The 139,475-nt window shown below is 37.2% G+C and overlaps 4 protein-coding genes across 8 annotated transcripts; 3 read left to right on the top strand and 1 right to left on the bottom strand.

Annotated features, from left to right (window-relative positions):
- Positions 1-492: 492 nt before the first annotated feature.
- On the top strand, positions 493-3,020 carry LOC108149240 (cell division cycle 7-related protein kinase). Its single transcript, XM_017276675.2, has one exon. It carries the CDS (start codon positions 742-744, stop codon positions 2,803-2,805), a length of 2,064 nt encoding a protein of 687 aa, XP_017132164.1. The 5' UTR covers positions 493-741; the 3' UTR covers positions 2,806-3,020.
- A 23,738-nt stretch (positions 3,021-26,758) lies between these two features.
- On the top strand, positions 26,759-102,967 carry LOC108149295 (fasciclin-3). Of its 5 annotated transcripts, none has more exons than XM_017276739.2 (7): positions 26,759-27,437; positions 92,663-92,980; positions 93,225-93,566; positions 94,151-94,585; positions 96,959-96,989; positions 101,093-101,414; positions 102,359-102,967. In XM_017276739.2, the coding sequence occupies exons 1-7, from the start codon at positions 27,395-27,397 to the stop codon at positions 102,551-102,553; spliced, it is 1,686 nt and encodes a 561-aa protein (XP_017132228.1). In that variant the 5' UTR covers positions 26,759-27,394; the 3' UTR covers positions 102,554-102,967. The 5 variants fall into 5 exon arrangements, with proteins under 5 accessions (XP_017132228.1, XP_017132229.1, XP_017132227.1 ...); XM_017276740.2 differs by lacking the exon at positions 102,359-102,967 and adding an exon at positions 102,175-102,234; XM_017276738.2 differs by lacking the exons at positions 101,093-101,414; positions 102,359-102,967 and adding an exon at positions 98,219-99,832.
- On the bottom strand, positions 64,348-73,173 carry LOC108149294 (alpha-protein kinase 1). The gene has a single exon (XM_017276737.2). It carries the CDS (start codon positions 66,705-66,707, stop codon positions 64,473-64,475), a length of 2,235 nt encoding a protein of 744 aa, XP_017132226.1. The 5' UTR covers positions 66,708-73,173; the 3' UTR covers positions 64,348-64,472.
- On the top strand, positions 85,052-92,639 carry LOC108149297 (kallikrein-1). Its single transcript, XM_017276744.2, has 3 exons — positions 85,052-88,133; positions 88,189-88,462; positions 88,518-92,639. The coding sequence occupies exons 1-3, from the start codon at positions 87,910-87,912 to the stop codon at positions 88,911-88,913; spliced, it is 894 nt and encodes a 297-aa protein (XP_017132233.1). The 5' UTR covers positions 85,052-87,909; the 3' UTR covers positions 88,914-92,639.
- Positions 102,968-139,475: the final 36,508 nt, after the last annotated feature.

Genomic DNA, 139,475 nt, shown 5'->3' with positions numbered 1-139,475 from the left:
TTTTCGGGTTGGCACAATTTCGACCAAAGTGGGTGGACATTTTAGAAGTCGAGTCCTGTAACGATAAATTGCATACAACAAAACAACAACGACAACAACGACAACAAAGACAACAACGTCGCGGAATAGTCGCCGCTAGGTGGCGACACTGTGCAGGCAATCAAACTCAACAATGGCAACACCTGGTATAGGTTTCCCAGGAACTTTTTCCGCACAAACCAAGGCAAATGGAGTAGCGAATTATGAATAGCTGGTGAGTGAGTCTGTTGCCATGAATATATGAGGCTAGGGGTATGATAAAAAAATGTACTCTAGTTAAAGATACAAAAGAGTTTGTTATAAAATTTAAATTTACAAAAATGCCTAAAATGTATTAAATACTTTATCTCCATTTGATTTATGTTTTTGTTATTAATTACCCTTCTGCAGATAATCTTGACTTACTAAAACAATAAAGTAAAAGCTTTCCTTAAGCTGTCAAAATATGATTAGAAAAAAACACAAGTACACAGTTTTTTCCATTTAGTAACTCGTCACTTTTCTAGCACAAAATTCGAACACTAAACCCCCCAAATACATTCGAAATTATTGTATTTACATCGCGGTTTAGCGCGCCAGATTGAACAGCGCTCTACCCCGAAAACAGGCCTAAATCAAAAAGCATACAATTGAAAGAGTTAAACAAAGTAAGGCATTTATGACCCTTTTTTTAAATCCCTCGGCTGTTCATGGGTGGCGCAAATGTTTACTAAAATTCTAACTGATAAAATGGACAAGAAGAAGTCGCATCACCATCATAATCAGCAGACGCCAACCAAATCCCTTAATGCTATTAGGATGGGTGGCCAGGAGAAATCGCTTTTAAATGTGGGCGGTGCTAACCCCATAACCGAATCTACAAGGAAGAGTTCCTTAACCAATTACCAAGGAAATTTCCACTCGAACAAGCCACCAATTGTGGGGGATTATGAACATGCGCGTGTGAATCGGTATCATAATGTCAAGCAAACAGTTATGCCTACTGTAACTCAGCCCTCAGTCTCTGGGCTTCATTATCAGCAACAGCAACAGGCACAGCAGGTCCTCACTCAAAAGGCGACCAAAAGCACTGTAGAACTCACGGAAAAGCTGGCCAAAATCAATCGTCGCAATGCCATTAAGGAACTATCTGCCTTGCAGGCAAAGAATCTCCAAGCCATCGACAAGAACGAGGAGGCCCTGAAGGAATTGCAGGAGAGCATTCCGGAAATAAGCCAAATCTTCGATGTGCATTGCCGCATCGGCAGTGGAACGTTCAGTTCGGTTCTATTGGGAACCCTGCAGCGAGAACGCTGTCTTGTCGAAACCCAGAGGCGAAGATTTGCCATCAAACATCACAATCCCACAAATCATCCGGAGCGAATTCTCAGGGAACTGGAGTGCATGTTTCGCATTGGCGGGGTGGACAATGTCATCGGCATTAATTGTTGCATCAGATCCAACGAAAATGTGGCCTTTGTGATGCCCTATATGACACACGATCGGTTTCATGACATCTTCAGGAGTCTGAGTCTCCAGGAGGTTCGGGATTATCTGAGGAACTTGCTTGTCGCCCTGCGACATGTGCATAAGTTCAATGTGATTCACCGCGATGTGAAGCCGAGTAACATTCTATACAATCGCCGAACAGGAAAGTTTCTGCTCTGCGATTTCGGTTTGGCTCAAAGGATCGCCGACGATGGTAGTGTTATGCAGTCAAATGAACTCAGTTCCCCGGAGGCATTCAGTTTTCTGAGGGACATGGAGAGTGGCAGGAAGCTAATGCTGCCAGATGGTAACTCTGCCCAGGCCGAGGCCGAGGATTATATGGCCAGTCGCAAGATGCGAGCCTTGGGTGGCGGTGGGGGTGTGGATCATGCCCTACCATCAGGAACCCCGAATATCCACAGACTGCGAGAGCAAGCCTGTGGGCACTTGACCAAAAAGGATGTGGCCAACCAAAAGGCCGACACGATGAGGTTGCTCAATCGCCTGCGACTTGTAGGATCCAATATGGATCCCAACAACTATGTGGTTTCCACGAACACGACGAAGAAGGAAATGCATGCCTCTCGGGCCGGCACTCCAGGATATAGACCGCCAGAAGTCCTGCTCCGATATCCTCATCAATCCACGGCAGTGGATGTCTGGGCCGCGGGCGTTATAATGCTCTCGTTGCTCTCGGCGGTGCATCCCTTTTTCAAGGCCCCCAATGATTGTGCAGCCCTGGCGGAAATAATCAATTTGTTCGGTGATATACCAGTCCGAAAGACAGCCTTCATGCTGGATCGACTGATTATGCTGGCGCAGAAGGTGAACACCTTGGATCTGCGGCGGGTGTGCATGAGGTTTCGGTATGCGGAATTTTTCCTGGCCCCCGAAACATTTCGGAAATATCGGAGACCCGATGGCAGCACCGAGATGTGCCGCAGTTGCGAGCAGCCCACGTTTAATTGCCTGTGCCACAACAGTGGACACCACTTGGAAATGTACGATGGCCTGGATGAGTTTCCCGCCAACGCCTACGATCTGCTGTCCCGTCTGCTGGAAGTGAATCCCCAGAAACGCATCACCGCCGAGGAAGCCTTAAAGCATCCGTTTTTTAACGATCAATATCGCATTACGCCAGGAGTGCCTTTGCATCAGCAGCAGCACATGTTGCAGCATCAGCACAAGTTAAGGGCCAGGGAAACACTTCCATCGGCTGCAGCCAGAACCCTGAAGGCATTCGTGTCCTATTCCACGGAACTGCCTACCACAGCCTCTCAGGTAGCGGGTAATATCTGATTTCAGGCCCCCGATATTTGTTGTATTTAGACATTTTCCCTGGCTTCCTTGCGTTTCAACTTAAGTCCTGGCCGCCAGAAGAGAAGACCTTTACCTCAGCCAGTTGTGGACAACGAAAATTGAATTGTGCAGAAACCAAAAAAAAAAAATTAATAATATGGACGTTGCAAAATGTTCACGAAATTTACATTGAGAATATAAAGTATATTCATGTTTTTGTTGATTTTAAATTAATCAAGGTATCTACATATTTTGAGGTATCTTTCTTTTTCAATTATTTTTCTGGGTTTTCATTGTTCGATTGTTTCCTTTCCTACATTTTATTTTTCTTCCTCGATAACATGTGAAATCAAAATTTGAATGCGCTCTCTGAAGGTATTTTTGGAATATACATAAAATTAAGTTCATTAAAATAAAAGATATTAAAAACTATTTTTCTTTGTTGGTTGGATTTTTTAAACTTATAAAATAAAATCAGAGCGTTGCAAATAACATTATAATTTTGATCTTTGGAATTCTATATCTTATTTGGGAATGTCAATTTTTATAAAATGTATAATAAGTAGATAAATAGGGTATTTCAAAATGCCATCTAATATTCTTCCCTTTTGTTTTTCAATTATTCCCATTCACTTCATTGTTTTTATTGCATGTCGAACCCTTCTCTACCTTTGCTTTCTGCTTCGTAATTATCTTGTGACAACCATGTTTGCCTTTTTTTAATGTTCTACCCGACAGCCATTTTGCCAATTGGTTCTTGTGAACCTTGCTAAAGGAAAATATTTTACCCCCTGTCTTATCAATTTGCATTATTGACGCTTACAACAAATTTTATTTTGTTGTCCCACACCGAAAGGTTATGGGAATTTCTCCTTTCAGTTCAATAATTTTTCGTTTTGGCATTTGTTTTTGTGTGTCGGCAGCAAAAGAATTCATGGCTCACTGCGAATCATGTTGACAACTTCATTCTGTACCCCAGAAAAGAAATCAGATATTTATCTGCATATATGTGGAAAAGAGAAATTCTCGGGTGCTGGCAAGTCACCAAGAAAGAAAGTTCCAGCTGTCGACGCTGCAAAATAGTTTATTAAAAAGTTTTTCCTCCCCATCTTTTCCATTTTATCCGAGTGAATCAGTGTTGCGCCCAAAATTATGCAGTGGTTTTTCATGCCAATGCTTAATTCAGCATATTTCATTGCATGCCTTTCAGCCGCAAGCTAAATGGTCATAACCGTTTGTGCCACAGAGGTTACGGAAATATTAAAACATACGTTTTTAAACATACAAATAATTATATCAAATTGTATTTAGTCAGGCTAAGCTTAGACTAAAATGTGTATGAATTATATGCTTAAAAGTGTTTAAACTCGACAAACCAAGTAAAAAGGACTGAAGGGAAGACAGTCCAGCAAAGTTGTTTAACATCTTTCGGCCTTTAGTGTTCACTGTTCATCATTGCACGGACAGAAGGCACAAAAGGCTTTTAGACGCTTCGGTGGGGATCAGCATGGCCAACTCGTTTGGCCAATAACAACTGCGCCACGGCAATCACACCCACATACTGACACGCACACCGCCACACCTATTCTTACAGTTCGAAACACAAGTACACAGACAGAAAAATGGGTAAAATTGATTTTTTTGGGAAAACCAACTCAAAGTTTTAAGATTTTAATGAATTACAAATTTGGAAAATATACTATTTATAATTTATAATTTAATCAGTCTTATATATCTTTGATTAAACACTGAACAATTATCTTACTATAATCTTCAATTTTTACTTACAAAATATTATTATATTATTATTTACATTTATTTAAAATTAAATTTTTAGTTTTGTTGTCGTGTGGTGTAAGGATTGACTGCTTTATATGCAAAAATCGAATTAAACTATATTGCTTAATAAATATTTGTAATATATTTTCCCGTGCATTATAAAACTCAAAGATACCCCTTACACGCGGAAACACTGAGCCCGAGCTCCCCGCGGAGCCATAAACATTTCTAGCGCTGCACCGTCCACTCGACCGCAAAAGCCGCGTGCGCAACTCACCGGACACAATGCGGCTTATCAACACGGCAAAAAGGAGGAAAAGCGGGAAAAACGGGATGAAAATGGCCGAGAATGGCGGACAACTAAAGAGACAGCTCCTACGGCTCTCCAGTTGCAGCGGCTCCCGTTTAGCGCTTTATGGCACATGATAGATTAGTCTGGCCACAGGTGTAACCAGTGCGGCTTTTTCGGTGGCTCTTGCTGGCTTCTCTGCCGTCCAGCCTGCAATCCCCCATCCGGATCTCCCGACCTGCCCTTTACAACAACGGGCTTCCCAGCGATGGTGGAGCACGTAATTAAGTAATTAGAGGAGGCAGGCCAGCAAAAGCTGCCCGGAATGATGTGTTGGATTTAAAGTATTGCAGTCACTCAAAGTGAATTCTTTACGGCCAGAAGCTGTATTTTTGTGAACAAAGAGAGGGGTTGCAAATGTTATTAAAGAGCAGTCGTTATTGGATTTTTAAATTGATATTTGGCCGCTTGTTTTAAAAGGTTAAAAACTATACTTTTTAAGGATTACCTTTGATTGGTATTCCCTGCAGCCAAACTTAAATAAAAACTAAGTTCATTATATATCTTATTGCGTTTTTTTTTTCCATCTTACATTTTTGGCTGCTTAGAGGTGGAATATATTCATTTTACTATTCAAAAGTGTGAAGTTTTATATGTATTTACCTTTGGACACCTTTGTTTACCTCTAACTATATATCTTTCAGCTGCAATGTAGGCAACACTTTTAAGGCAAAAACTGCAGAGCAAATACCGCAGGGTGCAATGTCCTGAAACCGCAAGCTCCGTTTGACTGTTGACTTCGTGCAACGGGCTAGAGCTGCTTTGCACCACCTCCTTTCTGCACCACCCCCCTGCTGCACCACCCCCTCCATGACCTCCTGCACCACCATTCATCTGTCTCCGTGGCGCATTTCTGCTGTCAGTTGAATGTTTGTTTGCCCGCCTGTCGCGTATTGTTTGCTTTCCGCATGCGTTGCACACATCCACCTATCTCCGTCTCTTTTCCAATGACATCATAGCCTCCACCTACCACCCACTCCCCACATCCCCTTGAGAGCGTGTGGGAAGGTGCTGGAAATGGAGCCACATCGATGCTGATGCTGATGCTGATGATGATGCTAGGGCCAGAGCCAACAGCTGCTGACATCCTACGCTCGTGTCGGGTCACTAAATGAAGAATGATGGACACAATGCGAGACAAAGATGGCCCCACAAGGAGCAAGCGAGATGGCTAGCGGTAAGAGGGAGATGGAGGGGGAAAGGGAGGGAAAGCGCAGCGGAATGCCCAAAATATTTTGTCATCTTCAAATGGGATTTATGCTGCAGGACACACAACGATGTCATTGTCATTCACCACGGAAAGTATTTCTTTGCCACTCCTTGAACTTTAAAGTTAATTGGAAATTTTTAGCAATTTCCCTCGCTTCTCCACCTATGATTTGCTTTTGTAGTTGTCGTTGTTGCTGCCGGCCAATCATAAAATTTGCTGAACAAAATATGGATTTATGTCAGCAGCAATAACAACAAGAGCAAAAAAAGGCGGGAGTCATAACAATGGCACCCCAGTCACATTGCTGTCATTTTTCGCGCCCTTTTACACAAATAAAAAAACAAATAGATTGAAAATCGACCTCGTGATTCGGATGTGTGAATGGAAACCAATGTTTTAAATAAAGATGAATGGACAAAAACAAATGGTAAGCAAATTAAAACAAAAGATACTTTCTAAATAGACAAGCAGTTTTAAAGTTTTTTATGCCTATTTTAGATAATTGAAATGTATTGATTGTTAGGCGAATTTTATATAATATATTCAGCTGAAAAACAAATATCAGAGCTAAATTTAAATAAAAAGAAAACTTCAATATCATTGATACATACAAGCTTAAAATTTAAATTTCAGCAGTTTAAAAGTAAATTTAAAACAATCACTTTTGAATCAATGTAAGTGGGGGAGCCTAGTTTATTTTGTTTAAATAATTTGATCGAGCGACCTAACCTTAAGTTAGTTTATGAGGACAACTAAAGATATATATTTTCTAGTTCCTTTGTTTTTGTTGAGTGTACACCTAGATTCCATCTGCTGGTGCTACTGCTCTTCACGGTTGTCAGCTGCTGGCTGTTGGCAATGCATCACTGATTATGAAAAGCTTGCTAAAAGCTGGACTCATGATATATTGCTTTTGTTGTTGCCCCTCGCCGTGTTGCACGCTGCTGTTGCTTTTGCTGCCGCTACTGCTACTGCTGCTGATATTTTGCGGTATCATTGCCACTGATGCGACTGCCAGATGTTAACGGCATTCTATTGCCATCATCGCACGTAAGCGACACGACACAATAATGAAGTTTTATGCTTTGCCACCTGCAGAACATATACCACATAAAGGGGCGGTGGGTGGCACAAAAAAGGGGGTGCGGCATAAAGAGAGATACCAGCAACAAGACCTGCAATCAACTGAAAACGCTGGCGATTTCTTTTGACTTTTATGTGTCCACGTTAAGTACGAGCATGCGGAGGAGCTGAGCTGTCTGGGAGTTCGTTAAGGGAAACCTCATCAATAATACCTGCAACCAGTCGAAGAGATAGTGTATCCAGTGAGGAAGCAGAGCCAAAAGCAGAGAGATATATCCAGATAATGAGAAATAATAACCTGTGGGTGCAGCTGGTTCTTTTAATCTCTCAGATGTACTTATGACAGTTTCGCAAGCATTTTCCTTTAATTGCTGACGTAACGGTGAATGCCATACTGACTGGTGAAATATATTGTGAGTTTAATAAAGAAAATACACGTTTCAGCGGGCTTACGATGATGTCCATTTTATATTTACATTGTAAAGTCAGTAGATGAAGATTGCAATTAAAACCATTCAATAAATTAAATAAATAATAATAATTACTTTTTGGAGATTGATAAGTACTCACTTCATTTTTGTTGATATAAGATGCTATAGAAAAATATTTAAATATTTTTATAAATGAGTAGGATAGAGTAATGCATTAAAAACTGTCATTAACTATTAAAAAATCACTGTGAATCATCCGATTAGAATTAAAACAATTCAATACAAAATTACTTTTTGGAGATAGAACTGTACTCAAATGTACTTTTCGTTGATAAAGGCCCCTGTTAAATAATGTTGAAATATTTATATAAATAGTGGGATTAAGTAATGCATTAACAACTGTCATTAACTAATTAAAAAATCACTTTGCATAAATATCCCAAAAATCATCCCACCATTCAGTGCCCTATTAAGGTCACTTTCGAGTTTATTTCCATGCCATAATTAACTATTAACCCACATAACCTCCTCGGAGTTCGTCCTTAATTAAACAATTGTGCCCGGCCAAACCCAGTTCAATCCTCTGAACGCCCCACTTGAAAGGTGTGAGCTGACATGACGTCAGGTGGCATTAATGACAACAGAACAACACCAAGCTGCGCTAAGCCAGAAACTTCAGGTGACAAGTGACAAGATTAATTAACTGCCTCCAACAGACAAACACAAAACAAAAAAAAAAAATAAAGAACATAACGAAACGAAACAAGGACACAGGACAATGAAACATAACTGAACGTGGCCATGAAACAGTTGTGAAATCACAAAACCTGTCCAAGGATTCACGGACACACACCCGCGTTTCGGAGTTGCCTCGTCACATGTCCGGGATTGTGGCGCGAGTACGGCGCAACGTACAACACACAACCGGATCCGGATCCGGAGTCAGACAATCCCTGCGCCTAAATGACAATGGCAAAAGTTGCTCCTGCCAGGTCTCGCTTTCCTAATTTTAATTAGCCGCAACAGGAGACCACAACAAGTTGGGGACAAGTCTTTCGTATATGGAGTCCCATTTGTGATACTCATTGATTAGCTTGTGGGAGAATTTGTACAGGTTAGTAATGGTTTTAATTTTTAGAATTTTAAGTCAGGGCAACTTGAATTAGATTTTTATTACATTACAAACAATCTTTACTTAAAATGAAACAATAATATTCTTTTCTAAGCCGAAATATTGATACCTAAAATATTTAAATGGCTAATAATGAATATATTTACTATTTAAAAATAAAAAATAAATGTCAAATAATATTTTTTGATCTTTTAAAGATTTTAAAGGCAGTTTTCAACACAAAAATAATAAATACTCATCCTAAATCAACTCACAAACAACCGCATAAATAAAATATTTCCTGGTACCGTCATTGTCAAAGATGTATGGGAACATATTTTATTTAAATCAACAGAAAAAACGAAATTCCGCCAAAAATATATGCACATTCAAGGGTATTTGGGGCGAAATTGTCCCCGCATTTGTTGTCACATGAGTTTGCCGTGCCGGTGCAGGTGCGTGCAGTATTTATGAACTCGTTACACGTAATTAGGGTCAGTGTGTCTCTCCCGTTACGCACTACCTCTGTCTCTGTCTCTGTCTCTGTCTCCTATCTCCTATCCCTATTGCCATCTCTCTCTCACCTTATGCGTATCTCCCTCTAAGGATCTCCTTGTGGTCGTGTGCGTGCGGGGAGTGACAATTAATTACCGCACTGCAGTTGGGATGAACTGCCCGTTGGGCCTATTGAAATATAAAACCGCGCTTATTTTGGGCGCCGCCAAAGTCATAAAGTTTCTTTTGGCTCGACTTTAATTATGGGAGTCTACACATTGAGAATAATAATAATAATACAAAAAATGTGACCTTTGATTAAGCCTTAGCATAAATATTATACTATTAGCTGTCTTTAACTAAAGCTAAAGCACTTAAAACCAAAATAAAAGCAAAACATATGTATTAAAAGATACTTAGCTCAGAAATGCAAACACATTTTAATAGCTCTTCTTTTGGGCATCTATGACTTAAATTTCATATAATTAAAAAACAATTACAATAAATTAAAAGAAAATTTTTTTTGTTTGGAAAAATGTTACTTAAAATATGTTTATCAGAATTAAAAATTACCTACTTTGACAGGCTACATTTTGTCTGCAAGTTATTTGGATTTGGTTTTTAGTGCGTGAATATTTTTTAAATTATAACAAATTTTTGCTCTATTTTTTTGTTATTTTTTCCTGTGCAAGGGAGCTCATGTAAATTAGGGGGAGTTCAGGTGCCACGCCCCGCCAACGAGCGAACTATTTATTATGAGAATTTCATGCAAGTTGAGTGGGTGTGTCCTGGTCCTCTTGGCCACCTTAATTGGCAGTGGCCGGTCGGTTTTAATTAGTTTTCGCAACGCTTGAAGCCTGCTCCTGTTCGCCGTTACTGTTCGCTGTACCCTGTTCCATGCGTGAATTATTATGCCCAGCGTAATATATTTTATAAACCGTCGACTCCTGGCACCGGATAAAATTATGCAACAGCGAATATTTAAGCCACACGGCTACAGTGTCGATGCCGCCGAACTTAATTGAGTTGCATGTGGCACCGGCAACTCCCCGTTTTTATCCGCCCCTCCAGGAGTTTTCCCTCATGGGTTTCGGGCTATGGATTTCGGCCCCGTTTGATTCAGTTGACCAACAGCAAGTTAAGCTGTTAATAAAGCGAACCAACGCACCAACGTCCTCGAACCGGGCTCATTTGTCAATTGTGGCGGCCTGGTTTTTGGCTCTAATTACATGGCCACCAATGGTTTATTGTTTGGGAAAAATTTGCATTGCCTGGGAACCAAAGTGGACTGCAAATGAATGGGGGAAAAATGTTGGTAAATAGGTTCTAAAACGTAGAACAGGGAATGTATTGCTGATGTTTAGAGGCTTGTCCATTAAGCATAAAAATGTAAGTACACAACATTTCTGAACAGTCAAAATTTGAATATTTCATTGGAAATATATCCCAATTCAAGGAGTGACTTAAGGTGTGACTTAATCAGAACTAGAGCCAACTTGTAAAGTCGAAGGTGAGAAAAACACTTGATTTCAGAAGTCTCTATTTCAAGTCAAACTCATGCCAACAACAACTAATTAATTGGAAGCCAAATTTCTAAGCAAACTACAGAAAACAAACTTAAGGCAAAACAACCGAAACACTGAGAGAACGCAACTCATGAAATTTAATGAAATTATTTCAAACTGCAGCCAGACGGAAGCTAAAATTACAAGGAATTTTCTTTGGAAGAACCTGGTACACTTGTCTGTGCATTCAATTAGAAATATTTCCGATGTCAAAATGATGTGGGAAAGTACATATATACTTTACAAACAAATCAAAGACGATAGAGTCTTGGGCTATTTTAATATGGAAATTGATATGAGGTGAACACTTTGCGTTCTGCTTTTCATTTTCTTTGCTTTGCTTTGCTGCCGAGCTTATTTATGCATGAAGATGACTTTACATTCCATGGCAACGGCAACACTTTTACGGTTGTCCGTTTGCTCATCTGTTTGGTTACGGACTGTTGGACAGTGAAATTCAGATAGATAGGCGAATTCAGGGGAAGGCGAAGGCAAAGGCCCGAACGAGTTGTGTCTGTGAAAAAATATTTATTTGACTACCTTGAAGGAAGACAGCCCATCTCAGAGCAGGCCCTGAAATCCCTCTGCAGTTTAAAATGCTGCAACTGCACTTAGAAAAAAAATCTGATAGAGGCGAGAAATAAAAATTTTCTACAGACATCATACAATATTGGGGCTAAATCAATTTTGAAAGTAATAAAAGTTAAACTTTAATGTTTAATACAAATTAATTGAGTTACTGTGATAATAATATTAATAAATCTAGGCACTGAAGTATTTTAGCAATTGATAGATAAACTGTTAACAATTTTATTATTTATAGATAATAAATAAATCCAAATTCCAATACTTGTTTGTCACACATTTAAACTTTAAATTACTGCTATACAAATTATATATATATATATATTATTTTAATAGGAGGACGTTCTTAGAATTGTTTGTTAAACGCGTGCTTAGCTTGTAAGGCAGATTTTTTAAGTGTTCCCCCAAGTCTTTTCCCAAGCGTCTTTCCTCTCGAGTATCTGTATCTTTGGGAGCGTCGTCTTGACCTTTTTGTGGTCAAAGTGCACACAAGCATGAATCGAGAGGGGTCTACCTGGAAATGTTTTTCTTCTTGGCCCAGCCCTCGTTGTCTCGCTGTCTGTTTGCCCAGCTCTCGCATAACAGGTTTCCCGGTTTTCATTTGGGCTTGCTTGCCGACCCCTCAATTTTCCGGCTGCTCACTTGATAGATGGTCGGCTGGTCTTAAGCCCCCGCTCGCCGCCATAAATATTGATTAATAATATAGTTTTACATTCGCTGGAATGCACTTTGGGGGCAGCTGTCTGTGGCTTTTCCCGGGATCATCATCAAAACAACTTCATTGTGCAATTGACTAGCTCGGCTGACAATGGAATATCCTGCCTTAAGTAGCTCTTAGATATCAGAGTTTTTCGGGGGTTGTTCCATTCGGTTACAGGTGTTGTTCCCTTCACACGGTTTCTTGAGGGTTTTCCTTTCTGGCCTACATCTTAATCGAGGGTGATGTGTATTTATTACTCGATTCGGTTGCTGCCCAAATAATTGGCTCTGTCTTGAAGTCTCATATTGTGGTTTGGCTTCTTAGGGAGTTTTCCGGCTTCGGTTCCAATGCACTTTGAAATGGATCTGGGTTTTCTTCATGGTGGATTACTTAAGTGACCTTTTCGGTGGAGTTTCTATGTCGAATATAGGAAAGGTATATGGAAGTTTCTCCGGAATATTTAAGTTTATAGCGGAATTCGGCCAAGTATTACAGTTGATTGTCACCTATTTTTTGGTGGAAAGAAACTTTTATTATGCTGCAAAATTTATAAGAAGTGTTAGAAGGAAATCATTAAAAGTATATTAAATATTAAATTATTATTATTATTAAATAATTATTTAAGCACTTTTAAACCTAGAGATTAAATTTAATTGACTTTAAAGTTTTACAGCTGCGAGTAACTAACTTACAATTTCCTCTGACCGTTTAAAAGTCTGACTCATTGCTGGCCATTACCCAGTCCTCAGTTGGACCTTAACCCCCTCAACACCCCAATTGAGCTGTCCTTGTGCCCTTCGGAATGGGTGGCAGCACTAAACAATTAGAGAACTTTTGCAGCCATGCATTAACAAAAGAACAACAATTTAAATGAGCTGACTTTCGGGTGGGGAAAAGTGTCTGGGGGAAATCACAAGCTGCTGCTACTGCCAGGCTGAAGTAACAATAAATTAATTAAAACTTTTTAGCCAATTCAATTTGTGTTGTGTTGTCGCCTGTCTGTCGCCTCCTCGCTTTTCCTCCAGCCTCTGTTGCGTTTTTATCTATTTTCCCTTTTTTCCTGTTGCTCTGTCCCTTTGAATTATAAATGCACATAAATTGTTGCGTACTGGCCAGGATTTTAGCTCCTTCTATTCCCGTTTTATTTTGCCCCATTCTATAAGTGCTTTGCCTCCCCACTCGCCAACACATGAATTTCAAAGTGATCTCGCCATTTAACAGATTTGAATTGCAATCAAAGTTTGTTTATCCACAAGTTAGTTTCAAATGGAATTAAATTAAATAAAGTATTTCATAATGAAGCTGTCAATTGTAAAGAATTTGGTTAAGTTTTGTATTAGGCTATTATATCTGTTGTTTAAAATATAATTTTATTCTTGACTGCGATATTAACTTTACAATAACCATTTCAAACCAAACATGTAAATATCCCTTTTTTAAAAACTTTTCAAAAATATTATTACTAGCCACCTGAGGAGTCCGGACTGCCTACAATCGAAATCAAAGTACAATTGTCTGGACGCACTAAAAACCATAAAAAAGGGTCTGCGGCAAGATATGTTTGGTTTGCTTTGACATTTTTATTGCATTTTAATTTATACCTCTTCGAGTGTCCGCCGCTCAACCAAAACACACAAAACACATCAAGTATTTCTTGTCGCAGTGAGAGGGACACATCAAGGGAAAAGTCAATAACCTGGACAAGATTTTCTTTCGGATGCTGCGGCATCGAAAACCAATTCCAGCTCTTGAAGCGTGACATCAAATGACAACGAAAAATAATTTCCATTGGACACGGGACATCCAGACTCGCAGAGAAAAGCGATTCAACCTCTACCTGAGTGAATCCGGATAGATTATTGACATTCTGTCTCCCGTGGTGCAATAGTTGCCGCAGAGTTCATTCCCCCAAAAAAAAATCAGAGATTGGAATAGATAGGGAAATTTATTGATACTCTGGGTCGGCACTTTGGACGACGGCTAGGATAAGAAATTATATTTCTTTTCATTTGTCGGGTAATTATGTAAATTTACAAATCAGAAATGCTGTATGCAGGGCAGGAGAAAATTCAATTTTCACACTCTGCTGCCCGGCTGAGCAAACATGTGGCATTGGCTAATAACCTAAGCAGCAAGTAAACAAGTGGCAAAAGTCGTTTGTCCTTTCCCTTATTGCTAAATCTCCTCCCTCCGCTCGTATCTCTCAACCAACTAACCAAAACCCAAAGTATGTCCAATGCACTTTATCCTGATCCTGTTGCTAACAAGAGAAGAAGCGACTTGCACTGGGGAAAATTTTTGTTCTAATTTATATGTATGATTTTAATATTAAAACGATATTTCTTTAATAAAGTCATATTGCCCTTTATATGTTTACGAATTTTGAATGTTTGATTGCAGCTATAAAAATTTTACTAAGAGAATAGACAACAAGAACAGATAAGTTATGGAGCTAAAAATGTACACAAATTTCTAGATATTTAATTATGGAATGAATACTAAATTGCCAAATGAAAGCTTAATTTGTTGCAGTGCATTATCAGACAGGAGCAAAACTCATACGAAAAACTAATAAAGACAAGTGGCAAGTCAGCACCAGCAACAGGACACATTGCTCCCCAGACATCAGCCTCCCTTTCCCAGCTATTTCCCTCTGTCTCCACCAGTTTTTCCTCCAACCACTCGTGTGGCCAAAGCCTTTGAGCAAACAGATGACTCTCGCCCATGGCTCTGGGTTTCCCCCATTAGTGCCAGGCGCTAATCGCCATTGTCCACCCTTGTCAAAAAGAACCCGGAGCTCCAGCTTTTCCTCCTTTTGCACTCCCTCAACTAACCACACTGGCTGTCACAAAAATCGCAGCTAGCCGGCAAAAAAAAAAAAATGGAAACAGCGGGTGTGGAAAATTTATATCAGTGTGTGGCGAGCTAAAAGCGCAAATAAATAATCAGCAACAGTTGCCGGATAGATCGGAACTTTTTCCCCCAATGATGTGCCATTTTTTTGGGGGGCGTTACTTACTGGCGCGACTTGTCCGGGCGGTTTGTCACCATATAATCCGTGTTGCCCCAAGACATTAGCCCCCATCCCGATATCCCGACATCACGCCAACCAAGCACAATAAATCGCCAAAGATTATTGTCAGCAAGATTGCAGAAGCAACCCTCGCATTTGTCACACTTCTTATGTGGGTGTAATCTCTGCGTTGCATGCACACGCCGAACTTAAACTACCATATACATATATTGAAACAGATGTAAATCGTCGATAGGCGGGCAATGAAACCACTTAAGTAAAGCCAATGGTCCATGAGTGCCCGGATCGACTGGATACGCTTTTTCTATGGCTTTGCTAATTGTTTCCAGGGCGAAGGAAACCCCATAATTGAATAAACCCCAAACGCAAAACAAACAAAATTCTTATTGATTTTTCGTGAGAAATCAAAGCAAGAAGGAATTTCGATATGAAGTAATAGTGGTTGTCGTTTTTGGTGTAATGCACCAGAGACCTTATTTCATGACAGCAATGTTCCTATCGCAAATGTTATAAATATGATTTATGACCAATGTGATAATCGAAAATTGTACTCAATAACTTTAAAAGAAATGGGATTTATAGAATTTTTTGAATAATCCATTACATTTTTAAGAATTTGTATTTCTCATCATTTTTTTTTAATCAAATTATATACATTTCAATAACTTAAGAAACAATCAAAGCAGACCATAGTAACCATCAAATCCAACAAAATCTTTCCCTCCCTATCCACTTTAGCAGTCTTTTCAAATATTCCAACTGGAAAAATTATGTTCAGCTTATGCAGACGAAAAGTTTACGCCCTTAATACATATCATATTGTCCAGGAAAACTTTTTTTGCTCCCTCCCTCTGAAAACTTTAGCTACTCTGGCAACTTTCGTTTAACATAAAACTGCAAGCCAAAAGCAAACACAGTTGGCTAATGTATTGCCTCCGGATCACAGGGCCCCGGAGCTGACCATTGGATATTGGCCAAACCCCAAATTTTACCACACTCTCTGCCCCAAGTAGTTGCAACTTTTAATTGCGCTCACGGATTGATGGCGAAACTCTGGACAAGACAATGGATAAAGCAGAGGCCTTCGGCTCAACTTCATCCCGAACTTCCACTGCGCGTAGACAAAACTACTAAATGTCAAAAGTGTCAAAATTTCTTAGAATTATGTCTAGCGAACATCAAAAGTTGCCCGGGAAAAGTGTTGCCATGTTGCTGCTTCTAGCCGGCAAAAGTTGCGGTTCCTGATGCACTGCGGGAAAAGTAACAAACAATGCGAAAATTTTTTCGCATGATAATTATATATAACGTTTTATGAACCAATAAATTTGATGAGATGGATGTTTTGAGAATATATATATTCTTAATAATAATATGTTGTTGACAATAATTCATAGAAACCTTTATATTTATATTTATATTAAACGATGATAATTTGGTTAAAATAAAATGAATATTTATAAGTTTAATATATTAAAAATAATATAATATTAATTCTTATAAAATCAAGGTTAAGATGAACGTAATTTATTCTGTGTTCGCAAACCTAAAATTTTACTAAACCTAGTATACACATTATAGTTGTTAATTTACATACCTATTTGGCACAACTAATTTTTTGTAGTGCTGTTTCTGTTGCTATTTTTGAGTTGCTGCCGTTGAGTTGTGGAGCTTACAAGCCACATGTTTCTGCTAGTAACATTTTCGACACATTAACAGAGACTGGCAGGAGTGGAGCAGCGTATTTGGTTTGGGAAATCGAGTGAGAGCCAAAAGCGACTCCATGGAATATAGCACATATTGCACATAGCGTATATGGCAGGTAGCGTAGCGTCTTCTTGGATTTTTCAGCCACACGAAAACTGGGAAACCTCTTTTCAAGCGGGAACTTCGTAGGGTTTTGTGTGGCACAGCTTGTGCTAGTTGGCCATACGATATGTGAAACTGAGAACAGTAATGACGTTGTCAACGGGCAACATTGCTGGCAGCAGCAGCAACACCAACAGCTCAACAGCAACAGCAACAGCAGCACATCACATCGCATCACGTACGCCGAGCAGAACCAAAAACAAAAGTCGGTGCCCAAAGCGAATGGAGAATGGTAAATGGCAACGGCAACATGACAACTTGCCTGCTTTCGGCTGACTCTTTGCAACTGCCGGCTCTTTCAATTACTCCACAGCGAATCGAACAAGAAGCCAACTTTAAAGTCGCGCCCATGACGCTATGGGATGTGGCCAGCAACAGGCGCAACAGCAACATTGTGGCTAGAACAGGCTAAATCGAAGTGTGTCAATGGCAAAATTCGGACTTCATTATTTGCAACATAAACACCGCATGCAACAGGATTTCTCTCAAAAAAGTTAAAGTGAAATTTTAAGTTTCCTAGAAACTAAACATTACAAATGTACTTGTTAGCACATGGGAACCTTTTAATTTGAATGACGTGCTTTTTCGTGAGCAATTAAATTATTAAAAAATAAAATAAAATGTTAGCGAGCGACATCATTATCTTATTAAACTCTAATTAATATATGTATTGCTTAAAATAAAATTGATAAGCAAAAAAAATTCTTTAACAGGCTTAAGCGTCTGCTGCTATATATTATATTATAAATTTCTCTTTATTTCTTTAATCAGCAGCACCGTTAACCTATGCTACTAAATAATCTTGCCGAAAAAAAGTTCGTTATCTCCAAAACATATTTTATTTTAGCACCATTAACGCCAGCAACACGCACAGCAGCAACATCGACCCTCCACCAGCAACATGTGCGTACCCACCGGCAACATTGAGCGAGAGTGGGTGGCGGTGGCTTTTTCTTTTCTTAATTTTTGTAACATTTTGTAAATGCGGCAATAAAAGCCACAGGCAAGACTGAAAACGAGACACCTACGGTGCGGCAGCAAAGCAATTACGATGGGAAAAGAAAAGAAAAGAAAAGGGGGAGCACGCTGTAGACCAGGTTTGTTTAGTTTAGGCCAGGCCAAAAATACAAAATATAAAAAAAAACGAAAAAGAAAAAGAAGTCGAGCTGAAACGCATTGAAAGCGAAGCTTTAAGAACCAGCGGGAGATGCGAGAGAAAGATGACTCGAAGATGGAGTTCGAAGTAGAGAACTGGGTGCGACTTGCAACAGTAGATGTCTGTGGTATACTACATGGTACATGGTAGTGGGGGAAACCTGTTCCACACCGACGAGGGTCCCTCGGGGGGAGCACAAGACTTTTTAGTGACGACACAAACGGGTTTACGGAGGTGTAGATATGGGGGTCTAAAGTAAACTTCACACTGCCTTCGCCTTCTTATTGTTATGTTTTATAATATTTTAGAGACAAAAGATAGAAACGCAGACTTTTGGAGTTTTGGTTAAGGAGTTTCAGTTGCTGCACTGAGAAAAATCAACAAAACAGTAAAAAAAACTATATGTTAACTTTGTGGGGTTAAATAATTAAGCAATACTTTAAGATTGTTTACTTTTATTTTTAAGTATTCACATTTCTAATAAAATAATGCCATTTTCCTATTTAATTTAAGTCAACCTTTATTCAAACAATTTAAATAAGTAAGTGGGAAATTTGTATTTAAGCTATGAACTTATTAGAGATTATTTTAACCATGAAATAGAAGTAAGATTCTGAGAAACAACTTACCTTTCGTAATTATTTAAAAACGATTGAAAATGTCGATAAAATTTTTAGAAATCATTCTAGACTCTGAAAATCAGGGTCACTTTTAAACTCTTGAAGAACACTGTTCCCGAGTTCTGGAAAATATCCTTGACTTAAATGCGATTTTATCGCAGTGCAAAGTCGTTGAAGTCCGAGTCTCTGAGGCGACACTTTAGTTATTTTCCACTTCTTGCTGCACTCCACTTCACTTTTCAAAGGCCGCATTAAAATGCATGATAAAAACGAGCCCATGAGCCACATGAGTTGGATGAAAATGATGACGCCCAAGGAGACGATGACGATGATGATGATGATGATGATGGACATGGGCACGCTGAAGAAGGTGGGCAGATGGAGGAGTACGATGATAATTCTCGCACTGATGAGGCTGAAGTTTCCCCGAGGCTGCTGCAACTGGTTGGATGCATCCATGTCAGGATTGTTGTGGGTGCAGCGTATATAAAACATTTTACATGTGATGGGCCCAGCTCCTTAACCAACCCCTTCCCCTCTTATTGTTTCCCCCTCTCCGGCCGCCCCCATTTTCGTTTGGTCTGCGTGGGCGTGTTCCCTGGGCAATTGTTGAGCTTGAGCCCGAATCCGAGGCTGAGTCGGAGTCTGGCGTTGGCGGGTTAATGTCAGTGTCGGGTTTCGAAACCAGGTTCCTGACTCCTATCTGCCAGCCATCGCCTGCAGTTTGGCTCGCTCGAAAGGTTAAGTAGTTGGAACAGACGACGCCGTCAACTCTATGCCCAACCCTTGTTTAACTCTTTACTTTTTCACAGTTAAAAAAATGCCTTCTACTTATAATTTTGTTTTTGTTTAGTTCAGAAGCATACAGCAACATACAGCATACAATATATCCATTATTTGTATTTTTTAAGCTATAAATTAGTTCAATTTCGCAAGATATTTTTAATTTTAATTGACTACATTTTATTAAATTATTAAATCAAAATATTATATATTTTTTTTTTTTAATCAGTCAATCATATATGACATGGTGAATTGGTTTTTGATAATACAATGTACATGACATACATTTTTTTAAACATTTTTTCAAGCTTTATATAATTTTATTAAATATTTATTTTCAAAACCTCAACTCCTGTCGAATTTTCGTAAGTTGCTGGCATATTTTATTTGAGTGTATTTACCCTTAGCCTTGAATCAACATTGCAGTCGCTTTTAGCCAGAAGTTAGCTCAAGATCTGGCTGTTGCTTTTATGTCTTACGTATAATTATTAAATTGCATTTTAATGCTGAATGCTTGGGCGCGTAGTAGCCGAAGGGTTTGACCTTTTTTAGAGCAAACAACATGTTAGCAGACTCCATTTTGATCATTTCTCCCCCTTTCGAAAAGTAGTTTGTCGAATCTGTATCTTTGTATCCGTACCTTTTGTATGTGCATCTGTATCTAATCTAGCGTGTCGACCAGAAAAGAGAGACAAAGCTCGAAAAACGTTGCACGTAGCTGCTGAAAAGGAGAGTTAACTTGCCAGCAAACAGTGAATAAATAAAAGACCAAGTCACAATTTGGTTTCAGCTGTCTTCCCGTCTCTTTCTAGCCCTCTGTGCATCTCTTTCTTCTTTAAAAGTTTTGACCGTTTGCTGGTTTTTGGTTAAAAAGAAAATGTGGTCTGAATAAAAAAAAAGTAAAACAAATGGTAGCAGCCAAGGCAAACAAACAAACAAAAGATATGGATACAAAGATACAGCTAACACAGATACACCAAAACACACTCACACATACACTTACAGATGACGGGGCAAAAGCGCGCGCAAAGAGCATTCGAAAAAAAAGCCAGGGAAATAACAATAACAACAAATCCAAACCAACAACAGGTACAAAAGGTACAGTCACAAATGACGTCGACATTTGACGCCGGCAGCGCTGTCGACGCCGGCAGAGAATCTTAACATTCTGTTAACAAACAGCTAAAAGTAACATAAGTGTGGAATGATGGGTACAGCAGTTACATAAGAATTAAGTCTTTGATAGTTAAATCCCTTTTATATTTATTAATTATTTACTCACAGTTCAAAAACAGAACTGTTAAAAGATTAGGGTTCTAAAACGCTTTAGTAAATATTAAGAATCCATATTTATAGAACAAGTAGAGAGTGAGATTGAATAATTAAAATACAAATCTGAACTAGCAACCAAAAATTAAAAGAATATCTCTTTTAATAAAGTTCTTCAAATTGTAATGTTTTTGGAGATTCTACATTGGCTAATCATTATTATTTCTTTATTCATCAATTTAGTGTAAACATGTCTTTAATTAATTGTTTATTAATTTCAAACAGAATATGTACGAAAGCTTATTATTTGAGAAAGTTTGTTTTTTTCGTTTAAAATTCCTTCTTGTGATGTATTTTAATGCTTTTAAAATGTTTAAAGTTTTTCTCACTTTAAAAAGATATTTGTAATGAAATTATTTTGTCATGGTCTTTAAATATGCATTTATATCGTTGAGTGCGTAGACGAAGAGACTGCCAGCCAAATAGTTATGCACTGCCAAAGCTCCCTTAACCTTTGGCCAAGAACTTTGCCATCGTGATCATAGCACTCCTGGCTCCGTTTCCCCACCTCCTTTGGGCTAATGTGGCAGTGCCAAAAGGCGACAAGTTGGCAAAGTTTTTTAACCACAGCTGGAAACTGTTAACCCATTGCCAGTTGCCATTTCCCATTTTCCCAGACGGTCACCAGGCCACACTCACTGAAAGAAAAGGAGCGGGTTAAAGGGATAGAGAGGGCTGGGGAATTGGAGACACTCACAGAAACACAATTGGCTGAGGTTGTGCAACTTTCGCACACATAAATCTCAATTTGTAGCAACACTGCGAGTGCGAATAGTTTGCAGTTTCCTAGTTGCCGCGGGACAAGGGGTTTTTGGGGGTTAAGGATGGGGGCATGGGGGCATGGGGATGTGGATGTGGTACGGAGAAGTGGGTGGTGTTAAGGGTGCACTGGCAAGGACAACTCATAAGCTCTCTTCGGCGGAGGACGGCGTCTCTTTTTAATTTATGCTCACTCGAATCCCAATTGCACGCAGCCGACCGCAACATGTTGCACTGCATCAGCAAACTTTTGTCTCAAATGTGAGGCACTGGGAGACATATTGTGACTTTTATTCGAGGCAAGTATTTTTTTTTTAAGCCACTAACTTCAACCCGATATACAGAAATGTGGTAATTTATTTATTATTTATTCATAAAGCTATTGACCCAATAATAAACAATAAAATTAATCTTTTCGGCTGGCCGAGAATAGAAAAGATTTCAGAGAATTTTAATTAAAATTGGTATGATTCAATAAATGTAATAATTTGTTCAGTGTTGAAATAGAATTTGCTTTTAAGTGGTTGTTACTTTTCTTTGAGTTAAGTGCACCATTTTTTTTCAGTGCATCTGTAGCCCTGAGAAGGGCATAAAAACCATTATATATTACACTTTTTCTTCTGTTGAGAGTGACATAAAATCCAAGCTTTGACCCGATACCTTTGCACACACTCATTTCGCACAACAAAAGACGTGGAGGTAGAAAAGGGGGACCGGAAAAAAGCTGACTTTAATGCAAATTGCCAGAGGCTCAATGCTTTCAACCAGCCACCCATCGAACCACCCACACATGCTGCACCACCCAAAAGGCAGCCTCCTCATCAGCATCATCATCATCAGCGAGGTGGAGAACAGAAATTCTCATTACAAGCTCAGTTTAATCTGTAGCCTAGGGGCTAGTGGGTAAGGGGGTGGGGGTGTGGGTGGTGTTGAGTGGGTGGTTCGGTGGATTGGTGGAGTACTAAAGTTGTTGCATGGAACGAGTCCAAACGAGTCAAATGTGTTAAGCTGGCTGTGAGTGACCCAGCTCCAGTATTTCATTCTTTGGTTGCCCCAACTGCAGTTACTAGCCTATTTCCCTAGCTTTCCAACCACTTTTCCTATATTGCCATACCGTTTTTCACCCTCTCCAACGCCCATCCCCCTTTATTTTTTGCTTGGTGTTTATGTAAAAGCAGAAACATAACTCAACTTAAAAAAGAAACGAGCAAAACGAGTAGTACGAATATAAATTCATTGTTTCGCACAATATGAACATGGGTCTCCTACAAACAACTCCAAACTCTTCCTCCGCATGAAAACCCCACTGTTTTGCACTAGCTCCTGCAATAAGGGCAACAGAACTGAAACTGTAACTCAATTGTAATGCAAGGTCTTACTCGCTCATCCGCATTCACCAACATTTTTCCACCTCCACTTCCCGGATGCTTAATTTACATGTTTTCGGGTAACTTCATATAGCAAAGCTCCCTTGGCTCTTTGGCTTTGCATGTTTTCCACGCCCACACACCTTTTTGACCCCCTCATTTTCCATGTTTGGACTTCTAGGTGCTTCCCATTTCATTAAATTCTCCGGTTATTGTTTTTGGCTGGGCTTTTGTTGGTTTTTTTTTTGTATTTTTGGATAGCAAGTGTCATGGAAATGACTTGCAATCATAACAAAATGAGTTTCACTTGCAGTTTGACAGCGTGAGAGATTTTAAAATGTAATGGGTTTGAAATTCACACATATTCATATGGAAAACAAATTACATTGAATTGTAGCTCTTCAGTAAAGTGGAGTTTAACTATTTTATATTTCGTAATAAATCAATTTAATATTTTTATTTGTCTGCAAAAAGTGAACACTACATTTCAAATCGGTCTAAATTATAGATTCCTTTGATTTACAAGGTGTCTTGAAACATTAATTCAAGAATCCTTTTTTAAACATTTTTTTAAGTCTTTAAATAAATTTTGTTAATATAAATGAACTTTACTTAGTATTATCTGTTAATTCTAGTTCAAATACTAATTGCAAAAAAAAATTCAATATTTGAAAAATATTTAAAAACATCTGAACAAAAGCTGTTTTCAAAATCGGTTAAAGTCAATTGAAAACAGAAAAACTGTGTTTTCGATAAACCATCTTGTGGTTTTAGATTAAGGCCCCAAAATCACATAAAACTAGCTTTCAAGCTGTGTCAAAAATTGACAATCTCAACAGGGCAAATGGTATTCAAATAAAAAATTGAAAGCAATCCCAAAAAATTGTCTAAGTATGTTGTTGGCTATTGGGGGCTATTGCTGCTATATGCAGCCAACACAAATATGGAAAATAGAGCTGCCTGCGCGATAGGGGAAAAACTGAGGAGCGGAAAATGGGCAATGTGAAGTGAAGGAGGCGGAGGTGTTTCTGGAGCAGCAGGAAAATGGCAAAACCAAGGAGATGCCACTGGCAGGCAGAGGGACGCCTGTTTGTTTTTGCCGTCTGCTTGATGCTTTTCCGGCTGCTTTTCTGGGGCTTTACACGCCGCACTCAGAGAGCTACGGAAAAGCTACACCCCACGCATCCCGCCCCGCCTTTCGACGCCCTTCTGACCATTACACATTACGTATAATCATCATTTTGTGCTGGCAATAAACACATGCTGTCTGCTCTCAGCAGCTTTTGCTCCCTCCTCTGCCCTGGCTATCAACCCAACCCCAACCCCCCTATAAACTCGCCCATGGACACTGGCACATAACAGGAATTTACAATTTCCAGTACTCTGCACCCTGAGCACACATACTTTATTGCATGCGATATTTTTATTGCATGCATATGGAAAACTAACAAAAAAAATAGATAGTTGTTGAACAAGGCTTAACTAAATAATGGAGGTAGTGAGCCAAAAAGGACTATGGAAATGCTCTTCAAGCTTAAAATTAGTTGGTATTGGAGCTTTTTTCGCAGGATTAGGTATTTAAAAACTAAGCAATTAAAAATTATACATTTTATTTAGTTTTCAAATTCTCACAACCATTTAAATTTTATTTTGTTAACGCCTAAAATTACTTGCTTAAATGTTAAATATATTTCTCTGCCCAAGTTCCACACAACACCGCAATATCAAGTAGAGCATTCAATTTATATGCGCTTGCCATCGTTTACCTTTTCAAAAGCCAAAATTTGGCCCAAAGCTTATTGAATGTGTGTGCTTTGATTAAATTTAAAATGTTTGATAATACTATTTGCTGCATTGCTTTCGAAGGGCAGAGGTACTGCCGGATGGCAAGTGTAATAATGCAGAAGTAAATACATTATGGGGCAATGAATCTAAAGTTGGAATTGGGTGAGAGGGTCGAAATACATACGGGCCACTTTAAATACTCCCCAGTAAATAACTATAGCTATTTGGTGATGTGACGTTATGGGGATCCGCATTTTTCATTTATAAAAATTGGGTGAAAGCTTTGATGGTATAATGTGTTTAAATTCTTGTTGCTCTTTTTCAGGTAAAAATTGAAATCTAAACATATTACAACTATATAATATAGATGCTCTATTTCCGCCACTTGACGCAAACACAATGCCTAACTGTTTACTAGTTTCTCCATAAATCGAACACTTCGTTTACATCATTCAAATCATAGTGGGTCGGGTCAGAGTCCCATTTTGGGGCGATTCTGGTGATCTGGGACAATGGCAAACACAGCGGGCAGCCCTCAATATTTGCGGCAGAGACCGGGAATCTGGGAATCAGCAACCAGAACGAGGAGCCACTGTGCCCAAGATTCGCTCTCGCTCCGAATTTGTGTGTGTGCCATTCGACAACACGAGACAGGCAAACAAAAGCGGCCAAGGGATGGGCCAGGGAAATCCAGGGGGTAGATTATCAAACGACAAATAGACAGAAATCCGGCAGTTGCAGCAGCATCGGCGACAGCCTGAAAACAAACTTGGCCAAGTCAACAGCAACAGCAGCAACAGAAAACTACAACGGCAATACACAAGAGCCAAACAAATTCAAATCAAACTAAACAACAATAACAGCAACAGCAACGACGTCGAATAATTATAGTAAGAACTCCACGATACCCGTTGCTGGAATGGCCTATTTTTATATTATTTGTTTCATTGGATGTCCATTTATTTTGTTTGCTTGCAATTATTTGTCAGTGCAAATATTAATTATGTGTATTGAATTGGCTAGCTCACACTAATTAGGTTAAAAAACAATAAAATGAAAAATTACTTTCGTATAAATAATGATTTAAATGCTTTAAATTTACCCAAGGTTAAACTTTCTAATTTTAAATTGGTTTTATTTTCACTTGCTTGTTGTACTTTTTCTTATTGAATTTTTAAATTAAGGATTATTTTCCGATTTAAGGGTACAAGCAAGCAGAAACATATTTAAAATACGTAATTTCTTGTGTACAAGTTAAATTATAAACAGGTCAATTCAAATAAATTAACACCCTGTTAAAAAAAAACACCAAAGGGATGACTCATAGCACAATAAGTGGATGGGAAAAGTTTAGTCACTTTAGTCACAATTCCATTTAAAATAAATGTGTAACCAAAATAGGAGATGTTGTCAAGCGAAGAGTTTGAAACGATAAATTGTAAACTTTATGTTACTTCCACCTGAAATGGGATTTACAAAAGAAATACAAAACCTCATAGATATAATAAATTTAGTAGCATTTTTTTGTAGTGTAGTAAACTCTTATTTCAGCCAATATACCCCTGCAATTTATGAGTACCTCGCATAAGAGTTCACTGCAGAGCGTAAAGTAGCACAAGCACAACTGGGCAACATGCACGCCAGCAACATTAAGTCGCCGCCAGCAACATGCAATGCTGCTAGCTCGTCGCGCATGTGGCGGCAGCAACACCAGCGACAGCAGCAACATGCAGCAGCAACACCAGCGACAGCAGCAATATCCACGAACAGCAGCAACACACAGCGGCAACTTGCAACTCCCAGGCAGCGCAGTCGGTGGCGACTGCATATGTAAAAACGCATACATCGGGTGTTCGCATTAGGGGCTCTGCCGCTGTCGACTCCGCTGCCGACGTCGCTGCCGCAGCGCAGTCCATGTTCCACGGGCGGTTGGCAACTTTATAAACACGGAGCGGATTCAGTCGTTTGGTAACTGTTGCATTCGGCACTTCGTTCGCTCGTTACCCTCAGTCGCTCTTGAGTTCCGTGTTTGGGCACAGCAATAGCATAGCATATCGTTCGCTCGGCTTTTTGGGTTCGGCATTTCGTGACTCGGAATCAGCTCGGCATCGTACCAACTAAAACCTGCGTCCGTGTGCGTTAGCCGGCCATTGAGCACTACCACAGCCGAAGTCAACCAACGCGTCCGTGTGTGTTTATCACTGTGGCACAATCTTCGATTAGCTGGCAGCAGAAAGCAAACCCTACCGATCGGATATACCCATCAAATTAAAAATAATAATACCAACGAGTAAAATAAAAAAACAAAAAATACACACAACACACTACCCAAAACACACAAACACACACATCACATAAAAAATATAAACCAGAGCCTCAGCGGCCGTAAAGTGCCACCGAAAAGTACTTGGTCGTTATTTCATGCATGAAAAGCTAAAGCAAGTGCAACCTTAAGCCGGAGTGACATCAAAAAATAAATATACATATAAGGCAAACCCAAAAAAATAAAACCGGGATTACCGCACACACGCACACACACACACAGAAAGTAAAGGAAGCCAAAGGAAGTCAGCAGCGAAATCATGTCACGGATCGTTTTTATATGTCTCGCAGCCATCTTAACAGGTAAGAATAAACAACAGCCAAGAGAAAAAAGTGAAGCCAAAGTCTCGCTCATGAGATGATATCACGCGCTCGTTTAAGACCGCGCAAATGTGTGAAAAAGTTTAGCTTACTTACTGCCCGATACAAAGCCATAAATATATATATATATAAATGTGTGTTTATATAAACAAGATGATGCCCCTAAAACGTGTTCTCACCTCAAGCCGAATGATAATATCATAGATGAGTGGTAAACTTGATTGATGAGACACGACATTAGGCCGCGGGGCGGTGGAAAGTGTTCACCATACGAAAGTGATGATTGAGTGAAAAGTTTCCTGTCACAATATCCATGAAATTGATGGTTATTCCACTTCTTGGCGGTTGACCCCGTTTGGTCCATAACTCCGACTGCGCATGCTCAGAGTGTGACCGAAGCTGTGTTTAACTAGTGCCCGCGTCCAGTGTGACTGTCTTCGTTTTAGGTACGGCTGGCACTTGACATGCGCCAACTCCGGTCGAAAAGGTCAACCACACTTTGGTAACTCAGCATCTACCAGAGTGATTCGAATGGATTTGGGCTTGTCTCAAAGATCTTGGCCAGCAGCTGATTCACGGCTGGTAATTACTTGATCGGCTAGCTGTTTTAATGCTTTCTTATTGGGCTCTGTGTCTATACGTGAGCGGCTCTTAAGGCTTTGTGTGCCCATAAAAAGTTTGATTGATTTTATAGGGGTATTAGGATTTTTATAGTTTGCTTTCGCTGAAATCGATTAAGGATCGTTCGATTTTTTCGAATCGATGTTCTTTATAGCTCTGTGTCATTTGTAATATTTTATGCTCTGAAAAAAAATAACTAAATTTTGCAAATGTAAGCTTTTTATTATATTTTTGTTAAATTTCTTGACTGTAATTAGTCTACAGCAAGCCCCCTTTTTGTTTAATAAATATTCAAAACAATGCCGTTACTTGTGTTAGCATGCATCCTTGAAAAGAGACATCAGCATCCACTTGAGCATTACTTTCATCTCTTTGTGCCGCGTACAAGTGCGGAAATAAATTCTATGCTTTCATCAGGGCCCAAAAAACGCTGTCAGTCCTATTTAATTAAAATCCTTCAATGTTTCAGTCCGTGCTTATTATTTTGTACCCTCTTATTACGCCAGCGAAGAGCGAGAACGATATAGGGAGTGCTCGCTGGGGAACTGAGACAGATTTCTCATTAGCTGAAAAGAAGATGCTGGTTTATGCTAAAGCCTAACAACATTAACACAACACACGGCACATGAAGCTGTTGCTTTTGCAGCTGTTTCATTACAGCCACAACCCCTCGGCAGTTTCAACAGCCCCTCGCGTTAGAACCTACCCATAGAACCACCCACATGACGTGACTTTAAGACAGCTGCATTTTATTCAGTCGCTAAGCCTGCTCTGCAACCTTTCAAAGGTTTACGAAAATGCAAATGCAAAGACTGCACACAAAAAACCAAAAAATAAAGCATGAAATCCACTGCAGGTTCACCCATTCTACCTATCTCTCTCCGCCGCCCAGTTGCCGTCTTTTTCTAGCAGCGCTCTGCCACTTCACACTGAATACTTTTACATTTTTATAGGACTGACGCATCGCAGACATCGCATCAGTTGACTGTCGGCTGGCTGTTGTCTTGCAATTATAAATGTTTAATGCAGCCCCTGAACCTTTTTTCCAGATGGGAATGCTCCGGAAATTCAACCAACCGATCCGCGGATACACTAAAAAAAACCGAGTACTAAATAATTCATACTATATTTATTAAATTTAGAGGGAAACACAAAATACCATTTATGAAATACTTTTCAATAATTTTACGATTTAAAATTCGTTGCCGTATGAAAAAAACTCTTGTAAATATTTTTTACAACAAATAAACTTTATTTGGCATACTCCACTTTCACCACTATTTGTATATTTGCCCCGAGCGAAATGCACATAACATTCGCCCACAATTTCCTTGCAAACTTGCCATTCAATTTTATGGATACCCTTTGTGCGAGGATATAAAAAAAGGAACGAAGAAGACACGAGCTGCAACATGTGCAGCATGTAAATAAGGCATTGCATTGCATCCAAAAACCATTCAATGTAATTCAAATGGCCAAAAGGAACTCCAGTCGTGACGTATTTAGTTATGACTGCCTCATCTAGGGACGAACAAAAAGCGGTTCAGCATTTATGCATTTTAATGGCCACCAATTGAGGCATGGTCTATGCCATATTTGTATATATGTATATATGTGCCAGCTGGCAACAAAAAAGATCCAGGCATTGAATTAAATACGTGCAGTGTTTGCCCAGTTTGCTAGCTCTAAATGTGACTCGGCCAGTGACTGTTACTGCAAACTGTGACTGCATCTAATGCTTCTTTTTTGGCAATCCAATCCTACCCACCCCACCCATGACATACATAATTTTCAACTCTTTTTCTACCTATGGTAATTGCAATGGGAATCGCAGAGAAGGGCAAGCTCCTCCGTCTCTCATTCATATTCATAACATCGTTTCATTTTGGCTTTTTGCTTTGCTACCTGGTCAACAAAAAAGCGTTCGAGCGACCAACTGCAAATTTTGCAGTAACTGAAACGTTGCGAAAAAAGGACTGGCCAGGGGACACAAAAGCTTTATCGCACTGGGGGCTTTAGTTTTTCGAAAGGTATTCCCTTAATGAAAAGCGGGAGTTTTCCCCGTTTGAAAGCAAGGAAGAAAAAGGCGGTGAATTGCTAACGGGCTTCTATCAAATGCTTTTCTTCTGCTTCTTAGTTGATTGCTTGTATTGTAAGTACCCAATCAATCTATGATTTATGAAGGAGCAAATAAAAAAATGTATATTTTTTATCATTTCGGTAGTAATTAGTTTTAATTGTTCCCAATTACTCAATGCAATCATGTAACATTTACATTAAAAGAACAAATACATATATCTACCATCATTAAAACTTCAACGCTTAAAGTCATTTTAAATATCCAATTGTCTGACCAAAAATATTAACTTTATCCCTATCCAATTGAATTGATTTGTACCCCAGAATACGCTGTATCACTTTTCAATTCAATTTTCGCAATTTTCCACATTCACACTTGTATTTTATATTACTGAATAATCGCTGGCGGAAAATTTTTATTCACAAATTTAGCAATTTGGGGCGAGAGACAAATAGAAATGCACAATTTCATGACTAATTTGCTGAAAAATGACTGAACAATGTCAACAGCAACTTTTTGCATGCATCCTTTGTATATATAAATAAATGCGTTTAAATGTTAGTGTCTGTCTTCTTGTGAGCGTGTGAACGTGTGTGCGTGCCTAGGAAGTTGGCAACGCTTTGGGCCATGCTGGAATTTTCGGGCCAAAAAGAGATGGGAAAAGTGCGATATTGACAAAGCGTATGCCAGGCAAATTAAATATAATGGGGATCTACCCTATTTATTCTGCTCCTCTACCGCTCGACTCGACAAAACAGTTGAAAAGACAATAAAGAAAGGAAAGCGGGAAAGCCGGGAAAAAGTTGCACAGCTTATGGAAAAGTTTCCCGGTTTTCGCTGCTGTTTTTCGGGCTGCAACTGCAAACAAGTGTGTGGGGCCGAGCACAATGAAGCAAACTTTTGATCGATTTGGAGGCACTGAATTGTCTTTATGGGCACGTACCGCGGGCGTGAAAACGTGGCCAAAATAAGGTAGCCAACAAATTTTTAAATGGCCAAAGAAGGGAGTTGCAAAAAGGTCACTTTTCAGGTGCTTTGTGATCAAAGAGACAAATTTATGAGGTTGGGACTTAAAATAACTTTCACGAAATACTAATAATTATATAAATAAAAAAAACCAAATTAAATTTTGTAAATTATATTAATATTAATTGTAATATTTGCACAGTTGACTCAGTCACATAGGGGACTTTTAATGATTGTGTTAAAAACCCTTGCTCCGCTTGAAATATCTGTGCCCTTTGTTTTTTGTGGTTATCAGCACGTTCCACTGTGATTCCTTTTTCATTAGTGACTTCCCCGTTTTCAAAAACCACATTTATAATGGCAAAGCTATTTAGTTATTTATATGCAAACGTACAACTGCGATGATAATTGCAATTATTGTTTTTCTTCATTTTCAACCGAAAATAATTTACTCTGCCACTCTATTGGTGATTCATAAGTTTCGTCAGTTACTCATGCAGCTGGCGTACGAAAAAGGTAATCGACTAATTTGACGTGTATAGAACCTCGCTTGATTGACTCAACTTTCCCATATTCCCGCTCTCTCCTGCTGTATCTCTTTATGTTAGTCAATCTCGGAGAATTGTGTCAGGTTTGTTTGGCTATTACACATTTTCATTGCTTCTTTTCATTTGCGCTCAATGCAGTTGGTTTTGATTTGGGTCACGATTCGGGCTATTGATAAGATGCACACTGAAAAAAATATCACACATCATCAATGGTGTACTCTGATTGTATATTTTCTTACAAAGAAAAAAAATTGACAAAATATTTGATTTATTTAAATTTAAATGTATTAAATGTCATAGGAGATTGCATTTGAAATTATATTTAGAATTAAAATAAAAGAATTTTAATTATTAACATTATTTTAATTAATATCTCTTTAAATTTATATTTAGAAAATGAGATTTTACATAAAATTCGTTAATAATTATTTATAACAATTGTTATTATGAAATTGTTTTTCAAAAGATTGTTGGAAAAAAGGAATTTTTAATTATTAAAATTATTTTAACATAATGTCCCCTTAAACTAATATTTACAGGCATGTGATTTTATATCATATTATTATTTTTTTTTTTCGATGTAATCACCTGCAACTGTTCCACCTGCAATTTCAGTTGCATGATATACATTTAGAAGTTGCTCTGGTTCTGTTTTTGTTTGGGTTTCGGTCGCATGGGGAAAATATGGACGATTAGATAAGGTTTATGTGGGTTGTGCTAGGGGTGGTAAGGGGAAATAAATAAGGTGCCCTTATCAGCTGACAAACACACACACAAACTCTCTGCTTAGAGTTGATAATAATGCAGAGGGTCTTATTGGGTCAGTATTGTATTGTAAAATACACCTCAAGTGTGGCTAATACGATTCGAATCGCACAACTCAACACTGAGAATAACTGCAAAAAATATTTTAATGCGTTAATGTTCTAAAAAATATTTGCTTATATCAGTTGTAATGTATCATAAGTCTTTCAACTCATCGCAATACTTCCATTTAACATCATTTAACATTAGTAATTGGAAATGTTAAATTATTTTGCCACACACAATCTGGGCCATAATGTGATCTTTGGGCTTATGGCCACACATAGATATTTCCACATTTCTGGCCATAAATTCAATTAAAATTTCATCAATATCGAAATTGTTAAACAGATGCACTTATAACGCTTTCAATTCATTTGGCACTCCCTCTCATTCCCTTCAGGAAATTAAATCAATATTTGAACATGATTTTTCTATTCTGCCATGTCTCGCCATAAAATGACCGATTGAAGGAACACCCGAAATTCTCTGTAATTGCTGCATTAAATCATAATCTGTAAGAGGAGGCGGGGGTGTGGCTTTGGCATTTCTGTTTACTAATTAAATGTGCAGCTCTAATTAAATTTACATGACTGTCTAAATTGAATGGACTGACTGACTTATTGCCTCGGTTTTGGAAGCTGGGTTTGAGGTTTTGTTCTGACCTCGAAAGTGCAAAATAATTGAAAATAATGTTGCGCCGAACATTATAATTATTAATTATATCAAATCAAATTGCATTTGTTCAGCGCACAGCACACAGACAGGCAATTGCGTCCAAAAACAGAAGCGCTAAAAGTATTACTTATGGCGAAAAAAGAACTACCATTAATTAACATATTTAGACTGGGTGAAAAAAGTGATTAAATAACATGAAACCCGCGCCTTAAATGCAGTAATCAAGCTGCATTCACATATGGATAAACAGTCAATCAAATAGAATGAGAGTGGCGGCGAAAAGAAATGAAAAGTTTTTTACAGATTTGCATGGAAATTGAACAAAGAAATAATGGGAAAAGAAATTAAAACAGAAAAAAGCAGTGAGTAAAAACCATTTATAAGAAATAATGAAACAGATTGTTTTGAATTAAAACATGCCTTGATGAGTGCAATAATTGGATTCATTTAAGATGCACAATGAGCTTTAATTGGTTTTAAGTGCTAAACTAAAAGCAAAGCGAAACCTGTTTTAAAGTTAAATTAAATAAATATGAAAAATATGTAATTTTTTTTTGTGAAGCAATTAATTAAATAAAAATCTTCTTTAATATACAAGAGATGCTATCACAGCATACTGTTTTAAATATGAATACCGTTTTAATTATGATTAAATGATGTAATCCATTATAATACCCATGTGAGGCAAAAAACTGACTTTACCCCCACTCTTAAGTCCAGAACCTGGCAACAGGTTCGAGCTCTATGCCCCGAAATCTTCATCCCAAAGTTCAGAGACTCGGCTCAACGGTGCCACTCATTGGCCTTATAACAATTTCTTGGTATTAACTCCCCGCACACCTCTCCTTGATCATCAGTGGGCTCGGAACAAAAGCTTCGAACAAAACGCAATCTCTTACCATACATCTCAGAAAATGCTAAAGTTTTTTGTTTTTTATGTTTCTCTCTCTCTCCCTCTCTCTCTCTCTCTCTCGCTCTGCGTTTGTTTTTTTTTAATTTCGTATTTCAGTATCTCACGGATACACAGCTCTAGTAGCATATGAACCGGTTTTAGTGCTTTTTTCTGTTTTATTTTATTTGACTTTTCATTTTGTTGGCTAGCTGTTCCAACTAGTTTCCATTTTTGTTCATTATTACTTGCTGTTTTTATTTCCCAACATTTCTACAAGTATTTTCAACGTTTTTCTTCTTTTATTCGCCACAAAATGCCATGCTCTCTCGTTCGTTTTTTCTTGCAAGCGTAAAAACCAAAGCACGCACACATGCGCAATGATTGGCGTCTCTGTGTGTGTTAATATTTTTAACTGTTATTATTGTTGAGTGTTTTTTTTTTTTTCGTTCTACATTATAGCCTTTTATTTGGTTCTGTTGTTGCTCACTTCTGGTTTTTACGTTATTCCTTTTTTTGTTTATTCATTGGGTGTTGGCAGTTAAAGAGAGAGGAAAGAGAGGGCGTGTGTGAGAGAATTGTTAAAGTTAATTATTTTATATTTGTATTGCCTGCACGTTGTATTTGCTCAACTTTTTTGCTCGCATCTTGGTGTTTGACTTTTTCCAAAAAAAAATATAAGAAAACACAAAAAGACGGAGTAAGCTTCGTAAAAGGGGTTTTGTGTGCCCGCCTCGTTGGTACCTCCCCCTCACCACGCCCCTCCATGGGAGCCACCAATTTGACAGTTTCGTTTCAGGTTTCGGTTTTAACCTATTTAATTTTATTTACTTTTTTTTGGGTCGGACTTGGGCGTGGTTCCTGAACCCAGATCATGAACAAGTCAAGCTTATTGTGCACAGAAAAAATATGAAAACGGAAATGGGGAGTATAATTAAGCAATTTTAGCTAAAAACTTACTTTCGTTGATGTGATCTCGAGCTGAAATAAAAAGCATAAATAAAAATCAAATAAACAAAAAAAAAAAAAAAAAAACATGTATTAAAAAAATTCATATTCTCCTCGATGTATATTTGGTGAATATTTTTTTTATTTGCGATTATTTGATTTTAATTATTTTAATTTTTCCTGTTGTTTATTACATTTTGTCCTAATTTATGTGTGCGTTTTACCAAGCCATAACTAATATTTACCCACACCACACACATAATTAAATTAGTTTGCATCCTCCGATTTTTCATAGACTAATGATAATTCCTGGTAACCATAAATGTCTTAATTTGTTTGGCTGGTAATTAAAGCGGTCGAGCAGTGCCAATTTGAAGAGCAGAGATGAGATGACATGCCAGAAGCTCGTTATACCTCCATTGTTGGGCTTAACTCTCATTTCACAGGGGGGATTGTGGGTTTAGGGTGTGGAATCCGCACCTTGGCCACACAAACAAGTGTTCCCTCTATTCTTGTGCGCCTGCAATCTCAACCATCTCCCTGTAAACTCTGTTTAATTTGATAAATGTCCGACGTTCGTGCAACAAAACAGTTGTCAGATGGCCGGTCGAGCATTATAACTGTTACAGTGAAAGAAAATTATGATTCTATATATGGGTAATGAAAATATATTAAGCATTTCAATAACAAGTTTAATCACAATATTCGCAAATACAAAATACAGCCTAAAATGTGGAGAAAACAAATGTTTTCTATTAAAGTGAAAATAAACTATTGCTTTAAAGAAAAAAAAAATTTCTTACTGTGTACTGCTACTGGATATCCAGATTTACGGGAGTCTTTACTGGCGTGTACAAGCGTGGGTGTATGTGTCTGTCATTTACTCATTTATTGGCCAGACAATGGCCACCACTGAACATAAAGATTGACAGACAGACTCGACCGAGATTGGGATTGATGTTAGCATATTAACATGTCAATTCAAACGGTTGGGGAAATTACTGCAGGTGGGTGGGTTTTAGCTTTGCAAACTAAACTTAAATTCAATTTGATTAGATAGGCTTGCAAAGGGTTTCCCGACTTTCTTTCATGTCTTTATTATGTTTTCATTACGGCCTAATGGCGTGCGTGACTAGGCCCTAAACCTAGTGAAACGCTTGTGCCATAAAAGCGATTGCAATTTCGGTCAAAAAACACATAGAATTAAAATTAAATTTAAATAAATTTCACAACTCACGCACTTCTCCTGGGAATTACCGCAGCTACCTTCTATTTTGTTGTCCATATTTTTTAGGTAATTACTTTCTAAGTGAGCGTGTGAGTGCGTGAGTCGGGCTGGCAGGAAAGTTTTTCACTTTATGGTATTTAATTTATAAAACTTGCGGAAAAGGGCTTGCCAAGACAGAATAACTATAAAATAATATTTAGTGGAGAGAGCAAAATGCCAGCTGAAAGTTTCTCTGTCTTTTTTTCCTTAACTAGCTTTGGGCTTAGTCACGCCTGTTAACTTATCGCGTGGAATGAATATTCCCATTTATTCTCCTTTTCTCGGTTTGAGTCTAGCCAACGTTGATAGTGCTTACTTTGTGTGTGTACGCGTAGTATTTGCGGGATTTATCAGTCAGCGACTTGGTTTTATATAAACTCTATTTTTTATTCGCCACTTTTGGCCTCGGCAACCGACTAAATGAAAACTTCTTGGCGGCAGAAATGGTAAACAAAGGCGGAATGGCAAAAAAAAAGTTCAAGTTTGTCGTGCTGGATTATGGTGGAAACTCTGAAAAAGTTCGGATGATGGATGAGCAGAAATGGGAGGGGGCATGTTTTGGGGGCAAATAGTGGCAATTAAATATTAATGCAATGTTTTGGCAGCAGAGGCTGATTAATTAATTTTAATTTTATGAAAGTATTTTCTCACTCTTTTGATAAGAAAATGGTTTTGATAATAATAATGAAATTCTTTTTTTATACAGATAAGTGTATTACGAAAAAAAGTAACCATTAAACATATCTTATATACCAAAAGTTCCCACAACTACAGTCAGTGATTCAGTTTCATTCCATTTCATTTCAACGCCCTTTAAAACCAAACCGAAAACTTTCACTTACCAGAATGTTCGTTATAAAATTCATTTAATTTTAAATGTTCTCATGTTCAACACAGTCAAATATTTCTTTCTTCATTTTTCTAATTTCCTCACTTAATTCAGTAATAAAAAGCCGCAGAACAGACGCTGACAACACAGAAAACTCTTTTACAACCGAGAAGCAGAAACAACTTTCACCTTGAAAGCAGACAGTAGAAACAGTCAATGGCGTTTACAGTGCCGACGAAAAGTTTGCACCAATCATAACGCCCTATGCGAGAAAAATGCGGAATTAAGGCCCTAAACAAACTTTGCAAAAGGGGGCAAATTCCGCAGGCCAAAAATTGCATTTACCTCCCACCGGTAAAGAGTAATTAAAATGTTTGCAAACTAAATAAACTAGATGGGAAATTAAGTGGTGGGCAGTAAAAAAATTTTATAAATTCACGCATTTAAGCTGAATTGATTATGTTTTTTTGTTTGTTCTATTAACTGGCAATGTCTGGTTAAATTTGATTGCTGTAGCTATGCCTGTAATATGATAAAAATACAAAATCCCACGGCTCCCACTTTGTACATTGGTTCAAACAATATATAATGTGTGTATAAGTGAAAAATTATTTTCATAATCGAATTATGGCAATTATTGTATGCCACAACCTCTGTTTAGACCCAATTTCACTAAAATCATTTCAAATTTAACTTGATAATTTGTATGTTTATGCTTGGTTTTTGTTTGCTAAATCGTGGCAATATGAATATGAAAAATTGAGAAATTTCGCTTAATTTAAATATCAATAAAATCAACGCTGCATAGCGATGAAATAATACCACTTTAATTTGAAGAGCCACAGGGCTTAAATCATAATTTCATATATTTTTGTTCAATCAACAGATATTTTTGATTAAAGTTACACCATGAAATGCTGAGAACAAAAATAGTTAGAATCACTCAACTTGTTTAAAGCCTGTTCGCGTCAGTTTCAAGGTTGATCAGTATTATTTAAAACTTGTTCTCGCATCTTTTAAAAAATCTTGTTTGCCCTTACTTGTTCTGCAATCTGCGCACTCCACAAGTTGTCTTTTTTTCTCATGTTGCTATTCAGCGGATGACTCTTAAATGGTTTACAGCTTTGTCGCCTAACTATCTAAGAGCCGGCTAAAGTGAAAGGCCAAAAGGGGATGGCCAAGGGATTGCAGCTGAACCGGCAGTAAAACGTCATTAAGTGTCCAAATTCAATTTGCTTGCACTTAAATGATTGCAGTAGTAGCCCAGCCAAAAAAGGCTTCAAAGTTGGGACAAAAACGAGCGAGTATATGAGTAAGACTGGCAGCAACCACAGCCAAATCAAGGCCAACAACAGTTGAACCTTTAAGCGGCAACTTGAAAATCTGCAAAAGCAGTAGCAGCAGCTACAGAAGCAGCACAAGCAAATAAAGCAAATAAAAAAATTGCTTATGGAACAGCAGCAACATGGCTTGTTCAAGCACCAGCAACATGGCTGCCAACAGCAGCAACTGCGACTACAAAGTAGCAGCAACTTTTGCTACAGCAGCAACACCAGCAGCTGCACTAGAAACAAATACACAAATAAAATCTTTTATATTATTTTTATTTTTTATTTGCCTTTGCCTATGTAATATTATTAAAAACTGCGGTTTAATTATTCTCAGAATATAATATTAAGTATTGTTTTCATTTCAAAGCATTGTTGCATATTTTTAAAACCATATCATACTTCATTCAAAAATTAAAAAATTTTCGAACTATAAGTTTTACAAAAACTGAAAGTGAAAACATTGAATAATTGGACCTCAAGATTCTTTATTTTTCTACGTAGATTTCAATTTTTCTCAGTACATTAGCGGCGTTAAACATAGCTGGCACCAACAAATCTCGGCGATAGAGAGAGCTACTACTTCGGCAAGTTGCCGCTGCTAAAGCAAAGCAAAGCAAATCGACCCAGTTTGGTGGGCCCAGGCCCAGAACAACCCGAAGCCAACTGCTCCGCACTTGACTGGGTCAAGTAAAACCTTTTTGTCAGCGATAAACAGCGGCTGCAACCAAGACCAATTTAACGGTCGGCCATAAACTGAGCGACTGGCTTGACAGCAGCCCAACAAAAGCCAACCATTTTGGCCAAGTAGTTCTAGTTCGGTTTTTGGTATCGGGCTTTGGCTATTTTTTTCCTATTTTTCTGCGGTACCCATAAAAAAACTCATAAATAAATGCGGTCGTTAGCAATGAAACATTTTTTTGGTTTTCCTCCAAATTAGCGGTTTTTGTTGGAATTATTGCCACCGTTTTGAGTTATGCAAAAACCACAGCAAAACAAAAAAAGCCAAATTACGAATGACATAAGACCTCGTGACGTTCCTAAGTGAGAAATAATTGCCATTCGGCAAAGCGTAGTACTCGTATAATTTTTTCCTTTCATTTCGCTGACATTGAACATTTTTATGAATGGAGACTGACTCACCAGCCGCCGCCTCAATTGCACTAATTGAAAATGATTCACGTAGTGTTCGGGAATGTGAGTCGGTCTAATCAAACTGCTGCTAGCCCCGTTTTCGGTTTTCGCAATTTTCCCCCTGCGGAAAAATCGCAGCTGCACTCTGTGGGTCTCGTTTTAGCCGAGATTTCAGCCCGAACAGCAATTGTGTGGCTATGAAACGTGTTCTTAGCCATCGGACGAAATCCGGTCCAGGCCTGTGTGTGACGATGGATTTCGCCCAGGAAATTTCTGTATTGCATTTTTGGGGGAAATGTCTATAAATTGGGCATGCGACCAAGCTGGGCGAAACGAAATGAATTTTTGTTGGCGCACGGAACGCAGAGGAAATGCAATGGAGTTTACCAAATGCTGACCAACTGATAGATGAGTGACAGATATTTTTAGTGAATTTCGGGGAGCTGAACAATTTGCAAAAAAAAAATAACAAAAACATTCAATCCAATAGAAAAACAAGTAAACTGTTTATTTCTTTGAGTTGTACCTTTGGATGGAATTTTAAATCCAAACTTCAATATCGCTTTAAGTAAAAAGTTATAGCTCTTGTGTATATCCAGGGTGAAGAAGTAAAATCTGGTTTTTAATATTTATTACATCTCTTTTAGTATATATACCGAAAAAATATTTTTAGGAGTTGAAATTGAATAGGAATTTGGTTCTGTTAATTTAGACCCTTTCATTCCTTAACTAATTCCTTTATTTTGTCTTTTCTTTTTCTAGGTAAGCAGAACAGTTCCCATTGATTGTATCCAACCTCACTGATCTCACGTAAGTCGATCCCTAATTTATGTATCTGAGGCGAAAGTTCTGTGAGGAAATTTCAGATGCCAGACACGTCCACAATAAATGTCACTTGCTGGCGGCTGGCTGCCGGAAAAACTATTAAAAAAGAATTATCACCTTCTCGAAAATGTCATCAACACGAGACACGAACCGTGAAAAAAGGAAAAATAAACGAGAAGAAAAAGAAAGTTGCTGTCACAATTGGTAAACAGAAAACCGACTCAAAAGCGGAAGCAAATTGTAAACAAAAGCCTACAAAACCTTAGCTTCTTCAACACTTTTTTGTTTTTAGAAATTTTGGAGTTAAATTTTTAAATGCTCGGCTGCTGACAGCTGTTCCACTGAGCCGGAACGCCTGAAATTGGAAGGCTCTTCGGTTTGGGTTTAAGATGCCCAATTGTTTACGTTTTCGCTAAGGAGAAGTTCGACACAAGTGCGAGATATGTAAACAAACTGGGAGGGAAAACAAACGAACACGCCCATAATTGAAGCAAAACAAAAGGCGTGAGGCACACGCACGTGAGGGCAGGTCATAAATATCTTTTAACCAAAGTCGGAAAATCTTTTTTGTTCTCTCGCACATGAGATTTTCATTAACAGGAAGGTTGCCGGCCATTAACACGTCCCGCTGGGAGTTTTCAAGAACTTCAAATCCAAATACACAAATAGCAATTGGAATTGGTAACTGTTAATGTTCATTTGCCCCTTACACTGGGGGAAAAACTCCAGCTGTTACTTTTATTTCATTTTATTTAAAATATGATAAATATATCTAAAACTCTGAATTTTCTTATAAGGACATTATATTTAGTATAAACTTTACTATTTTACGAATTACAATTTTTTTTATAAAACAAAATTCTTTGCTGTCCGCGGAGGTTTAAAGGATTCCATTATGGAGTTTAATTGTTTCCTAGGAGTGCATTTTTCTGCAACAATTTTCTTCCTCCCGAGCAGACTTTTTGAGTCCTCCAATAAAATAACATTTTTTGCCAGTGCAGGACTCAATTAATTTCAGCACGTGTTTGTAACAAGTGCAGGCAATTGCAATCCGATTACGATTACGAATCAACTACAATCAAGTGCAGCAACTGCAAATGTCATTGGCCCCGTTTGAACTTCATTCGGCTCGATGTGAGTGTTACCTTTCTATTTTTCCCCTCGGCTTTTCATTCAGCAAGAGTTTCCCGGTACGCTTTCATCAAATTGTTTTCCGGCTTTTGTTTTCTTTCGCTCCCTTGGCTGCCAATTTTTTCCCCCCATTCTGCGGTTTTTCGTGATTTTTGCCTTGTGATATCGTTTAACTGCATTTTGTTTGGGGGCGTGGCAGAAGCAAAAACTTTAACATCAATTTTGTGCAATTTTATTCGGAAAAGTCCAAAATAAAAAAGGAGCCAAATTCAATTAATGTTTCTGGTATCCAAAAAATAACGTAACAAACTAAAGTCAACTCTAATTGAATTTCAAACATTCGGCATTTGCGGTTATAGAAATTGGGCTTTTCGGGGTGCTCACGACAAATCAATTGACTTGCAACCGAATGAAATCAAATGTTTTGCGGCCCCAAAACCCAAATCCGCAAATGTTTCAATGTAGTGCGGGTGATTTTTTTTAATCTGTCGCTTCGAATGTGACACAAAATGCAAACGGGTAAAACAAATCCACAAAATACTCTCAAAACAGAGATTTAGAATGGTGGGTCAAATGGTGGGTTGAACCACAATCTGTTGCACACATGATTTCATTTTTATTTCCCATTAAAAACACATAAAAATCAAAAGCAAATAACAATGACACGCGCCGGCAACACACAAAAATAAATAGTCGAACGAAATTGGTTTGGGATTTGTGGTGTTGTGTGGTGGCCAGAGGGGGTCAGAGAATCTGAGGTTTATCCCTTTAATTTTTTATTGCCTTAGTGGTTAGACGGGGTTACACAGCGGGTTTTACATAAAGGGGCTTATTATTTTCAAATTGAATTTGGTTCGTGTTGTTCATTCGTTTGAATAAAAGGTTTAAATTGAGTTTGTAGACAGATGGCGAAAGTCTAGCATAATTTGGTTTAATATGTGGAATATTAATTGAAAACGCATTAACCATTTTAGAGTATAAAACAGTTACTAATGAATTAACTTTCTAAAGTTTGAAAGTCATATATTACAACATAAATCGCTTCAATTTTTTAAAAGTAAAGAGTATATTTCTTTGGCATATACTTCCCTCTTCTCATTTGTAATCATATGTCATGATTGATCCAACACTTTTTCCGATAATCTCAGAACACATTTTCGGAACTATAAATAGAAACGAAAACACATCGATGCATATTAAAGGGCCTTCCCCTTTTCCCCCTGAAAAATATACGATCTGAAGCTCTCCGTTCTGTAAACACTTCACACAGACAATGCCCATCTTGCATCTTTCAGGTTTTTCTGACTTCTGTTTACCATGTAGCCCTTTTGTGCTCATTATTCTTCATTATTTGTATTTCGATTGTCTTTCTGATGCCCCCGCCTCTCGCCCACAATGTAAACCCTGTTTAATTTCAAGGAAAAATATTTATTGATTGTACTCCCAGGAAATGGAACACACAAATGTGAAGGGAAAGCTTCGGCAAGGGGCGGTGTGGAATTTTTGAAGAATGCCAATTGTGATGGGTACGTGGGAGGAGAGGGCAAAGTTGGGGAAAATGCATGTTTGGAGTGATACCACTTGAGGGCCAGACAAGTGCCGAGCTTTGCATGCCAAGTGGGGTTTTGCATCTGTCAAAAACACTGATACAGTGACACTTTTTTAACTTTTTGTAACTACCAAGTAAATGTCCCTTGTATCCACTTTAAAAGTATAAAGAGAGTTTTTGGTTAGCTTTGTAATTTTTAAGAAATTTCCCATTAACTAATCATTTATATCGGATAAAAAAATAATTAAATTACATTCATTGTTTAATTTTTTTTTAGAACATTTTTAATTCTTAGTTAGTAACAAAGATTTTCATTATTTTTGAGCTTAAGAAGTTAGAATTATTAAAAAAAATATTTGACTGTATTATGCCTAATTAGTCATGTTTTATGGACTCGACTTGTTGTTGCCACTTGGGTTAGTACTTTTCTATTTTTTAGGGGGCGTTGCATAAATCTCTGGCTGATAGGGCGGGAAAATAGAAGTAGTGACAATTGAATTTAGCATGCCACAGCCCCTTATCATTCTCGACATGGACGGAGTTCCGCTTGGCAGGCAGCCGGAATCACTCCTCGGATGCAGTTCGACATTCTCCAATCGTTCTCGTTTTCCCTCCCCTTTCCCAGTTCTGTCTGCATCGGTACGGCTGTATCTTTGTATCTGTATCTCTGCCATCCAGTGGCATGTTTCATTTGGCATGTGTGGCATACACACAAGTGCCTTTCTCTCAAGTGGGCTGCAGATTGTTTGTTCTTTTTGTTTATGCATCTTTGTCCTTCGCTGTCCCTTTTCTGTGGCTTAGTTTTGCATTTCGCTTTGTTTATCCATCAATGACGACTGACAAGAAACATGCAACACCACCGACCGAGTACGAGTACAATAAAAACTACAACGAATAGGTATAAACAATGGAAACTCCTCTGTCGATTTATGTTTTTGTTGCCTGCTCAATTTAATTTCCTTTAATTCCTATGGCATCTGTGGTTGTCTCCTCTGCGGCTGTCATTGTTTATTCGATTTATTCTCCGTTGGGTTTTTATGAAAATGTTTATAAAATATTTCCTTTCTGATTTGACAAGGCGTTGATTGAAATGGGTTAAAGCATTCATTAGCCTTCTTGGGAATTCGATTTTAAAGCAATTGATTTCTGTGCGGTTCAATCAACGAATGATTTGATTGTGCATGGAGGAAAAGCTATTAAATGCAAAGTTGAGTGATTTTCGGAAGTAAAAGGTGCAATAAATGTTTGGAAAAGTAAGCATGGCTGCATTCGAATTCGTACTAAAAATATTCACAAGAAAAAAATTTTGTGGGAACTTACGAAAATCTGAACAAGAAAATGGGTTTATTAATAATGATGATTTGTTGTTCTATACTGACCGTTAGGATGTGTGGAGTAATCCCCTCAATAAAAAAATCATGACTAAGCCAATTCCCGGGCTACTTATGTGAAACGAAGTCAATGCCCCAAATTATCCAAATTTCAGCCATCTCATCACCAAAAACATGAAAGAAAAACAAGCAAACTAACAATCTCAGCTGCTTTCCAAGACACAGCAGCTCCATGATTTTTTTAAACTTTATTCTTGGTCGATGAATTAATTATTTTCTTTAACCCTAACCAGTTTTCATGTAAATGGGTGTTTTCTTTTGACACAACTTTTGCGGAACTCAAACAAAACAAAAGTTAATTGTTTCGTAGAAACTCATATAAATTTCTGCATAATAATCATGAGAAAACACAAAAAAAGGTGAATTAATTACACAAAAACGTGAGGGGAATAGCTATCGAAAAGAAGGTTCCCCTGAGGAAAAGTCTAAACTTACAATTATGAATTGTTTCCGTCCGACTTTTTTGTGGTGAAAGTTGTACTGGTAATTCGTGACTTTTAAGTTGTTTAATTTCGCGGTTATTGTTGTAAAGACATTGATCAAGTTGACAAGTGAGTTTCGCCCAAGAAGGTCAATTTAAGATCTCTCAGCTGTCTCTTTTAATTGTCTTAAATTAAATTGTTTGTCCAAGCTTGTAGATGTGTAGGCGTTTATTTCTTTCAGTTTCAAATCGATTAAAGTCGTATTCAAGGTGGAACCAAAATGCTTAGAGAGCCACTTGACAATTTCCTGCAATTTAGCTGTTGGTTTGTTTATACCTCTTCTTTATTTTTTGTAATTTTTTGTATTCGTGTTTACGTATCTCTTGCCTGAAAGAAGTTTTGTGCAAAGCAAACGAAACAAAAAAAAAATAATAGAAAACAATTAGGTTGTTGCGAAAACACATAGAGAACTCAGTTTTAGAGGGGCAAAATGGGGGTTCAGGGGATCCTCTACATATGCTGTTGTTAAACTTTTTCTCAGTTTACCCGTTGTTCATGTTGTTTTCGCTTTGCTTTTGAGTTGCTTTTGTAATTGCAACATAATTTGCTATTACATGCTACTTTTTGTTGCTGCCTCAGTTTTGTGGGTCTCTGGGTCTCGCAGCTGTTGCGAATTGCTCACAGAGAAAGAGAAAACGGGGGGAGACGGGGTGGAAAAGACAATTACCAGCAATTAGAAACGAATTGCTTAAGAAAAAATAAGAATATTCGCACAAGTGGAAAAAACTACAGGAAATGGAGAAACCCAGTAGAGTTCTCTTAAAAAGATGTTCCGAGAAATAAAATAAATAACTTTTTTTAAAAACAGTTTAGAAAATGGTGATACTATAAAATGGCAATTATCGCTTTAAATATATCTTTCAATAAATAAATTATGTTTGTCTATATTTCAATACTTTAAGCTTTCAGAGCCAATAATAAATATTTATAAAAATGTTTATATTTTCAGTTTTTTACATCCGTCGTTAAATCTACAATAAGCTTAAAAAATTGGTGAAAAAATTGCAAGCCAATTTATTTAAACCTTAATATGACCTATAAATAAATCAAACAAATATAAAAAACTTAAATAAATATGTCAATAATTTGTTGTGCATTCAAGTACAAATATTTTGAGGTTCACAAAAAGTCGGAAGTGGACTTAAATTGGAAACGTTTCATTGCCCTGTTTCTACCATTTCCCCCGTCCTTCCGGCATCTGACAGATAATCCTTAATTAGTTACATATTTAGTGAGCCACATATGCTGAACCTACATGGCCAGAAAAACAAGGCCCTGCATTTGTATATTTCACTCTCCAGAGGCCCGCAGGCATGGAAATGCCCTATGCATACATATGTAGATACCCGTACTAGTAAATAAAAAATGGTAGTTAAATGGCGATTCGTGTTTTGTGTTTTGCACACAGGCAGCGGGACAACAGCAATAATAAATGCAACGCGCTTCACGGTTTTAGTCAACTATTTTTATTTTCCTGTAGCATTTTTCACATTTTCACTGGACGAGTGCGCGCAAGCTTTTTGCACAGACTGTGTAAGGGCTGCGAATTGGTGTTGTTGTGTATGAAAACGTAATTAACAACATTTTACTATAATTTTTTTCAACTTTTCAATTCGCTGGAGTGGGGCAAAATCTGTGGGGGACTGCCAACGCAAAATGGCATAACTTATGGCCTCGTTTGCGTTCTTTCTTTTTTTCGGCTGCAACGGCTGCCTCGACAATTAACTCACTTAAAATACTTTTGCCCTAGAGTCGCATTTAATGATTAATTTAGCATTTTTTTCCTACTACCCTCCTGCTCTTTGTTATTAACTGTATGGCTACAAAAAACAATTGACTGCTGGCTTTGCTTTGATTGCCAAAACAGGAATTAATAAAATTAATATGGAATGGCCCATCAAAGTCAATTATTGGCCGCCGCCCTGTACAAATTGAGGCCCATCGTAAAAAAGAAAACTATTTCCATGCTCAATTGATAAAGTTCATGCCCCCGAAGAGAAAAAAAACCGGCTGCCTCAAAAGGGAACTTACCACTTGAACTTTTTTCAGTGGAGGAGGAGAGCAAAATTTAAATGAATATGCCAGAGGGCAAACAACAAAAACGGAAAATATTTTTCAAGTGACTCAGTTGGGGATTAAGCTGATTCACTTATGTTAAGCTTTGGGCAGAAATTGTGGTCTAAAATTGGGAGTATACACATAAATTAGGGCAAGTCAAAAAGCAAATATTTCGATAAAACTCTAGCTCAAGTATATTTATTGCGGTTTTAAATGGTAAATAAATGTGGCAAGCTGTTGGCTGCAATTGAAAACAAATAATATGGCGAAGATTTTCTGCCGAATTTCAAAATAATCCCAGCTTAAACAAATTTAAATATAAATCTGGCACGTTTTAATAGAAAGCAAATTGTCTCTATAGGAAATATTTTTCTGACAGTTAACTACTTCTATTTCAAGTTATTAATTTATATTTTCTTTGTACTTTTATGAGAACTTTCGGTAAGCCCAGAACAAATACAAAAATTTATATTTGTTTTCCCAACCGTATTATTAAAGTTAACATGCGGGCTCCTTGCCAGTTTTTTATATATACGCGTCTTGCATAACATATTAAGGCTGCTTTGCCTGCGTGGATATAATTATGCCTATTTCCTATGTGCGCCACATTTCCATTCAAGCCACACTTGTGTAGAAGTAAATATGTTATTGCATATATTTTTTAATGCCACTTAAAATACAAATTGCCTAGATCTCTGTCTGAATGGCACACGTTCAGGGCTGCAGGGCTGGGAAGGGGGTTCTGACCTCCTCGACCCCCATTCTCCACACAAACTTGTATATGCTATATGCGTAATTGTCTCAATTATTCACCAAAATGAGCCGCCATGCAGCTGCATTTGTGTGCTTGCTACTGATTTCATATGCGCCTTGTCTGCAGAATTTGCTTGCCACCAAAACCACCCACCTCCAGCCCCTTAACCCTTGAACGCACGCCCCCCTTAACCCATCTTATCCGAACTGTTTGCATTTGGGGCAAGAGCGCGCGCATTGCAAATTACATTTGTATGCGTTTTGTGCACGCATTGCAATCGCTTGCATATAAATTGCGCCGCAAATGCAAAGCCACAACAATTGTTGCCTCCTCACGTTGCAGCACCACCCTCTAGCCCCCTCTCACCCCTCTCCCACATCCAGCCGCTTACCCACCAGCGCATTGAACCCCTCGAATACCCCTGGATCCCCCCTTTAGGCAGTCATTAATGCGCCCGCCATGATGATGACTATCTTATGCTTATGCATGTTGACTTCAACTTCGGCTCACTAGGCACTGAGCCAAATTGCTGGTAATCAGATGATTCCGAAAACACTTAAAACTATATCAATCTTTAATTTTCAAAAAGCACTATTGTTAGTATCTTATAGTTGCCAAGTGTAAAAGATAATTATATATTAAAATACAAGACAAACCAATTTATTAAAGTAGATAATCAATAACTTATACAATTAAAAAATTTAAAAAATCTTAAAGTGTTTTGATAATTTTATCTATAATTATGTATACATACATCGATCTTTTTTGGCTCTTTGTAAAAGGAATATAACCATGCCAAACATATTTATTATTTTTTATTATTAAGCTTCAAACAAAATAATGTATTTCCCAATATATTATTTATATATCAACAACCATTTTTCTTAGTGCCTAAGGGGCATGTTGTAGTTGCAGTGCAGACGGCGCCTGCTCCACATTCGGCAGTTAAAACCGACTTGGAATGCTGTTTGCTGTTGGCTGAGCGCTGATGACTTGATGTTGACTTCGGTCGATTTATTTGCTGAGCTGCGATTTACATGAAAATTTACCACACAAATTTAACCAAGTCTGAACCCCGCCCCCTGTCGCCCCTTTAGTCATCCCCATCTCCTTTGGCACTACAATTAAATGCTTTTTTGTTGGTGGCCGAATTGGCGAACTAACTGGAAACTGGCCAAGAATGGCTTGGACTTTGGCTAACTTGGAATCTATGAAAATAGTTGTGGCTAACTACCCGAGTTTCCAGTCTGATCTGCGGTTTATTGCTGGTCCCAAGCTGATTTATTTGGCAGATAATGACTTTGGGTCGAATTTATGAATTTTAAGCAATATCCGGTCGTGAATTTGGGTTGAAAATTATAGACAATTGAATGTAATTGAGACAGTTGGACAATTGGATTGGTGTGGATATCTACATGTGAGTGTCGAAATGAATGTGAAGTGATGGAAAGCTTAAAAATTAACGTGGTATATAAAATAAAATTATATTGAAACAAAGAACAGCTGAGAAAATTACACAAAAACGATGACTAAAATTTAAAAAAAAAAAAATAAACTTATTAATTTCCGTCGTCAAGTACATCTGCACAATTAATCAATAATATTTTTGTATGGAACTCATTTTTTATGGAACTTTTTCCATCTATCTTTCCCATGAAATTGCAAACATTTTTTAACGCACATTTACGCTTTGAGCGAAAAATAGTTCAAGTCCATCAAGATGTCTTTCTAATTAATTGAGTTTCAAATTATAACTGCAAATGCCGCAAATAGCAAACATTTTCATTGCCGCAAGTGCAAAAAAATATTAATAAATAATTAAAAGTCAATTAAATGCAGCCAACAAAGGCAGCGACGACAGGCACTTATCGCCAACTTTCACCTGAAAATGTGCCGCCCACTTGCGCCCCATGAAAGGTTAAATAAAGTACGAATTGTATACTTTGCAAAGCGCCAACTAAGAGATAAAATTACTTTCGCCCCGGTGAATTAATCACTGCCGAAGTATGAGTATGCTCTTTGCATAAGGCCGTCGCAATCAATCTAATTACTGTCAATTTTCTAGCAACACACTGCGAGAAAATCCGCGCTGGCACTTCACTTAGCCATTTGGGAACGCCGCCTTTTCTGCACTCGAAGTGCAACGCACCGAATTAAACTGGAAAACGCTGTCAACTGAAAATGGAAAGCTAACATCCATTATGCAGGCGACTCTGGCTGGTCTGTCCAGTTTTCCACTCATGGACTCTCGAACCGAGGCAATTAATTTACGAGCTCAGTGAGCATTGGCTTAGCTTTCACATCACTCGGGGCAAATAGATAAGAGCCCGGCCAAAAAGTCGGACTAATCCATGGCCTGGCCTACACTTGGATCTCGCGTCAGCTTTATGGCATTTAGCTGTTGCTTTTTATGATATTGCCGCCGCCACTACTGGTGGATATTTTTGCTAGCAACAGCCACTCCGGCTGTAGTAAGTGGCACTAATCCTGTCCAGCAGTTTGGCAGCAGTGACCCGAGTGCTGCCGCTTCAAAGTGAAAGGGTTTTGGCCCGAACCGCAGTTGGCCATTGGCCACACATGCAAACAAAACACCCGGAACACTTGGTTGTGTTGCCATTTTCGGGGTCACTTTGCATTCGTTTGTTTGGTTTTCCTATAACACTGCAGTTTCCCAACGTTTTCACTCCCCTTTCGACCCCCTCGATTTCCCCTGGCAGAGTATTCCTGTTTGGGTATTGCTAACTAATCCCCTGACATTTTTGGGCCAACTTAGACGAAAACATAAGCAGATAACATTAAAATGATGGCCTGCGAGACCGAAATTGTTTTTATTAGTTCCAAAATCTGTTATTAGTGCTGAAAACGGTAATAGTTGTTAAAAAGGATATACTTAAAGCTCCACGTTGGTCGCCAGTTATACAATCTGTTGGAGATGTATTTTTACAATATATTATTATTTATATTATTTTTAAAATTATTAAAGCTCATCTGAACAAAAATTTGACCATTTTTACCTAGACAAATGTACTTGTTCATGCTACCCTCCAAAAACTACTTTTCATTCCCCTTAGACACTTGCCATTCACTCAATTTTACCATGCTGTGATCATGATGACAAAAACTCTTTAGATTTCCTACCAACTTTTACAACGGAACTCACTCATACACCGATTTTCCTCAGCTTTTCCCTCCCCTTTTCCGCCTTATCAAGTGTTGGGTTTGGGGCGTGGCATCAGGTGGAAATGGCAGCCTTTGTTTTTCCATTTAGACATGCAATGCTGCACTTTTTGTCTCCTTCTCTCTGGCAACACTTTTCGGTGTTGCTTTCAATTCTGTTTGTTTTGTTGCCGCTTTTATTATTCTTTTTTTGTTTTGTGTTTTTGGCCTCTGTAGTTTCCTTTTTTGGCATCGGTTGTTGTAGTCGAGTTTGCCATTTCCGTGGCGCTCATGCGTATAATTTTGCTTGAGGCTGTCGCCGAGTACGAAACAATAAGGCCAACCTCCCCCCCGCAATCTCTCTTTTTTACTTTTTTTCCCCTTACTTCACTCTATCAGTTGAAAAAGTCGAATGTCTGAAGTAAAGCCAAAAACTGGGGCCAACGTGACGTATGCGCAATGTGACAAAACAACAGCAGCAAACACAACGAAAAAGGAGAATGCCAAAAAAATATTGAACTGAAATTGCAAAAGTGTAAAAGCATTCCAGAGGGTGTAGGGGAATTTTCGTTTTTCTTTTAATTTTCATGCAAAAATCGAAGTACGTTTTGCTCCCTCTTCTTTGATTACATTTCGGAGAAAAATGTTGGGAATTTCCTCCACAGATTTAAACCTTAAATTATGGTCTCACATTGACAATTGTCACATGGCTGGACACAGCATCGAAACGGTGGAGTATGGGACTTTTCCAGCAAGGGTTGGGGACGGCTTTTCCACGCTTCAATGCCCCATTTCAGGCAGCTTCTCTTTGCTCGTTCGTGAGTGGACAATGGCTGTGCTGAAGAATCCGTTTCTCTATTTTTTTTACCGGATTTTTCCTCCGGTCTTTTGTTTGGCGGGCAACAACGTGTTAATGCTGGTGCACAAAAATGTGCATTGGAAAACCTTTAAATATTTTTCCCTTGTTTTTTAAACATTTTTTTTTTTTGTTTGCCTTTGCTTTTCGTTGAAGTTGAAGTTTATTTATCTAAGTTTAAGATCAACACGAAGGCAACCCCTTGAGAAAGTCCAACCCGGTTTTCCTCCCCCTTTTGCGACATGCAATCATGCACCACCTGCTGCTGTTGCCGCTGCTGATGTTGCTGGTGTTGCTGTTGCATGCACGACAGCAATAGCAACTGCACGCAGAAAAAAGGTGGTCTCATGATATGGTAAGCATAAAAAAGTGAAAAATTAAAAATTTAAACATACAAGGCGATGTACCTCATTTTTGCAATCTTAAGATTTCTTTCAACATTTTATAATATAAAAATTAGTTTTTCTTTTAATTCAAAGCTTTATTTTTAGCATTAGAACTCCAATAGCTAAAATATCCGTTGAAAATTTTTTGAACATAATATTAATATAATATTTAGTAAAAAAAAAAAATTTTTCTTGTGCATCAACAACAACAACAAGTGGAAATGCCTTCATCGCCATCATCGTCGTCATCATAAATGGCCGATGCACAAAGCTCACGTTCTCCTCGTTACGCGGTTCTGCTTTTTCCTTCTCTTGTTTTTCTTTTGGGTTTTCCAAGCTTGGTTTTCCCTTTACTTGCGGTCCCATATGCCTCAAAGTCGTTGCTTCTGGTTAAAGGTTTTTTTAGCACGGAGCCACTCTCCGCACTTTTGCGGCCTGGAATTGCCTGTCGGGCAGTCAACCGTTCGTTCTACCTCTTTCCACCTCAGTCACTCAGTTCTCCCCGTCTTTTTCTATGCAACGCCAGCCATCTCCTTCTGCTTAACGCCAAGCGTTGGGGCATTAGGCAATTTCTTGCAGGCACATTACACGATTTACTTTTCCATTTCAAATTCGAATTTCAAGCCATGCAAATTGCCGACCGACACAGGGGAAAACCCCTCAGAGAAACAGACAAAGAAAGGTATAGGGTCTGGAGAAAGAGAGGAAGAGAAAGGCAAGTCGGGCTAGAAATGAAAGAAACAAATAAGAATTTGTGGCTACCACATTACGGCCAATGATGCATGCACAGTGGACCAGAAGTGTGTAAGAAGTGAAGGTTGGAACAATAATTAAGAGTATCTTTTTCAAATTCGCCAAGATTTTAACTAAAGTACATATGTCAGAGAAATATAAATATTGTGTTTAGTTTGAAAATATTTAAATATAATTTAATTTTTTGTAAGTATTATGAGAGTGAAAGCCAATATGCACCTTAAAAAATAAATGTCATTCAATTCCAATGGAAACCTCCTTGGTCGTTTTTAATATTTTTAATATTTGCAGAGTGCTTTTAAACCAAATTTGGCTGTGCATTTCAATGCTTTTATTTTTGAAATTTGTTAAAAAATGTTTAACACTATCCAGAACAGGAGATACAGTCCCACTGTGCCCACATAGACTTGGCTGGCTTTGGCTTCCCTCGCTGCACTTAATGCACACGCTTGAGGGAGTTTATTGAAAAGTCTGTCGTGCCAAAAGCATTTCCTGCCCTTCATACAACTTCCCAGCCAATCGCGATGTTATACAAAAGACAGGTAATACCTATGTCGAGCATATTGGGCTGGGGGTCCATTGTTGCCACTCCAGTACTCACTCACACACACACACACACAGGGCCACGGCCACACGTAAGTAGCTCTGCGTTTTGGCGGCTATAGCTTTCGATTTAGAGATCTTATGAATGCCGAGCATTCCGATAAGGTTTCCCCCTTTATTTTCCGAAACCATGCCCTTCTGGTGATAAGCGAAACGTGTTCGGAGCGCATTACAGGAAAGGGCGGAAAGTTGTGGAGGATGTCCATGGCAACGATGATGGCGATTATGAAGATGGAGATAGAGATGAAGATAGAGATGCTGCTGCACTGGGGATTTCTAAACCTTCCCAGGATTCGTGCCCACACTTCATTCACATTTTTTTTTTATTGATTCAGTATAAAGTTTTTTTGCACTTGTGCCATTGGCATTGTTCGACTTTGGCCCTTTTGTTCGCCCAACGAAGTGATTGGCTGCGTATGGGAATTCAACGCGAAAATGGCTTCATTATTTAAAGTAGATCCCCAGTGCTGACTGACGGAGATGTGAATAACTTCGCAATTGAGCTGTGCTTCGGGGACGGCCTGTGTGGGGCCGTTAAATTGCCTAAATAATTTGTATGCTTTTGGGAGACTGTAAACTCGTGCGTGGGAGTTGGCAAAGTGTAAGGAATACCACGAAAAGAAATTGGGAAAAAAGGGATAAGTGAGTAGTGAATGGGAATTGGTTGAAGACGTTTTTGTGGCATAGAAAAGTGGCATAGAAAAATGAGAGATCCTTCCGTAATTCGAATTTGATAGGCTATCGAATACAGCCTAAAGTTAAGGTTGTTAAAATTAAAGCTTTGTTGCTAATCTAAACTTAACATCAGCTAAAGATATAAAAATATATAAATTAAAAAATGCTGTTCACGAGTAATCTTATAATTAATCATTAGCGTTTACACTTGTGATTTATAAAATTTTAAACAAATTATAGACTAACCAAAAGTAAAAATATATATTTTTAATTCCTTCTATGCTGCGGACAGAATAATTCATAATTAACAAATATCTGTCATAATAAAAACCATTTATTAGACCTCAAAAAATACTCGCACATTTGTCGCCCATGAAATCGTCAAACTTTTCGGCTAAAAAAATGTTTGCAACAGTCGAAACCAAAGTTCAACTGCCATTCTCAAAAACGGCACACTCAATGCACAAAAAATGGGCAAACAAACAGAAACAAAAGCGGGAGTGGGCAAAAAAAATGTTTGGACGGCTGGCAAAAATTTGTCATAGCTACAGGAAACCGGAAACTAGCAACAGTTGCTGTATCTGCCGCTACCAAAGAACTATTGTTTGTTTTTGCATGTAAAACCCCAGAACCAACACTCCCCCCAGGCACCTTTTACAGCTTCTGGTTTCTGGCATTTTACCATTTTTTCCCCTTTTTTTCGTGCCTGCAATCATTGCAGGTTCAATGTACCTGAGATACAGATGCGAGCGGCAAGAACATGCATAATGTATGTAAATTATGGCATAACAAACAGCAGCGCGATGCTAAAATTGCGGGCGAAATGATGGGTGGAAAATGCAGGCAGGGCAAAGTGTGAAAGTTACCATATTAACCACCTGTGGCTGCTTTTTGCGCCCTTTCTTCAGCGAAAATAATAAAACAAAACAAAAAAGAATTTAGCCAGAGAAAAACAATAACAAACTCTGTTTATTGTGTGTCTGCTGTTGACGTTGTTGTTTTTGTCTCTAGCTAGCTGTCTAATGGCGCGTATGTGCGATGCACACAATATTAAGTAAATAAATGTTCTCGGAGGAGCCTGCGGCATCTTTGCATAGAAAAGTAACTTGCTTTGACATGAGAATATTCTTTTGTTTTAGCTTTTAGCCAACAGAAGGGGAGGTATCATCTTATCTGCTGAACGGGGTTGGGTTTCTGACATGAAATGAATAACACATGAACTAAACAAATTACTTTAAGTATACGGACTTGATGTTCGAATTTTGCGAAAAAATTCAGCACTAAACATAAAACAACAGATAGCTTTTGACAGACCTTCTATACAAGTTTAGTAATTCGAAATTGAAATCATTAATATTTAAAAATAAGTATAAAGATAATGATAATTATTGGCAAGTAATAGTAAAACCCTTTACCACTTTCTTCTCATTACAGGTACGTTGACCATCTCATAACTACTCCCACCGTTAACAGATTCCCTTCAAGTAAGTTAAGAGCCATTAAGATAATCTACGCTTATAACTCAAACATTTGCTCAACTGCAACTTAAACTTCAATTCGGGTGAGATGAAAAATAAAAAGTGTAGCACCTGCACCTGCGGAAGCAAAAATCAAATATGCAAAAGAAAAGTCGAAAAAGATGCAGAATCGTAGGGGGTAGAGGTAGGTGAATAAGCACTTTGCCGCCCGGCAGCGTAAAAGTGAAAAGCGGAAAACAAAGAAAAATTTACGCGCCAACAATTAAAGCGGCGAGCAAAGGAAAAGTGCGGGCAAAAGTGGCAAAAATCGAGGGGATTCCCACTCAGCTGCAGGCCATTTCTGGACAATTGGGTCAACAGGGGCCATCAGAAGCGCCACCTAGCGGCGTTAAGCGAATTACAGCAAAACAAGGAGAACAAAAAGAAAAAAAGTGCCAAAGTGGCATAAAAATAGAAAACCATTCTCAGACGCCGAGGATTGCATACAAAGTGCATTGTCTGTCCCTGGATTTTCCCCCTCCATTTTCCTCGCTTTTTCTGTGCTTGCAATTAAAATGAGGCCAAGAATGGGAGCCATTAAAATGGTAACCAGAAAGTAAGTTTTCAGGTCTAAGCAACCAAATGGAATTAGAGAAAAAAAAGCAAAATATAGCATCGCCCCCTCTCTTTTGCCGCGTGTAAGTGGCTTTGGTGCTGTCTCTTTCTTTGGTCATGCTTGACCGTAAAAATAGCGCTCCTGACACAGAAACGTGCCAACTGGTCCAACACGCATTCTCGACTCTTCACGAGCTCCGAACTCCGATTCCACACTCCACACTCCAAACTCAAAACCCCAGCGACTCTGGCTATGATTGTGGCAATGATGACGACGATGGCTTTCACATTCCACCGTTCTGCGGAGCTCTTCACTTGACCAAGTTAACTGCCATCCACTGACAGAATTTTTTTTCTGCCTGAACAAGTCTTCACTGAGAAAAACAGAAACAGGGATAAAATGGTCAGCAAAAATATTATAATAACCAAATGTCAAAAAAGTGCTTGTTTGTTTTGGAAAAAAAATTTTTAATTAAAATTTTTTAAATCTAAAAGGCGTAAGCATGTATTATTATAGATTGTAGTTTAAATTTGCAAGTAAAAGCATCATTATACAACGTCAAAAAGCACTTAAATAATTTTAAAAACTAAAAAACTTTAATCGCAAATAATTAAGCCAGGAAGAACCATTTATTTGTTTAAGTGAAAATTATGTTCTAGCCTGACCACTTAAGCTGAACCTGCATTGGCACTCAGGCCACTTTCCCGACAACCTTCCTTCTCTTTTTCCCAATCTCCAACACTTTTAAGCCCCGAACCACCCACACAATTGCAGTTTATTGCAATCCAGTGCGAGTTTTCCAACTGTCGCCTGTCGCCTTTTCAATTTTGTATTTTCTAAACATTTACATTGCATTCCTTCTATCTGTCCCAATATCCGCGCTAAAGCGTTTAACGCTCTTTGTTTGAATCAAGTTTAGTGGAAGTGTTCAACTCGCCAGTTAGCGGTCAAACACTCTTTGTTTGCATTTTCCTTTTTTCAAACTCACCGACAGACAGTTTTTCCCCACAGCAAACACTCGCTTAGCGTAATTAAAGTTTTGGGGTTTTCCCGGGCGAAAGCAAATGAACATTTTCCTTTCCCAGCTTTTGGGTTTGTTTGGGGAATTAATGAAATGTGAATTGCCCCATTTTATATTGCTTAGATGGCGAGTAAATGGTTGGGATTAAAACTCATTCGACTATTTTGGCTTTATTTACATTCAACTCTGCATTAAAATATAACCTAAGTACATTTTTAAAAAATAAAGAGCTTAAGTTCTTCAAAGAACCGCAAATATTTTGGCACACAAAAAAGGAGTTTTCAGTGGTTTTTATTTTAAGGAAACCTTATACAAACTGTCTGTTACGTAATGATAAATTACCTCTGCCAAGTAAAGTGCCAAAAAAATGAGCCATAAAAACGGGAAGAAAAATTAAATTAATTTAACTCCCTCACTTTTATGAAGAAGCAGCGCCCAAGTCATTAATTAGCTTTGCTTACTTTCGGCTAGACACGCACTTTAATAAAACGACAAGCAAATAAGAAAAGGGAAAAATCTACAAGAAAAATATGCGGTCATAAATTAAACTCAGCTTAGAGCGCTTCGGAAATATTAGAAGCTAAAAAGTAATGAAGGAAACAACAATCGCCGGCAAATTGACTTTCACTTTAATGATGTCTTTAGCAATAAACTCGTAAATTAATATGAAAAATAAAATGGTATAAAAGAAAAAGGAAAAAAGCCTTGACAGCAAACTGGCAGTAATAATTTATTTATATTTATTTCTCCGAAAGAGAAAAACTTTCAAATTTAAATATATGTATTGCACGTGCATCGAATGCAGTCTTCTGTACCCCCCCTTTTGTTTACTTGGTCGGTTTTTTGGTTTTCTTTTTCGAATGCAGACCATGACTTTCAATGGCGGAGAGGTTTGGCTCTGACTTTGGGCTTGGGCTTGCAATCGGAGTCGCCATTGTGTGCCAAGTTAAACATGCAAATGTTTCGCCCAGAGTGTCTGCCATGAGTTTGCCATTTGTCTGTTGGATTTTCCGGTGAGGTGGGGAGGGAGGGTGAGGAGGGAGGTGGCTTCGTGTACCGGGACCATAACCATAACCATAACGATAACCCCAAAGGCAGGCGCAGTGTCATAAATGTCTTGTCCGTCAGAAAGTACAATTTGGGTCACAGTCTCTCTATATATCCACCCGACATGCGGGACGCGCCTTCTTTTTATCTGCCATCGACTTCTCCCGCCTCATGCCAAACATTGACACTTTGACAATGCAAGTTAGGAGCATTGATTTGGCCTATTCATAAGAGTGGAACAGGGTTACAGGGTAAGAACCCTCCGCTCCGATTGAGTTATTAATGCTCATTTCCAACCGACTTTGTTTTGGTTTTTGGTCGGCCATATTTCGTCCAGATTTATGACTCTAATTAGTTAAATATTTTTCTCTTTTGTTTTGTGGCTCCACGACATGCAATCCCCAATCCCAGTTCGGGATTTTATTTGATTTATGGAACACATGTTGAGAGAGGCGCCTTTCTCTTAAATGGTCATCTATAGCTATTTGACCCCAAATGGGCTGTTGATAACCCCAACAAAAATCGTGTTAATTGCACAGCGTTGAAATAGCCAGCGATATAAAACGATAACACTACAAGTGATGGTGCAGAGAAACGGGCATTAAAAGTTTGAAGCACTCTGAAAATGTCATAGAAAACGGGAAACATTTCGAGTTATAAAAGCAAGATATAAAAGTAAATGGGAATTTGTTATGATATTGGTGAATTTAAAACAAATATACTCTGAAAAGGGGTTAATTTGTTTGGAGGTGCAGTTTCATGACCGATACTAATATGATCAAACTACTAGTAATAAAATGAAACTATGAATAAAAAACAGAAAACAAAGCTTAAAAAGGAGGGAAAGGAAAAATCTTGTAAGAAATGTCTGACTTTAAATTAATAGAAATTTAAGATAATAGCATAGACAAAAAGTAAGTTTTATATAATTAACTGAATCTTATTGTTTAATCCATAAACGTATACACAATAAGTAAGTGTTATATAATTAACTAAAACCAATTATTCAATCCATAAACGTATAATCCAAGTTGAAATACCTTAAATGTCATATAGAGTAACCACATTCCATGTGTCTAATGCAACCACTGCTGTTGCAGGAAGCATTTGCCGCGACCAACATGCAACATCGACTGCCACAGCGGCAACACCAAGCGATTGTTCAAGGTTTTTGTAGAGAAAAGTGGCATTTGTGTGCTTGTACCTACTATTATTAAATTTTCCTTTGCCTCATGACTTTTGCCGAGCGTATCTTACGGCTATTTGTTGGACGTTGCTGGGTGGTTACCATTATCATTTGTTGCCTGGCTTCACTTTAAATAATCGTTGGCTCTTCAAAATTGTTTTGTGTCTTGCTTATATTTTACTTTTTCTTTCTTTACCTTTTGCTGTGTAATTTTTATCAAATTTCTGATGCTGTTGTTGCTGCTGTTGCAGCTGTTGCTGCTGTTGCACATTGTGCAACATTTGTGGGTTTTGAAAGGGGGACAATGCAGAAGATGACGTTGATGAGCTTTTTATGGCCAGGCCATTAGGGGGCGTGGTCGAAAGGGAGGTGGGGCAGGGCCGTGCATTGTTTTGTGAGGCATTCGTTGTCGCTGCAAGTTGCAACATTAGCTTCTCCTCGCCATGGTTGTCATCTTGATGTATCTTCCTCCCCGCAACCGGTTTGGGCGTGCCAGTTTGCGTGTGCCAGCAATTTGCCCGAACGTTTAACGATCTGTTTATGGGGCCTCTCGTAGGGTTCCAACTTCCATACGAACTTTAAGAAACCCTTTATTTTCATTCCACCCTTTGCTGGCAATCAGCTCCTCAAAATCTAAACTCTTCGGTTCTGTTTTCTTATGTTCCCCAGCTTTTTTTCTTTGATTTTCAAGTGGCCAGCTTTGAATAACTCAGGCCGCATAAATTCAAATGAAGCACTTCAGCTGGAGGCAAAGCACATGTCGAAAGATTTCCGAGAGATTTCTAACAATAGTTCGGGCCCTGTACAATAGTTTTTTTTTTCTTGTGTAGCCTACCTATTGCCTTTGTCATTCAAACATTCTCAGCTTATCCGGTGATCTTTCTATCTCTGGGCTGTCAGACATGAATTTCTTGTTAAGCTGCTGAAGGAATTTGTAAATTTTTTTTTCTATCGCTGCTGGTGGACTTTAACAACACTTTCTGTTGGCTAGTGTTGGACTATAGTCAATAATTCTTCAAAAGAAATCGTTGCAGCCCATGGGCACCCACATCCACCAGTACGCTCGATTAAAGCTGAACATATATCCCCAGATTGCCGCCCTCTTTTCCATTCATCTTTCGTTTTCATACACTTGGCATTCCTTTCTTCTCCTTCATCGCCCTGCTTTGTTTGCTTCCTATTCCCGTTCTCAAAACCCCTTTTTTTGTCGACCGCATTCAAATGCTCTTTCAATGCCAAAGCCGCCTCCTTTGCATTCCGACAACTTTGAAATGCCTGCAGTCAGACTTGTCGGCTTAGGCCGCACTCTTTTAGCCAACTCCCCCTTATTTGCACCCCCTTGCGCCGCCCCTGATCCCTTCTCTAGACCTTCTTGATTCGGTTCGGGCCCACTCCAATTCATTCCATTTCATTCCATTCCCCACAATGGCCACATACATGCTCTTCATTTCGAATGCCTTTCCTGCCTTCTTATGAGCACGCCCTCACTTCTTACACGGGAAAAAAATGTTCAATTGTTATTATGTAAAATAAAAAATAATAAAATTAGGCAGTGATTAATATTAATACTTAATACTTAACTAAAAACAGGAATTCCGTATAAAATATATTAATAAGAAATGTTTAAAGTTTTCAAATTTAAATAGCAGTGCAGACGCATTGTAACTGTAAGTAGTTATATCAACTGTCGCAATGAAAGAGCTTCCAAGTTTCTTAATAAAAAGGCTGGACCTACGAAAATGAATAGGTTTTAAATTTTTGTTTGGTATTTAATAAATATCATACACTACTACTATCGAAACGAAGAAATTATATTATTATTTGGCCATCTATTACTTAATACAACATCAGCACCAAAAAGAATGAAGTTTATAAAACACTTTATTTGGTTTTTTTAATATATTTATTTATAATTTAATTTAATTTGAAAGCTCAGTGTTGGCTCAACCCGTTTCGTGTCTTGCGAGTTACGGTAGTCATGTAGGCCTTGTAGGTTTTAGCTCCTGCAGCTCGTAGTACTTCCTTCCTGGTTGAATCCGGTACCGACTGGGAACTGAGGACAGAGGAGGTCTGGGATCTGGGGTCTGAGTTTTGTGCAGTTTATTCGTCACCCAAGAACCAAGTTGGGCTGTTCTCGGAAACGTTTAACTCTGTTGATTGATTGCAGTCAGCAATTGTTTGTTCTTTATGCAACATTTATTTCCCGTTATGCGGTTAGTCACAGGTCTTAGACTAAGTCCCTCCTCCATTTTCCGAGCTTTTCTATTTTCTCTTTTCTCAACTTTGTTTGGTTATGCTAATGCATTTTTTGTGGACAAAGTTTTTTGTTGCCTCTTGTTATCTTTAATTGGCTCTTGAGTCATTTTATTGTTGGTCGTAACAATTCTTTGTTGTTGTCTACCCAGTGTGTTCAACATATGCCCATAGCTATAGATCAAGTTACAACACACAACCATGTGCACAATCAAATTGACAGGAAAATACGCCTACAGACCCGCCCACAAATTTATAATTGGTTGAGTGCTATCCCCTCATCCCTTTTAGTATGTTCAATGATTCATGACTACAGATTTGATTTTGTTTTCTAGTGTAGAAAATGCTTTGATTTACTATTGCGTGAAAAGTTGAAAGAGGAAGGCTAAACTGGCAATTACTTTCTCTGGCTTACAAGAATTAGAAATGTTATGTGCATTTTTAAAACAACTTGCTGGAGCTGGCTTTTGAAACAGAAGCTAAAACAAAAATGGGTTGGGCTTAAATATTAATAAACTGAGAAGTACAAAGATAATGGAAACTGAGTGCACATATTTCCTTTTGTTTAAAAAATCTACTATTTAAATCCTTTACTCGAACCTTTAATATATCCTATCTTTAACTCCCCTATCAATTTACTAATTATTGATATATTCACTGTAAAAGTCATAAAAGTAACGAAGCGAATAATCAAGGACCTTCTTTCACTGCTCTTTTTCCATTGCTAAACATCGTCCTAAAAAGTTGCATCGATTAAATTGAAGATTTAATTAAATCGCGCTTCAACTGCAGGATCCCATAATTAAAAGGTGTCTAGTAAAAAACCGAAGAGAAGCAGAGTGCACCGGAAAAAAATAATAAAGAGCAGTAGTGGAAATAAAACACTAATCGAGAATGAACTCTGGCCGAGGGAATCGGTGGCTCAGTCACTCGTTTATTGGTGACTTTTTAGTTACGGAAATTGATTGACATAATAAAATAATCCTTGAGAGTTAATTGAAATGGACGAGGCGGCAGCGTGACAAAGAGGGGCGAAGTGGGCGTGGCAGGCCATTTGATGGACAGCTGGAACTGGTGGGACAGGTGCGCAAAAAGGGCAGCAAGAAACAGAGGGCATAAAAATGGTGAAGGCGATGGGAAAAAAATTACAGCAAATAAATGAAATTAATGCGACTTTTATTGAAATGAAATTTGCCGTAAAAACGAAGCTAAAAAGGCGAAACACAAGGAAAATCCGGGAAAAAAATGCGCAATGGGCTAATAAAAGTCAGAAAAGGGCGACTCGTAAATTCGATTAGTCGCCAGTTAGATTCCATTCTACTTAGCAACAATGTAATCTTTAAAGCTGCTGTGCTTCAATAGAATTTCAAAATAATTTCCCAAAAGGGTTGAGGAAGCCTCAGCTTATTTACCATCAATCAACGGGGCAAACAAAGCCAATAGGAAGTTCTGGCCCAAGAAAAACTTGGCTATAATCTGCCCGGGGGCTAACAGCACGAAAATTTTAATTATGCCCGGCTTAATGCTGGAAAAACTTTTGCCACGGTCAGTTTCCCCTGCCGCTTGCCCTTTTGCCATCTCCCATGACAACACAACTCAAATAGCAAAACTTTCGCAACATTTTATTTATTTGCCAAATAACAAAATAAAAAAAAATCACTATGGAGAAAAAAAGAGGGGCGGGCAACCGAAAAGTTTAATTTCGAGAACCCTTTTTTCACAAAGCTCTAGAGATTTTCCCCCGCCGGCAACTGGGGAAAACTGTCAACCAATTTTAATTGACTCGCAATCCCCAAAATACAAAGCAACTGCTTAAAAGAGACAATATCAAATACGCATTACTTTCTGCACCCAATTTTAATTGGCCCTGGACCCAGAACAATTCGAACTGTAAAGTTCGGGTAGGGAAATTTATATCTGCCCACTCTGGCGGAAAATTAAGGCACAAGCTGTCTTCTGTCTTCTGTTTTTCTTTTGTTATTTTTTATTTCCGTCTCAATTGCTGCACTAAATACTTTGCACAGACATTTCACAAAAGTTAAGCGAAGCGAATGTGGGAAACCAGTTTTTGCACTGCTCGCGGGTCCCAGCTTAGACATATGTTAATTTCTGCCTGCACTCCGGACAGAATGATACCTTTATCTCCCTTTCCAGCAGGATATCGTCATTTCTCTTTCCTTGTTTAATTAGCTATATGTATATGTGCTTATTCGCAGCATTATCAACGCTTGAGTGAGAAAACCGTGGCTAAATCAACATCTGATGGGCATTTGCAAGTTAACAAGACTCGTCAGCTGCCTGTCGTTGAGGGTTGTCTAGGGATGAAATTGTTATTTGTTACTGTAGATACCGGTAGTGAGAGTTAAGATCAAACTGCGAGTTAATCAAATTATTGAAAAGACAACCTTGTAATTTAGGTTTGTAACATTGTCAAATTTTTTGGATAAGGAGCAATAGAAACAAAAATTAAATGTTCAACCTTTCCGCTTCTTTATGACCTGTCAGATATGCACTTAGGTGTAAATAAATGGCCCCCAACGATATGACAATTTAAACTTCTAGGTAAACTTTTACTTAAGGTTACTTAAGAAAACCATGGTGTAAGAAAATTAAAAACACATGTTTATTAGCTGTTAGTAATATAGAATCGACAAAGCAAATAAAAGCTTGAATTCATTTTAAATATGTGATTAGATTATTGTAGCTTCTCTTTAGCGCCAAAGCTCTTAACGTTTTGAACCGACCACTACGTTTAGTAAAGCGGATCCACCGTTCTGTAATTGGGCATTAGACGACGACGACGATAACGACGACGACGAAGACGATGATGATGATGACGATGACGATGACGATGATGATGACGATGACGACGAGTGGGAGGACTGGGAAGAGTCCGACAGTCCTGATGCAGAATTCAAAAGACTCTGATCATTCAGCAACTGGGAGCTAACTAATGATCCAGAATTTTGAGCGCCAGCTAGTATTTGATTTTGAGCTTGCATTTCTGCTTGGTTTTGTGACTGACCATGTGATTGCATTTGTGCTTGTGACTGTTTTTGTGACTGACTTTGTAAGGCACCACCAACTAGATTATTTTGAACCTGGTGCTGTGACTGTTGCTGTGACCCAGAATCTTGAATATTATTTTGTGATTGTGACTGTGACTGTGAGTTTAAGCCACCAAGCTGTTGAGACTGTGACTGTGACTGTGACTGTGACTGTAACTGTAACTGTGACTGTGATTTTAAGGCACCAAGCTGCTGAGTCTGTCCCTTCGTTTGCTCTCGGTTCACCGATATTAGTTGGTGCGCTTCCAATTGATTTTGAACATTCCTGACTTGAAGTTCTTTCAATTGACGCTTCATCATCTCACGCTGTTTTTCCAGAAGTTGCCGTTGGATTATCAACTGATGTTCTTTTAAATGTGCATCTTTCAATAATTGCATCTCTATATGTTGTTTCTCTATCCGTTGCTGTTTTAGTATTTCTTCCTGTATTTTGTCAATTTGTTGTTGGTTCTTTAATTGTTGCATAAGTATTTGTTTAGCTTGTTCCTCAAGTGCTCGCTGCTTTTGAGCCTCTATATTCCTTCGCCTTCTTTCCCTTTCTGTCTGTTCATATTGCAACTTTTCATACTCTCTCCAGAGCAGACTTTGCATCCTGTTTGGTGACTTTATTAGTATTTCATCCCGTGCCTGTTTCAGTAATTGCTCCTGCAATCGGACCTGCAATTGCTTCTGAAGCTGCAATAGTTCTAGGTGGCGTTGACCTTGGCTGTGTAGCTGCAACAAGTTTTGCAATTTTTGAAGCTCACTCCTCAACTCTCGCAATTTAATATCATTACTTAAACGTAATGCTTTTTCAAAAAGAGGCAGGGGGAACCCATTCGATATTTGCAGTGGTCTGATAGACAAGGGATTCTGTAAGCCCTGTAAATTTGACTTTTGCTGTTGCTGTTGCTGTTGCTGTTGCTGCGACTGTGACTGCGATTGTGACTGCAACTCTGACTGCGACTTCAACTGTGACTGTAACTGTAACTGTGACTGTGACTGTGACTGTGACTGTGACTGTGACTGTGACATTCTGTTATTCAACTCCAACTGCTCCCGTAACTTTTGTTCTTGCTGTTGTTGTTGCTGTTGCTGCGACTGCAATTGTGACTGGGACTGTGACTGCGATTGTGACTGGGACTGTGACAGTGACTGTGATGGTGATAATGTCTTTTTCAGGTTATCCAACCGCAACTGCAAGTCTGGCGAAATTTCAAATCCTTTATCCCGAATAATGAATACATTGGGATTTGTAATCACTGGGCTAAGCTGAATCGGTTTTCGGCCTTCACTTAATCTTGGTATATCCAATCGAATGTTAAAATTATTTTGAAGCTGTTTTTGAGACTTAATATTATTAGCACCGTTGAACAATTGCTGAGCTTGTAATTGTGATTGTGTTTGTGCTTGTCCTGAGTTGGCCTGTTGATTTTGTGACTGCAACTGTTGTTGCAACTGTTGGAGCACTGGCATTATTAAGCCATGTCCTATCGAATTTCCCGACGACATTTGTTGGTTAGTATTTAATGAGTTCTCAGATTGATGGTATCCGATTCCTGGAACAATAATGGAATTTTCTCGATGTTCGTATGTGATACCGGGATTCTTAATTATCGGAAATGGATGAATTCCAATATGGTTTATCAAAGGCCTCTGTCCTTGGATCGGTTGATGGTGTATTTCAATCACTTGAGGCTTCTTTTCGTGATATACCTGATGCGGATCTATTTGAATCACATGAGGGTGCTCTACTGTAATCAAGCTAGATTCAACTTCTGGGGGTGTAATAAGCTGTCTGAGCCTTTCGCGAACTCTATGAATTTTATCTCTGATGATAAAGGATTCACTGGACACCAATGTGCTGAGGAGGCAAAAGCTGAGGAGGAGCTGCTGATACGGCAAGATCCACATCTTGAAGTTGGTTCTCTTTGAAGAGCAAAATTCAAGCCAAAAATTTGCCTTTTATAGGCCTTTAGACCATATCATCGACTAATATAATAAACCATGCTTTAAGTGGATTTAATGACCGAAGATAAGCCCATTACTATGCTATTACATCATTGAAGGTTAAAAGGTGATCGGTAAACTTTATTTTTGATTGGAATGCTATACAATAATATTATTAACAACCCTAATTTCAATAATACTTTAGAGAGTTAACCAAAACTATTATTTTAAACACAAAATCGGGTACTTTTTATTCAGTTTGAGGCTTCGCTAACACGACAGTTTAATTTGAACAATTTTATTAAATTCCAAATAACTTAATTCCCATTTAAAACACCCTCAAGCCCATTCACCATCACAACACTAGTGCATCTTAAAAAGAATTTAAAATGAAATAAAATGTAAAAACGTCACAAGCTTGTTAAAAAAACCTTAATTAAATTGAAAGCATTCAACGATGCAACAACTTTACAACACTTTGCCACATGAATGGGAAAACTGCATGCAAAAAACATATATTGATTAATAAAAGGGCTGAAAGAAAAACCGTGAAACATGAAATATATGAACTCACAGCTGAAAATGAAGCGCAGCCTCTTCAAATGGCTGACTCAATATATTTTCCGAAACTCTTTGTGTAATGTGAGAAAAGCAAAGTTTTCAGCGTGATTGTTTTGGGTTCGTGTGGTGCAGGGGAAAACTATTTGGCGATGACAAATGTCAGTTTTTACCGAAACTTAAAAAGATTGCCGGCGGGGGCGTCAGTCTATTGTGATTATGCGATGGCTTTCCGTACTGACAGCGAACCCAAGGGGCAATCTGCCGTCAAGTCAAGCCGCACGGAAGCAACTAGCAACAGCAATGGCAGCAACTTGCTACTTGCAACAACATCACCAGCAACAGCAACACCATAGTCAACAGCAACTTCAACGCTTCATTACAAAAGTCTGGCCATGAAGAAGGCTTTTCCCAAAAGAGACCAACACAAAGTGAAAAACCAGATAGTAAGAGAAAGAAAAAGTGCAAATAGCAAAAGTCTCTTTATTTTTGTCTTCATCTTCATCTTATCTGGCTGATACAATTTTCCAAATTGCTGAGTTACTCTCTCACGATAAAAGAAAAGCGAAACAGTAGGGGGGAAAATAGAGACGACCATTTTCGGTTTGAAGCTCGGCAGGTGGCAATTGAAATTATGCAACAGTTTTCAGCAAAGTTTAAGTGGGAAAACTCGTTCAGTTTCCCGCAACATTATGCAATTCTCACACTTATTGCGGAATTTCTCTCTTTTCTGTCTGTGAACCTTGACATAGTTTTATTTAGTTGGCCAGAAGAACCCATATAATGGAGTAAACTCAACCAGCTGCTAATCAGCCCCTATCTACGGTCCCATCAACAACAAACTACTGTTGACAGCAAGGGATAATAAGAGAGAGTTAGTTTCAGCTCGATCTTGATAATTGCAGTGGAGTCTTTCAATTAAGACAGTCGAGAGACTGTCACTTTTGACATTTATTAACTAACAATTGTTGGTGACATTTCCTTTCGGTAGAGCCATTGCATTTGACTTCTATTGCCATGTGTGTCCTTTCTAGGTAGCCGGGCAGAAGGTTTATGGTTATGGGATACGTTGCCATGCGGGCATTGCGGTTTAGCCGATTGTTGTCGGTTCTGCTTGGAAAATGAGTAGAAATTACGGTTAGTTAACCCACCAGGGGGTAGCATAGGAACATTTTGATGGGCTTGAGGGCAAGAAAACGGATGGTTGGAGTACTGCTGGGCATCTAAAATTAATGTCCTAATGAAATTATTGACAACAGGCAGACATCTGTAATTTGCAATTATAGTCGTACAGATTATCAATCAAAGGTTTAATCTGTTGCTATTGAAAAGGAATCGATTTGAGAAAATCAAATCTTATTACATTGGTCTGAAAATCTAATCAATTCATTGTCTTCATAAAATCAAGATATTATTTCCATAAGCAATTTATTAACTGCCATAAATGACACAAATGTAAATTTAATTAAAACAAATATTTCCAACTAAAGAATTGTCAATGAGTTAAAGATTATCTATTTTATCCTACAAAGTATTTAAAAAACTGATCAGATTTCAGGCCGCACACAGACAATTACCTTCTGGCGCATTATCGATGCCACCTCAGAAATATATATTGCATATCTTGCACATAACTACTTTAATTCCCCCCATCTCGGGTCCAACTACCAACTATATGGATGGCTCTTTTAAAAAGTCGTGTTGACAGTTTATATTCGCCACTGCCGCCTCTCACTAATCGTCGGTCTCCAGCTGAGCCAGCAGCTGAATTTTTCCTGACGCTGCTTCCACTTGAACTGCAGCAATATAACATGTTGCAACGTGGCACACACTTATACACACCCTCCCTTTGGGATTTTTCCTCCCAATTTTCCTCCGCTGCCCCCCTCTTGTCTACTTAGTTTTGCTAACCATTTTCTGCCTCAAATGCCGCTGCTGCTGCTGCTACTGCTGCTTTCGCCGTTGCCAGTGTCATCTGTCAATATTGATTTAAAATCAAATCATCTCCCGTTGCGCCGATGTCTGATTTTCTACGGTCCGAGCGCACAGCTTGAGGTTTTCATTAGCCGGGAGAATTTTTCACCGAATTTCCCTCTCTAAGCGCACAAATTTGGCGCCTCTGGAGTTCAAAACATTTCAAGAATTTTCCATTATGTGCGTACTGTAAAAAAGGAATTGCGTATTGATGCAAAAAAAAACTACTGTTCATTCCATAAAAAAAAATATGCTGGTTTCATGAATGCAAATAATTCTTAAAGATTGTAGCATAAAAAAAATACCAGAATAAAGCCTTATATAATATTATAAATAATAAGTTATCTAATTTAAAAATTAACCTAAAACAACACAAAAATGCTCAAAATAAAGTCAACAATTGTAGTGGAAGAATTTTAAATTAAACGTCCTCCATTGGTAGTAATTTTTGTAAACTTTTTCTAAAGTCTCGCGTTACAAGCACAAACAACCCAGACGAATGCCTCTTGAATTAATCAAATTTAGAGCCACGACGACGCACCTAAAAAGAAAATGTAGAAGAAGTAATTCATGTGTAGGGCGGTGTGGAAGGTGGCCAATCCCTCATTCTCGATGTTCATGACACTTGTCCATCAGTTGGGCAAACAAAACGGGTGGAGGCGTCATTCGAGACGTGTTCGCTCCACCCAAAACGACAGCGATGACGATTACATGGCGGGCACTACCCGGAGAAACTACTGAAAGTACAGAAACTACAGAAACTAAAAAAGCGAACCCACCACCACTCTGACACGAGTTCAATGCTCCTTTGCAAATATGCAAATTCCAGCTCGATGCGATTCAACTCTTTCGTTTTACTCTTTTTATTTCGAATACGCGCGCACGCACAGCCAACTTGTAAAGCGGCTTAAAGTTGTCCGACGGCCTTGTTATTTAAGAATTACTGGGCAAAAATAATGTTAACTTCGGCCATACACAAGGAAGGACCCACTCGTGATGCAAACAAGTAGAAAATGCAGGGGATTCTGGACCCTCTGACTCCTCATTTCAATTGCATTCAACGACGCTTAACATTTTCACTGCCAAAATGAATTGCACACACAACGCACTCATATCAATAAATTTTCGCACAACAAAAGGCGGCAGCAAAAAGGGATTTCCACAACCGGGGGAAAAGCGCTGAATGACATGAGGACTACAAGGCCTTGGACAGCAGCGAAAATATTTTATTAAATGCATTCGCCATTGAGCACCGAAAAATAAATGAGTAACGTTAAGTGTGTGCTGCTTGTGAAAATTACATGAGAGGATTAAGCGAAGGCGAATATAGGTCTTTTCTTTGTCCACTTACATTTTGTACATATCTTTTGATATGGAAAAGCATTTCATAATTGGTTTTTGATTTAACAAATTTACAATTCAATTTGGGAAATTTGTAAATGTTTTTTTATTCAAGGCTTATCAATTTAATTTAAATAAATTTAAAACTGACGAAAATGAAGCCATTAATTAAGTTCAACCAATTACAAGAAACCCTTTATCAATATTGAACCTACATTGAAATCTCATTAAGCTTCCAATTGGCTAATTCGCATTTATATTAGTGCAAAGTCATGGCCATTTTTATGGGCTAATGTCATTGGAGTTTCCTTTAAATACTTTAAATTATTAAACTCAAAATCATTTCAGTATTTGCGTTCCGCAAAACAGTCGAAACAAATTTTGAGAAATATGACCACAAAGTTTTCTGACAATAACATAAAATGACAATTATAAAGCAAATTGTGGCAAAAGTAAATGAAATTAGTTTACTGGTTTATGGGCCTAATTCAAATGCAAAATGCCTACACACAAAACTTTCGTCACACATGTTGGCCATAAAATTTGCATACACATACACACAACTACAATGCGCAACCCTTTATGACTTATAGACAGCCCCCAAAAATGTAATCAACATTCGCCAAATGTACCATGTGAATTTAAATTTGCGATTTAATTAAATCAAAGCATAAATTGCCAAAACTTTAAATGTGGTTGGGGGCATATGATGGCCTCAAGGAAAATGGGTTTGGTCGGCTTTTCTGTTAAGAAAGATATGCACGTGTTGTTCTTACAAATGAGTTTTCATTAAGCGAAGACAATTGAAAATTAAATTTTAATAACTGTCGGTGCGTGTTTGTTGGCATTTTGATTACCCATTAGATAACTCATTAAGGAGCGAAGTCATTTTCAAGAATGATTGTTAATGACATGGACAATTTTGTGGACTACTATTAGTAATTAACAACATTTGCATAAAGCTGGACTCCTTTATTCAATTGTAAAAGCTATTTAAACAAAACAAAACAAACATTTATTTATGTTAGCAACATAAACAAGTTTAAGTTTTCTGAATCTTCTTTGTAATTTTAACTAATTTGCTGTGCAGTTTCACAATAAATAAATAGTAAAACTATATGAAAACTCAGCTCATTCTGTGCCTTAAGACTTTTGGAAAGACAATTTAGCTTAAGTTGCTGCCACCTTAATTCACTTAGACGAACAAACTTGTAAAAATATTTCTCCATGAAAATGCCAAGACAGCAACAAAATGTAAACTAATTTTAGTTGAGTGACAAAAACAGGGGCAAAAGGGGCGTGGTAAAGGAGGAATGCTGAATATGCAATGTGCATACACACATGTGCGGCCAATTCTAGGGTGACAGAAAATTTTAAAGTTTTGCTTCTCTAATTAAATTAGGTAAGAGGCCAACTAGAAAAGTTTTGCAACACCTGTGGCAACCCCTTTATGACCTCTCTTTTTAGTAGTATCCCCCTGAAAATTCTACCACCACTTAAGGACACTTTCATCACCTGATTTTGCACAGGTTTTGAGCACCCATTTTACTTGAATAATTGCTAAAGTTGTCTTGTCCAAAAATATAACAGATTTATGTGCCAGTAGTGCAGAAATTTTAATAATTTTCTCCTCAAGTTATTTTTAAGACCTAGATTTTCTATCGTTATATGGAAAGAAATTTAAGAACATAATTCCATGAACAAACAGATATAATTTTACTCACATAAAATTCATTCAGCAATATATGTTCTATAAAATGTTATATCGCAGAAGTAAAGATTTTTTTGTACTTTATTCATATTTAAATAGGAGCAGCAGTTTTACAAATTAATTCCTTGCTGTATAAGTTGCTGCAACATTTCTTCCTCTGCAACATTTTGCATAGAAACATTTGTTGGGGTGCAAAACTTCACCCCTAAAATGTTGGGAAACTTTTTGCCAAATGGCAGCCAATGGTATTGAGATATTACCCCGGTTATTTTAGCTATCTGCAATGATGATGTTGACGATTTAGATGAAGATGTGGGGTAGACAGCGGCAGATTGTTCACCCCGAAAAGCCGCAGGAAACCCAATGGCCATCGCAGGTTTCTCTGGCCCTCAACGCAATTTGGTAAGCGAAAATTTCATTAGAGCTGGCGAAATTTAATAAACCCACAGCGACATCGTGCGGATGGCAAAAATGGCAGCACAGTAAACATCAGCTTGAGGTGAACATCAACCCCGAGTTAGAAAGTTTCCATGTCCGCACCTTATCAAATAAATAAAAAAAAAAGGGAAATGGAAATGGAGGAAAACGTTCAACAGTGGAAATTTAATTTTCCATCATAGGGGTTGAGATAGTTGCTCTAAAAAAGGGTGATAAAAAATCCATAACACTAAAATTGTTCATGGTACAGCATGTTTCGGCTAAATGCTTGGCATATTTTTGCGTTCCATTTGCATTGAGGTCATAGGTCACACATTTCTCGCACACGGCGGGGCGGCGACCATTTTTGATTTATTCGACGCGCCCCGACACACAAACACAAAATGGAAATTTATTGGTTGCACCGCACCATTTTCCCAAAAAAAAAAACGTAAATCAGGACCAAACAAAAATACAGCTTTACTTTGTGGATTTTTAAAATGGTGGTTTAGGTGAGGGTGGTTTAAAAGAGCATTGATGTGGGTTAGAAAAACATAAGCTTAGAGTAAGCTGATGATAATGAATGTCTTAGTTATCGATGCTGGCGTGGTACATAAGATTATCAAATAATGACCGTTTAGAATGAAAAATGTTTTGTTCATGCAAAAATGTGTAATCTTAAATTGAAAAAATTAAAAAATATATATTTTTGATTATAAAGTCCCACATTAGCCTACACAAACAATACCATGCTTAAAATCAATTAATAGGTATAAAAAAACCAAAACCAATTGCCGAAATCACTTTATGCGGTTGAGAACCTGTTAAAATTTGTCACTCAATTGTTCGTGCTCAACACTTCAATTAAAAACAAAAGCACCGCGGGTCACAAAATATCATTTCTCGCTTTAACCCCTCTGCGCCCACTTAACCCCCCGCTGCACGTCCTGTCGTCTGCCGTTCAACAGCTATTTAAAATTCATTTCGCTTTAGTTGGCAATCATACTATCCGAATACATTTCAATGCTCCACCGGCAACATTTTGAAGGACTCACGGGTGAACTGATATTTTAGAGAGAGAGAGATAAATGTAGTCAAGTCCTGTGGACTGGTGTAAAAATTGCACCGACCGACGACTTCATTAATTTGGTAGTGGCAATGCATAAAATAAATACGAGGAAAAATGCTCTCATATTTTGTGAAAATATTTGCGGTCCTGGTTTGCCCAGTTTTTGGCTTCAGTTGTAAATAAACGTAATTTGTAATGAAAATCAACCCAAAAACGCCGGCAAGAGAGGCAGACATGAGTAGTTGACTGTGGGTCTCGATTGGGGCCACGGCATTGTTGGCATTCCTCCTCCTTGTATTTCAGATACATTTTTGCCTCTTTGGTTTTTTATTTTTTTGAATATGAAATATTTCATGATGGCACTTTAAAGCTTTGTGTATGTAAGGTGTGCTTGCTATGGCGACGGAAGGGCAATAAAAATTCCGCAATGGCGTTAGCTTTGCATACGTACAACAAAAAGCCCAAAACTGTCGCACAGTCCTTTATTTTATTCAGTTTGTTTTGCTATAAAACAAAATTAAAAGCATAGAATATTTTTTGCACTATTTATGCACTAGCCATGAGATCTTTTTCTCTGTTTCTGTTTCATTTTCTGTAACTCTATGAAATTGTATTACCGCACGCGATTCCCCTGAAAGCCATTAACCCGAAAAAACCCGAAAAAACGAGGAGTTACGGTAGCTGTATCTCTATATCTCCCTTAAGCCGCAAAAGTTTTCGTTGGTAGGAGACAGGCAAAAATGTTCTGGCCCCACAGTAATTAGTGTAATAAGCCGAGATGTATGACCCATTGGTGTGTTTGTGCACAAATGCGGCTTTGTGTGTTTTTCGGAATTTATCCTTACATCTTAAAGCAAAGTCTAGTCTCGTTTTATGCCAGCTTCATATCATACTTGAATTCCATTTTGCAGTGTCGTAATATTATATATAAAACTAATTTCTCTTTTACTTTTTTTATTTTCAGGTAATATCAAACTCCGATAAAAATCTCTTTTATGAATAAAGGTCCAAGAAGTCGCGTGAGTCAGCAATTGCATTTTAAATAATAAAAAACCCACTTCAAACAATAAATGCTGGAGAGAGGCAGACCATAATGAAATTGTTCAATTAATAAGCAATCAGTAAGTGCCCCGCCCCCTCCATCTTAACCCTCTGAAGCCGTCGTGACTTAAACGCACACACTTACAAAGGGCCTCTTGTGGTCTTTGCTCTTTCATACAAAAAAGTTAAAATGCAAATACAATTTGCCACTTTAAATCTACATAAATTGAAGTGCGGGTGGGGGAAGAACGGGGTACAGAGAAGAGTGGAAAAGAGGCACTGGAGAGGCCCTTCAAAAAGTTCACAATAAACCAGAGCAAAGGGCGGGGAAAAGCCCCTGGCTTCGAGTGCGTTCCATGTGGAAAGGAAAATCATTGAGCAAGATAAACGTTTACTAAATTTGAGTACCATTTTTTGGTTTTTGCGCAAAATGAAAGTGTGGCTAGAGCGGCTAGAAAAATGCTCTAGTTTTGAAAAAAAGGAAGTAAGCAAACTTCGCAAATTGTGCGACTAAAGAGTAGTATAAAAAAAATAAAAAAAAAAATTGTGAGCTCAATATGAAAACGTTGGACAGGAATAGGACACTCAATGAAAGCTTGGAAAAGAGAAACTGTCGATATGGGAAGTTAGTTTTAAGCCCTTCTTTCTTTTGATTAAATGATACACTTCTTTCAAGATAAGAACATATGAATAAATAGCTTCGTAATTTAGTTTCATATTAACCCTTAGAATTAATACTTGACAATAAGCATTTGTTTGTTTTTTTATCCATACCTGATCATTTTCCACAATTACAGTTCGTGAACCTTTCAATCAATTTATTTTGCCAGCTGCTAGCTGACTTTCCCATTCTGTTAAATGAAAACATTGCACTCCTGATGGTAATTACCCAGACAATGCAGACAGAAGCAATCGCATGCCATAATAAATTCATAATTGACAGGGGCTCGACGGATCCTTGCGAGTAACCCCCACTTTTTGGGCTCTGTTTGACAAATGTCCTGACGCCTGGCGAATTTCACGCATAAACAGGCTGTTTCCACTGCTTCCACTGCCACTTCCTCCACGTCCTTATCCTGTTTATCCACTCCACTTCTACGCCTCTCCAGCGGCACTTCCGGCAACCCTTAGGGGGTTATTTACCGGAACCCTTTCGGGTAATTGCAAAAACTATTAAGCCAAATTATGGGTTTTACTTTACGTCGGCGGCAACCCCTTTTTTTTATTTTGCACTTGAGAATTAGAAGTGCCGTGAAAATCAAGAGCGCGCCAAATTATTATATAGATTTAACCCCGTTCAATTCCCAAACATATCTGCAGATCTCGAGGAGTGGGGGTAAATATTGCATGTGCATGTGTGCATAAAAAGAGGTTAATATTTGTTTGCCAGGCCACGTTCACACAGTGAATAATCCGACTGGATCTCAAAACCCCCCGAGAATTCCCATGGCGCTCTTTAAATGGCCCATAAAAAATTGCCAAAAATATAAAGGGAAAAACACACGAAAGGGAAAAAAACAGTACAAAATTTGTGGCGCCAATTGATGCACAACAACAGGAGCCATAAAGGAAAAACTCGAACAATTTACCCCAAATACACTCAAATGCGAAAATGTGGGCAGAAAAAAAAATGTAAAGTCATTTTCACATATTTGTGGGGCTAACGAAACATTTTTCACTTTCGGCTAGTTCGGTTTGGTTTTTGTTCAGCATTGGTTAATTTTTTTTTATGAGTCGATGAGCTTACTGATATATAATTTAAGCGACCGTATTTAAGGGGAATTATTGGCTGAAAAATATTCAATGGGACAGAGCGGGTTAAAAAAGTAAATGATTGTTGCGACAATTGGTGAGCTTTTGGTTTGGATACGATCAAATTGCAATTTAAATGCAATTCTACATAACTTAATTTGAACGAAATTGAACATGAAGAACGATAATTTATGAGAAACATCTAAGAGTAGTCCAAATAAAATTGTTAAGAGAATAGTTTTGGTAAATGATTTATTGCTTTGATAATTTTACAAGCAGCTTTATATAACATAAAATTTCTTATAAACGCAATCATAAAAATAACAGAAAGCTGTAGTTTAAAACTATAACAATCAGCTTGAATAATCATTGAAATTCCTTTTCTCAACTTAACCTTCCGCGAAATTATATTAATATAAATCCATACAGATATCATCACCGTGAATCACATATTTCTTAATTAAAATATTTCTCTTCTTTTCCGCTGGTTATGACTCACTCACTTCTACCTTTTTTTATATTCCCTACCCCGAAATCATGACCAAAGAAATAAATTGCATTGCATTCGGTCATAAATTAAAATACAATATTTTTTTTGCTATTATAAATCTAGCGAAAATCCTCACATGAACGCCTCTAAAGTATTTCCAAATTGAAATTCCTTAAATGCATGTACCTACACACATATTTTTCGAATGCCAGTCCAAAAGAGTCCCATGGCCTGTTCACTGAAATTTTAATAACTCAATTACGCACACATTTGAATTCATTAGCGCAAAACACCCGAAAAGGGGAAAATCTGGAGGGATAGGAAGGATGTTAAGGGTAGTCCGGGGGCAACAACAAATATATAAAATCAAATGTATATAAATCAAATTTAGCGCCGAAATGGCGTTGAGAAACCGGGGGTTCCTTTTTATATCCTATTCCAGAAGGACCACAGGGGTGCACACAAAAATATATATATATAAGTATATGTATATGAATTCGGAAAATTATTACCTCTGCAAGAAAGAAGAGAAAAACTAATAACCATGTACGGATTTAATAATAAATCAAGGGCTGCAGAAAGAGAGTGAGGACTGTATATGGAACAGGAAGCGGAAGGAGGGACTCATGGCACATTCTAAATCCGCATTTCAAACAGACAAATGAACGTACGAACAGTAGCTTGCATATAACAATGGCCATTAGCCGGAATTATTCCTCACACTCGCAAAACGGACATTTATCATATGGATTGCACAATGCTTTCCAAACTGGCAGTTACATATGTTCCATTATAATGCTCTACGCATTTCATTCACAAAAGTTCGAGATCCCCCGAAAAACTAAACACAATGATCTCGAATCGGGTGTGCGATGGTTTTTTTTTTTTGACAGTTTTCAAATTCAGGTAGCCAAATTCTTAATCCTCTTTTTTTTGGCTAGTATCAAAGTGGGATTTCCTACCCTCCGATCCTCTCGTTAGGTGGGATTAGCAAACACAGCTTGACTGTTATTATTGTTATTTTTTTGTATTCACTGTTCAATGAATCGAAATTGGGTTGTTCGAGGCGATAATTGACAGCTCAATTGGCAGGGTGGTTCGGGCTTATGAGGTCACTTAAGGGTCACTCGAGGGGCTTATCGCTGCCCACGAACGGTCCAAAAGTAGAGGGAAATATCTTAATTGCCAAGGATCTAAATCGGGAACAAAATAAATGCAATACTATACCGTTTTGCAGAACTTGTTTGCTAGTATCTGTATTTTGGCCAGAATTTTGAAAATAATTCTGATTTTTGTAATTCGAAGTAGTATTTTTTTGTTGGAAACAATATTTATAAAATTTATAACCTTTTTGAAAGTATCTTAACGTATTATTTTGCCAACGAATTTTTTATAAACTACCCCTAAAAACTAGTAATCTTTTCAGTTTATGTCTTAACCCTTACAAGTATTCTTTTTTAATATTTATTCTATTGACAAATAGATACATAACTTTCAAACCAGTTATATTTAGACTGAAATATGCATTCGAATTCTATTCAATTGGTAAAGTAATTACGTACCATTTAAATGTGCAAATGAATCGGAAAAGCCACGTACTCATAATGTTAACATAAGACTCCTTGCTTCTAATTAATATGTATTGCATAATTATAATGGTCAGTCATGCATCAAAAGAATCTATTGCATACCATGAACATAATTAGCCTACAAACAAAGACCCCGAAAATTAAGTCGAAAGCTTCATAATGATGCAAATCTGCTTATTTGTATAACTAATCTTATTAACACTTCACTTCATTTGCACTCTATTGTGGGCTTATTTCAATGACGCCCAAGCCTTTAATCAAATTTCGAAATTTTCAACAAATGACAAAAGAGCAAATGTTCAAATTTTGCACTGCGCTACTGCCAAACCATTTAAAGTCATTAACTGTCATTGTGGAAATGTAATTGAAACTGAGTGCAAAGTGCAGGCCCAGACAAACCTTAGCTAAAATGCAATTTCACCACTAGAGAGTGGGCAAAAGAAGGCAGATTGCTTCGAAGTTGGATGCAGACAGCACCTGTTTGCATTTTTCTCTATTTTTTGTGCCACAACAGCTGACACTTTTCCAGCAATTCCGCCTCAGGTAACGGAGAAGAGGAAAAACTTTTGCCCTGCCATTGTTGCGGCTGTTAAATCCGACCCGTAAGTAGCCGAAAACCCCCGATCTAATCCGGGCAAGAAGCCCCGAGGCCCTCTTGACGTCTCAATTTCCAAATGACCAAGCTAATCACAAAAGACTGAAAGAATGGATTTTTTTTGGTTTGTTCGTTTTCCGCTTTTCCCTGATGACATAATTCGGAGCGCTCGAATTTCTGCCGCCTGACTTTATACACTCTGACATAATTAGGGTGAACTACCCCCGGCCAAGGTCCTTTTTAAATCCCCTATCCGTACCCCCTGTCGCCTTCAAAATTGCATGAACACACCCCTCAACACTTGTGTGCGCAGCTGGCTGTCTTCATTTAAAAATCAAATGCCATGCGCTGCAATTGCTAAATGAAAACTTCATTTTTTTTCCTGTGTGCTCTTTAATATAAAATTATGCAAATTTTGTAGAGCATTTGCATGCATCGGATGAGGGGGAAAACCGGTGAAAATGCAGGAGAAACTGAACGCAGAGTAAGGTGGCAATAGCTTAACACGGTTTAAGTATAATAAAGAAAGGCGAGAATAATATAAATATACATTTATTTGATGGTTTTTAAAAATTAAATTTATCAAAATACCAATTTATTTTATATCAATAACAGGTATTACAACCAAATTGAAAACTCAAAGTCTCAGTATCCTAGAAAAAACCTTTAATGAAAAATCCCCCGATATTGGCAAAGTTTAAGCTTGAGTTCTTGAACAAACTATCACATTATTCGCTAAGATTTACCATCACCTCAACCGCCATAAAGTCGTGGTATTCCCCAGCAAGAACTGACATTTATTACGGCCCCATTTCCCATTTCGAAGGGTGTCCTGCCCTGCATAGAAATGCAAGTCAGTAAAGTCCTGGAAAATCCACAAGGATTTGCTTGGTGATAGCTGAAAGCTTTTCCCCCACCTCCAAATGGGTGAGCGAATTTCCCTTTCGGGGATTTTCCACTCCTGCTTGATTGTTGTCAAAGGTCATGAAATATGCAAACAATATACCAAGCACATTGTTTGTTTCCGATCCGATGCGATTAGCTAATCGAAGCGATAAACTCTATATAAAAATCTCAGCTGACCTGTCTTCCATTTTTAATGCCATCGAAGGTCCCTGGCTATTAGTAGATTAATGGTTCGCAGGCTTTTAGTCAAATTGCCAGTGCTGACTTTTCAATTGTCTGGAATTTCGGGTAATGGAAGTAGCTGCAGTTAAATGCTAATCACCAAATTGCCATTTGATTGATAAACTGGCAGACACCCACTCACTGTCGAATGGAAAAGCCACAAATGACCGAAACGGAAGCGTTTCCATAGCCTCGACCTCAAGTCCAGACCGAAACCATAATTAAATATTGCTCACCAGTCTGGGTGCAAAGTCCAAACTGGTTTGAGCAATAATTACTGAAACTTGGCACGAAGCGGCACCACAATTCCGATTTGCAGGGACTGGGTAAAAGGACAACAAGAGTACAGATATACACGTATAAAAAATAAAAATACTCCCAGTGCTAACAAACAATAAAATCAAAGCATTTCCGGTCTATAATGCTATAGATTTTGAAAAAAAATTGCATTCAATACAAGATTTTCAATCAAAACTCAATAATATAATCATCTCAAAAAAACAAGTCCTTTGTTGCAAATAAATGATAATTTACACCTTCATTAGAGAATTCGTAAATTGATTTATAAATTATTTATTTGTGGACTTTTGAATTGAATTTCTAATATTTATAGATTTATAATTTTTTCGAGTGTCTTGTCGACAAGGACAGGAATAGCTCATCATCATTAACACCCGTCCAAGCAATTCCCGTCGTCAACGGCGATGGGATGGAGATTTCGACGCATTCTGCTGGTCGACGGCGGTTGGAGAATTGTTGCTGTGCCAGCATAATAATAAGGCGACCAGGGGAATCGATGACAACGTAAATCAATGCTCTAGCTGAAAGCAATGGCGACTCGAACCAATCATTAATTAATGTCAATCGAGTCGAATTGAAGCGAACTGAAATGAAATTTGGCGACAAACGTTTTCCGCTCGAAATCAACGTAAATGAGCAGGACTGTGGAGCAACTTCGGTTCCGGGAATCTGCGGGCTGCTCCCAGGTACACATTCCCGGCAATCCCTTATTCGGTTGAGATATGTAATTCGGTTAACTTCACAACTGCCAGCCACTTTTCGTTTTCGCATCGCAAACGTGTTCAGCGTGTTGGCAAAGTAAATCCCAAGATTGTTCTGCAAATCGGAAACGGAAACGGACTGAAAGACATGACAACAAGTTTTTGGCAGAGCGAACGTCAACAAATGTCCTGCAATTAATTAACGTCTTAATGTTAACATAGACGAGATGAATAATAAATGGGTTAGGTTGAGAAAGGAAACTGATGGATAAATTCTTGAAAACCTAAGACATGAATATTCCAAACTTACAAACGTTTTTGACTCTCTAAGGGTCGCCCATTTTTTCCTTTTTTTTTGTTTTATTAATATACACATTTTTTTGACTTTGCTTGCAACTCAATTAGTTTTATTTTAAAAAGTCGCTAAGATGTATTTAATATAGTTCTTATTTAAAGAATTTAAACAATTAATCAATAAATACTTTTTTTTATGCCCTTTTTAACAAGTATTAAAGAAAGGGGTTTAACTTGAAGTCAAACACAGGAACAAATTGCATATTCCAAGTTGGCATAATAACCGCATGGACAACAACACGCAACCAATATTAAAATGCATTTTTAATGCACTTTTGCACTTTGTGGTTGCCTCTCCCTCAGACAACTGCAAGTTGACTTTGCTTAAATCAGAAAAAAAGAACAGTAAACAGTGAGGAAAGCGAACAAAAAGGTTTTGTAAATGCAAACAAAAAGCATACGCCCCATATGCCGGCTGACGAAATATTCGCAGCCATTTATCAGGCTGTTGAATGCTCAATGTTCAATACTCGGCAGTGTTGTCAGCAAAAGCAGCAGCATAATTGCAATTTAATGCACTTTTATTGGCATTCAATGGGCTGTAAACTGGGGATGCATCAGCGTCATTAATTAAAAACACTTTGCCTCGCTGCCGGCGTTTAAAAATAAACTTTATTTCCCTCTTTTTTTATCACTCAGTCGCCCAACTAAAACAGGAAACCATCTTTATACGCGCAAAGAGTTGGAAAACGGCCTTGAGGCATGTCAAACAATATCATAAAATTTATTAAAACGTTGAAGCTTTTAATTAGAGAGCTACCTGACTAATCCTGTGTGCCTATCTCTGCTCCTTCCCTGTTGCATTAAAAAGTTATTCCATCATAATAAATCTTTGGGCTTGCGCTGGGTTTGCATAATTAGCCAGCAACTCGGACAACTTAAACTCCCACCTCTGTAGACATTTCCCGGCCATGTCATAATTATGCAAAGAGTGTGAAACTGAAGCTGTAGGAGAAAAAGTTAACTAAACAAACCCTGCCTCATTCTGATGTTGTTGCTGTTGTTGTTGTTGCTGTTGATATCCCCGACTCAACTTTCCCAACATAATTCGTTATTTATGACTTCAATTATGTTGGCCCGTGGCCACACACAAACCCAAAGGTTAAATGGGCGCAGCGAGGCAAAACTTAACCCCGGCTCGAGGCATCACACTTTAACCCTCTGTTGGCCTCCGGGCATCCCACATATTTGTCGTCACCTCAGTTTTCGTGGCGAATGAGTGACCTCCTCTGGAGAAAGTGCGAACGGCCAAGAGATAACATTTAAATTGCCGCTCTGACGAAAGGTTCCACCTTCTTGAATATTCTTATGATAAATTATCCAAGTAAAACACAATGAAAGATTTCCCCAAAGTCGCTTTAAAAAATTATTGGACAAGCCTTAGTCCGAAATTTGACTTTGAATGAATTTGCCACGGAATTTTCAGTTACAATTTTTTAGACTTTTGAAATCGCTATTTTAATAATAAATAAATTGAAAGTTAACGAAGAGTGTTTGTGAATACTATTTTAATCAAATTCCGCTCAAAAATCTATAAATAAAAGAAAATGTAGTGTCATGACCTAAGGAACAAAAAAATTATTCCAAGTTTTTGTAAAGAAATTATAATTAATATTTATTTGCTTAAATTGGCCGGCGCACTTTAACGCTGTAAACCTAAAAAGCTTAAAACTATTATAAAATATATTTATTTTGGAATTTAAAATATCTTTTTTGAGAACATTTCTTTTCTCTGTTGATGATGTGCGAAACAATTTTTTTTGGTTAGATTATGTCAACACAGCTTATGAATTATTTATGCACGTGGCCAGTCTGTCAATGCGTATTAATAACAGAGTTGGTCTGCATTAAAAATATATTATATTTTGTTACAATATTTGCACAGTTAATATAAAAATATTATTAATAAACTTTAATTACCAGGAGGTGCCATTTTTTTTGCATCTGTCATTTAAAATTTATATCGTAAGCGGTAGATAAAAAAAGGCCTTTAAAATGAGTTTCCCCGGGCTGCAAAAAAGTTGAATGTGAAAAATTAAAGGCAAGTTAATCGTCAGCTTAAGCGGCAATTCCATTTAAGCGATGGGAACCAAAGTGGCTAACCTTGGATAAAAACCGGCCACGTCTTCTAAGACTATGCACTATGAATATGCCACTGCAACTTGGACAACTCTCAGCCTTGGGACTCGAGTTTTGAGTTGGTCTGGGAAAACATGTTTCCCACTTATCTCTCGCAGCACATTTGCATGTGAATGAAAACCGAGTCATGGACGCCGACAAATGTTGCATTCAGCTGGTTTTGTTGATTTTGTATTTTGTGAAAAGCGCTTAGTTGCCAAACTGTTTTCTAAGCCTCTCTGGGTGAAGCAACAAATGCACACAGGGCAATTAAATTAAAGACGAAAGGCAAACAGAAGGCACGGCAAAAAGTTGATCTTGCCAGAGTTTGGACAAAGTTTAATTTTAGCTGGAAAGTCCGTCACTCTGCCATTGTCAGCATTATATTTTATGCTTTAATTAACAAAGCATTTCAAACGTGCCAAAAACGTTGACAAACAATTAGCAACGAAAACAATTCTCTTTCGAGAATTTTGGGTCAGCCGGTAAAGACTGAGTCATACCTTATCGCCATATCCGTTCAGCAGATCAGTGCGAAAAGTAAGCAGAAAGCAAAAACACTTTTTTTTGCACATAAACTTTGAAAACTTTAAGCTCGAAGCGGGTTCAAAGACACATATGGGCCAGGCAACCGTTAAAACATAACCGTTAAGCTCTTACTCATGGCCAAGCAATTTCTTTTATGTTCTCGTGGGCAAATAAATAAAAAAAGAAATTGCAAATATAAATAATAACATATTTAGCATACAAATTAGTTTTGCATATTAATTATGCAATTAAACTGCGACGCGCGTATGGAACTATACGGCAAAAAAAAAATAAAACATAAAAAATATATCACATAAAATTTGACCGCGTTAATTGCGTGGGCAGCGAAGCGTGTGGTGGGGCAAAGTGGCGATGTGGCAAATTATTATGATTCTGATTGATGGATTTGTACTTGCATAATTTAAGTACACAAAAAGAAAAAACTACTACTAACGGATATCCAAATTTTTTTAAAACTGTTTTGAGGCTTAACTCGTTTTCATTAAATGCCAATCAAGCACCGTTCAGGATAATTTTTCTTTCTGTGCAGTTCTGTTAGCTGAAAAAAACAAAGTTTAACAAAATTTTTTTATAAAAGGTTATTTTGACTTACTTGTATTTGCTTTAAAATTATTTTCAAATCATAAGGCAGTAAATATATAAAAACAAACACCACACTAAACGGTATTTTAATTTAAAAACATCACAACAAGTTTTTTCACTAGCCCTTTTAAATTGAATTTTCGTCTTACTCCGACAAAAAGTCTTTAAATACCATAACAATTAAAGTTGGCCCATTAACAACAAGCCCTAAGAAACAGACATCCCCCTAAGGATATGTCAACACCAATAGAAATCAATATTCTCCATCTATTTATGTACGAATTCCTGTGCAACACAATTGACAAGAACAATAATTAATTGATTTCGCTTGCCAGCAACATAAAATTAATGTCAGTTTCGTTAACATTTACAAGAAGAGCTTTTCTATTTTTTGGTGGACAGAGGATGCCATTTTGTGAGTTTCAGCCATTTGTCAAATTTCGCATTCACCATTTTCTCTTACTACCCCTAAAGAAATGCCCATAAATTATGAGGCCAAAACCACAGATCAATTTATTTTGTGGCTCGAGACAGGTTCACCATTCCCCAACATCCTGTGAAAATGTCAGCGAAAAGGAAAAACAATTAAAACCCACTCGCAGACACTTTTTATGAGCACCGGCGACGTCTAGCCGCCCGTCATGCTCTCAAATATATATAGCTTTTGAGTTGGCTTTGGCCTTATCTACCTTTGGCCCGGGTGCTGATTTCACTGACGTTTCTGATTTGGCTAAGCGAAATTCCAGCCTGTCTACATAATTTCTCTGCGGTTTGATAAATGTCTCGCAAATCGCTGGCGACACTTGGCGGCCTTCCAGCGTTTATCCTTAAAAAAATAGGCTGCAACAATTTCAAGACAGTTTTTTCTGCGTATATATTAATAACTGTCATTTGGGTGGGCCACTGTCATTGTCTCATCCTCCCCATACACACACACAGTTTCTTTGATATTTTTTTCACTTTACTTAGGAAATTCATATGTCTCTTAAGGTTTCCCCCATTTTTTTTTGCCCAGCACTCTTTTCCATAATTCAACGGGGCGTGGATCCTGGATCCTTTTGCCTAGCTTTAGGTGTGGTTGCAACTTTTGGCGCGTGTATATGAAAATTATGTTAATTTATACTCCGCTTGGCTGCGGATCCTGCTGTTTCCCTCGTTCTCTATCTGGTTTGTAGGCGGATTCCCCGTGGGGCGCCAGCTTGGGTTAACATAATGTTCTAAGGGGTGTTCATAGGGTATGCTCGTATTTGGGTTGGATTTAACGAAGTAAATATATTGATTCTTCAAGACTATTACATTAAAATCAAAAAGCATACATTTAAATATATGAAATAAAAATTTCTTAATTCAGAACAAATTGCCTAATTTAAGAAATAATGGGCTTAACATTACAATGAGCATACAATAAATATTAAAGAAAAAATTATTTCTTAAATTGAAACCTAAAAAATATTAAAGAATTTTGTTTGACACTCAGTGGATCGTCTTAAAATTTACTACTTCTAAGATACTTAAATAGATTTTTAGAATTTAAATAGTTGTTCTGTATTTCTCTTTAATAAAAATAAAATTTATTTGGAAACTGCTATTATCATAAAATTAAAAACTTATAAGCTTATAAAATTTTTTAGAATTGTTTGTGCAGGGTAATATGTACTTTTCGACTCCTCCTTAAGCTTGTTCTACCACGTCTGTTGCTTGCGTGTGCGATTTTTATGCATTAAATTAGGCAACCTTCGTCTGGTTTGGAATATGTTATTTCTGTCTTCTCCAGTTTGGCAGACGCTGTCATCGTCACAATTTGTATAAGCTGCTTAAAGGGTTAAGGCCAGAAAGTGAGTTGCACAGGCAGACGGCCGCATATTAATTTGCCCAGTAACATGTTGCACAACGATGGGGGAATTATATAAATTGCTTGCTGCAATTTTGTATTTGTATTGTTGAATTTATGAGAAATATGGACCGCAATATTTATCACATGTCCAGTGTGCCAACTTAAACGCTCTCTCTTTCTCTTTGCTCAATCGCACATATAGAACATATACTATATTACATACCATTGCGTAATAATCCACAACTTAGCATAAATTTCAACTGGAGAAGTGGATAAAGTTTTGCGGTGCGTTTTGCACTTCTGGTCGGGGCATTAATTATGATAATATTTCTTGGACTTTAATAAGCATTTGGCATTTAAGGGACCCCTCAGATATGCAAACAGCTTGCCCTGGCTTGCCACTTGCCACTTGCCACTCGTCCTCTGCCCTCAGTCGACGTGGACGCCACTTGACTGCATTGTCGGGTAATTACAATAAGACGCTCATAAGCTCATCGAAAAGTGGAGTGCCAAATGCAAGATGCAAATGGCAGAGGAGCGGCCAACCTCATTGTCTCGTTCGCATTAATTAACTGACAGATGGGAATGAATGTCTGCTGGGGAAGTTGTCTTATTTTGTTGTCCTCTGTGGCCGGACTCAAATAAATCTCTGCCGTTTAAATACCCGAACGTCTATGATGATTGTGAAAACAAATGGTGAATGTTTGCGTTGTAAAGCGAAACTCAAATTGGAGCATAAATAATGCAAGTGCTGTGCTGATGACTTGAAAGTGAAAATTTAGCAGCTCTAATATAAATAATTAAATTCGAAATTCGAGTAACTAGCTTATTGATTGAATTGCAAAGCGGCAGGAAATCTAAATATATATTAGATGCAATTTCCTCAGCAACACCATTGTCTAAATTATTCAAATTTGAGTTAATAACTTGACTTCTGACTCATAAGCCAAAATATGATACATATATTTACCTCTGTTAGTTTAACATATTAAATACCGCCCAAAAGACTAGGAATCCTTGATTTGCTTATCACTTTTATTATTGCTTAAATACATTTCTACAAATGTGGCTGAGTAACATACTTTTGTTGCTGCAATTTCCGATGTTTGCACTTGGAAACATAACTACTAGTGACCAGTATCCGGAACCTACATATAGCCATCTAAGTTCCCACCTAGTATCCTTGCGCACTCGTACATTTATTCATACTCCTGGAGATAATCATTTTTGTACTGGAGTGTTGATAAGTAATCGCCATGTTCTCACTTCAGCACATTGCATCACAGAGTGGGTACATCTATATATAAATATTTTAATATCTAATTTCGTATTTTATACTTAGTAAAAAGGGTATGATGATGAACACAAAACGAATTGTGGTGGCCCTTTGCGCGGTTCTTTTCAAAACTTCTGAGATTGAGGAATTTCTAGTTGAAGTTCATAATATGGTTATCTATCCATATTATCATAGAAACAAACGCGATGATATGGGTGTAATAAAGCTAAGAAAAACTATTAAATTCGATGGCCTTCATTTGGCCCAAGTGATTATAGGTAATTCCCAACTGGAAGTGGGAAGAGATTGCAAGACCGTTGGTGGAAACTTTGGCGTTAGAGTGGGTAGCTAGTTTTTTTTTGAAAGCAAAAAACATTCTAAATAAATTTCCTTAGAGGCAAAGATTTGGATCATTTTACAGCATGTTGTTCGTGGATGTTGAACTGCGACCATTTTCCGAGTGTCAGGATGTCAATAAAGTTCTGAGAGAGGCTCAAGCCGAAAACGAAGATCTTATATGTGTAAGACCCCTGCAAAGCCATGTTTGTACCACAGATTTCGGAGGCCCACTATTTTGTGATGGTCAGCTCTATGGGATCGCTTTGGGCTTTGTTAATTGCTCTAGTCCGAATCCGGTTTTCTTCAGTTACGTGCCTTTTTATACCAGCTGGATGAACAAGATGATATCCCAGGGAGTGGAGCTGCAGCCACATCATAAATGGATATTTTCCTTGGCCTTCCTCAACTTTATTTTGGGCAACTTTCACCTACAGCAGCAAGTGGATATCTGAATCTCTCTGAAAAGGAAAAGCTCGCGCCTGCGATTAATAGAAAATTGAGGAAAAGCCCTAGGAAACTTTCGCCTGCAAACGTGTCACGTTCACTTTTTCTCCCAAAAAAAAACCGCATTGACTTTCCTTTTAACTTTAACAACAATATTTTCGGTTATTGCCTAGCACTTTTGCACTTTTTCATTAATCAAGGCGAAAAAGCAACTGCCGAAAAAAGCTTAATAAATTTGTACATAAAAAATGATAAATAATCCCAATAATAAATAGAAAATTGGTCAAGAAAAAAGTAAAAGGCCGCGACACGGCAATTTGATGTAACAACCAATCATTATTAATAGCCACGAAATGCTGGATAAAAACCAACCCGTAAAGGTAAAAAGAAATTGCACACTCGCGTGTGTGTTTGGCCGAAAAGAAAAGCCAGAAGTTAACAATAACAAGTTTGGCGCTGAACTTTTCTTATTCAACTCCCATTGACTTTGAGTTCAAGACTCGCTGTCAGTTTTGCGATGGAAAGACAGCCATAAATCAGTAATAATTATCTTTTTTGGTTGCCCCGCAATTGAATGCAGGTAGCTGGCATTACAAACGCTGATAAATCGATGCTGATAAATTGAAAATTACCAGCCAAGCGATATATAATGGTCGGGATGATAAGCTCACAGATTGCATACAATAAATGTACATGTACTCGTGCATGCAGCATTTGATTTTCCTTTTACAGTGCTGAAATTGCATACCAATTTGTGGTAGACAGCAGCCCAGACATATATGCTGGCCTTGCTTTTATTTCTTTCTCTTTTAAAATCAACAAGATGCTGATTGGGACAGTGGGATCAAATGAGAAAGTCCTTTAAGAAAGTATAAATAAGACATTGAAGTCCAAGGAAATAAATATTAACCACCATAATATTCGAATTAATTGGCAAATAATTGAACCATAATAATATTAAGAAATATCAATAAAAAAACTGAACTAAAAAAAGTCTTGTATATTTGTAAATATTTTCCTTGCGTTCCTCAAACATTTCCAACCTTGCCTATTTTGCCAAAAGTAACAAATAGGTAATTTTAAAAATAAAATAAATAAAATTAACATGTTTAAATATTTCATTGTTTTTATAACACTTCATTCAATATTCCACTGTACTCTGTGCAACTTAACACAACACCCAACCGAAAGTTTTGTTGAAAAATCAAAGTACCCGAACACAAAATTCAAGTAAAAATCACGTTCCAACCAAAAGACGCTAACGTGGCCAAAAAATAGGAAACAATAGCCACAACACGCTGCCTGAGACGTTGCATCGATATGGACTCCCCGACCATAGTTGATTTTTATTGGGAGGAGTGAGGGCATTAAATTAAATCTATTTGTACAATTTATAAAGGGGAAAAGTGAAGTGAAATGATTTCTATGGCTTCACACACACTAGAGGCAAAAAAGAGCACTTAGAGTGCGGGCAGCGTTTCCGCTGAGGCAAGACCACTGAACTGGACAAACGTTCCTCCGAAAACTGCAGACATGGCATCAAATAAAACATGGGGAACAACGGCGGAGGAGAATCCAGTGGGGATCTGTAAATCCAACCCAGAGGACGGCAATGGTCCACCGAAAATTTCGCCGGCGAAAAAAGCTAAATAAATAAATATCTCCAGTATGGGGGGAATGGATAAAAAATAGATTTGTGCTGTGAATAAACACATGGATATGGAGCGTATGTCCACGCCAGAGGAGAATGCGTGAGCAAGTCACTCGTGAATAAAATTAATGTTGTACATATTTAAAACTAAGCTAATTCATGATTTCAATTCTTATATATAAAAAGCTTAGAATAAGTTGATTTTCATTTTTTTAGCCTTGACAATTTTACTTCTTGGTCTCACATCTAATAAAATTTGTTCCAAATCTTAGTCCGATCATTTAAATATTTAACTTAATGTTTGTTTTTGACATATTTGCATTGCAACACCCAAATTTCATATCACGCGCTCATCTCTTTTCAATGCAACGTCTCGAATGCCGGCGTTTGTTTTCATAGCTGTGAATGTGACATTGTCCAACTTCAACTTCCTCGTTTTCCTCTTTTTTTTTTTGGTATTGCACTTTTTCGGAACCCGAGCCACAGTTTGTTGCAATCCCCGTTTTTATTTGTGGGGGAAAGTGTGAAACGATTTTTGCTGACTCTGGACTCCGAACCTCCGAACTCTGGACTCTGGAATCCAAGCTGCAGAAAAACTTCTCGACGAGATTTCAAGCGACCCTTTGCCGACATCTAAGTGGTTTTATAGGGTCCACAAATTCCAGTATGAATACAGAAATGAAACAAAAAGAGTGGGCGTCACATAAAAATATCACAGGCAGCAAATACAAGGAGTCTGCAAAAAAAAAAATCACTCACAACTCAATTGTTAAAAGTTAAGCGACATCTCATGGGGCGGTTGAAAAGTTTCGCATTACACGGCCAGCTGGCTGACCCGATTTTTAAAGTCGAATGCAAATGCTGTTGTTTTCTTTTTTTCCGCACGTTTCCGGCTGACCAAACAAAACTTCACTCAGCCAGTCAGTCATCCAAAAGCCAAAAAGCGCAACGGCATCGAGCGGAGAAATCAATTCACTTTTGGCCAGCTGCATTTCGAGGTTCTTTCACAGCTGCCCCCCGTTTTTGTACCTCTTATCCCAATGAGTTTTGAGATTGCCGTTGTTTATCTTGCCCCGCCTCTCATGTTAATGGTGCAATTTGCAATTTTGCGGCTTTCATTTACAGAAATTAGACGGCAATTTAGGAAAACGTTAGCCGTCATTAAACGAAAAAAATAAATACGATTGAAGTAGTCGGCTACCAACACAGCTATCAAGTCCTGGAAAGTTTCATGATTGATTTGAAATAAGAGAACCTCTCACTTTGATGTGTACATAAATTCTACAAAATACGTGCTTATGTTTATATTAAGATGAGAATGAACAGAATTTAATCAACTGTTGAACATTAGACTTTAATCTTTAAAGGAATCTTAAACGTAATTTAATCCCTTAAACAAAACCCAAGCAAACAAATTTAAGTAAAATTGTTTGTCAAAATCCGAGTAATACGGAGTCAAAATATCATTAGAATTAGCCTTCTCCAACTGTTTGCCCCACCCAACTGACATAGCCAAAGTCAGGCAAACAAACAAGAAAATAAGGAGAAAGCTCCACTTGTGCTCAAACGTTTAATGGCGAACTTAGAAAATTACTCAAATGTCTTAATTGGCAAATAGTAAATGCTAAAAAAGAATGGCAAGCAACTGCAATTGGGAGAACTTTTCGCAAAACTTTTTCAACAGCGGCAATGGGAGTGGGAAAACATTTCCACACAAAAGCGAAAAGAAACAAAAAAAAAAAAAACAAGCGAATAACTTAATTGAAACTTAATGAGAAAATGCAGCCGCATTGTTTGCACTGGCAAATGAAAAACAAGCTGAGATCTCCGGGTATGCGATGCGTATCTTAAAGATGCAAACGTGCAGGTGTCTGTCTGCTAAATGCGACAGTCATTTGCCTGATTGCCGAGACATTAGGACAGCGTGTCGAGTGTTGCATGGAACGTGCCGTTTTATTTTTTTTTTTTTTTTTTGCTGATTTTCTGGCGAAACACAAAGACCCGGGTTATGCGATACCAGATACTGGATACTTAATACTAGATACTTAAGTGAATTGCACAAGAGCCCCAACATAATCGCCTCTTTTGTTTGCATTTATCTTTCAGATGCGCTCACCTGGGCCCAGTTGAATGTGGAGCCCAACACAGCGCTCCTCAACGAAGGCGACCGCACCGAGCTGCTGTGCCGCTACGGCAGATCCATCAACTACTGCCGCATCGAGATCCCCGGCGAGCAGAAGGTCCTCAACTTATCGCCGGAGTGGAGCAAGACCCCCGGATTCACGTACTTCGGAGCGGGTCTCACAGCCGGACAGTGCGGTGTCAGCATCGAGCGGGTGAAGGCCACAAACAATGGCCAGGTCAAGTGCAGTCTGGGCGTCGAGGGAGAGGAGCTGTCGGGCACCATTGACCTGGTGGTGGCATGTAAGTAAACAAAATAAAGATACATAAAATATATTAATATTTACCCACAAGTTTTAAAGAAACATTACAAGTCCCAAACAATTTTTAAGCAATATACAAATTAAGAAAAATCTATCATAAAATTAATTGGTCCAATTTTATTTTATTAAAAACTCTGATAGTGAATTTAAAATTATGTTTCGTAAAACAACACTTTTTAGTGACACAATTTTTAAAATTAATTCTTTTTTTGTCCCAATTTTAGTGCGTCCCCAGCAGCCCATCATCGAGCTGCTGTCGCGGCCAAATCGCGAGGGTTACTTTAACGAGGGAACCGAGTTCAAGGCCCGCTGCAGCGTTCGTGATGGTCGCCCGCCGGCGAACATCTCGTGGTACATTGACAACATGCCGGCCAACAAGCGCACCACTCCCCTGGAGGTCATGTCCTCCACCAGCGAAAACGTGGAGCTGTCGACCTCCGTGCAGGAAATCCAATGGCACCTGTCGCCCGAGGACAGCAACCGGAAGCTGGTCTGCCGCTCGCACCACCAAACCGATCGCGAAAGTGTCCCGCCCCAGGAGGCCGCCTACATCATCAACGTACGATGTGAGTACTCGTAATTAACTTCTAATTTGATGATTTTTGAAAATTTATAAGCAAGAGCATTATAGTAACTTGAATTCTTTATTTCTTAACAACAAGCTGGCTTTTACATTAATTTAATTAAAAAAAGGTTAAATCTAGCTTAATTATAAAACTAGTTTAAGTACAATAGCTTGGTCATAAGATAATATAGTTAAGTTTCATTCAACCAGCTTTATAACATTTTTTAATAGGGACTTTTGAATTTTTTATTGAGGTCCCAAATTATGCTACCTTGGGTACTAAAAAAATCTCTTCCAATTAATTTTTTTAAGTTTTAAGTAATTAAAAAAACTTTAAATCTTGCGGATGGAAAATAACATTCATTTTAAAATGATACATGATATCATTAATTTTAATTCGACAAGCCTAAGGTCATTTTTGTAGGACAATACGGATTGTTTGATTTTTTTTTTTTAATTGAGATTCTGGGTACTATTAAAATCTGAGCCAATTAAATTTCAACGGAATTCAGATTTAAGATGTCTGTTGCTGACCCTAGTATTTCTGTTATATTTATCCCTGTTATAATAAATTTTTCCCTTCAGATGCCCCCGTCCATCAGCCCGATGCCGCCGTTTACGGCCTGTATCTGGAGCACACTGCCATTGTGAACATCACCATCCGAGCCAGTCCGCAGCCCAAGATTGAATGGACCATCGATGGAGCGGTTGTGGGACAGGGTCGCACCGACGGACGCTACTCGGCCTATGAGCCGCAGTATCTGGGCAACGACGAGTACAACGTGACTTTGGCCATTGCCGGCCTGACTCTGGAGGACACCACGAAAATCTACAATCTGAGGGCCAGCAACGAACTGGGACTGACGGACTACCAGGTGCGAATCAGTTCGTCGAGCAAACCGCCCAGCAGCAGCCTCGATGTGGCCGCAATTGTTGGCATTGTGGTGGCCGTTGCCGTTTTGGTCCTGGTCGTTCTACTGATTGTGTTTGCACGAGCCACTGGCCGATGGTGTTTTGGCGGTAAGTCGGAAATGTTTTTTTTAAATCTCCATACACACATTATTGCTTATTTCGTGGATGAAACATTGTCATTAGCTTCTTGGCCACATGAACAGCAACAACAACATCATCATCATCATGATCATCCACCGCCACTATTGTCTCATCATCAGCTATGCTAACAATAATTTCTGGCTTTAGGTTCTCCACCCAAACCACTCAATTCCACCCACCATCACCACCATCACAACCATTTCTCCCCATCCACAACTCATCCTGCAATTCATATATGTACTCGGGTTTTTGGGGCCTGTGAGCTGGGCTCTTCTGCCACCAGCCGTTGTTAACTTTCGACACATTGTGCGGCTTTTAAATTTTAATTAGCGTTAACCTAGCAGAAGGAGCTGCTAAAGGGCCGGATGAACGCAGCAGCCCTAGAAAACTCATCTAATTAAAAAAAAATTCACTTGACTTTGCCGTCGGAGTTTCTGTGAAAAAAAATATTCTTGCAAAAGAATGTGGTAGGGCCCAAAATTGAAATATGGAACATATGAAAGAGAAAATGAAAAAACAACTAGGACTTTTTAGAAATATACGAAGTTTGAAGTGTTTAGTTTAAAAATGAAAAAAAAAAAAAAACTAGAGAAACAATGAATGATTCCTTGATATCCTTTATCTTAAAAGAAAAGAAAAAACATTTAAACTATTTATAACATATGTAATGTGCAACAAAAAGCAATTTTTTATTGCAATGAAGCGCTTATAAATATATCTTTATAAAAAAAGCAGGAAAACATTTATGTACCGATGTATTAAGGTATAACAATGAAACAAATCCAATCCAACTAAAATAAATAATTTAATGTAATTAGTTTCCTAAGATTAACAACCAAATTGTACAACTCTCTGAAAAAAAGTGTCTACAAATGACAACAACAAGAAGAGCTAACATTGAAAACGAAAATTGGTCACTAAAATTTAGCCAAGAAAAATTCCAAAATATTTTTAAAAACGTGTTATCTGCTTTCGATGTTTAATATTTTTGAAAAAGAAACATTGTATTTTTATGCTCTACGCTCTCTGTATTTTCTGCTTTATAAGCTTTTTGGTAAATGGACTAACCACAACTTTAATATGGAATTTTGGTATCTTCAAGATCGAAATCTTCTCTGCCTGTCTCTTCCTTTCTCTACCCTTCCCTCTCTTTCTCTCTGCACACAAAGCTAAATGTTAGTTCTTGTTGTTGTCGTTTTTACAGGCGCCACTCTAAACACGGACATTGGTCCCGATTCCGAGGCCCAGATCCATCCGGAATTCAACGACGACGAGGAGCTGGATGGTCGCGATAATGGCGATGAGCATATCGATACCACCCAGCAGTCGGAGGAGGCCACGCCCCCCGTAACCGATAAATTGGAGACGCAAAAGAAGGCGGATCTGAAGAAAAGTGCGGCGGCCACAGCGGCAGCGGTTATAGCCGCTGGAAATGGCAGCCAGCACAGTTTAAATGGCCTCGAGGCTCCCAAGCCGCCAAATACTTCCGTTTAAGCCGCCCACCGCCCCATGATTCCCAATAAATGGGCGTGGCTCTTGGCCAGTTAGCTGTGTGCCCCATTTGCTTAAAGCAAAAGGGAAAAATGAAACAAAAATAACGCCTAAATAGATATCTCCTTACCACACGTTTGCTCTCAAATATTTGCTCTCTCATAAAGAATAATATAAACGAAAAAAATCTCAAAAAGCGCGCAAAAAAAAAAAGAATAAAACTTATATAATCTTACTTTAAAGAAAACAAAAGCAACACCTTACCTTAGGCCAAGTAATTTTAAGTGACCAATTTTCGAAAACCGCGAATCTCGCAATCTTTAAATTTTACCTCGTCCACTCGAATATAACTAAAATGAAACATAAAACATATACTATAAATAATAAATCAAAAAAGTCCAATTTATTGTATTATATTTTGTCCAGCAATATTGATTTTCATCCATGTATTTATTTAAGCTATAAGAGCTGCCAGCATTTTGCATTTTCTAATTATTATTTTGTGTCGATTGGCTAATCAATCAATTTAAACTTGGCAAGCATAACAAATTAGAAAATTAAACATGCCTATGATTTATTTTAATTAGTTATCCGCTTCACACATGTGTTTTTTCTGTTCTTTTGTAGTTTTAGTAAAACGAAAAAAATAAACAGAAATGTGAAAAATATAAATTTGTAATGTTGCAACTGTGTTTGATGTGGCTTAAATGAAGCTGATGATGATGTTGTTAGGTGGGGTACTTATTCGAATATCCATTAATCATGACATTCCTTTTTATTAAGTATGCAAATGATTCTGCAATAATTGTAAATATTATTAAATCAATTTTTTTTATTTTCTCTACACAGGAAAATCAATCAAGACGCCCACAAACGAAACGTAAGTACAGTGAACCCTAACTTCAGCCTTAAAAATGTCAAAATAAGTTCAGAAAAGTGCAAAAATAAATGGGGCCAGTCCATAAATACATAATTTGTACCCATGGATCCACAACTAACCCGTCGACGGTATCTGGTTTGCTTAAATTTGTTTAATTTTCAAAGCCATTAATCTGTTATCCATTACTTTAATAGTGCGTAGTTCGGATGTGTGTTTGTTTGTCTACTTGCATGTGTCTCTTGAGTGGCTTTAATTTTCGTACTTACATTAACCGTATGTCAAAAAGCAATCATCTCTAGATTTAGAAGCAGCTCATTCTCATCCTAGGTTAGTTCATAGTCCATTTATAGTAAAAAACGTTAATTTAAGCACACGCATAAACATAAACACACAATACACACACATTGCTAAAGTCTCGTGTTTCGTCTTGTATTTGAAAATTCTTGAAATCTGAAACTCGAAATTTAAATTCCATAAAAGCAAAATCAGTTTCAAATAGTTGTCACGCTGTCACACACACACACACACGCACATACCATACACATATTATACACTCCTGAACTTTCACATTAAAACGCTCGCTAGTCGCTCTGCCACGCCCACTTTGCTCGCTCGCCCGCCCACCAGAAAAAGATGAAGTCTCTGTCTCGCTCTGTCTCTCTCTTACCCTCTGAAAATCATAAAACTCTATTGCTCTGTCTCACGCATTTACTAAAAATGTCAGAAATGTCGCTGTCCAAAGTCATTCAACCAAAATATAATAACTAGAAGCAAACAAATGCATAGAACAAAAAAAAAATAAAACTCTATAGTGTTAGAGCCACTTTGCTAATGCATCACAAAAATAATATAATAAAAAAAAACCAAACCTCAACCACAAAAAAAGAAACGAAAACAAACTTCTTGCTATGTTTTGTCTTCTTCTTCTACTACTTTCATATGGACAACAAACAACGCCAACAACACAACGAAAACCACTGAATAAAATGTGTGAATTACCCACAAAATTTCTAAACCACTGAAAAAAACTGAAATCTTGAATATTAAATTCAAACATAAAATGTAAAAACACAATTTTATTGAAATATTGTCGAAAAATATTTTAAACTAAAAAAAATTCTTGAAAACTTTTTAAAATAATATCTATATCAAAAACATTACTGAAAATCTTAAAAACTTTTTAAATTCACAAAAAAAATCTAAAAATATTATGTAATACAAATAAACAGCCAGAGTGATAAGCAACTGGAGTTGGAAACCCAACAGCAACATGGTCAAAATGTGGCACTTTTGGAGACCCCAAATGGTATTACCCTGTTGGGCGCCAACAAATTACGTGAGGCCAATGGAAATGGACACGATCGTCTGTCGGTTGAAAGAAGGCATCACGATGAAGACGATAGCTTTGAATATGGCACGGATCGTGAGAGCAGTGTCTATAATCCCACCACACGGCCCCTGAAAAGTATTTTGATGAGTCAGGCGGCAGGTCGCAATTCCCGGCACTCTACCAGCGACAAGGATGATGGCAATGAGAATGCTGATCTGCTGCAAAAGGCTAATCAACTGGGCATTCCCGAATCGCGTTTTTCGCGATGGCTGCCCAAGGATCAACGCGAGCTAATCGAAAAGCAGGCGATGTTACTTTCGGGAAGGGCCACGTCCAAGGCGCCAGCAACACCACCCAAGCCGCAGAGACCCCAGATCGGAGGGGCAACAAAAGCGGCAAATTCCACAAATTCTCAGACGACGACGACAACAACGACGACACCGACGACGCCAAAGTTGCCACAGGAAACGGAAATCTGAGCGAGTGCACGTGTGTTTGTGTGCGCGTGTGGCATTCATATTTATTTATTTCTCCTTTTTTTGGGTACAGGAAACGCGCAGCAGGATTAGGGACGGAGCAGTTTTGCGGCAATCTGAAAAATGTAGGGAACGCAGCCATAAGAGTCAATGACATTTCAAGAATTAAGTGTTAGAAAAATCAGTTAATTTAATCCTTAAATGTGGTAAAGTAAAAGAGCGGCCTTCTATTATGAAACAGAAATTAAATATCAAAGTGTAATAAGCATAGGAATTTTGGGCAATTTTAAATTGATCCAAAAACGATTGCTTTTGATTTGTAAACAAGTTTTTATGTTTCCATTTTTTTTAAATCACTTGAGCTTTCCATAGCGATCATAAATATATTAGGTAAACTTAAATAAATTTGGCTCAATCAATATGATAATACCGGCTGTAATAACTAAAGGTTACTTACACAATAATTAGGCCATCTTTCCTTACTAAAGACTTAAAATTTAATATTAGAGCCAACTTAAGTTTACAGAGCTTTGAATTGAACTGCATTCATCACCCAGTTAGCTTTCCAACAATTTTAAAGAATTCAATCGCAAAACTGACTCCAAAATAGTCTTTAAGCTTTGTTTTAACACACAATTTCATTTCATAGAGATTGAAGCCGGCATGAAATTAAGTTATTATCGAATAATCGAAAAAGTTTGCATGGCAAGCATGAAGCGAAAGATCATTGTTTTACACCAATATTTATTGTAGTCACTTTAGAACAAAAATCATCAAGTGAGATATATGCGCCTCAAGAAAGGGTTCGACTTAAGCCGCGCACACTGTACTTTAAGAGCAAAAATAAAATTCTTCTTGTTTTCGATTTTTTGTTCGAGTGGACAGGACCTTAAACTTTTAAGTAATATTTAGAAATTTAAAACAAAAACGACATAATGTAGTTAGGATCTTTTGATACAATTTGTTTGTCCTTTATTATTTTTTACAAAAAGTATGTTTAATAATTAATTAACAACAATAAATATTGTTAAAATTGAGATGAGTTTCCTTTTTTTGGATTTATTACTTTTGCGAATGCCTGAATATGTGTGCTTGTGTGATTTTTGAAAGGGATTGTAAAGGAAATTCCTAACAATGCAGCATATCAAAGAGGAAACGCTCCGTACAATTTAGCATTTTCCATAACAAAAGAAATATCATTAAAATATGAAAGCAGCATTTCATGCCATAAACATTTCATATATGTATATATATGAGGGACTAACACGCCACGCCAAAAACCTATACAAATACAAGCACGAACACATAGACACGGCACACACAGTTAGGACAATTTATCCACCAGATACTTGTTGAGCTGGCCCAGACGGCAGGCAGACATTCAAATGAGCCAAAAATATTTATAGAATATAGATGGAACTCATTTTAGCCAAGTGAAAGCAATTTACTTGGTCAGCCCATGTTAAACAAAGGTTAACGTGTGGGCAGAATTGGGTTAAAGGTCCAAAAAAGGTCAAATGAGAATTAAATATTCCATATGGCATGAGCTACGGGTATTAGGTGAAGAATAGGAATTGTATTAAAGGCCATTGTTATAGTATATTATAAACAGTAAATATATTTTGATATGTTTCTTAAAAGTTCAGGTTGGGCTCCAAAACTTTAGCTTTTTTGGAATTCTTTTATAACATGTAAGGAATATAATTCAAACTAAAAAAAAATTATACAAAAATAAGGAATACTTTAGTTATTTTATCTATGTTGAACATAAAATATTGATTATAACATAATTTGTCGGGAACATTTTAACAAAGTGAGCTAAAACTACCTCCGAAACGTTCACTTATTAAACTTAATGCTTTCAGGTTATTTTCAAAGTACAGTTCCGAATTAAATGAGATTAAAAACTTTTCCCCTCGAATATTTGCTTTTCCTAACACAATTTGGGTTTTAATGGTGCCACACACGAACAACAATAACAATTACGCAATTACCAAAACACAAGTTCTTAAGCCCACTAACAACTGCCAGATAGGACACTTTAAATAGCGCAGAGAGCTGCCAACAAATGACTTCTAACCACACGACTAACCCCGAACACTTTGATGGCCATCTTTTGTTAACTTATTTTTCCGGAAAGAAAATTCGCACACCAGCAATTATTTTGACACAGTAATGAGTAGCAAAAAAAATAAGCAAAAAATATATATAAAGCAAAAAGCCAAAAATTTTCATACAAAAATCAAAATCATGAACCCATCCAAAAACCTCCCAACAATTTCACAACCGACAAGCAGCAGCGACACCGAAAGCGCCGATATTAAAGCTACCTCAACGGCCACGGCCACAACGACGATGGGCGGAGTGGGCGTGTCGGCCGAGGATGAGGAAACCGTTAACGAACAGGAGAACCCACAGCAACAACAACAACAGCAGCAGCAGCAGCAGAAGAAGGCCAAGAAATTGCCGGCTTTTGCCGCGGCAATTTTAAAGCGTTTCAACGAAAAGGATTCGAGGAAGTACAAGGATAACCAGGAGTCGATGAATATCGTGGAGGCATGTGAACAGGAGAATCCGGCAGGCAACAATGCCATCGATGGCAATGACAATGAACCAAAGGTATTGAAAAATATCCCAGACACCGTCCTTTTCTCTTTCCATCTTCTCTGTCTTTTCCTGAGCACACAGAAAAAGTATCATCAAAAATGTTCAGACGAACGATATTTTTGTACATTCAAATTCCGAAGTATCTGTAGGAAAATACTTACATTTTTTAATATAAAAATGATAAATTAAAATATTTACATTTCATTTTAAAACGATATATTGATATTAACATATGATACATATGTTGTTTTAAATCCTTAATATGATTGCATACTTTTAGGCAAATTTTGTTTATTTTAATTTTTACATTTTAAAGTACGATTTAATCAATAAAACAATTTAAATGATTTAAGTATGCATTCATATATTTTATTTTAAACATTGCTGTGAAGACTTTGTTTAATACAACGATTACAGCTCGAGATCTTAGTTAAAATTCTTATTCATATTTGCTATTGACACAATCAAAACGACCAAAATTTGGGATGGTAAAATGGTAGTTGATTTTCCGTGATTATTACCTTTGTGTGTGCGTGTGTTTGAGTGCAAGCTGTATTTACCTTTAAGCTTAGCATAGTTACTTCATACTTAGACGCAAGCTTTGAGCAAACAAACAAATTCCTTTTTTTATAATTTCCTTTTTGCTATTATCACAAATTTATCTACATAATTTTCTTTGCTATTTTCTGCTCTTTCCGTTAAAAAAAAAAACCAACCGCATGCAAAATAAAATCCGTTGTTGTATAACTTTTGTATATATACGCAATTAAAGGCTATAGTTTGGCAGAGCACCTCACCAGTGTGGACATTTAAGTAAAGCAAAGCAAAAAGCAAATAATAAAGGTATTTCAAATTTCCCCTATGAAAAGCCTTTAAACTGAAATCTCTTTAATATTTAATTTAATGAAACAAATACTTACGAAAACATTTATTATCTATTTCAAAAAAAATCTTAGCAAGACAAACAACTCGTCTATGCTGAACTTGTACTAAAGCCAGCAAATGAGACAACAACAACAGCAACACCAGCACCCACAACAACAACAACAACAGCAGCAACAACACCTGAAGGAACTGGAGTTGGGGCTAAAAGTTCAACGGAATACGCAGAAATCGTCTATGTGCAAAAGGGAGGCGAAAACAAAAAATAATCTAGCCTAACAAGAAAAAAAAAACCCTGGGAGGCTGACACAAATAAAACATAAAAATGAATGCACAAAAATTAAGGAGCAGCAAAACAAAAACCCAGTGCAGCATAAACATAAACTTTACAATGATATTAAGAATGCAGAAAAAATAAGAATAAAATGTCTTAAGTGGTTTTTCAAAAACTTCTTGAATGTGTGTACTAAAATCTAATGAAATGTGAAACTAAAAGCATAAAAGCAAAAGCGAAAAAATAAACTTATACAAAATAAACTTAATTCTCCGCACAGAAATCTTGACACAAGACACACTCCCTAAATATGTACCCCTCCTCCCTCAGCCCACACATTAAATCAAATTTACAACAAGATAAAAATGTAAAAGAACCTTAAAAAAGCTAAAAGAATATTTGCAAACCAACTATATATAAATAAAATTTACATAAACATAGGCAAGAGAAAAAAAAACATTTGAAAATCTCAATTATTTACATAAATGTCTCGCATTTAAGCTAAATGTAAATTTAAGACAAGAAGCAAAAAAAATATAAAAACTATGCAAAATTTAAGTAAACTTATTTAGAGAAACCTTAAATTATTTTTACGCAAGCTTTTTTGTACACATCGCCGTTTTGAATATGCAAAATTAGTACTGTAACATTTTAGGCATCCAGAGAAAAGCATTTAAACAAATTAATAAAAAATAATAGGGAAAAAAATTTACCGAACATCTCTTGCAACTGAAAGTATTCTATCATTATTAATTTTGTTTTTCTTGTCTCTTAACGATGTCCATCCATTTTCCATACAACTGGCAATTAATGTTATTATTTAAAACCATTTAAGCAATTACGTATTAATTGATAATTGACTAAGTTAAGTGCATAAATTAATTACAATGTACTTTCATGATGATGATTGATTTTTGTATTTTGTAAGTTATAATTTGTATAAAGTTAAGCAGAACAACAAACTTTTTTGAATAAAATTCTTTACCATATGAAATGGGTGTATTTTTCAATTCAACTTACATGGAATAAGCGATTTGCAAATATAATAAAAGTGGTAAGTATTTTCCTTAAAAAAAAAAATAAAATTTTAAAATATTTTTTTTTATCAATTTTAAAGGTCGAGTTTTTTTGTTGTTTAATTAAGACCAGACAGCAAAATTCGATTGTCTTTGCTAAAATTCGCCTTGTTTAATAAAATATCAAATTAACAACAACAGAGTTAAAAGTACAGTTAATGCATAAGGCAAAATTTCTGTTTGGCATATTTGTTAAGCACTTTCATCACCGAAAAGCTAAACACGACAACGACAATTACACTAAATAAAAGCACACTTCTGATCCGATCTGAAACAGAAAGAACGATAATCATGTCGCATTATTCATAGCCGCAATGCCATTTTTATATTTTCGCTAATGCCAAAAAAAAAGGAGAAATAATATTATTAAAATATGGCAAAGTTTTGCAGTTGACTCGGCTCTGTCTGCTGGAAAATTTTGGTATCTGGCTGTGGCTGCTTGTCAGTCAGTCAGTCAACTGCTCGGTACTGCGGCTCCCTCAACTTTTTCTGACATTTCAATTTATAAAGCTCAAAATCTGCGCGTTACCCGAAGCGTCGCATTTTACATTAGACAAAAACAGAGAAAATCTCGTATATTTTAGTTTCGCCAGTTCTAGGGGGCTGCTTTTTTTTTCAGCATAGTCCGCCGCGACAGCTTAAAAGTAAAATACAGTTTTGCAGTTTTTTTCCTTTGTTTTATGCCCAAGGCAGTACATTGAGAGTGACTTGAGGGAGAGCGTATAAAATGGAACTTTCAAGGCTAGTACAATGCACTCTCAACAAAATGGCAGATTGGGCACTATTATATATATATTTGAGTAGAAAATAAGAAAAATAGACTGCATCTGTTCCAGCGTAAGTTGTAACTTATGACAAGAGCCTATCTCATATTCTCAAACTTGTTTAAAATTCCTAATTGATATTTTTGTTTCCAACAATATATTATTTTCTATTATGAAGAAAAAAATATGTCTATTGTATGGCAAGCGATAAAATCCAAATTACTCTCTTTTTTGTACACATTTAAGATTTTTTTTAATTACTTTGGCTTTCGACTTTTTGCAGGGCTGAGAAGCAATTGTTTTCTATTTCCTTAGCTTGTTAAACATAGTCAAAATTCGCCTTTAAAAGGATGTTTGCAAAATGTTCAATTCAATTTCAGATCACTTCAATTTAGCCACCTATAATCTGTATCCCGACCACAAGGCATTTTGTTAATTATGTAATCAGGCTTAGGAGTACGCGACGCATTAATTTCGCTTAATTAGTTTGCCATTGCAATCGGCTGACTAGAAACCAAGTTTGAATTGAACGCCACGTGCCCCGCCCTTAATTGCATATTAATAAACAATGTCCCAGGTATTGATTCAATTACCAGTTAACCCAAAGACGCCCATAAATATGCATGCTTCGCCAGTTTATTGTCCACCAGCAACTTCAAGTCAGATGCCTGGCGTTGCAGTTTCCCTCAATCTGCATACTATTTCTGGCCAACAACTAGTTCAAAGTTTTTGAATTCCAGAAACAATAATGGCAAAAACAACAGTCATTAGATAAACACACAAGGCTGAGGAGGAAGAAGGAGCTTCAGAAGGCGGACAAAGTCAAATATGAATCAAACAAAAAACCAGAAATCAAGAGTAGTTCACTGCAGTGGAAACTCGGGGGAGAATAGAGGAATCAACAAAATCCCCAAAAGTATGCAACACGAAAGTTTCTGCTTTAGCATGTGCAGTTCGTCTTGTATAAAATGTTGTTTTACCTTGTCGTTGGCAACGGTGCGTATACGAAATGTGGAAATGCTAATAGAAAAAATTTTAAAATATCTAAAAATATGTTCAGAAATTTAAAAAAAAATATAGGGAAGAATAGTTTAGTTTTTGAAAACTTCTATTAAGTGACTTACTTAAATTACTTAAAATTAAAACAGTTGACATCACCAAAAAATACTTATCTTTCATAATAATAAATTGATTTTTTTTTGTTCTAAGGGTAAGAGTTCTTTTATTATTTAATAAATATTTTATCGACTAGAAACACATGGGTTTTAAAAGTGCATGCATTCATGCTCAATGTTCATCAAATAAGAAAATCAAAAAAATTTAAAAAAAAGTACATTAAAATACATACTTTGATTTTTGCCATTTCAACCAGTAAATAAAAAATTTAAAGTTTAAATAGCGAAGGAAAACCTTTAAATTTCTTTCTGTTCAACAACTTTGTAATTCAATCTTTTGTTTCGCTTTACACCAATTCAATTCAATCAACATAGAGAAAACGTGCAAATAATCAATTTCCCATAAAGCTTTTCAAAAAACAGCTGTTCTTGTAAATCCTTATCAGAAGCTTACGGTCCAGAACAACATTCTCTTTGCTGAATAAAGAGCAACTTTAAGAGAAAATCAAAGAGAAATTGTGGATGCTAAGCTTTTCCAATGGGTTTCTCTTAAATTAAAAGCTTTTAAGGGAACCAAAGAACCTTCCGAAGTTCTTAAGGGCTTAAAGTGAGTAGACAGAGCTATAAAAAAAATAACTAAAGCATTCGCACAATTGTGACAATTACTGTGGCAGGCACACCGAATTGGATAAGCTCTTAAAATTCTCTACAGCTTAGCTAAGAGCAAGTCACAGATTAAAAAATATAACTGTATGAGATATCAAGCCAGAGAAATGGGAAACCCATAAAGGAACTGTGCCACTTGAGTAGTCAACAAGCTTTTGCCTGTGTCCTTCATAATTTGCACTGGTTGCCATTTATTCGCCGGCAACAGGTCTGATTTGAATCTCCCTCTCCCCCAGATGCATATAAAAAATCAATAAAAAATATTTCCTGAAAAAAAACCCTTTGCCACCGTCCAATGTAAATTAGGTAAACTTTTAGGTCATTTTTTTCCGCAGCCTTCCTGCAATTACGCTTGATTGCCACGAAAATGCGTGAATTCAAATACTTGAAGCACAGAAAAACAACAAAGCGGAAAAAGGGTATCGGAAAAAAAATAGCTTATATAAAAAACAGCAAAAAATCAACAAACTTTTGTTCTTCTGCCTCCAAAAGGGCAACAGGGCGCATACTTAATTATAATTCGAGCTGTTTATATTTCGCTTTCCCACTCACCCTATCTCTAACAAAATTGTTCAAAATTTCACTAAAAGCGAAATAAAAGAAAAAAGTGCTTTGTATAAGGGTCACAATTAATTACTGTTTGGCAGGAAAAACGCCAGAGAAAAGTCAAGAAACAGTCGACCACAAACTGTGCAACAAGTTTAACTTTTCTGGCAAGTTTGGTCAGTGCAAATGTATAATATATATGTAAACTCGTGCGAAAAAAAGGGCAGACAATAAAATTGTTGGGAAAAGTATCAAAAAAAAACTTTGACTTGCTTCGGCCAACACCTGGCCAAGTGAGAATGAGAGTGATGAATTTGATTGAAGAACTTGTTGCCACGCAAAGGTACTTATTTAACTGCGCCTCCGTATTCGGGAAATATTTAATTTATGTTTAATATTTTGTAGAGGGAAAAGTAAATATATTTTCAATTTTTAGCCGCATATTTTAAAAGGTTTCAATTTTAGGGTTATATCTTATATTTAGACAACAGAGTCGTAAGTATACGACAAACACCAAAGTTATTCTAAAAAATTAATAACAAGTTTGTAGATTAAATTTAAAGATATTGTGAACTTAATTTTAAAAATTGTCCATTTATTTTACACTTGCAAAAGTCCTGAGCAGTTAATTCATATGCCCATTTCAACCAACTTAAGTAATTTACAACACTTTTTGGTTTACTATAGTATTAAAATAGAAGTATATGTTTATGAATTTCAGCTTTTCCACAAAAGAAACCACCAGGCTCGAACAAATTTTAGCTGAAAACGAATCCACTTTATTTCTCATAATCCAAGGGCATCGTTCAACTCGACTGACACTTTCGTTAGCCATTCGGAAAACCCCTTTCCCCTTTTCGCTCTCTCTGTGTGTGTGTCGCCTACTCATTTCATGCCACATTAAATATTTATACCCAAAAATGTTTGACCCCCATAGGGCCACCGCATATTTGTGGCTTTTGGGTGTATCTATTTTTTTTGACGAATTTTTTGTTGTTTTTTCATTACATATGTGCGTTATAATATTCGCATGCAAATGTCGAGTGTTAGTCAAGTGCACACAATATTATTTACATTTTTGCGGTTGCTAGAAAAAATATTTATAATGAAGTCGGCATCTGCAGGAAAGCGGGACGCGAATCTAGAACAGCTGAAACTGGTCTTCCGAGTGGGTCAAATGCTTTTTCCCCGTTTTCTGTGGCCATTTTCAGTGACATTCAATTTTCAAAAAGTTCTATTCGCTGCGGCTTTGAGCGCGGAAATTGAAAATGTTGTGCTGCCTCACACACACACACACATACACACAACAAGCTGCAATGCGGCAAGACATTGTTGGGGCATGTCGGTTTAACCATTTTGTTTGCTGATTTCCTTCCCCGCCGCCCGCAACTTTTATGCTGCCATTATAATTAGGCTCAAATTGCTGCACTTTGCTTTGCATTTTAATTACTCAACAACAGCTCGAGAGGAAGAAAGGCATCTCGGAAATGTTGCACAATTTAAGCGAGAGTGAAAGCGAAAACGAGAAGTAAAAGGAAAACAGCACGGAGGGAGCATCGCTAACAAGTTGCTGCCACGCTGCCATGTCATGGGCTGCCTGTCCTTCTGTCCCTCTGTCCCTCTGTCACTCCCAAACGCCCTGCCACGCCCACCTCCTCCACCCAACCGCCCACCGCTCGACAGTCGTCGGTGTAGCATTTCAAGCAAAGTATTTAATTTCCACATCATACACACGGCCGCGCAGGCAAACAATGAGGGGCTAGAACATAAAATGTGTGCCAAGGCGAAGGCTGTCTTCTGATGGTCCATTCAACTCAACTTAGGATGAGCACTGGCCAAAAAAAAACATATAAATGAAAATAAGAGACTTATTTTCTTTAAGTGTAAGTCCAGTTAAAAGGGAAAACGAAAGGTGACCAAAAAATGGCCTCGCAAGAAACTATGCCAAGCTTTCTGTTCTTTTCTTGTTTTTTGGTTACGTCAACTTTAGTTTATATTAGTTTTCATACAAACTTTGAAAAAAATAGAGACACAAACTTTTTTTTTTAATTAGTTATTTTGTTATGAATTTATTAACAGTGCTAAATAATATATAAATATCTAAGTTGATAACTATATTGTATAGTTTAATTCACAATAAATAGATAAATATCCTTTTAGCTATTTCTTGCAAATTTTTTTGCAATCATTGTAGTTTTTAAAATTATTTGCATTTTGACCACATCCACTGTACGTAAAGCGATGACACTTATTGTCTTTGTAATTGTAAGCGTACCTGTCTTCACGACCAACGCAAGGTCCTTTAAGCATCGGCTCTAAGCAGCCCCCTAAAAGAAGAAATTTCAGCTATGACATTTGAGTTAAAACTTATCCGAAGTTTTTTATGGAAATAATACATATTATGAACTTAAACATAACTCTTACGGAATCTTTGGCATCCCACTAAAAAACACGAGGAAAATAATACAAGGAGGATGATAGTTATCTCCATTTTCAGTTTGTGTTCAACACTTTGATGTCGGCTGTTTGTCGATCGACTTTTAACTATAAAAATAATGTGCGAATAACCTTTGTTATAGCTGTCCTTAATGATATTCGTTCCAGTTATAAATGAAAATTCAATTATAAACACAACTGTGCCGTATTCATTATTTTTGCACGAATTAATATGAACAATCAAAATGTGTAATACATTATATATTATCAATGACATTTTTTTCTGTTAATTCCATAATTCTATAGATTATTTAAAACACAAAATAGTTCCATTACTTTTGATTAAATAGTTGAATCTTGTAACTAGGCAGGGATGAATATTATTAATTAACAATTTGAATTTGCAAAAATGTAACAAGGTGCTACAGTAACCCGTTGCATGCGGACTTGCAGGCCGTTTTAGTCAATGCCAATACCTTTAATTAAATTAACTTGGTGTTTTAACAATTGTTTGTGCTAACTGTTTTTTGACTTAGGTGGAACAACAGAAAGCTTGGTGCTGAATTTGTGTATAATATCTGTGCATAACTGTTTTTGTCATAGCGAAAAATAAAAAAATAATTCGATTGTTAGGCTAGAGTTATCAATAAATAATGTATGTATTTTTTTACACTTTGCTTGGTATTCATAAAGGGGTTTTAATTTATTTTACTAGCAGGTAGAAAGATTTTTCCTGAATCCCTCGTCTCTCGACAATGCAATTCTGTGTTTCTGATTCATATGCCGTCGCTCAGCTTCCCCGCTTCAACCATTTTATTGGTTTAATTTTGTCACGTTTCGAGCGGAGAAAGTGCCGCCAAAGAAAAGCGAGATGGAAGGCATCGGGGCAGACAGGCAGACAGACAGGCCAGTAAAAGGTTCTTGCAAATCATTTCCATTTCAGTTTCCTTTTCTTTCGCCTTTGCGAATAAATATAAATAGCAAAATTTGTCATTTTGTGCAGCGACTTTCGAAAGTTTTCAACGAAAGTTTTTGTTTTTCTTATTTCCCTTTTTTTTGGCTATGGAACTATTTTACTCTGGCATTCAAATCAATTTTCCGTCAGGACTAAGCCCTTAAAGCTGCTGATGATTTAAGGATTTGCCTGCATTATAACGCATATCCTTTATATGAGAAGGTGTTGGAGAGAGGTCGGGTGGAAAATTCAGTGGGAAAGGGCAAATGTCGACGTTGACCCGCTGCCAAGTCAATAAATTCTCATTGCCTAAGCCATAAATCAGCATCATGGCGCGCTAAGTGTCATTTTTTGTGACGTTCGGATGGCTTTTTACCTGGCCAAACAACAGGGGCAGTGCCAATGCGTCGGGGGCATTGAGGGGAGATTTTACACTTAAAGATATAAAAGAACGTTTTTTTTGTTTTTCAGTTTTATTCTAACATTTATATTGCTCAACAATCTGTTTCAAATTATAAGCTCTGTACATTTTGAAAACGACTTTATTTCTGTTACAAAAAAATCTGCCACTTTTTTGTTTTAAATAAATCAAAACAAAGGAATTTTAAAATAAATCAAAAATAAGAATTGATTTTCAAGTTTTTTTTTATAAATATAAACAAGTTAAACTTCATTTTCAATTTGTAATAAAATACATCATCTTTACGCGTCCGGGAAAAATAAATTTAACATTAATACATTTGTTAACTATGTTTAAATAAATAGTTTAATTGTGCAATTTTTACTTATAGTAGGAATATAATAATAAAAATGTAGGAATAATGGAATTCCTCAATATATAATAAAATTGTTCTTCCTGTGTAAATTCGCAGAGAATTGGATCTGTTACTGGCAGCTTCACAATGCGCGTTATAATTTACACCTGGCGAAAAGCGAACGGCAGTAGCAGCCAACAACCTCAACCAACTACAACTGTCATTTGACCTTAACCAGACTTCTGATTCGAGGGGAGGGTGAGGTGCAAAGTGTGAGGGGAGGAAAAGGGGGAGTGCAGGTGGGTGGGGCATGCTTAACCTTTGTTGCGGTTGCGGTTGGCTGAATGCGCTCCGGATCTGAACTGTTCTGGGCGTCACACAGTGCCATTTCATATATTTTACTCCAAAGCGCAATTGCTTGATTTGAAAATTGTCAGCTGACAAAGTGGAAACGAAAAGTTGATAGTGAGTGTGAGGGAGACGTAGGGGCTTTAACATGGCTTCTCCGGTGATGGGTGCCATTCAACTTCAACTATTGGCCAGGAAAATCCATTAAAAGTGGTCACAACTTCTGCAACGGTGTTGATTATTGAATAATTATTTTTAAAAACTTTTAAATACCACGGGAATCTAAATCATAATGATTCAACAAGAATTGTTTAATTTAAAAGCTGCATTTTTAAATCAACATTACTCTATGTTACGTTAGATCTCTATAGTAGTTGTATAAATGTCTTTTGTATTCTCAAAAAAAGTACAAATTGTTGTGCCGATAAACAAAGAAGTCTTACAAAATTATGGTTTACAAAAGGGAAGACAAATTAAGTGTTAAACATGATTTTAATTACTTTCCATTAACCCCAAAGTTTTACTAGATCGTCGCAAAGTTGCAAGTTTTTTCTCCGCTTTTCTTTTCGTAAGTCAATGGACTGTAAAAGGACTAATAAAATGTTCCAATTAAACCGAATGCGATCAATAAAGGACATAGTCACTGCCAACTTAAAGCTTTACGCTTATTGAAAGCCCATCTATCTGGCTCTTACTGGCATTGCTACCCAATGGCAACACCCCCCTTTGGCTCCTCCTTTTTCTCCAGGCAGCTGCGTTGATTGCCGTAACAGCTTTTGAAATTAAGTCGCTGCAAGTCTGCTATAGTTGAGGACGAGGGGCGTGGGTGAAAGGCGGAACGATTTCAGGGCCCTGGGACAGGACATTCCCAGTAAGACGGAAAGAGCCTGAGAGCAAGTTCAAACCACAAGGAGAAATCATTTGATATAGTTGGTCATTTCGGTACTTCAAAATCTAATATTCAGTCTAACTAATATTTACAATTTTTATTCAAGAAAAGAATATAATTAATACATATCTTTATGAGTACAATTTTGTAAAAATATCCCTGTTCACTTTAGATGACTATATAAAAAGTGGTTTTCTTATTTCTTTATTAATAAAATGGTATAAAGCGACCATGTTTAACTTTAAGATATAAGATAACTTTTTCAAAAGTATTTTATTTTTGGTTTTAATACCATACAATTTTTTTAACAATTATTTTCAGACCTGGAATTAAAATGTTGGTAGTAAAATAAAATGTTCAAGATATTATATTTTTAGTTTCCGTGCAGGGCCACACACTCGCACAATTGACGCAATTGCAGCGATACTTTGATTTTATTTCATTTGCCAGGAACATCTGAGGGTATGCCATGGGTGTCAGGGGTCGGAAATGGGGGAGGGTATAAAATGCAGGCACCAGAGGAAGAGATGAAGAGCCAACCGGCGAAACAGTTGCCAATAAAAATTGCATTGAAAACGCTTAACCAAGCAGCGTGCATCAAATTGATTTCATGCTCCTCCAACGTTGACTGTAGTTTTACAACGTGCATCATCCTCACCACTCCCGCAGATAGTGGGAGTTCCAAAAAAATATGCTACTCTTTTTCCCAGTCGCACAAAAATATTGTCTGTCAATATTCGAATACCACACATCGCAATCCACACCACCCAAGCCCAAAAACGTAGCGAGACCCAGCCAAAAACCATTGAGGAGCGAACGGTAACGAAATGTAATTTTTTTTTCCCTCCCTGCGCCCAACCACCCACCGAAATACGATGAAACAAAATAGACAACAAGGACTACAATTTCCGAACAAAACTACGAATTTAATTTGCTCTGCTCGAATCAAATTCATAAATAAAAAATAATATTATTTACAAAAACGATGTAGAAAGTACCAGATTTAGTATATTTACAATTAGTTTTACAAATAAATAAAATTCATTTAACATTTTTATAAGTCAAAACATTACCATTATTAAGGTTTAAAAATGTATAATATAAGAACAAAACCTGTTGCATTTTTATTTAATATCAATTTTGATCTACTTTAAGACCGTACCTTTATATAAACCAATTTTTAATTTAACCAAACAAGTTGAGCACTTTAGTTCTTTTCGATTCCTAAGGTTAGGAAGGAAGGTTAGAGAAACTTCCATTAAAAAGTTAAGTGCCAGATTTAAGGGTATTTAAGAGGGGAAAGCAAAAGTGGCATGCGTGAAAAACGTGAAAATTGCCGCCGCTGTTTTCGATTTTTACGCTCAATCCCTCAATCAGCACACCACCTTCACACCCTACACACCCAGTTCGATCAACCGATTCATGGCGCCAAAGAGGGAATCCAGTTATCCTGGCATTGAGAATGGCGCACGCCTTTAAACTTGTTATTTCAAGGATATGCACAGCGCTCTGGTTGCAAAACCAAGAAACAGACAGAAGCTCAGCCCCAAAAATCTGACAATCGCGGCTTTGGCAACAATTTCGCAGTGTTGTTGCCAGATTTTTTTATCTGCTCATAAGCATCGAATAAGAATGAACTAACATATACAGCAAAGGTCAAAAAAGTAGTGGAGTTAGTGAAAATGCTGGAAAAAGATTATTTAAATGCAATAAACATATGTGTTTATCTATATTTAAAAACTAGAGCTTAACAGACATAAAAATATATTTTTAGTGAATATGAAGCTCCCTCCGTTTAAAGTAGAAAACAAAGTTTAAAGTTTTTTTTTTTAACTTGTTAAAAAATGATTTCTTAAATTATGGTATTATATTTCTGCAGATACACATGTATACAAACAGCGCCGTGTAGCATCATATCTATTCAATTTGCAACTCTCAGCATTGTTTGGCATGTTTAGCAGCTCACTGAGCAATTTGCAATGCTATGCCAAAACCAAAGCAGTTGCCAATTGCAATGTGAAACTTGCCGAAAAAATGCGCTTGATCCAAGTCGAAGTATCAAGCTGCAGGCACTTAAGTATTTATGGAAAAATATTTAATATGCTCGTTTGAAACAAGAAAGTTGTTAAGCGGCAGGATTCCCTTCCATTGCTTTTTGCCGAATCCATTGTTTTCGAGGGCTTCATACATTCATAAAATTTCATGTTTATGACAAACATAGTATCTTATGTGCTTCGAAGTGCAACGCAGCTGGAAACAAAGTGCAGTGTGGCATTTTCACTTTGGGAGGTATGTGATTATTTAGGAAAAATGCCTAGTAGTGAGCATTCGAACTAAATAGTGAAGAAATTCCTCTTTTTTTTTGGTTTAGTTATGGTTGTATTAGATTGGCAAGAAAACATAAAATGTATGTAAAATAGCATTTAATAATATTATTGGATTATAAAGTAAATTTTTTGGCAAACTTTCAGACATGTTTTTAGCAAAGCTGTTAACGCAGTTGAATTTTTGGACAAATCAGTAGCTTACATATTCAACATTTAAATAAAAATCAAACAACAAATATTCAAGAGTACTGGTAATTTTCTCAGCAATAAGATTTAAGCTCCAACTACATTTCACAGCTTGGCTGCGACTGGTGAAGTCGCACCTGTTCATCACACACCCGACCACCACATCAATCAACCCACGGAGCGTAAGTGAGCCCAACAACAATCGAGTGGCACAACCTTCAGAGAAATCAACCGCAAATTGGTTGTGGCAATCGATGGCTAATCGAAGGAAGCACCGCGGTGTGGGTGGCAACTACTCGAATGCGATGGCATCGTTGAAGTGTCAATGGCAACATTTCATAAAGCTCAACTGACACTTTGGGGGGAAACGTTTTTTTTTTTGTACCACCAAACTGAATGTGATTTAAGGCCAAACTACTACTGGATTTTCCAGCTTGCAACAAAAAAAAATAGAAAAAATAGAAAGCAGAAAGGAAAACGCGACTGGCGTGAAAAACTGAAAGAACTCAAACAAAAAACTCACCCACACATTCCGACGATACGCACACATAGTCAATGGGTAAAAGGGGACGGGAGGGCGTTAGAGCTAGGGGGCGTGGCGCGTCAAAGTCAGTCAAAGCGAAGGCAAAACCTTTAGTCAAGTTTGAAAGATTGATTAGTTTTTAACAACTTGTGACTGAGAGCGGGGGAGTTGGGTTGAAAAAGGCGGTGAAGGGTCTCGTTCGGTCCGTAGATCTAGTTCTGGTTATACGTTCCACTTCCCAGATACACTCGAAGAAAGTATGGCACCACAAACATTTAAGTATAACATTCATTTGATGCACTACTTGCAACACGTTGTAAAGCCTGCTTAGTTTTAAAAGTTTACTTTCAAATCTTTATAAATAACCCTGAAATGTAAAAAAAAGTATATTTTCGATTTTATTTTTTTTAAGGATGTTTAATTGTAAATTTTTAACTATTCATGAAGATTAAATCATCCTTTTAACATAAAAAAACATATTTTAAATTTATCTGACTATCTTAAGACTTCGATGTCTACTTTGAAGCATTTTAGCATTTTAATATAGGTTACTTGTAGTTTTTAAACAATTCATGAAGATTAAATCAACCTTTTTTACATTAAAAAAAAATTTATAATTTCTCTGACTAATTTATGTTGCAAAATCTGGCTTTTCTTATTTTTCTAGAGTGCAAAGGATGAGTTGAACACGTGCACTGAATTAACACGGAGTGAGTTGGAAAGTGAGAAGGGCAAAGGCTTGCAGAGTGTCCTGGCAAGGATGTTTGTCGAACCAGGACGGATGAACGGCAGCAATTAGCCACAACCGAAACCAGCCACACGCAAAATTGTCAAAGAAGCTAGAGGATGGAAAAGACTTTCATTCCCTCTGCTCCTGGCATAATTCCCCATTTCGATTTTGGCTAGAAAGTGTATTTTAAATTCCCAGAATCTGACCGTTTAAACCATGTTTGCCTTCCACTTTCACTCCCATTTCCAATGCATGTGACACACTCTCGCATTTGCGGAGCTGCATGCGGAATCACATTTGGTATTTGCATGTGAAATGCATTTGTGCTCTGCGAAGCACAACAATAAACATTGTAAATATTTTTCCCCCACATTCTTTCCTTGTTTTTTTTTTTTTTTAACCTGCGTTCCCCTATTTTATTTATGTTGCATGTTATTCCTTCTTCGCTCTTTTCTGCCTTCGGTTGTCGTTTATCGTTCTACTGGTGTTAGTTTTTATTATTATAGCATATATTATTCAATTGTCGACCAGGATCGTTTGAAAAAAGTTCTGTGTTTGCCCGGTCTGTAAAAATATTTGTGATAGCTATGTCAGGTCGATGGCGATGTTGCAGTTTTACAACGGCCACAGAAAAAAAAATCAAAGAATATTGACAAAATTTATCAAAAATAGGGCAAGATTACATTTCATATTTAAATCAATCAAGGCCGAGTGCTTTTCAGATTGTTAAAAACAACATTAGCAAATAGATTGAATCATATTTGGATTGCTCATAAAAAGTATATTTACAATACAAATAAAATTTAAACTATATACATTTTTTCAAATAAACGAAACTAAATAAACAAATATCAATGAGTGAAACTATGTTAAAGAAATTTATTTTTAAATAAATTTACAAGCTTAAGATTGTTTTAGTTGGTATACTAGAATCACAAAACCAAAATTTATCCCTTCCATCTGCATTTAAAATTATAATCACGGACTTTAAGATATTAAAAATAATATCAAAATGAACAGCATTAGGCAATTAAATTAAAAATTGGGTTAGTTAAATAAAAAAAGAAAAACCTGGTAGCGTCAACGGTCTACTCTTTTTTTAGTTTAAATTTTGTCCATTAAACAAGCAGATTCTTGAACAACTTTTAAGTTTCACCGGCTTATTAAAAACGAAAAGCAAAAAGTTTAAATCTCAGATTAAAGCGCTTTGAATGTTTTCGTTTCCTCCATTTAGTTGATTCGACTAATTTGGTTAAGTTTACATTAACTTCACTTACAGCGGCGGCAACAACAACAATTACCATCACGTGTTGGTGTACAAAGTGGGAAATTCAAGTAATTGAAAAAAAGAGGGAAAAACAAGGTCTCAACGGACCCGGCCAAGTGAAACAGATCCGGCTGATAGCCAGGCCAAAACCCAAGGAGCAGATTCTAATTAAATTCGCGCTCGCACTTTCATTTAAGCAAATTTACAATGTGGGCGTGGCAACTGCAGAAAGGGAGGCGCAGATGTGGAGGGGGCGTGGCCAAAGTTGAAGGCAACATTAATTGCAAATCCACAGAGGCCACACAGCAAGTGGGTGGCAAAATGTGGTGGTAAAAACCAAAGCCGAGCCTTGTCAACCGGCGTTGCCCTTTCTCGGCGCATCCTTGACCCGTTTTGCCGTGCCCTTCTGCCGCGCCGCAATGCCGCAATATTAAAATGACTTTTTCTTACTTCATTTCATTGCATTTCATGAACAATTTAAGCCAATTGTGCAGCTCGTAGTCGCCAAGTGTCCTTGCACACAGGCCTTATAAATTAATTTCGAAAAACGGTTTACTGCAGTCACAGAAAATGGCGAAGAGAAAATCAGCAAACCTTGTAGCCTCTGTAGCTGTAAATTAAATAAATAACTTAAGGTGATTGGACCGACAAAATGCTGTCAATAAAAGTGGCTAAAAGCGAGAGTAAAAAGAAAGAAGAATATTATTGGCTTAAACTCGATGTGGATATAAAAAGTAGTTTATAAAAATTGTCATTATAATTTAATTTTAATATTTTATTTTTATCCCAATCAAAATTACAAACCCTTCGAATCAAAAGTCCTTAAAAATTGAAATCTAAATTTTTTTATCACATATATACTTTCCATACATAACATATAACTAACTCACCATGTCTGGGAACTTACACGATTTTTAATTAAATTCGAGCAGCATCTTTCGTGCAACTTAACACGAAATCTTATTTGCACGCCAACCGCAATTTAATGTAGCATACATTTGAGCTCACCCGGGCGGCAACCTTTTTATTTACGACTTCAATAACATGAAACGCGCCTACCGACAAAGGCAGGGGGCGTGGCAACTTAGGGTATGGGCTGGAGAAAGAAGGCGGAGGATGGTGGGGGCGTGTGTGTTAGAAGTAGGCGTCAAAAAGTTATTAAAATGTGCCAGCTTTGAGGTCCCCCAATCTCTCTCATTCACTCACGTCGACTGTCTGGGACTTATTTATTGGGGTTCCGCTCGCGACAGGTGGTTGCCCCACCAATTTACTTCACGTGGCCACATGTTGTAAGTGCAGGCTGTGGTGGTTTGCTGCTGATTTTGGTGGGGCAACCGCTGTGAGAGTTGGAAGGAATCAGTAGAATTCAAAATTAACCAATTCTTAATGTAAAAAAATGGGGCTGTGATTTTCAATGGATTTTAATACACAACACTAACAAAAAGAAATAAAAATTTTCAACATTGTATTTTGTATTTATATTACTTATTTATTCTTATTGAGTTCACTAAATAAAAATATTACATACATAAGGGCCTCCAATAAATCCGAATTCGAAATAATCTAACCAAGAAGACAAACTGAAAATACATAACAGGCACAACCACAAAATTTGTCACAAATGAAACAAATTTCTGAAATAATTTGCAACATTATTGGCAGCAGATGGCAGTGATGGAATTTTTGCAAGAAATTGCATCTGCTTTCTGTGTACCTGTCATCGCTTTCGACTTCGTATTGCCCTCAACCTCTTAACTGGTTGCCAGACGTGGCACAAAAAGATATTTGCACAGCACTTGCAGCTAACACAAAAATAACACACACACACACACACACACACAATCGTATGGGAATGCCATTGAAGTTGGCTTTTCAATTGCCAAGAAAAACTTTTGCCAGAAGCTCACTCCTTCCCTCCGTTGACTATTTTTATATAATATTTCTTACTTCAAGCAGACCGGAGAAAGGGAGCTAGAATTAAAATAAACATCGGAGGTCCTCTAAAATGCATATAAGCAGTTGCGGCCAAAAAACTATATACAAATAAAAAATAATTATTTAACTTAAATGGATAAATTCTTGGAAATAGGATAATATTTTTTTAAACAACATAGATTCAATAGATTTAAGTAAATGTATACTATTGTTATCACTTTTATTGTACTAAAGCCTCATCAAAAAATTCTAAGCAACTTTTATTCTAAAGGGTTAACTTAAACCTATAGTTTTGACCGCCACTGTATATCTAAAGTTTATAAAAAGGAAATTGGAGTTGACTCCTTCTGGAATTTGAATATTTATAAAGATTTTTGCATTTTGGCAGAGAGAGAATTTTCTTCATTGAAAAATTGTTTATTTGCCCGAGTCGAACAACTGGCAGAGATCGTCAACACCGCGGGGCAGAAGGGGGTTAAGGGGGTTCGGGGGGTCTAACAAAACTTTTGCCTAAGTCATGCAAATGCAACTTTGAAGTTGTATTAAAAGTTCAAACTCGTACCTCTCGTGTGCTCCAAAAAGTTGGCTGCATTATGCGTCCAAGCGTTGCAAGTCTATTAAAAATTACTTGTACATTTTCCACAATATACAATCGCCACCATGGGTTAAAGCTGTCCCGTCAATTTAAGTGCTCGAGAATAAACAGAAAAGTTTTTTCCAAGTCACTTTGCAATTTAATGTTTGAACCATTTTCCGGTTTAGTTTTAGAGACGTTGCTGGATGGCTGGATTTAATAGTTTTGGGTTCAACAGTTGGCTTTTAATTTTTCTTTTGAGATTTATATTAGAAGTTGAAAGTCAAACTTGGTGTTGACAGTCACTAAAGTTTTATGGGTTAATTTGAGCTGAGAAATTTAAATTTGAAAAGAAAAACTTGTAGTTTTTAAAGATTTGTATTTTGTATTTGGTAATTTTCATAAGTTATCGGTGAAACTATGTTAATTTTAAAATTCAAATATTAAACAAAACTCAAAAATTGCTTAGAGCTAACGTGGTGTATTTTGGATTTTCAAAAACAATTTAGTACAAAGCTGCATAGATCGTTCAAATCTTACACCTAGGGTAAATTAATATTGGTTGTTTGTACAACAAAATCTATAGCAACTTACTGTCAACTAGAGCACGACCCATTCAGCCCTTTCAATTAAAATAAAGCGGGGCTATCCCGACCCTCCATAAAAAAACGGCAAGCACACGCGCGCCGAAAAGCAACAAATGCGTTTAATCAAACATGCAAGAGCTCAAAAACATTACAGAAGGATATACCCCTATATAGAACAGGAGTGAATCAAAGCCGGGAGGGGATTTCGTGTGCAAGTCAACCTACATAGTTGCCCCGAGCAACAGAAGAGGAAAAATAGAATGCGATCTGGGCATAAAATGCAGAAAAATCAAAAACCAACAAACAGCCAGCGCAAATATTTGTCAACTGTAATGAACATTTCATATTTTGCCCCCTGGTTTTTCCCCTTTTGCTCCAACTCGCATTTGAGTCGTTCGCTTTCAGAATTCCTCAGCAACTTCATCATCAATGTTTTTCCTGCCTGCTTTTCATAGCCCATTTTCTTTTCAAATGCAAAAATTGTGTTCAGAGTCCAGAACTCAATGAGCGAAAAGGTTCTCACCCCTCTCGTTTTTTTTTGTTGCCCTCACTGCTTCTGTCTTACACTGAGAAATATTATTTTAAAATTGTATGTTCAACATGAGACGTGTATACAATTGTATTTAACTGTGTCAAATTCTTATAAAAAAAAAGGGCACTAGATTTTGAAAAATAAGTAACAAGATATATGATATCAGTATCATGAAATCTAACCCATTATTCGTTCTTTAAATTTTTAAAAGCATTCTCTCTAAAGAATAATTGTACTACTAGTAACTAGTAACTTAAAAATACTAATTTAATTTAAAAATACTAATTTAAGACGTTTTCAAACAAAACTCTTTCACGCTTTGGCGCGGTGCAACCTTCGCTCGTCATAAATAGAAATGTGACACAACACATGTTGCTGTCCCGCAGGCACATTTCTCCATTTCCCACCGCTTTCTCCCCATGCTGCGTGCCACGTGTAGACAGACACACACACTCAAACACACATCCAGCTATGCGTGTTAGCTGTTATCACTTAACAACACAAATCGGTGCGAAATACGTAGCCAGATTCTAATTTATTTTCAATTTAAAAAGGTAAATGTGCCAAGCAGCAGACAGAAAAGAGGTTGGAAAATAGGAGATAGATGGATGGATGAATGGATTGAGTGGGTGGTGGCTGTCGGTTGTTGGTGGGCGGGCGGTGCTTGGGTGGTTTCATGGGCCAGCCAACAAGCAATTGCCCCGAGGAAAACTATTTGAACACAAAAATTGCTGCCAGCAATTTTGCAGCAGGTGAGAGACGATGAAAAAGAGTGGTAAAAGTGGAGAAAGGGGGCAAAAAATGTGACACAAAGCAAATGTTTGTGTGAAAAGCAGAGGCCTTCAGCAAATACCAGCTAAAACGAGAGGTGAGTCTGTCAAAAAAGGGGGTTAAACGGATGGAAAACGGGGTATTAACAGACATCAGGTTCAGCCTTTGAGAGCTGTGCAAATTGTTTAGCTGGCCGTCAGTTAGAGAAATTAAAACGCTTCGCAAAATTTAACTTTCGACAGAGTCGAGGCAGACAAGAATCTTTCCACTTTCACCATTTAATCTGGTACGTGGATGAAGTTTGAGATTTCAGTTAGCTGCTTTTGAGATATTTCAGCCAGTTGCCTTTTTGCATGTTTTCTTTGAATTCAAATTGCAGCACACTTGCTAGAGATGCTTTAAGCACAAGAAGAACCATCAGAGGCGAGCACTTTATCAATCATGCCACGTACATTTAAGAAATTTATTATTTATTTTCAAACCGCGTTTTTTCCAAATTTTAAGATACTTTATTGGAACACTTCACGTTTCGCAATATAAATTATTCCAAAATTACCTTTCATAAGCTAATAATTAATTTACAATTTTATCTTCAGTTGCAGTTCGATTTTAAAGCTTGGCAAAAAACATCAAAAGCTAGATATATAAATAAATATTACTAACATATAGCTGGAACTGATAAATAAATGTCAAAACTCCATCTAAAAATTCCAACGAAAATTTATTTTTTTCCTGCGACAAAAAATATAAAGATACAAGGCAATCTCTTTCGTCTGAATTTATAATCCATTTTTCCAACATTTCATCAGCTTTTGGCGCTACTTTTTTGTCTGTTGTCCTCTTGCAAACACAACTCACGTACTTCACCTGCCACTTTTGCCTTCTGCCGTCCTCCGACAGCTTCGGCCAAAAACAGTTTTAAAGCCCTAAAACACTGACAGGCGACAACAACATTGAAATGGCAACAACACAGGAGCGAAACAGCAGAAGTAACAGCGGCGACCTCAACACGCGGCTTCCTTATCAGAGCAACAACAGCTGCGACCAAAAACACAGATACAGTCGAACATCTAAGACTCGAATTTCCATATGCCCAACTTTCTTAACTAAAATATTCGACAGCACAAACTAACAGGAAACCTAGTTTGTTCTATATAAATGTTTCTAAACTTCAAGGAAAATTTAAAGCAAATACTTTGGATGCTTATAAATATTATTAAAATATAAAATATCATTAAAAATACCTTTTGAATTGTTAAAAACATTTTATTTTTTTATTTAAGATTATATTCAATTTTATAGAAGTTCGACTGTAGTAAACTGCTGTGTTACATTTTCTATTGCATAAGCCAAGACGCGAGCGACTCCAAAACAGCCAACAGCCATTTTATTATTATGTGCAAAGTTTTTCAAGCGCAACGCTACTGCGAAAAAATAAAAATAAATACAAAATAAAAGTAAAAATAAAAAACAACACAAATTCTGTGAAAACTGAAAATACTAGAGGAAAAGCATTGGTTCATTTATTACCGGAGGAAGGGAGATAGCTGGCAGAGAGACAGCGAGAGCGAGAGTGAGAGCGAGACAGAGTGACAACGACACTTGATGCATGATGACAGCTGCAGGGTAATAATGACAACGACGACGACTGCAATGGAGCAGACAACGCTCCAAGACCCGGGCACAAGGTTGAAACTTGAAAGCTGAAAGCCGTCTGAAGATGGAGTGCGCGCGGCAGGTAGGTGGAAAATTTTAGATGCATTTCGCATGCAAATGTTTGCAATGCCAGGATAAAAATGACTTTCACAGGAGTCGCTCAGCGCAAATGAGCGAGGGAGGTGGTGAAAAAGCGGGCAACAGAATGACAGGTACTCCGCAAACTATTTCACTGAAACATTTTAGTTTAATTTAAATAAAGAATTAATTAAATCATTAAGTAAGTGGCGTTATTCACAATATAAAAACATTTTTTTTATATATGCCATAGAAATCTGTTAAAACTGCTTATATATATATTAAGTTTAGATATTAAATGAAATAATATCATAGTTCAGCGGCAAACACAGCATTTTATAAGAGTTCTAAACTACAGAACAACCAATTTATTAAACTGTGAAAATTTGTATTTGACCCTAGCCTTCATCTATTGCTCAATTTTATTAACATAAATAGAACTTGTAAAATTTTTGTAAGTGTTCAATTAGCCAAACCCGCATTGACCCCAATGACAATCAATGAGACCCATAGCAAACTTTTAGTTAGCTTGAATGTTCCATTAACAATTTCGGAAAGATAGAGAAACTCTACAAAAGGAAAACTTTTTCACACACTCAGATAGCTCAGTTGAAAAACTTTATAGAAAAGATATTACGATTAAGTTTTTAGACCATTGATGGATTGTTACGCTCGAGTTCGCTTAGCTTGACACAAGTTTTGCATGGCACTACCGGCAAATTTAGATTGATCTGGCTAAGAAGTTGGCTTATTAATTTGCATCAGCTAGAAAAGCTGGAATAGCAGCAGCTGCTGAGTAAAGTTTAAATGGCATTGAAATGGCGGAGTAACTTTTTGTCAGCTAAAACATTTTGAGGGGCAGATGAAAGATACAGACAGGTGGAGTGACAGAGATGGCGAGAATGTGCGGAAAAGAGAGGGAAGCGCAGGCACACACGTTGGCTCACTTCAATCACTTTAATTGAAACACGAAGTCTACGCATTTATCTACATCAGCTGCAAATATTACTTTTTTGCCCAAGTCGCTTCCTTTCCTCATTGCAGATAATGATGAAGAATCCACCCATTTTCCACCCAACTCCCCAATTTTGTACGTGTGTGTGGGTTGCGTGAAAAGACTTCAATTAGACGGAATGTGAGCAGTGGAAAGGTAGAGAATTTCCCCAAATATGTTTATCTCCCAGACAGGAAATTGACACAATTTTTTCTGTCTCCCAAAGAAAAGAGAATAAGGTAGACGAATCAAGGATGCAGATTCAACAAGTCCTTGTGGCTTTTGACGAGAAAATCGATTGCTTAAACGAAAGCAAAGGAAATAAGTAAAATGATAATGAATTCAGATAATGAAACCTATCAAATTCAGAGAAATGTTAGATAAATCTCATTTTTATATATATACTGCGCGTATAACGATAAGTTATTACTTGCTTACTAATACTTTCTTTCTAATAGCTAAAATTGATAAAAGCATTTTCTTTAAAGAAATCAATTCTTTTTTGTGTATAAAAAATAATTTAAAAAAAAATACTAATAATAAAAATTGACAAAAGGATTTAAATTATCGCAAAAAAAAAAATCGTTCAGACCATGAGTCTAAATTATCCAGTTCATTATGTACGCAAACAAGCCAAAACCAAATTGTTGGCCAGTAATATACATTATTTTAAATGTGAATTTAATTAAATCGACTTAACATAAATGGTACCAAATGAAAAAAACCAATTTGCAAATTCAATAGACCACATAAAAAACACATTCCGGTGGCAAAACAAAAAATTCCACTCTTTGAAAACAAGCTGCACGCGTTGGTGTAATGACACATGCAAATTGTGGTTATCAAAATGTACAAATATATATGCAAATTAATTACAAAATATTATAAAATCTGCGTGAATAGAAGTTAATTTTTTTAAAGTATTGTGCTGTGTAAAAATTTAAAGGAATAGAAAGATTGTTAGTTTCATATAAAATATGAATAAAATCAACATAAATGTGTTTAAATTCTAACAAAATTATAACTAATATTTCTTTATGTCACTTTTCTTTAGGTTGGAAGAAATAAAGTATTAGTCGAAGCACATTCCAACCAGCTGTCTGTAAAAGTCTCCATTTCTCTACCTATAACTTCCAACCCCAAGGGTCACATCTTCCAAGTTCGTTTATTAGTGGAAAATCCTTTACTGGCCATACAAAAACCATTCCCTTTTATGCCCGTCAAATGATTTCAGTTATAATTTAATGTTGACCAAGGGAAGACAAAATGGCGGACGGCCTTGTGGTCTTGTCATTATGTCTGAGCCATAAATTGATGGCATTAGAAAGGTGCCCGAAAGCTTTGTCAAGTGTCTCGGACGGGCAAATGGAGTTACCCTAACCCCCGTATTCAAATGAAATTTACTCTTTGCCAAAATTCAGATTTAAACTGCCAATAATTTTTCAGACATTTTTCTTTGGCAACAACTTTTGTGTAATATCAAATACACAAAGGGAAATTCTTGATAATATGAGTTGTATTGAATTGAATTTATAAGTATACTGTTAAACCTTAACTTATTGTTAGCATATAACAATGGTAATAACTTATAGAAAGAAAATATGTTCTTAGATTAAGATTAAAAGATTATTATCGCAATAATGTTAAGTGTTTGATTATAAAAATTTAACAAAACATGCTTGGCAGCTTCAAAATAATGATAGTTTTTCTCTGTGTCGGAGCGATTTCCCCCATTAGAGCAGCTGCTGAGTCATGGACATCTGCTGGCTCTGTCCAGCTCATTTGTCTGAAAGAAGTTCCACTCTCCTCCCAAGACTGGTGACTATTTTTATCACTAATAGATGCCACTTTGTTGGTGAGGATGGTCAAAAGGAAAAAGAATCACAAGTTTCGTTGGCCAAATTGTTGACAAATTTCAAGGCGCACCTGGAAAGACAAATTATCAAAAAAGTAGGAAGAGGCCAGCGACAACTTTCTGCACGGTAATGAAATGATGACAAAGCGACCAAGGAAAATCTGAAGAAAAGTGGGTGGTAAACAGGGCAACCAAAAAAAAAATGTTCCATTGTTTTGTTGACTTTGCTGTGGGATGTAAATTTTCCTTTTCCCTCCATTTTTTTTCCTTAACGTCATTAATTACACGCTTTGGAAGGTTGGCCAATTTGGGAGGCAAGGAGCCCTGGGGGCGTGGCAGCCACCTGCCAAGAAGAACGCTATGTACCTTAGAATCAGTATTTGCTCTAGAGTCTGTATCTCGAGCTCACTTGGCTCGTAAAAGCCAAATGTCTGTCATTTAGTTGATTACAAACACAATTAGCCAAAGGTTTATTTGATTTTCAAGGAGCTATGCAAACAATGTCTAAGATTGAATTGCTCATTGAGGCGAGAGTCTGGAGTGGACAAAGGAGGACTCTCGAGGCTGGGCAAATATCAACGCGTCGTCAGGTAACAAATTTCGATCAATCATCGCGGCAGCATTTCCGAGAAACATTTGCCAATGACAGCTGCAAATCAGCCAAGAATTTTCTCTTAAATGTCCATTTATATTGAACGAGTTTTTAATATAATAAGAAATTTATTTAATTGACAATCGAAGCATTGGGAATATTTAGACTAACTTAAATTTAAGTATAAGTAATTAAGGAAGTTAAATAGTTTTGAGTATATAATTTAATAAGGAAATATCACATTTTCAATTAACAGTTTGTTTTAATTTGCATATTTTTGACTAGTTTTCTTAAACTTTAAAATTCAAAAACTTTTTTTACAAAAGATTTCAGCCAAAACCATATCATTCACACTGCACAATGGGTAATCAATAAACAGACAGGACTTTGCAGCTTTGCAATCTATCAGTGCAAACTGGAGAGCCCGAAGCGGACTGCCCCCTCCCGTCACTTCCCATTCACCCATCTATCCGAGCCCCCCCTCAAAGTTAGTAATCCGGAACTGTTTTCCCCCCGCCGGACAACCAAACCAATATCAATTTCAGGCTCCAAACAAGTGTTGCCCGGACAGGCTCATTTTTAATGCGCGACGACAGCGCGCCTGCATAATTATGCATGATCCTGAGGCAAGTCCAGCAATGCCACGCCCCTCATCCGTCGTACACTTAAGAAAATAAGGAAAGAGTATTAGAATTTTGCTCTGACTGAACGAATAGTTTGACAGATATATTACAAATTTAGTATAGTAAAACCATTATTTAGCCATTAAAATGTATTATCTATTTGTTTGGTTTTAAGTTTTTCAAAAAACAAGGGCAATTAAGAACCAACATATATATATTTCACTCTTTTAATATCGGTAAGCTAGTGATATTTTTTTAAGTCTTCAAAGATAAAAGATTTAATGAATATTTTTTAAATCCCCTCTAAACAAAAATGTTAATACATTTTAATGGCCGTCTATTTCTCATACAAATAACCATAATAAAAATTTTGACTTCAGGAGCTCTATGAATAACTAAACCAGCAGCTTTTCAATATAATTTTGTTCCAAGTGAAACTTGCGTATCATACTTTATTTTCCCCCCCGCAATCATTTAAGCCACCAATCAGCGTCATTGGCAGCAGGGCCCAGTCGCTTCAGTTGCCCGGCTAATGCCAACACGGCTGGCGCCTGTTTTGAATTTTCAAAGAGTACGTGAAGGACTCCGCCCACTAGCTCTTTCTTATCAAACGCCCGGGCTAACCCCTCCCACCAGTGACTGCATTGCCCAGAACCAAACTGCACCAAAGTATGGCAATCATTTTTGCTTTAAGGCTAGCGCTGAGCTCCGGGGCTCAGGACTATGGACTTTGGACTGCGGACTGTGGACTGCGGACTCGGGAATACTGCGCCATCTCCACGGATGCCCCCATCTCGGAATGACCAACATTTTCAATTACAACAAAGGAATGCCGGTCATTATTTATTATGCCGACCGCATGGCCTCCAGACTCCGAATGGAGGAGACTACCTCTCATTTCCTTGCCATCAACCGGCGGTCTTGAATCCTTGAATTATGCACAGTGCAAAATAATGGGGTGTGATAATGAGCAGGGATGTAAATTTATGCAATTTATAAACATATTCATTTGAACAAGTCAATTTCAACTTTTGATGGTAACTTTTTCCAAGAAGTCTAAATAAAAATTACATTAAATGGCTACTTTAAGTAAATTTAATAATTTTATATTATAAAAGACTTATTTTTATTTCTTACGGATGAGATTTCGAACCTGGTTTGAACCTAGTTTTAGACCGCTTCTTAATTCTGTGTGCATTTCGCAAAGCCTTTTCTCTCTGCCACAGCTCATTTCAGTTGGCGCGGCAACTTAAGCCTTCCACAACTGTCCTTTAGCCTCACGCCTCTGCTACTGCCCCTGCCCTGCCCCGCCCACGATCCGCCCATCGCAACCCACTGACCATCCGATATTCATGAAGAAATTGCTGGCTAGTGTATATATACAGTTTGCAGCCACTGTCTGTGCTTCGTCATTTTTCAGAAACAGCCGAGTTGAACTCCGGTTTCCCTTCGCCAAAAAGCGGCTTTTCATAATTTTCCGTTCGTAAGACGTGCAAGCTGCAGTTACCACCCACCATTTACCACTCGAATCCCCTTTAGTCCTGTCAGTTTTATGTGTTTATGAAATTTTTACGCTGCATATTTCTGTGTGTGTGTATTACTTAATTTACAAAAGCCAAGGGAAAACTCGCATAAATCAACAACAGGCCGAAAATAACATCCCTCATTCTTAAGAGTTGTTTCCGGTATGTTGTTTGGGCAAAAGAAGTGCGAAGTTCATTGGCTTCTTCGAAAAGCGGGGCGAACATTTTAATTGCATTCTCGAACATAAGTTTATTTTCATGCTGCCAAATTCTCTTTAAATGTACACAAAATAGTCTGTGTCTGTCTGGTTGAAAAGACCAAAGGCCAGAGATATTTTTTAATATTCATGAGCCATAACAGCAAACTGCAAAACGGAATCTGGCCTGGACATTCATAAATGGCCAACAAAAGGGCATGTGGCCCTGACTTGATTAAACTGTTTGTGCCCCATAAAACATTCGATGCGATAAGGCTTAAGCTTAAAAGTTTGCTAAATAGAAAAGTCTTTGATTGGGACATTTAAAAGTGGCTCGATGGCTTAGCTGTTTGAATGACTTTACAGCAAAAACCTTTGGCCTTGCTCTCTTTCGAAACTTTGTAGGTTGCCTAGCTACTCTTTGTATTTTTTAATGTTTTCTTTTCATCATTCATTCACAACCCAACAAGTAGGTCGATTAACGTAGAATGCATTGAAAATCATGATTGACAAAACAACAAAAACACATTGCCCAAAACAAAGGGAAAGTTTTTGTATATTAAACTGAAGCAAAAAATACTCTTTTGAATAGTTGGTGATAATAATTATTTCTATATGAAAGTTGTAAGTTACAATAAACTTGTTTGGAATATTTTTTCATATTTAAAAATATAATTTGATTTTTTAAATTTGTAAAGATTTCAAGCACTTAACCAAAATTAAAGTACCCGAAAAGACTAGTATGCTCTCCATTTTCTATTAGTATGTCCTGGTTTGGTTTCTTTTCTTCTACTGCTTGCCCCTATTTTTTGTTTTGTTTTTTCTTTTCTGGACTCAGTGAACGGAAAATTAAGTTGTACAAGCTAACCCCAAAAGGCAAATGAAAACAATGATGATGACGACGATGACAGACTAAGAAAACGCTACTAATTTGCTCGTTTTGTATTCATGTTGATATTTTCGCAGCCATCAGCCATCGGCCGACAGTAGAGCCTGCCTAATTGTTGACCAGCCCTGACACAGATATCCCAAAAGCAACAACAGCAACAACAGCAACGACAACAATTGGGGCGGCAACAACTGCCGAGTAGATGCAAACAAAAGTAAAACCCTTTTGCAAAAGCCAAACAAATGAGTTCGGTCAACAGCAACAAGAGCAACGTGGCGTATGCGTAATATTATTTGTGCTTTGTGGTCTCTTCTCCATCTCTCAAGCTCTCGATTTGATTATGTAACGAATAAGCCGCACAAGTGGTTACCCCAAATGCAACAACAAATCGGACCAACAGCAACAATGTATGAACAATATATAAATATATATATTTTTGATTTATTTGAGCGTGTAAAGGGACACAGGAAGCGAAGGCAAACAACAGAAGCGCCGAAAAGTTTGTTTCTTTTTAGTATCCTTTATTTGTTTGGTAATGGGGTATATCAGTAGATTTCTGCAAACTTATAGAAGAGTTTGTCTTTGACTTAGCAAAAAAAATTTGTTTGGCCACTAATTTAAACAAAAATAAAACAACAAATTTTAAATTTTGTATTAAAACATTAAATTCTGTTTGTAAGCCCAGTTTATTGTTTACACTTTGTTTATTCGGTCCACAGTATTAAGTATTTTATAGTCGAATTTTCGCGAACTGGGTTTTGCCTATTTTTGTAATGTTTTTTTCTACTTTGGTATTGTATTGGGGACAATTGTTGGCCGCGTCCCCACGTTTTATTCCCGACACACCTACGATAATCCTGTTAAAATTTGTTTGTTTCAAATCGTGAAAAGTTTTTACTTCGCCTACTTTTTTCTTTTTTTGGTTGGCAGCAAAACAAAAACTTTGCCAGGTTAACCAAACTCAAATCGTTTTGGAAACGGTGACAGGAGCTATATAGCAGCAGCAGGAAATTGATTTCGTATGCCAAAGAACCATCACGTATTCAGCCACGCCCCTCTGAAATCCCCCGAGTCGTGTTCTTTGGAAATGGTGCAATAAAAACATGCTAGAAATCCAACGAAAATGTTTCTTTGATTTGACGCCAAAGCGATGAGCAAATTAGCCAGCTCCATAGTTGAATTTTCCCTGCGCTTCCTTTGTTTTCCCTCTGCTTTTTTTATGTCTGACCATAAAATGTTTTCGCGCAAATTTTTAATTTTACTGAGGGATAGGGAAGTGTTCCCCTATCAACATAAATTTTCCTTTCTCCTCGGGTGTTTCCATTGTTTGCTCTTGCAACTCATTTGAGCGTAAAACATTGTTCCATTTTTCTTTTAGATTTTTTCCCCTGCTAAAATTTTGCCCTCAAGAGCTGCACATGGCGCACTTGTAAATGCAATCGATGTGATTCAATTTGTTCGGGTATTAGATTCGATTTATTAATTAATTTTGTTAGTCCACACAAACACAGCTTGTAACAAGTTTTGCGAACTAAACAAATGTTCAGGAGAATTGGGGTAGAGATTAATGGTTTAGGGAGAGTTTTACCAGTTCGTTTGTATGAAAAAATAACTTAATTTTCACCATTCAATTTATTGAAGAGTTCATAAAAATTATGTATTTTCAAAGCCATTCTACATGAGTTTGTCATATAATTATAGTTTATTATAAGCTCAATTATCGTAACTGCCAACTAGTTCGCTTGACTCTAACTGGAAAATTATACTAATTTTAATAATTTAAACTGGATAATATACGTTGAATGCTTTGAAATTGCTGTAATTTCGAATAACAAATTGGCAAAGTATATGAACTATTTCCTTTTTTCCTTTGCACATTTTGGCAAAATTTTTTAGCCAGTTCAAACAGAATATTTTTTTAATAATTCCGATGGAGAGACATAGTAAAATACGTTGTGGAATCTCTTGTGTTTGTAGAATATACCATAAGCAATTACAGAATCACACAAGTGTGACTGAGATTGCTCAAAAAGTAGGCATACAATGTTTACCCCAAAAGGACCCACTTTATGGGCAACTTGAGGACAACTTAATAACTGTGGCACAAATGCGAGTGCCATTACTACTGGGGAACTGCTGACGGTTTATTAAATATCCTGGCCGTCAGTGGACTGAAATTGCTTGTAACACATTTAACAGACCCGAGCTAAAAATGTTTCATTTAGCACTCGAAAGTCATTTACTTTCCCTCTTGAGCTCAAACAATTAGATGATGATGAAACGTTTTTCCAGCTCTTTCTTTAAGGAACTATTTGGCAGTGTTATTAAAAATAAATTATTCGACTATTTTAGCGCTTTGGACTGACACAAATTTATGTAAACGATAGGGAAAAAATATTATTATTTTTACAAGCACACAAAACTCCTTCATCATGCGAGAGTATAATTTTATGTTTTCTACGCGGGGAAAACTTTCCCAGGACAAGAAAACTAATCAATCTTAATGTTGCAAACGAGCAACAAACAACAAATTTCCGTTTTGTTGCTGGCGTCGTTGTCATTGGAAAATGGTGCAGGTAAATGAATGCTTGCGATCCATTTCGAAAAAAAAGAATAAACAAAAAACATTCTCACACAAGTGTAGGAAAAATCGAAAAATGTTCAAACTTTAAGGGGGCGTGGCACTGAGTGAATTTGACAGTGCGTATTTTTGGGCGAATGACAAACGCGAAGCTTCGTGATTGATGTCCCATCATTCAACTGGCAAAAGAAAAAATTCTTTTCTTTGGCTAAAAAAAAGAAGGAAATAAAAGGTTTTACTTTTCCCCATGTTTTCTTTTACTTCTTTTTTTCCCCCTCCACCATTTTAAAGCAGTTTTACAAATGTTTACAATGTTGCGTGATTTGCAATTGAATGTGAAATGGGGGAAGAAAAAGGAGTCAATGCAACAGGGGGAAGAAAATGTGGGAAAATCCCACTTTACAAGCTTGGGAGATGGATTCGTGTTGGGTCACAGAAAGGTGAGAAGTTCATCGATTCGCAGTCCAACAAAAGAGGGGAAAAAATTACTTAAAATATTTATAAACAAATGAAGCCAAATCCCTGAGAAAACAATTCCATTGAAATTTCCTTAAATTAAATTAAATTCAAAAATTCCTTGCCGTGTGATAAACTTCACCCACTTGAACCCTTTCCGATTTCCTTAAAGTCAAATATATATGCATGCTTTACACACCCTTTACATCACTTCCAAATTCACCTCACTCAACTCCTTTTACCAACCCCATCGATTACGTTTCGTTCTGGTAGAAATGTTTTGTAATCCAGTCAGCTTCTTCTGTAAATTGCCTAAATAAAATACAACTGAAATCGTTTAACCTTGAAAGGCAGACAGAGATGAAAAAAAGAAACTGGGGAAGAAATTCGATTTTAAAAGATAATTTTGAGTTTTTTTTACAAAAATATAAAACGAAAAACTTTAAGAAATAGGTTTCCATTTTAAACAAAATCACTGTAAAAATCGCTGTCGAAAACTAGTGACCAAAAATTCATAATTAAATTAAATATGCTTTTTTTTACCAACTAGAACCAAATAATAAGTCGAAAATTATATTTGTATTTTTTTTATTTGAATTTTTTTCTATTAAAGGATGAAAAAAAATTAGGGAAATATACCCGACTTTTTGCTTGAATTGCTCATAACTTTTTGTGTATTTTTGTTGGCTTTTTCAATTTTATATTCAGGCGCAGCGTGGAAGCCCACCAAAAATTTCACACGCAAATCCCATAAATACAAGCAGCAGCCGCCAATGCCAAAATAAATTATCTGAAACGTCCTCAGAGCAGTTGTACACATACATTTACCCCACAAACATCCCGCCGACGCATGCGATAAACAACAAATACAAATACGTACTCCAGATGAAATTGGCATGCAACATCCGGTGGCGTCTGCGCTTAGAATTGCAACAACTGCACAGCCCGAAAACAAATGTCGAATCGAATGTCAGAATATTGTTTGGCTTCTAAAAATGGGGAAAACGACAACAGGATCCCAGGCAGCTTTTGTGTGTAAGCCAAAATGCATGTCAATGAAGAATATTTTTGGCGTGAGATATGCAAACATGAACCAAAAATGAATTTACTATACTGAAGGCGGAAAGTCGGGGGGCAGGACCGTTTCAAATATTATGACCCACTGTTTTTGGGGGCGGTTACCGCTTCGCTTTTAGCTTTTTTTTGCATTTGTCATGACTTCTGTGGCCTTTCAATTTAACAAAAAACAATTCGATTCGTTTGCAAACTTTGCAGACAGGAGATGGAAAAGTGGCTGATATTTTTAAATGGAATTTGGTAGAGAAAAGTTTGTTTCGCCATGACATAATTTAAAAACTTAAACTTATGTGAGTTATAAAAGGTACTTAAGAAAAGTAGGGACCATCTATCCATTTATGTTGTACAGTCTTTATCTATGAAACCAAAAATAAAACAAAATATACACAGATATTACATCTTTTCAAGCTAAGCAATTTTTTAACAAAAGACACAAAGCAATGTTTATATTTAAGAATTGATATCACTTAAGATTTTTTTTAAATTGTTGTCTTAAATATTTTTAATCATTTATGAATGTAGTGTTGGAAATACATTCTTATCGAAACATAAAAAGAAAAGAAGTAATCAATTCCAACACAACAAAACTAAATTTGTTATATTTTAAAAGCAATACAGCAGCAAAAATGCTGTTCAAGTATCAAATTAAAGGGCCCTTAAATGTGTGCTTACTTCGTCCAATCACGTGAGTGTGTTTAAAATGTTCTCCGAATTTCACAGCACTTAATTACAAAATCAAAAGCAGCCACCGCAGCGACTAGAAACCCATTTTCCAGGCAACATAAATGACCAAGTCCCAACAAAGTTCCTTTTCCATACAAAAACTCTGTCGGGGCCAACCCTTTTTTGACAGTTTGAGCTGCAAGCTTCAGATACAAACAGAGACAAACAAGCTGGAAAAGAATGAGAATTTCCAACCCACACAGAAAACATACGAACGGAGCGAAATACTTTTCATATTACGTATACGATTCACATTTGTGACCTGATTTCGGCCTTATCAATGCAATGCTTTTTGCTGTTTGTGGTTTCTTTTCTGCTCCTGTGGCAGTCACATGACGGAGTCCCTGTACACAGAAAGAAATGGGGATTCTTATGACATGATATAATATTGCTTAGAAAAAGCTTTACAAGTTTTATTTGATATGATATTTTAAATAAATGATCTAAGTTCCAAGTAATATACGATTTATTTAATTTAAAATACTAAACATGACATTGCTCTAAAACTTTTATTTTTTGTTTTACATTTAATTCAATGAGAGCCTATGTTAATACATTTTTTAGGAGCATTTGAATAGAACATAGTGTCTTTATTCTAACATTTTGTATATGTTTCTTTCTTTTTTAGATTTATAATGGATTTTCGTAAGGTTTCATATATTTTTTATATTTATTGAACTTTTCTTCTGTGCTTATTGGTGGCGTTGCAATCTGCAACACAATCTCTGCTCAACGACGGAAAAATGAAGTTATTGGAAATGACTGTCAAGCAAAACGGCCACCAGCTCGGTCTACACAATCCCAAGTTCCCGGCATCTCAACATATTTTCTTTTCTCTACTAGATTTTTTTTGCCTGGCCTGCACGATATAAAATGTTTGGCATCTTTGGATTTCCTTTTCTCGGGCATTTGTTGTTTTGCCAGGGCCACATGGCAGCACTTTTTACTGGTAAGCAACAATCCCAGAACCGTGTCGATAATCAAACGTCAGCGTATAAAACTCGGGGCTTTACTATTCCTGGCATCTCTTTTCTTGCCGGTGGACACTTCTCGGGTTATTTGGTACGTCGAAGGGCCTTTTGTTGAGAAATTTGTTGGTTTGCTTGGCTCGAATTGAATTTGCGAGAATTGAATTTTGTAGCAGAATGAATGGTTTCAAGTAGGTGCTGTATGAAGTGACGATTTAATAGTACATTGGCAGTGGTAGGTTTTTTATTGCGATTCTTAAACTAATTTATTTAGCTTATTGAGATAATAATAAACTATTTAATATATTATTTTGGTTTATTTGATATGATTAAAAATGTGGCTTCTATTTATTATATGAAAACTTGTTTTCTTAATTTTAAAATTGAAGCCTATAATAATAAATATAATACTATAATAATAACATGTTTGTCTGTTCCTTCCCCAAAAACCTTAATCTCCCTGCCCATTATTTATTTTCCATTAAAACATACACCTTTGCTGCGGTGTCAACACTTTGATTACATTGTCAATTAAATCTGCATTGAAAACCGCAATTATATTTCCCATTCACGCCCATCTGCACTTCCTATCTTCTTTAATACTATTTAATTGATTTTGATCAATGAAAATAATTTTACATCCATTGAAGTAAACAAATAAAAACACGGCTTGAAATAATATTTAATTAATTAATAACATATTGATAATGAATGGAGCAATTAACACAGCTTTGATTATGGGACAATTCTATTGATTATTGCGAGAAATCCAGATAAACAGAAAAGTATGAGTGCCGTCCTTTCATTCGCTCATTTCATGCACAATGTTTTTATATTCTGCCATCGTACGGTGCATTAATGGGCAATTAATTTTTTATTTGTTAAACCAATGCCAATTGAAGCGTCAACATTTCAATGGATAACCAGTGAAGAGAGTTTTGTTCAACCGACATGCAGAATTGTCCCCATAAACAATGCGAGTGGACCATATAGTGGGGAAAAAAGAGTCATTAAATAGTTATGCAACAACAAAAGGCGGGAGCACCTGCCGTCCGAACTGCTAAATTGCATTACATTTTGGCTTAATGAAATGTAGGAAAAAAATTTAAATCAGAATGAGGAGTGCATTTAAAAGTGCATCAATATGCATTCAGATGAGATCTACATGTGCAACAATATTTAAATTAATAATGCAATAGCGACACCAAATCAAAATCGACAAAATACCTTCATATATATTACTTCGCTTTATCGGATGATGCATTTTGTAAACCAGATACATTTTATATATATTTTATACATTTTGCCTGATTTCACTTCCGTTTTCAACTGCCGTGCGCACGTAGCTTTTTTCTCGTCCTGTTCATTAATGAATTAATTGTTGCACCGGATATTTCAAACATTTTAGATTTGTGGTTTTTAATTTCCTGCAAAATAATCGGCCAATGATTTTATATAACCACCTCTGCCTCTTTCTGTTTGCTTTGGGGAAAATCAAATGAAATTTTATACGAATGTAAACATTTTGTGGTAATTTCGGTTTTGCCGTCCTGACTTTAAATTACCAATGGAGGAAAATCGGACAAACAACAAAATGGTGGCGGAAAAAGGAGGAAAATGTGAAAAAGCGAGAGAGAGATTTCGCAAATGTTGTGACAATGGTTGGCCAGGGTTGCCAAATGACTGACAGAATGTGTTTGCCTTGCCCATAACTATGTCCGTGTTTTCATACATATTTATATATATATGCATTTTTGTGTCTGTTTTTTGTGTTTGTTTAGTGGTTGAATTAGACTAAGTGCAGTCAGCCAAACGTCAGTGGTGGCGACATTTTTACGATCTGCAAAAAACTTTTGGCTAATACAAATTATAAATTTGTAAATATGCTTAAACCAGCAAATTAAATGGCAAAATGAGTCGCAATTTTAGAATAAGCTAAATTAATATAAAAATTAAAAATATTACTTACTCTGTATAATAAAACAAAGTAATTAAAAACCTGTACTTAACAGTTAAACAATTTTTTTTTAAGTTATTGACTAATAATAACAAAAAAAAATTGAATTAAGAATTCTTGTGTGCCTAAAAAAAAATTAATTAATTAATTTGATCTATACATTTTTAAAAACTAAGTGCACAAAAATTTGAAACTATTTCATAAAATTTTCTTTGACTTTATATTTTATTCTCTTCATTATCATTTTTAATAGCGATATCTTGTTTCACAAATTGTGCTCTATATTTATGTTCAAGTCTTGCCCACGTCGGATAATATTTTCTTAGAATTTAAGTTGATTTACCTTCATCAGTTCAGAGATGATTTTGTTAAGCCGCTTACCGAAACAGTTTTTGGCTAGATCTCTTGGCATTTACTTGGGCCCAACTTAAAGACTTTTCGAAGAAATTTGGCAAGCAGTGCGAACGAGAATTTCACCCGCTCTCCGAGTTGGCGAGTTTTCCCCTCGATTTTCCCGAACGGCGAAGTTGTTTGTTTGCCATGTGCATCGGGCCTACAAAACATATTTCCGTTTCATTTACTGGCCAACAAAAAAATATAAAAACCGAAACGCAAAAAGAGAGAGAGGAAAATCGCTGGCCAAAAAATACCAGAACAACAAATTTGGAGCGGGCCGAAACTCCATAAACTGGTCGACCCCAAGTAGAAATTGCTTGTAACCTATTTGGCAGCCAAATTTCATCATCGAAGCCCAAAAATTTGCTCGACCACAAAAATGTTCGCTCAACTTTCTTTTTGGCTTTGGTCTTGGTCCTTTCTTTGCTCAGGCTTTCCCTGCCATACTTTTCCCCGCTTACTGTCCTTCTGCTGTCACACAATGTTTGCATGTCCTGCGAAAGGGGAAACGGGTTCCTGTTGGCTGGCTACTTCATTTTCTGCTTTATATTTTCCATCGTTAGCACAGGCGACGCCAGCGAACCTAAAAGCGCTTTTCCCCGCATTTCCCTCGCTGGGAAAATTCTTGGCACCAGCTGTAGGTGCCGGCCATCTCCCTCGCACACCCTATCGCCGTCTCATTCATGGGCCGACAAGATAAACAGCATTTTAGGCAAAGGTCCTGTCCAGGACTTTTTTTCCTACTGCCTTTTGTCGCGATAACTGCAATGACTTTTGTTTTTTTGTTGTTCGGTGGTTTTGTGCCACATACATATGTGTTCATTGACCGCAATTTTAGCCAACGCTTTTCAGCATTTCCCTCAGTTATCCACCCACTTTCCGCCCGCAATCGCATTGAAAGTGCATATATCTAAATGGGCAGTTTCACATTGATTTCGGCTTCGCATAAAGTTCAATGAGTTTCTGGAACAAACGGAAACCAAGCCAAGAAACCGGTTAAATGAAGCCGCATATATATAGAATTTAGAAATATTTATATGGTTACATGTTTGTGGTCTACGGAGCATCGAGATCATCCTGATAAACTGTAATGGGTGAAAGTTTTTGGCTTGCCAAAATTCGCGGAATTCAATTGAAATGATTTGGTTGGGGAAGTAAATTATAATTTGTAAGAAGATATCAATTAAATAATTTAATTTTACAAGAATATATAAATAAGAATATAATATATTATATTACCAAAAAGTGTACATAAATTAGTTCAAAAGTTTTCAAACATTTTGATAAGATTTATAAACAACCAAATTGGATACACCGAAATCAATTAACCTTATTGCTGAATATTTTATGCAAATTGTTGTGTGTTTTCA

Source organism: Drosophila elegans, unplaced genomic scaffold, assembly GCF_018152505.1.
Source record: "Drosophila elegans isolate 14027-0461.03 unplaced genomic scaffold, ASM1815250v1 contig_814, whole genome shotgun sequence".
Taxonomy (NCBI): domain Eukaryota; kingdom Metazoa; phylum Arthropoda; class Insecta; order Diptera; family Drosophilidae; genus Drosophila; species Drosophila elegans.
Note: the sequence above shows the minus strand (reverse complement) of the source record. Positions and strands in the feature narration are given on the sequence as shown.

Excerpts from the sequence above, each read along its gene's own strand:
- LOC108149297 (XM_017276744.2), top strand. The coding sequence starts at position 87,910 with ATGTGGCTGAGTAACATACTTTTGTTGCTGCAATTTCCGATGTTTGCA. Across the intron at positions 88,134-88,188 it reads TCAGCACATTGCATCACAGA|TAAAAAGGGTATGATGATGA; the intron begins GTGGGTACATCT and ends TTTTATACTTAG. Across the intron at positions 88,463-88,517 it reads GTGGAAACTTTGGCGTTAGA|AGGCAAAGATTTGGATCATT; the intron begins GTGGGTAGCTAG and ends AAATTTCCTTAG.
- LOC108149240 (XM_017276675.2), top strand. The coding sequence starts at position 742 with ATGTTTACTAAAATTCTAACTGATAAAATGGACAAGAAGAAGTCGCAT.
- LOC108149294 (XM_017276737.2), bottom strand. The coding sequence starts at position 66,707 with ATGTGGATCTTGCCGTATCAGCAGCTCCTCCTCAGCTTTTGCCTCCTC.
- LOC108149295 (XM_017276738.2), top strand. The coding sequence starts at position 27,395 with ATGTCACGGATCGTTTTTATATGTCTCGCAGCCATCTTAACAG. Across the intron at positions 27,438-92,662 it reads TCTCGCAGCCATCTTAACAG|ATGCGCTCACCTGGGCCCAG; the intron begins GTAAGAATAAAC and ends TTTATCTTTCAG. Across the intron at positions 96,990-98,218 it reads AAGACGCCCACAAACGAAAC|CCAGAGTGATAAGCAACTGG; the intron begins GTAAGTACAGTG and ends ACAAATAAACAG.